Below are 119,595 nucleotides of genomic sequence, written 5' to 3'. Positions count from 1 at the left end.
GCCTTACCCACGCTAATGCAGGGGTTCAGCAAACCAGGGACTTTATTCCCAGCCGGGCTTCAGGCCAGCACATCCAAGCCCCACACACGGGACCGGACCCACGCAAGCATCATGCCCCCAGCCTCCCAGCTCCTCCGCTGCTGCGGACCACCACAGGCTGCAGGACCTTGTGACAGCATTGTCCACATTGCTCTTGGGGACAGAAGCACAGCAAGCACACGAACCCCCTGAGTTCACGCAAGCAGCCCTGCTCTGTTTTGGGGAGGCCAAGCATGGTCCCAGGGCTCCCACCTCCCTGTCCCCACCCCAACCCGCCATGGCAGCTCCCACCAGCCCCAGGAGAGGCTCCGGGTGTTGCTGGGAGCCGAGAGAAACGTGCCGGGGGCTCTGCAAGGGGGCACAGGTCATGGTCCTGGTGGCAGGTGATGAGGAGGGGTCTCCAGGAGACCCTGCCTGGGAAGGCAAGAGGACACCTATTCCTCCCGAGGCAGGTGAAGGACCTGACCAGGTCCTCTTAGGAGCTGCCCCACGTAGGAAACTCAGAGCCAGACCTCAGGCTGGCTGCTGCGTAGTGTGACAAGGCTCAGGATCTCCGCTCGGCTCCGAGCCAAGCCCAGCGCCCCGGGATGCCGGCAGCCCTCCCTCCCTGCTGTGTCCCTGCCCGATTCCATTCAGGAGGCCATGCCCACAGCCTGCAGAACCCGCTCAGCTGGCAGCAAGCCCGGCAGGACAGGACAGAGCCGGGAGGAAAGAGCAGGCTGCAGGCACGTCACCCTGGGAGCACCTCACGGGAGGTGGGGACATGGAGCCCAGGCAGGGACAGGGCTGTCCCCAGGAGTCTGGCATCCCCCCCACTACCCTGCCCACCTGAGATAAAGCTCCCCAGGTGCTGGCAAGCAGAGGAAAGGATGGAGACACGGGGACCTGGACACCAGAAAGCATCCCCCAGGCAGCTGCTGTCTGCCACGGCTCTCCAGCCCAGCTGCCAATTTAAATTCAAGCCAGACTGAGCCTAACCTCTGTTTCCACACCCAGCAACTCCAAGGCAGACAGACAATGACGGAGGGATAACCACATCCCAGAGCCTGAGCTCTCCACCCCTCCTGCAAAAACAACACACCCAGAGACGCAGCTCCCCGGCAGCACAGGACCTACCTCCCTGGGCTCAGCGCCTTCCTGGGGACCAGAGAGATTATCCGTCCCGGCACGAAGAGCTGATGCGGGGTCAGCCCCCAGCTCTGGCTTGGGGGGGGAACCAGCCCTTTGCAGAGCACCAGGGGCTACAGTGTGAAGCAGCGGGGAAATGAGGAGGGCTAGCAAGCCCTGGCTGCAAGTAGAGGTGGTTCCCAGCTCATTCCCCCAGCACAGACACTGCTAACCCCCCCATAATTGCCTTGGGCTGGAAGCAGGAGGGAGCATTTATAGCTGCAGCCAGGGGAACCAGCTGGGGCTCGTTGCCTTGCCTGGAGGAGCCAAATCAGGGTCACGCTTCGGAAATATTTGAGAAGTGCAGTGATTAAAGGATTTGAGCTGGCAGTCTGAGCTGTCTCCCTCTGCCCCTAGTTCGCTGCCGCCCCACGCCGCTGCCCTGCCACGTGCATCAGCCCGGTCTCGCTCCTCCACGCAGGCACACGCTCACCCACCGCCCCACGCGGTGGGGATGGGTCTGGCTGCGAAATCCCACTGGGCTCCATCCCCTGCGTGCGCAGCCCCGGACCGACGAGCAGGCGTGACTCTCCAACACGCTTGCTAAGCGCGCCGGCAACGGAGCGTGCCCGGCAGGCCTGATCCTGCCCGGCCACGCTGCCAGGAGCTGCACCCCATGCTCCCCTTCGCCGTGGGGAGGAGCTGCGTCAGGCCATTGGGCTGCTTTGGTGTCTGATCCCGAATTATTGAGCACTTCGGGCTGGTGGGGGGTATCCATGTGGCTGACAGGCCTCCGATCGGCAGCTCCGCTCGATCCAGCTGCCGGAACGGAGGCAGCAACGGGGTGTCCCGTACCGGCTGCGGTGCTCCCCGGGGAGGCTGCACCGGCCGCCGCTGCCACCTCCCCACCCGGCCGGCCGTCGTGCCGGCGGGGCTCGCAGCGGTGCCTTGGCCTTGGCTTTCCCACGCGAGAGCAGCCTTGGGAAGCGGGAGGAGGAAGCGGACCTGCCCCGTGTTCCCAGCGTTTCCTCTCGGCCCCACGCGCCCCGGGGAATTTTTTTCTTGCCGTGACCCTGAGCCGGAGCAGGGAACAGCCTGTGTCCCGGATAAGGGCAGCAACCGAAAGCACTGGGGCACAGGGAGCACTGCCTGCACCCCCAGCTCACCTCCGTGCTGCCACCCTGCACCCCAGGGGTGCCCACCCAGCGGCGGGAGCACCGGGGCAGCCGCTGGGATGCTCAGAGCTGGTTCCATCATCCAAACCTCGGCGCTTTCGCAGGATGCCATCAGAGATGTGGGGTGGGAGGGCAGCAGGAGGATGCTCGAGTCCCCCGCCCGGCCAAGGCAGACCCCGAAATGCCCACCTGTGGGGCAGGGAGGGCCCCCGCCGCCCGCTGCCAGGCGGCGGAGGGAAGAGGCAGGAATGTTAATGGGAAGCAGGTTCTCCCGGCCGATGGTTTTGCCGTGCCGAGCCAGCCCTGGGAGCGTGGTCCAGACACGGGGATAAGCAGGGGTGTGGCTGGTGGGGCAGGGAGACCTTTGCGGGTGCCGATGGACCACAGAGAGCACAGGTCCACCCTCGGGGAAACTGAGGCACAGCCTTCAGAGGGGGTGCATGCAGCCCGCGGTGACCCTGGCCTGTCCCCATCCCCACGCCAGGACGCCAGAGCGGAGGATGAGCTCCCGGGGCGCTGGGACATCTCGCCGCTCCGGCTGCACACCCTGTGAGCAGAGGCGTCTCTTCGCGGCATTCAGCCTTCGCCGAGGGTGTGACCAGCCTGGGTTTGGGGCCCAAATCTGCAAGCATTTATCGGGGTGGCTCCAAGGAGGATTAACTCCTTCGCCCGGGCTGCACACATCCTCCCGACACCGCTGTCGGCTCTCCCGCCCTCCCAGGTCCTTGTCCCCCACACCAAGTCCAGACCCTCCAAAATCTGCCTCCGGGACATCACAGGGACCGTGCTGCGATGGGGGACCCCAGGCAGGGCATCCCCCCATCGAGCCGGGTCCGGGAGAGCTGGGACGCCGCAGCTGGGTGCCGGCACAGCTCCAGAGGCTGTTCGCGGTGCCGGAGGCTGGCTGCTCGCCCGGGGACAGCGGTGGCAGGCTCAAACCCAGTGCCCATTGTGCTCCCGAGGGAGAGCAGGCGGCAGCGGGGCTGGGGGAGAAGGGACACGCCGTCCCGTCCCGCAGAGCATCTGGCCTCAACGTGGGGCCAAGGACACCGCGGTCATCCAGTGCACGGGGCTGGGACGAGGCGTTAACCCCTGAGGGGTTAGCACGGGGGGTAGCCGCCATATTCCCATGGCTGCTGCTGCTGGAGGGGCTGGGATGGGACGGGGCTGGGATGGGATGGGGCTGGGATGGGACGGGGCTGGGGTGGGACAGGGCCAGGGTGGGATGTGGCCAGGGTAGGATGCGGCCAGGGTAGGACGGAGCTGTGGTAGGATGGGGTTAGGATGGGGCCAGGGTGGCACGGGAACAGGGTGGGATGGTGCCAAGGAAGGATGCGGCCAAGGAAGGATGGGGCTGGGGTGGGCTGGGGTTGGGGTGAGCTGGGGCCATGGTGAAGGGGACCGCCCCGGCTGCGGGATGCAGGAGGAAACGCGTCCCGCCTGGACCTGGACGGAGGCCGCGCGATGCCTCCGGCTGTATTTCAGCGTGCTCGTCCCCGCCGGCTGGGGCCGGGGAGGGCTCTGGGAGGACGGAGCGCAACCCGCTGCATTCCCAGCGCCGCTGCTATTTTAACAATACCCCGCTGGCCTGCATGCCAGGGCTAATTTTAACCCTGGAGCCACGCCAAGCCGGCCCTAACTTTCCTCGCTGTGATTTATCCCAACCATTTCCCTTGAAAAACAAGGTCCCCGTGCCAGCCCCGCTGTCTCCCCAGGCAGCGGCACGCTGCCGTGGGTCCTGCCCCGCTGGACAGGGCAAAGCGGGGCAGGATTTGCCCCTCGGTGGGTTGTTTGGGGAGCGGAAGGGTGATGGGTGCGGGGCCCCCCCGCCGGCGCTCAGCCCGCCCCGCTGCCCACGGCATGGGGATTTTCAGAAGCTGGCTGGAAGCCGGGGGATGCTCGGATGCTCCCCAGGATCCTGGAGCGGCTCTGTTTTCCACAGACATCTCTGGGAAGGAGGTGGGTGTTTTTTCTACCGACAATTTTATTGAAAAGGCTGTGGGGTTTGGGGTTTTTTTAGCCTTTTTTTTTTTTTGTCTCCCTTTTCCCAGTCAACAGCCATGCTCGAGAAAGAGATTTCCCTTTGCCTCTGTGCATCTATTTAAAAACTGATTGGTAAAAATGCTGCAGAAACATTTGCGAAAAATGGAAAATATTGAAAATATCTCGTGATAAAAAAAAAAGAAATCATTCTCTTCCAAATAAAGATCTTTTTCTTCTCTTTTTTCCATCAGAAAAACTTTTAGCGTGCAAAATGTTGACTGCTTTTGATTTCTCCCAGCGGGCTGGGATGCACCCACCTCTCTGCTCCGGGAGGATGGGTTTTTGGAAAGCTAAAAATCACTGGGCAGAGATACCGGCACCGTTACCTCCACGTCCGTCTCTCTTGTGACCCCCCCTGCGTCCCCGCCAGACCCGCGGCAGGGTGGGAGATCCCCAGGGAAAGAGGTGGCACAGCCAGCCCGTGGGCGAGCCCTTCCCCGCAGGACCACAGCCTGCCCATCCGGGAAGGGGGAAGAAAGCCCGAAGGTATTTGGTCACTAGCGTCATGAGTTCCCGTTCGTTCTCAGCCCATCACAAACAGAGGAAGTCTGCAAGGCTGCGGATAGAGAAGTGCGTGATTTCGGCAGGGCAGCAAGCGGAGGCGTTAGAGGTTGTCGTACATGCGTAACGTCTTCTCCAGCTGCTGGCTGACGCGCTGGTAGAAGACGATCTGCTGCTTTAAGTAGGACTGCATCATCCTCTTGAAGTCGGCCACGCGCCGCTCGTGGAAGTGGTTCATCTCGGCTTGCAGGGCGAAGCCCACCACGCGGCAGCGCTTGCGGATCCCGTCCGCCTCCTCCTGGTCCATCCGGCCCTCGTCGCTCATCCGCTGGCTCTCCTTCACCTTCGCAAAGGCACCTGGCGAGGCAGGGGGAAGGGCGAGAGGCTGATGGATCCGCGCGACCCTCCGTCTCCCTTCCCCTGGCACAGGCATCCCCCGGCGGCACCGGCGGGTCCCATCGCCCTCCGTGCCGGGGCACGGGCACCAGCCTGGCCCCACAGCCAGAGGTGCGGAGCTGCCCCACGTTAGTAAGGGAGGGATCTGCGTGCTCCTGGGCTGCCATCTCCCCGTGCCCATCAATCCCCACCCCTCTCCTCCAGGCAGGGAAAGACCAGGAGCCTTTTCCCTCTGGAATCTGGCCTCCCCAACTCCTTTTCTGCCCCATCCCTGGGCAGTCAGCCTCACAGTTAGCAGGAGGTTTGGGGGTCTGGGCTGCCGGAGGGGTGCGACTCAAGGCTCGGGGTGCAAAGCTAACGTGGGGCAGGGTTATCGCAGCCAAGCACCCCGGCCAAGCCTGCCCTGCAAATGTTTGGTGTCACCCCGCGGATGGGGGTCAGGAGCAGCCCCGGGGGACCCCAGCGGGTGAATGGGGGTGCAGGAAGGGTGTGCAGTGCCGGCTGGAGCTCGGCTGGGAAAGCATCTCCCTCTCCCAGAGGCGGCTGATGCTCTGACACCAGTTTTTCCCCCCCGCCTTCCATTTATTTTTACAGCTCGGTTTCGAAAGAATCCTGCCTGGCTCCGGCCCTGCATTCCTCCCCCCTCATTAGCACAGAGGCTGTTTGCCTGAAAACAGGATCTGGCCCGCAGCTTGCCGGGCTTTTTTCCCTTCTCCCTACCCCTTGTCGGGAGCGCCGGACCCCGGGTTATGGCGCTCCCACCACTCCAGCCCTGCTCCCAGTGGAGAGGAGGAGGAGGAGGAGGAAGAAGCAAAGGTTGGAGGCCAAATCCTGCCTTCCGCTCTGCCCACGCGGCCTCGCTTCCGGACGGGATCCAGCCCCTCTTCACCCGCCGCGGTAAACAACGCAGGGAGGGAAAGGCGAGGAAGCGGCCAGGGCTGGATCGCATCCTCCCCTTCCCCCTTCGCCTTCCCAGCCTCCCCCAGGGATGCAGAAGGATGCACAGACACCCCCGGATGCTCGGACACGGACAGCCCTGGCTTCACCATAGGCAAAACAACCTGCCCCCCAAAATCCGGGGACGCCGGCACGGGGGTCCCCTCCCCACTGCAGGCAGCCGTGCCGGGAGGAGCGCGTGGACTTCGGCCCCGCTCCCACACCCGGCTCCCCGCCTGCGTCACACCCCGCTGCCCGGGTGCAAAGGGACACCGAGCCCTGCCTGCCCGCAGCCCTCCCCCAGAAAGGGCAAAGCAGACGCTTCTCGCCCCCTCTCCTCCTCCCTGAACCCCCAAATACCCAGGGGACCGGCAAGCACAATGTGACAAAGGGGACCCCGATGCCCTGGGGGTGCTAAACCCACCGTCCTGGGCTCGGAGGGGCAGGGCCGTACTCTTGAAGAGTTTGACCCTGGTTGTCCCCAGGAGGTCCAGCGTGTGTCCCCCGGCCAGGGGAGTGCAGCAAGGCTGGTGGGAAGAAAGACCACGTCCACATCCCACCTGCCCCGCACAGCCCCCCCCGGCCCCTCCAGCCCACCCAAGGCCATGTCCAGCCGTGTCCCAGCCCCAGGGGAGCAAGCCCGAGCATCCCCACTGGCCACCCAACCGCTGCCTCGGCCGGGGAGGGAGGATGAGGAGGGACAAGCGGTGTCGGGTAGGGATGTGACGCAGCCCCTCACTCATGAAGTGCCGGGCAGGCCATCCTGGAGCCAACAGCTCACGGCTCAGGGGGAGCGACGCAGGCGCTGACCACCCCGGCCAGCGCTTCGGGCAGTGCCAGCAGCAGTTATGGAGCCCACAGCACGACTCGGGGCAGGACCCAACAGCCTGAGCAGCCTCTCCCGGGTTGGGGTGACCGGGAGCCATTCCAGCAGGGACCACACTTTCTCCCTGGGTGCCACAGGCAATGGTCCCCATCCCCATCCTCATCCCCATCCTCTTCCCCATCCTCATCCTCTTCCCCATCCCCATCCTCATCCCCATCCTCTTCCCCATCCTCAGCCCCTTCCCCAGCCTCATCCCCAGCCTCATCCCCATCCTCTTCCCCATCCCCATCCCCATCCCCATCCTCTTCCCCATCCCCAGCCCCATCCTCATCCCCATCCTCTTCCCCATCCTCAGCCGCATCCTCAGCCCCTTCCCCAGCCTCATCCCCATCCTCATCCCCATCCTCTTCCCCATCCCCATCCCCATCCCCATCCTCTTCCCCATCCCCAGCCCCATCCTCATCCCCATCCTCAGCCGCATCCTCAGCCCCTTCCCCAGCCTCATCCCCATCCTCATCCCCATCCTCTTCCCCATCCCCATCCCCATCCCCATCCTCTTCCCCATCCCCAGCCCCATCCTCATCCCCATCCTCATCCCCTTCCCCATCCTCATCCCCATCCTCTTCCCCATCCTCTTCCCCATCCTCTTCCCCATCCCCATCACTGCACAGCACAGGATTTCCTCGTTGCATCCCCATCCCACTCCCCGCACTGTTCCCACCCACGTGGGGCCATCACGCAGGAGAGGTCATTGCTGGGGGCGAAGAAGCCAGCCTTACCTTTCTGGAGGTGGATGATGTCTGGAAAGTTGGAGAGGAGCCCTTGGTACAAAGAGAGAGTGTCCAGCATGAGGAACAGGTCGTTCTTGGGCTGCTCGGCAAACATCTCCCCCACGGTCTCGTACGTCTTGCCCGTGTGGGAGATGGCGTTGTTGAGGGCATCCGAGCTGTAAGGGGGGTCCATGTGGAAGGAGTGGCTGATGGCTTGGAAAGCATTGCCCAGCTTCTGGAACTCCTTCCGGAAGCCCCCCACGTGCTTGCGCACCAGCTCCGAGGCCACGTTGGTCAGCTGCAGGACGCTGTCGTCCATCTTCTTGCTGAAGGCCTTGAAGGCGTCCACGCGGTCCTCCACGTCCTGCAGGTCCTGGTGCTCCGTGGGGATCTGGATGGTGAGGAGGAAGCTGGCGCCCACCATCTCGTCCTTCTCCGCCCGGCGTTTGCCCAGCTTCCACTGCTTCTCGTCGCGGCAGGAGAGGAAGTGCTGGAAGCCCTCGTACTGGGAGAGGACGGGGTGGCTGGTCATATGGTCCATCCAGAGGATCAGCCGCCGCTTGCGCTTCTCGATGAAGTCCTCCTCGAAGCGGCCGGTGGCCTGCTTCTCAGGCAGGTGGGGCACCGAGATGACCGTGAACTTGTGCAGGAGGCGGTTGTAGAGCCAGTCGAAGTGCTTGTACCGCCGGTAGACGGGCGAGTTGATGTTGCTGGGGGTCAGCTTGTAGGAGATGTAGCTCTTGATGCCCTTGAACTTGGTTTGCTTGGTCGGGTCCTCCACGGAGCAGATGAAGGGGTGGGGGTTCGCCCTCCACTGGGGACCTTTGGAGCCCATCTCGATGCAGTACGCCTCGGCGATCTTGGACATCAGGGGCACGTCGCCCAGGATGAAGGCTTCCACCCCCGAGCGGACGAAGCAGGAGAAGCGGTTGAGGTTCCTTCCCACCACGCTGCCCCTCTTGGAGGAGCTCATGCTGTCCTGCCTCTCCAGCGCCGGCTTGGGCCGGTAACCAGCGTGCTGGTGGTGCCCGTACGCCGCCGGGTACTGCAGGTTGGGCGAAGGGTGCCCGTTGGTGCCCGGCGCGCTCCGGGGCTCCTCCACCACCGTGCAAGCATCGTCCCAGTCATCCCAGTCATCATCATCGTCGTCCTCAAAACTGCCCTGGTAGGAGATGCCGGGGTTGGGGGGGGCTGTGTAGAAGGAGGAGTCGTGCCCGGGAGAGCCGGCCGGGCTGCCGGAGTAGTCCGTGTAGTTGGAGCCCGACCGGGAGCGGAGGATTTCGACGTAGGAGGCAGGGAAGAGGCCGGTCTCCCCGCGGCTGTTTTGGCCCTGGAGCCACCCGTCCAGGGAGTTCTCGCTGAAGATGACGAGCTCCTCGTTCTCCTGGATGCTGATCTCCTCTTTGTTTTCGCTCTGGAAGTTGTAAAGCGCTCTGGCTTTCAACGCCATGGCCGGTCCCGGGAGGGAGGTGCAATCCCCGCAGCCAAAAAAACAAACCCGAACCGAGCCCCGGCGATACCGCAAGCTCGCTCGGCAGCGGGGCCGCCCCGCGCTGTGGGAGAAGGCTCGGCCGGTTTCTCAGGGAAATAAAAAAAGGTGGAGAAGAAAATCCCCTACGAGGCGACGCCAAGGTCCGGACGGCCAGGCGACCCCCCCGACCCCAGCACCCCAGTTAAAAACAACATTCCCCGCTCAAGCCAGCGGCATTTCCCTCGCTCCCATGGGATACAGGCCCCCGGCCGGACCGAGAGCCGGCTCTGCCATGTCCACGCAGGTTTTTATCTCGCTGGGACGCTGATCCCGCGGTTTCACTTTCCGGCTGGAAAAGATCCGGCTGCCAGCGAGGAAAGAAATCCAAAGCGACTTTTCCCGGGGTTCCTGTGGATAAAACACCCCGATTTCTTCCCGCCAGCAGCTGTTGGTCGGTTGGCACCGGGAAAGCGCCGGGAACCGACCCCAAACCCAGCCCAACCTCCCGGTGATCCCGGGATTTTGCAATTCCTTTCCGGGCCGCCGTGCCCGGGTTTGGTGGGTTTTTTGTTGCTGTTTTGGGGCGGTTTGGGGTTGGTTTGTTGGGTTTTTTTTTTTGCCCTGAATTCCGCCAATCTCACGCAGGACGGAGGGGAAGGGCCCCGCAGGGCAGCACCGGGGCCGGGACCGGGGGCAGCCCCCGCCGCAACGGGGACAAGGAGGGGGGGGGGGGGAGGCTGGCGGCTGCCGGTACCGGTGCGGGCGGCGGAGGGAGGGGGACCCCGGCCCGCCGCGCCGCCGCTACCGGGGCCGGGGAGCCGAGCGCAGCCGCGGCTCGGCCGGGCCGGTGCCTCCGGTGCCGCCGCGGTCCCGGCGGGCCGCCCTCACCGCATGGCCGGGCAGGAGGCCGGGGGGGAAGGGCGGGGGGGGGGGGCGCCGCTCGCTGCCGCCGCCCGTGCTCGGGGCCCCGGGGCCGCCGTCGGTACCGCCGCCCGGTTCCGGTGTCGGCGCCCGCTGCCGCTGCGCGATGTGGGTCTGCTGCCCGGTGCCGGTGGCGGTGGCGGTGGCGGGGCTGGCCGCCGGCCTCCCGTGATGCACGGCAGCGCCGAGCTCCCCGGTTCGCAGCTCGGGAGCGGCGCGGCGCGGCGGGTCGCACGCTGCCCTCTGCAGGCAGCCGGCCCGGGGGGCACGGGGCCCGCCCACGGCCCGGCCCGGCCCGCGGGGACGCGGCTCCCGGCACCGGCTGCTCCCCGGCCCTGACCGGGGGCGGTCCCGGGCGCCGCTGCGCGGGGTACCCTCCACGCCCCGGCCGGGGGGGGGCGCTCCGTCCCCGCTGGGGGTGGCTCCCTCCGTGCCTGCCCGCGGCTGTGCCCCCCCCCCCGGAGCGTCCCGGGGGGCCGCGTCCGCTCCATCCCCGCCCCGAACGTCCCCTCCATCCCTGCCCGCGGTGGTCCCCGCCTCCCTTGCCCGGCACGTCCCCCGTGCCCGGTCACGGCCCCGGGTGTCCCCACGGGGCTTCCCGCTCCCCGCCCCACTCGCTCCCGGCGGGAGGGGAAACTGAGTCACGGCGGGGGGGGGGGGGGGGGCACGGAGCCTCCGCGCCGCCAGGGGGCGCTGCGGGGCGCCGCCGGCACCCCCCCCACACCCCCCCCCCCGCCTTCCCCTTCGGGCGGAAGCGCGTCACGGCGCGCGGCCGTCGCCATGGAGGAGCTGAGCGCGGCGCTGGCGGCCGGCGTGGGGCTGGCGGGGCCCAACAGCCCGGCGGCCCCGCACCCCCGCCTGGCCGCCTACAAGGCCCGCGGCGGGCCGGGGCAGGCCGAGCGCCGCCAGCGCCTCCTCCGCCTCCAGAGAGAGTGAGCGAGCGAGCTCCCCTGGGGCCGGGGCCCGGGGAAGGGGAGGCCCGGCCGGGGTGGGGGTAGGCCCGTGCTGGGCCCGCCGGGCCGCCTGGGCTGTGGAGGCGCGGCCCAGGGCCCCCCGGGTGCGGGGAGCGGGTGGGTGGTGGCCTGCCTCCCGCAGGAGAGCAAGCCGGGCTGTTTCCTCCCCACCCAGGAGGCGGTTGGACTACGTGAACCATGCCAGGAGGCTGGCAGAGGACGACTGGGCAGGGGTGGAGAGCGAGGGCGAGGAGGAAGAAGATGCGGAGGAAGAGGAGATGGACGTGGATGCTGGCAAGAAGCTGCCCAAGCGCTACGCCAATCAGGTGAGGAGCTGCCTGCCTCCCTGGGAGTGGGTGCAGGTGTGAACGCGGGGCCGGGCAGGGTGAGGGAGGTGGGGTGGTGAGGCTGGGCATGGTGAGCAGCCGTGGGGATGGCTGTGCTGGGGCTGGGAATAACGTGTCCTGCCTGGCTCGGTGCTCAGTGAGGGACCGTGCCTCAGTTCTCCTGCCCCTGAGACATGCTGCATTCAAGTGGAGGACAGGCAGAGTCAAAGCACACAGCCTGCATGCTTTGGGAGATTTCAGCTCAGCTGGCAGCGATTGTATCCTGTTGTGCAGCACTCAGTTACTAAGATTTCCACCTCCTCCCATGTCTCGGACACCAGGAAGGAAGGGAAACCTCAGCTGATGGGTTTTATCAGCCTTGGCTGCCATACTGCTCCTAAAAGACACACAGCCTCTCAGGTGATCATAGCCAGGCAATCCCTGAAGAGGTCAACTCGTCTGGGCTCTTTACTCCTAATATTTAGGACTCTCTAAACTCTTGCCGTGTATTTAACAATAAATAAAGTGCTGAAGTGAGGCTGGAGTGGGGACCAAGGTATGGGGGTGCCCAAGCGAGGACTGTGAGCCCCATGCTGTGGTCTGAAGCTTAGTCAGCAGCTGGGAAGCAAGAGAAAGACTTGGGGGAGAGTCTGTTATGCAGGTTGATTAGAGGGAGGGAGGGAGGCCCTTTGCTGCAGGGTGACGAGCAACGCAAGTCGTCTCTGAAGCACCCAGTGTAGCTGTAGAAGCCAAGTCAAAACCTTCTTGCTGAGTTTTCTGTAACTTCAGGAGAGTTGTTGCTAACTGCTTTGTTTTTTTTTCTTCTGGATTTCTCCACAGCTGATGCTGTCTGAGTGGCTGGTCGATGTGCCCTTGGATCTGGAGCAGGAGTGGGTTGTAGTGGTGTGTCCCGTCGGGAAAAGGGCGCTGGTCGTGGCGTCCAGGGTAAGCAGCAGCAGTGGTGATGTCTCACCATCTGGTAAAGGACCTGTACGTGTTTCCCAACCAACTGGTCCGTCTGTCTTGCTTGACTTGTTTTTTTCCTCACTCCCATTTCCTTGCAGGGTTCAACAGCGGCTTACACGAAGAGCGGCTTCTGTGTCAACAGGTTCCCATCTCTGCTGCCGGGGGGGAACCGGCACAATTCAACGAGCGAGAAAGGTAACGGTCTGAGGAGGTATTTGGGGTACGAGGGAACCGCCTGCTGCTCCCCATGAGTGTGCGCAGCGGCAGGCTCAGTGCTGCTCCTCCAGCTCCCCCGAGCCCCGGAGCCGTGCCCTTTTCTGGTGCTGGGCATAGTTAGCTTCAGGCCTGTTCGTGCATCTCTGGGGATAACTAGATGAGGACAATCTCAATACTTTTGTGCTAGATAAGGACGTACTTTAATTAGCTGCCTGGTTAACTGACGCTTTTAAACCTCAGCATCTTCTCTGGCTTCTGACAGAGAGCTGCGTACAGTGGCGTCTTTCTTCATACCTCTTGCAGTTGCTTTGCTTGTCCTGAGGAGGTGTTACCGTTGAAGTAAATGCCTTTTTCCGAAACGTGGCTTTGCTTGACATGCCTCTGGCTGGTACCTTTGTAGCCTTGTTGGGCTCCAAGCTGAAGACTTCTTGTGGTTGCAGCTTCTGTTAGCAGAAGGGGATCCCTCTGCACCTCTCGGCCTTACACCAGGGCAGGCTTAACGCAGGAGAGATTTGAGCTGGCAATTGCCTGTTGGGTTGGGCAGTCTCTGGAGCATGTCTGGACCTCCCTGTGTTTGTGTGCGCAGTGTACTGCATCTTGGACTGCATCTACAACGAGGCAAAGCAGACGTATTATATCCTTGATGTCATGTGCTGGAGAGGACACCCCGTTTATGACTGCCAGGTACTGAATCTCCCCCTCTGCCCTTCCCTTCCTTTTGTTCCCTCTTCTGTGAGCTGCTTTGCAGCCAGCACTGGATGTAGCCCACTATGCATCGGGTGGGTATTTCATCTAAGCGCCAGCATCTTTACAGCTTGTGGGCTGCTGGCTACTGGAATAATTGGGTACACCTTTTGGGGGTATGGGGGGAAATAGCAGAGTTGGGGGTGCTGGCTGGTTCTGCAGATGAAGCTGAGTTTGTAAATCTCCCAGGCAAGGGCAGAGGAATGGAGATGCTCAGCAGGTGCTGATCGGTGATGTGTGGTGGATAGTCATTAAGTCTCTGCCTCCTTTCACAGACGGACTTCAGATTCTTCTGGCTTTTCTCAAAGATCCAAGAGGAGGAAGGACTGGGAGAGAAAAGCAGGATTAATCCAGTAAGTTCTTTTGTACTGGGAGGAGAAGGAGGATGGGGGGTAAGCTCTCCTGTTCAGCAGGCTTCAGCACTTTCTTTGACGAGCGGAAGCTTTTTTCTTTTTTTTTTCCCCTCACAGATCAGGTTTCAAAATGTACTTTGGACGGAATGGGATGCTGTGTTCAGGATGTAAATAGAACCACTGAGTGTTGTAAATGAGTGTGGGTTGTTTTTTTTTTTTTTCCCCAGCCAAAGTGCTGAGGGAGATCAGACTGCAGGGTATCGGCTAACTTCCACGCCGTTTTTAGCTTTCCCTTGAAATGGAATGGAAAACCAGTGTGGTTTTTACAGGGGCAGCGTTGGTCGGCAGCCTGACTACAATGGGATTTATTCTTGCGTAGTCTTGTGGGCTCGCAAGGCGATGGGAAAAGCTCGTAAAGCTTTAGCCTTCCCTCCTGCTTAAACTAATCGCTGAAGCTGTTGGAATGGATGCTGGATTGCCACCCGGAGTCCCTGCTGAGCCAGGATAAAAAGTCTTCCTTTGAAGACTTACACGCGGAGGTCAGACCTAGAATCCACAGCAGATTGCAAAGTGATTTTTGGGGACAGACATGCGAGATTTGGCAGCCTGCCTTATGCAGCGTAGTTTGCAAAGTGGGACCTGGTCGCTGTGCGTGCTCAGACACAGCTAAGCAGAGCAGCTCCTGTGGGTTGAGCAGATCAGTCATAAACGGGGATGACTGCTCCTCTGCCAGGAGCGAAGGTATCTGTATTTGAAGAACATCCTGTTCTGACTCCAACGGGAATATCCAGAAGACAGCTACCTAACAAAGGGGAGGTCGTTTCAGCTTTCATTTCCTGGGTGGAAAGATTTGCTTGCCTGAGCCAGCAGCCCAGAGCAGACGTCTGTCTGCTTTGCATCCTGCCCAGAGGTCATCATTGTCTATTTTGGTTAAAAGAGCATCTCAGGGTCAGCTCTCCTGAAAAGTCCTTCCTGCAGCCTTAGATGCTTGGAAAAAAGGTATCTGGAGCATGTGGGAGCTGCATGCTGAGTCTCTGCCATCCACATCTCTCATTAAATACCAGAGAGGGGGTCATCTGGAACTGGGACAATAAAATACCTGAAACAGATCTTTCTGGGCACTCTAGATTTCATGCTGTCTGGGCATCGTGGTGGCAATTCCCCAGTCTTCTTTTAAAGGTCATCTTCTGTTACTGCAATGAGATTTGCAAAGTCGCAGCAATGTACGTGCTTTATCCAGCATTGCTGGAGAGATGGCGGGGATTATTTCTAAAGACTTTTCCCACCCTGCCCTCTCTGGTGGCTAGGGTGATTTTTGTAGGTTTTCATGCAGGCGCTTCCAGTTACTTTAGTGGAATGTGATGGGCACCGAGCGACAGCTCGGTCCTGTCGTTTTGTCTCTTAGATCTGGGGTTTGCTTACGAATCGCTGTTCAGAACTGCATCAGAGGTCTGTCTGTCCTAATAACCCATAGTAATCACACAGAGGCCAGTCACTATGGAAAGAGTGAGGAATTGGGGATATCTGCCGTGTTCCCTCTGACTTCCTCAGCCAGTGGTTGTACCCAGACCATGGAGTTAATGGCTACCAGGGGACCTACCTTTCGGGAGCTGGTTTATTCCTCTTTTGAGCCTGTCTGTGCTTTTGGGACCCTGATACCCTGTGGCAGGAAGGCCAGCGGTTTAATGATGTGGTCCCTGCTTGAGATCTCTCTGGTTACTTTGCCTGATGCCTGTCCCTCACTCTGTCTCTCTCATGCTGGATCTTGCACTGGGGGAAATCCTTCCTTCTTGGCAGCCTCCACACCAGTGCTTGATTCAGTGACTTGTTCTGCTTTAGGCTGTGCAGTTGGCTCTTCTAACCCTCTCTTACTCTTTCAGTTCAAATTTGTGGGCCTGCAGAACTTCCCCTGCTCCTCGGACAGCCTGTGTAAGGTGCTGGCTATGGACTTCCCCTTCGAGGTGAGAACACGCAGGCGGGGGCCTGGACCTCAGCCTTAGAGACAGCCCCGCCGTGCATCTGCCAGTGCTTGGAGAGAGGCGCATCCCCTTCGCTTGGGAACTGTGCTCTCCTGAGGCCTGCGGGAAGCTTGCTGAGCTGTGCTGTTGTTTCTGTGTATGGGGCGTGGATGTCTTTTATGCACGTGGCTGATCTGTTACCCTGTCACCAGGTACAGGCTGCGTCCAACCAGACTAATTAGCAAGAGTTAAACCGTAGCGTTCCTTGTATTTGGGCTGCCTTTACTGCTGTTGACTGTCTTCTGAAAGAGCCCTGGGGAGGAGGGGGTTGCTTCTGGAGGCAGTCTGGGTGCCCGCATCAGCATAGCTGACATTCACGTGGCGGCATGATTGACAGCTGACCTTTTTCGGCCCAAAGCTGGTACTGCCTGCTGCCCCGGGTGGGCTTGCGTGGGTAGAGGCACGAGGATCTCTGCCGTGCGCTCCCTTACGTGGTGGTGTTTCTCAAGAGGTCTGCAGGGTGGGCAGAGCGGTGGCTTACTGTGACCGCTGTCACAGGCTCTGTGTTTCCTTAGTCTAGCTACTTCCATCTGTCTGTGTGCAAGGCACCCAGCTATCTTGTGTCTTGCGGGGAGGAAAGAGAAGGGTGGTGGTAAGCGCCCGATGGTTTCTGAGGGGTTTGGGTGTTTGTGATGTGTGCCTGAGAGGTACCGGAGCTGGGGGTGGATGGCTGTAGCAGAAATGCCTGGGAGGGGTTCAGATGAGTCTATCCTCCTGCTATTACTGTTGGATCTTGTAGAGGGGGTAGCGTGAGCTCTGCTTTTTGCTTTGGTACAGAACCGGCAGCTTCCTGCCTTTGGCTCCTGCTGCTCTTGGCTCTCTCTGAGGTGGCCGTTCCCCCAGCAAGAGCAGCTGAACAGGACACCGGCATTTTCTTCAGCTTTAGCAGTAGGTGCTGTGCTGTTCAGGCCTCTCTGCCAACCGGCTCGGTGTGGCACTCGGTTCAGCTCTGTGTGGTTGTGAGCAGCAGGTCGGAAGCCCTCGTGAAACAGCTCAGGCTGCTTTTGGTGGCTGTCCTGGCTGACTTGGCACCGAAGAGGATGGAGGAGGTGATGGCATTCCGGCACAGCGTTAGTGACAAATGTCTGGGAGCCAGAAGCTCCTCCAGTGGCTGCAGCAGCCCCTGCGGAGTGCCCAGTCTCCGCCCTAGATCAGGAACAGCCTCTACAGAGGTTGCTTGTCCCGCTAAGCCAAAAGCCACGTTGATTTGACTGTGTCTTTTGTGCTCTCCCAGCCCAAGTTAGCGATTAATGCGAGTGCGGGTTTAAATTTAAGGGACGCTAATTTGGCTCTGAGGGCTGACTTTGCCTTCTGCCTGTCAAAGCCAGGACAGTCATTAGAGAGAGTCGGAAAGTCCCAGCCCCTTGCTGGTCTTGCCAGACCCTGCTCCGAACGCAGATCGGGGAGTGTTGAGAAGGCATCCCAGGTTTCCTACAGCTGACTTGCTCAATTACAAATGCTCCGAGTGCCTCTGTGGAAACAGTCATTCCCGTCTTTGCTGAAGAAAGCTTCATTCCTTTCTGAGGCATCTGCTCCCACGAGAAAAGGCTGAGGAATATTGCCCCACTGCAGTCAGAGCAGAAACATTTCGGCCTGCGAAGAAGACCGTTGCGAAACGCTGGGGGAGGGAGACAGAGTTGATCAGACTTCCCTTGTAATCCAGCTGGGATCTGCCCCCCAGCTTCTCTGGTCAATACATCAGGGTGTGACCCCAAGAAGTGAAACGTGGTGTGATTTGGCTCAAAGGCACCCGGTAACCCCACAGAAACCGCGGTGCTGCTTCCAGGAGCGAAGGGAGCCGTGGGTCTCTTCGTGACGTGCCACAAGAGGGAGCCCAAGAAATCCCCATAACTAGCTTCCACCAGCAGCATGTAAAGAAAGAAACTTTGCAGAAGGCAAAATACAGCCTTGCTCTAGTGTAAGAGAGGTCTCCTTATGCCTGGGCCCAGCATCTTATGATCCTTGAAAGGATCTCGCGTGTGTGGTGGCAGCGGGTGAGGTCAGTGCTTTTAGATCTGGGTCTTCAGAGTTAATCTCTAACCTTAGAGTCAGGACCCGATCCGTTATATTCAGTGGAAAGTTGTTTCCACTGAATTCCGCGAACTTTGCATCAGTTGGCCGGCACTGAATTTGAAGTGGTTTTTGGGGTGGATCTTAAGAGCTACTGTCCTACTCGCAGATGCGAGTAAAACAACGTTCAGGTTTCCACGAAGGCAGGGGGAGCCAAAGGCTGTGAGAAACCCCGGTGAGAAGGAATGGGCGTACTATTAAGCACCTAAAACCTGAAAAGCACGGCTGTGAAATGTGAAATCCTGCTAGGCCAGTTTCTCATCAGGTTCGGTCGTTCAGGGACAGTGCCAGCCCTTATTCTGATGTGGCTGGTGTCAGTGCGGTGACTCAGGGTAGGGACCCGGCCAACAAATTCAATAAACTGGAAGGAATATGGGAGTTGCAGTAACTTAGGAGAAATCAGGGGAAGGAAGAACATGACCTAACTCTCCACTAGGCTGAACTCCTTCGAATTCTCCAGCTCGGGGAAGATCTTGTGCGGTCTGGAAGGCAGAAGCCTTTCCAGGCTCTGATCTTTACCAAAACATTCCTGTGGGTACCGGAGGATCCCCGTTGCTCACCAAGTGCCGCGCACCCGCAGGAATGGGCTGGATGTGCAGGCGTGGTGCCAGGGTGCCGCAGAATCTGGCTCTTCCTGGGAGGCAGGGGGAGGGAGAAGCTTTGTACTTTAGATACCCAGAGAGTTACACAAGCTCATCATGATGTTTACTGTTCTGGTTTTATGTTTTCCTAGCACAGGAATCCCCCTTTTTCTGGGATTATTTTGCAAGATCTTAACAGTAACTGAAAATTAAGGACGGAGTAGTGCAAGAAGCTCTACCCTCTCTGCTGGAGGTTAGCATCCACGGAGCAGAGGTGGACGTATGGTGCTCTTTGCTCAGCCTGGCTTGCAGTCCAGCGTGGTAGCAGATACCGCCTCGATCTGCGTGGCTCACCCATGCCTCAGCTCGCTGCCGATACAGGTGCCGTTCTGCCGTATATATTCTAAGGGCTGTAAGCTCGGGGAGCAATTCAGCCCGAGGTGGGCTCTTTTTCTCATCTCTTCTGCCCACTCAGCCATTCTTGCTCGTAGGCAAATGGCATTTTAAGAGCTTGCGAGGCTGAGCTAAGAGGAGCACCACCTCCAGCGTTAGTCAGCCTGACAGCAGGATCTAACCTTGCAGAGTACACCCCTGGGAAGCGCAGAAAGAGAGGGGGGTGAAAATCCCTTAGCGCACGGCAGGGAAGCGGGGAAAACGTCAGCCAGCTGCAGTATTGCAGAGTGTGGAAATAGCAGCACAAGAGTTAGGGCCTAAACCTTCAAAGTCCTGAGTGCCCTTAACCGTCATTGATTGCTGGAGAAGTTCTCTCTTGGGAAACATGAAGAATTTATTTTGCATAAGCCAGCTGAAAGAGCTGTAGCAGCGTTACGAATCGGGGCTCCTTGGCGTCACACGCTTTGGCTAATTACTCTCCAAATGTATTATTTAAAATAACCTAAATCCAGTAAAGTGGCCTTTCTGTGCGCTGCCTTATTCAGAGACCTGATGGCTTTTCTGCAGAATGGGATCATAGCAACCAGAGGAAGAGTGCTGGTCCCTGCCGACATCAGGCCGAAATTGTTTGCCTTTGACGATTTAAAGCCATCCGGCAGTTGCTGGGCTTGCACTGATCTTTCAGGGCAGGAGCTCTGCAGGTTTCTTCTTTCCCTTCCGCTATTTATTGCGCTGCTTGAGGAAAAATGATCCAGCCGGTAGTTTTGGCCTGTAAATGGGGAGCGCTGCTGTCGTCTGGCACTATGTCGTCCACCTGCAAAAGCCTCCAGCTCTGGCCTTTCATTCATTTTCTCTCCTTTTTACAGGTCGACGGACTTCTCTTCTATCACAAGCAAACCCACTACACCCCTGGCAGCACCCCGCTAGTGGGCTGGCTCCGGCCCTACATGGTACCCGAAATCCTCGGGCTCGCCGTGCCCGCTACCGTGCTCACTGCCAAACCAGACTATGCTGGGCGTCAGCTCCAGCAGATCATTGAGAGCAAGAAGAATAAAAAGCTGGCAGCAGAAAAGGGTCACCCGAGCAGCGCGGCGGCTGCGAGGAATGGACATTACGAGCTGGAACACTTGTCTACCCCTCAGCCAGCAAACTCTCCAGAGGGCCGGGATGAAGCAGGGAGCCAGATGGAGAATTAGGCTGCTGGGACAGACCGGTTGGGTAAGGAGAAAGCAAAAGGTTCCACGTTTCTTGCTGTCACTCACTCTCCCTGAGAGGGGGGGCCAAAGGTAATGATAGGATGGTTTTGTTTAAAGGGCACGGAAGTGGAATATCTCGCTCCAAGTGCCTCTGGATTTTTTTTTTATTTTTTTTGCCAGGGCTTCTGTGGGGCCTTCACAGGATTGTCTGGTTCTTTGCTAAGGCAGTCGTGCGTTGGGAAACGAAATGAGCTGTCCCCACGCTGCAGGGTTCCCGGTTCGGCTCCCGCCCCTGCTTCTGTTAACGCCTCTGGCAAAGCTCCGGCGTAGGAACAGTGCTCAGACCTCCGAGGTGCCACTGCTGCTCATAACCCCAGCCCCGATGGCGGCCCCGGAAATCGGGGCGTTTCAGCCTTTGATCCAGCTGTTCAGCCCTTCTCAATGCAAGTTTTGTGGTCAGTCCGCTTCTAGGAACAAAAAGTTTGCAGCAGGCTGCTGTAAATCCAAAGGCTGGACTTTCCACACCCACGTTACTGAGGAAAAACGAAATTTCCTCGCATCGCAGCGGGCCCTGCCTCCAAGCACAGCTTTGTGCGGCACGAGCGTGGCAGAAGCCTGTACTCAAATCTTTTTCTCAGTAGGGGGAGGAAGGAATGGTTTCGCTCTGAAAAACGCTAGCCTGGATTGTGCCAAATAAAAGGTTTTTCAGAAAGACAAATTCTTCAGCGTCTTCCTGCTACCTAAGGGTGGATGCGTGCTGTGCCTCCCAAATGGGGATTGAAAAATTGGTTCCAGGGCTAACTGGAGCGGAGGAAACGCCTGTGCGGGTTTGATTCTCTCCTCTGCGCACTGAGGTGCTTCAGTCCCTCCCAGCCGCTGCCCCTCTTCTCCCAGCCCACGCCTGCTCTGCGAGCACTGGCTGCTGCCTTTCCCCGGTTTTGGCGGGGCTGAAACGATTGTACTCACCGACCCGGGGTTGTTCTCCAGAGGGAGATTAAAAGGCCGGAGCGGGACCCCTCTCTCCCCACGGAGGGGGGAAATGAAATACCAGGCTAAACGTGGCGCTGGGGAGTCTCTTCCTGACCCCCGGAGGAGGGCCTGTATCCAGGAGGAGATACTGAGAGCGGGGATGGCTGCCCGCAGATAGTGGGGGCACTTCTATCCTGCCCTCGCACCCCCCGTTTTTCCCAGAAAAGCGCTTGTTTCCGTGCCAAGCGTGTGGGCTGCGCGCGATCATCTGACTGTGCGGCCGCTATTGATTATACCAGCGGGCAACAGGAGCTGCGGCCAGAGCTGGCTGCGGGAGGGGGCTGGCCTCCGTTCCCCCCGCCCTGGGAGGGGAGGAAACGGCACCCCTGCTCCGCAACATTCGGATTGCACTGCAGGCTTTTTCAAATGGCTACTTATTTTATTATTTTTCTTTCATTTATTTTTTTTTAGCATGTGAAGCAACTGGCCTGGGGGAAGAGGACAGACACCTGGACTGCCGTGTCCTGCCTGTCCCTCGAAGGCCGCTCCGGCTGCGGCTTCCCCCTACGCTTCAGCCTCACCGGCTGGCAGAGGACCGCAGGGGGAGACCGCATCCAACCTCCTCTCGCCATAGTTTTCCTTCCATCAGGCAATTAAACCCGGAGGTGGGCAGCTGGACATAAGATTTGTGCATCCCTTAGGGCAGAGAAAGCTGCAGCTCTGGTTACGGCCTCCCCGCTGCCCTGCAGCAACCTTCCAAGGTCCTGCAGCCCAGGGAAGGGAGTGGGCAGGAGAGAAAATACAGCTGAAGATGGGCTGCCTCCAGCTGCTTGCTCTGATGGATGGAGGAGAGCAAGAGGGAAGCAACTGCAGCTTTCCGCCGGCTCCAGATGATGCTGCATAGTTTCCCTTTTAAAAGCAGGAGCTGGGCTGGAGAAATAAATATTTGCATTACAATTCCTGTTGGAAACGAAAGGCTTGTGTTTGGAGAGAGGGTGTTAAACGGAAGTCAGCGGGGCCAACGCAGTTTGTTGCTGTGACTATTTTATTTGTTGGGTGTGATCCCGCTCCCAGCTGTTCCCTGCCCTGCTCCCAACTGGAACGGGCGGCAGCTTCGGCGATGACCCAGGAGGGGTCACCCCCCCGCCGGGGGCTCAATTTTAGCCTGGGGCAGGAAAGCCAGCGGGCAGCTCAGCCTGTCGAGGTGGCCTGGGGCTCTGGGGGAGCACTAGCCGGCCCTCGGGCCTGCATCTAGCCTGGGGCTCAGCCCCTTCCGTCTGCCCCTTCTGCCATTTTCTCCGAGTTAGGTCCAAAGGCTCTGGCTGCGGGCGTGTTGCCAACGCAGTCCTCCTCGGCTGAACAAAATGTCCCCCTGTCCCGGGGTCTGGCTTTTCAGTGGGGCCGCTGCTTTGCGGCACAGGGTCCTGCTTCCCGGGGATCCCCACTCCTTCCCGGCGGCCCCTCCGGAGCAGCGTCGGGGCTCTCCATCCAGGTGCCGACACCTCCCGGGGAATGCTGTTTAGGGGTTGCGGAGGAAGGAGAGCGAAGAAACGGCTGGAAATCCCGGGCTCCCCTTTGCGCAGCGGGAAGCCGCACGCCTGCCCGCGGAGGAAGGCGACGAGGCGGAGGCTGGAGGACCGGGAAGGGCCGACGGGAGAGGCGAGGCTGTGTGCTGCGGCAGCGGGGCTGCTCCGGGGAAGCTGAGCCTCGGGCAGGCTCACCGCTCCTGTCCCGGGTCACCGCTCCTGTCCCGGGACACCGCTCCTGTCCCGGGACACCGCTCGCAGGGTTTGGAGGGACAGCACGCATCCAGAATGAAAAATTTAAAAAAAAAAAAAAGAAAAGAGGCTGATTTTGGGCCCCGGGGAGCCTTGCTTGGTGGTGGGCTCACACAAATCCGCAGCGCGGCCTGCGAGCTTCCTCTGCCGTCCCTTGGGCGCCTGGCCGCGGGGTCCCGGGCTGGAAGGCAGCGCCCTGGGGGGGCTTCGGGCGCCCTTTTCCAGCGCTGCCCCCTCCTCACCCCCCGCCCGGCCCCTCTCCCCCCCGGGGGCAGGCAGCCCTCCCTGCCACCATTTTAGCGGCGGCACCGGCGCTCCCGCCTGCCGAGGCCGTCAGCGGTGCCGGGGAAGGCGCCGCCCTCCCGGCAGGGCCCCGGGGCGGGGAGGGGCAGTGCTCCGGCGGTGCGTCCCCGGCCGCTGCCCGCGCTGGTGCCGGCCCGAGAGGCGGCGGCGCCCCCCGCCGGGGAGGGCTTCCTGTCCCCCGCCTTCCCCTGGCCGCCCGCCCGCCTCCCTCCTCCCTCCTCCCTCCCGCCGCCGGCGGGGCCGAGCCGAGCCGAGCCGAGCCGAGGGGAGGGGAAGGGGCTGCGGGCGCTTCCTGCCGCCGCCCCCGCCGGGGCAGAGCGGAGCGGAGCGGAGCGGAGCGGGGCGGGGAGCTCAGCCCGGCCCAGCCCAGGCGAGCGGCGCTTCCCCGCGCCGAGCGAAACTTCCCGGGGGGCTGCGAGATACCATCATAGACAGATATATATATATATTTTTTTTTTTTTTAAATAATTTTGAATTTTTTCGGCACTTTCGGCGGGGACCCCGGGGCGGAGCCGCCCCTGGCCCAGCCTGCGGCGGGCGGGCGGGGCCGGTGCCCGCAGCGCCGCCGGTCCCCGGGGATGGGCTCCGGCGGGGCGCCCGCCGCCTAGCCCGGCCCGGCTCGGCACGGCCCGGCGGGGGCAGCGGGGCCGCGCCGCGCAGCATGGCCGCGGAGCTCAGCGCCGAGGAGGAGCAGGTAGGTCCCCGCCGGGCTGCCCGTCCCCGCGGCCGGGCCGCGCCGCTCCCCGGGAGGGCTGGGGCCGGGCTGGGCAGCGCCCCGGGGCTGCCCCCGCTTCCAGCGCCGTTTGGCCCCAGCGGGGCGGCTCTCCCCGAGGAAGGGCCCATCTGCAAAGCCCCCCCGCCGATCCGCGCAGCCCCCACATCCGCTCAGCCCCCCACCTGCGAAGCCCCCCCATCCGTTCAGCCCCCCACCTGCGAAGCCCCCCCATCCGTTCAGCCCCCCACCTGCGAAGCCCCCCCTCCGCTCAGCCCCCCACCTGCAAAGCCCCCCCACCTGCGAAGCCCCCCCATCCGTTCAGCCCCCCACCTGCGAAGCCCCCCCATCCGTTCAGCCCCCCACCTGCAAAGCCCCCCCACCTGCGAAGCCCCCCCATCCGCGCAGCCCCCCACCTGCGAAGCCCCCCCCATCCATGCAGCCCCCCATCCATGCAGCCCCCCACCTGCGAAGCTCCCCCATCCGTTCAGCCCCCCATCCACGCAGCCCCCCACCTGCGAAGCCCCCCCATCCACGCAGCCCCCCACTTGCGAAGCCCCCCCATCCGTTCAGCCCCCCCATCCGTTCAGCCCCCCCATCTGCGAAGCCCCCCCATCTGCAAAGCCCCCCACCTGCACAGCCCCCCACCTGCAAAGCCCCCCCACCCGCACAGCCCCCCCCATCCCCGCGGGGTTGGCCGCACAGCGAGCGCCCCAAAGGCCTTTGCGGGGCCTGTGCCATGGGTGCCAGGGTGAGCAGGGGTGCTGCGGCGTGGGGCTGGGGTCACGCGCCCCCAAAGCGGCATGTCCCCCCCCTCGGGTGCCGGCGGCCTCTCCTGCCCGGCCTCCCCCCCGTGGGTAGGCTGGCGTGGGGATGCGTGTGCACACGCTTCCCACGCCCCAGGCCTCCCGTGACGTCCCGGCTTCCTCCGCCGGCCTTGCGTCACCGCGGGAGGATGTTGCTCGGCTCGGGGAGCGGGGCCGATAACCCAGCCGGGACGCGTCGGATGGCGAGAGCAACCTCTGGCTCTCCCCTCCTTCATCCTCAGCCCCGGGGATGCCCACCCGGCTCTGCGTCCGCACCCTGAGCCGCCTCCGCCAAGCTCTCCGCCGGACGGGGAAGCGGAGCCCGGGAGCCGGGGTCAGGCACGGTGCCGGAGGCTGCCTCGAAGCCAGGCTCCCCTCTGCCCCGCCGTGATGCTGGGGCTGGCCGAGGGCGCGGCGTCGCATCCGCCACCTTGCCGGCCTCGGGTCCCGAGGCAAAAGGGACCGGGTGCTCAGTTTTCTGTTTGGTTGTTGGGTGTTCTTTTAATAAAACATCCTTTATCTCCAGAGGAGGGTTTTAGGAGGGTTGGTACGGAGACCTCGGGTTCCCCAAACCCCCCTGCCCCGCAGGGAGCGCTCGCTCGGAGCTGGAGGAGTCCGTCCCGCAGCCCGTGCCGGTGTTCGGGAAATGCAGCGCTCCCAGGCTTTCTCCTCCACCACACCTCCCTCTTATCAGCGCCGCTCCCGGGAGCGGTACTGCTATCTCCAGGGTAATAAAACCTCAGGGAACAGGGGGTGCTCGTGCCCTGTGTCCCCGCAGGTGCCTGTGATTTGTGTTTCCCCGGCGTCGCGGAGGGGGCAAAGCTTCCAGTGAAAGGGGTTTTTAGAAGACCCTGCTCTGGCAGGGAGGCTTGGTTTGCAGCGAGAGCCGTCCCGGGAGAGGGAGCCGAGATGTTTGGTTTGTGCGTGAATGTTGGATGGAGAAGACGAAGCGATATTTGCAATAACGGCTCCGGGTTTGGATTGTCAGACTGGGGTGGGGGAAGGCTGCCCTTGGTGGCTTGGAAGCCAAAATAGTGGACGTTTCCCTCTTTTCGCGGGTAAGTGGTGGTTGGGGCTGGGACATCCCCTTCCCGCCACCACCTCATCCTCCTTGGGACCATCAGGATTTCCTCCGCTTGCTCTGGACTCCACTGTTACCAACACCAAGCAGGAGGAGCTGCTCCTCTGGCCGGTCCCCACTTGCCGGGGGGGGCTTCACCCCTCTCCTCTCCCTGCCAGCCTCGGGATGTCTCCTGCTCCTTAGGATCTCCGCCGTTCCCTCCCCAGACTATCCTAGAGGAGCCAAACTGATTTTCCTCGGGAGGTTTCAGCCCAGCTGCAATTTTCACAGGACTTATTCCCCCCCGGGGCTGAAGACGGAGGGTGGCTTTGCTGCCTGCGCAGCCCGGGGGAGGAGGGCTCGAAGAGCCCCTGTGTTCCTGCGGCGGTGGCTTTGTCACCACCCTGCCCTGGCGCAGTGAAGCGGGGACTTCGATGACGCCAGCGCTCCAAAGACCGGCATTGTTCCGAACGCCCGGCTGCGGACCGTTTTGCTCGCAGCGCTGCCGTCGCTTGCAGAAACGGGGCTTCTTGCTGCAGCTCTGGTTCACGGGCTTCGTTTTCAGCATGGGGAGCGATCCCTGCCGCGCTCGGCTCAACACCCGGATAAATCTGTGTGGGATCAGGGCCAGAAATGATGATGAGACCCGGTGGAGCGTGCTGGGGGGGCACAGCTACGGCTGGTATTGATGCTCAGCTCGGTAACTCCTGGCTCACCGGCTCTTGAATGTCGGCGCTTGTAAGTTTGGGATTTTGTTTTGCTCCTGAAGAAAGCGGGGGAAAGCGGGAATTCATGGCTGAGCCGCCCTGCAAAGCCAGTGCTTCTCGTGGGTCTTCCCCCTTGCAAAAAAACCCAGCATCCCTCGTGATGGGTACTGGAAATGGGATCGCGTGAAGTGTGGTGCGTTAGGTGTTGAGGAAGGTGCCCTGAACCACACGTTGCATCCTCTCCCCGCTGCCACCATGCCCCTCGGGGCGTCCTTCCCGTCATCTCGGGGCGTCCTTTCCATTGTCTCAGGGCATTTTTCCCATCTCAAGTCGCAGCGTCGGCTCCGGTCTCCGTCCGAGGGCAGTGGGAGCGTACCCGGCGCTTGCCCCTGTCCCCATGCCGCCCCGCACGTGCTGGGGAAGGAGCGTCTCTGCTCTTACTTCGGGTTTGCATCTCCAGCCCAGCCCCAGCGTTTGGGCAGCCGGGGGACTCCCTGGCAGAGGTGGGGTACGGCCAGTGAGGTTCCCCGTCTTATCGCCCAGCAAAGCTGCTCGGTGGTTTCAGTCGGGCCTCGTGGTGCCTCTCAGAGCGACATAACCCAAATGCTGCCCGAGCTCAAGTCGGGGCTTTTGAGTTTTGCTGTGGTGGCACCACCTGCTTAGCTTACGGATAGGATACGTTTCTATATACGTACCTGCGGATGCCTGCGTTGTCTTAGGGCTGAGGATGGTTTCTGTGTTGCCCCGTTTATTTTTCCATCCCTCTTCAGTAGAGGAGAAATCGTTCGAAATTTGGGCCATGAAAGAGTTGCTTTTGTTTTGGCAAAGTGGAGGCTGTTGGGGATGAAGCCGTGGAGATAAAGGCGTCCCGTAAGTACAGCTCCCAGGAAAAGCTCCCGCCAGCTGGGAGGTGGGAATGCGAGGCAGGGGTGTGTGTGACACCCCGTCTCCTTTGCTCCTGCCTTTGCCCTCTCCCCTCCAGTCCCTTGCCCCCAGCAACTGCAGCGATGGGGGAACCGATCCGGCTGCAAAGCCGCAGCCGGTTGACCGTGGCACACTGCCGCGCCGGGAGGGCTCACGATGCTTCAAGGGGATTTTTGCAAGAGCTTGGAGCTGGGCTATTGAAATCCGCTTTCAGATTCCTGCCAGCGCTGTTGGCGGCCGATCCAGCCCAATTCCACGAGTTCCCTCCCGGCTGGTGCTCGCCCGGCCGCTCTGCGGGACTCCGATACCGAGTTAGGGAGCTTCTGGCTGCCATGTGCTGGGGGTCTGGGCTGGCCCTTAGTGGCTTCCAGCAGCCAGGCGAGATGGTACCCATTCCAAAAACACCCGCTGCGACGCCAGGCGGGCTGCGGAGAGACCCCTCGGATGAGCTGGGTTCCTTCGGCTCATCCCATGAGAGGGGCTCACTGCCGCCGCTGAGCCTTGTGCTGCCGATAAACCCCGGCCCTTCGCTTCCTCCCATCGGAAGTCATTAACGCCAACGAGCTTTTCTGGCTGAATAGCTCCCGGTAACTCCGTGCCGCCGCCTGACATCCAACACTGCCGCCTGCCCGTGCTCCCTGCTCCGGGAGCCGGCCTTCAGTGTTCGCCGTCCCTCCTCCTCCTCTTCACGCTGTCATTGCCATCTTCCACTCTTGCGAGGATGGAAACTCCATTTTGGGGTGTGCCTGGGTGGGAGCGGGGCGTTTCAGGGACTCCCTCCATCCCGCTCGCATCCTTTGAGCGGGACGTGGTGGAAGGCTGGGCCGTGCTGCCCCGTCTCCCTCGGGGCTCCTGTGTGGGACAGGGGGTCAATACGCAGCAGAAAGCGAAGCTGCTTCCGTTAGCACGGGCCTTCAGAAACCTCAAGCCCGCCTTGCAAACACAGCTTGTAAAAATAATACGTTTTGGGGTTATTTTGCTCGCCTTCAGGGCTTCCAGCCTGCCGGGAGGTTGCAGGTTGGGTTTTGCGACTCTGCTCTGTCAGCACTAGGGTTGGAAAAGTTTCTTTCTTGGTTTCTCCTGGTTTCGGGTGCGTGCGGTGCCAGTGCTTTGGGAGGGGAGCGTGCTCGTGCGGGATGGCCCCGGCGCGTTACGGGACCGTGGGCTGTGGGGAGCAGCGGGAGCATCCTGGGACCCTCCTGGAATGAACTCTTCACCTCTGGTCTTCTGCAGCCGTGTGAAACTGGCCTTACTGGGTGAGCTGGTCCGTGTCCTGTAGCACGTCGAAGCGTCAGCCCTCGGTGCCGGTCTTGCTCGTTACCCGTGTTCACACGGCCGGGTTCGCTGCTCCACGGCGGAGCTGCAGCGCCGGGAGGCTGCTGCCGGCTGATGGGTTCCCGCGGCACCCTGCTGCTGTGTCTGAACTGGAGTTTGCAGCCTGTAAAATCCTCCTTTCACTCCCCTTCTCCCTTCCACGAGTCTCCCCCACCCCCAAGGCCAATTTTCCTCTGCCAGCGCTCCTAGCACTTATTCCCGTAGAGCTCCCCGCTTCGCCCCGAGGAGCCGCTGGGTTTGCCGAGCCGTGCTCAGCCCCTGCGCACGCACCAAGGACCGTACAGCTCCCACGGTGACCCGGAATGCTCCTCGCATGCTCCTCCTCTCATCTCACCTTGCGCCCCTCGGCTCTCCCGCAGGCAACCAAGCAGTTCCTGGAGGAGATCAACAAGTGGACGGGCCAGTACAATGTGTCCCCGCTCTCCTGGAACGTGGCCGTCAAGTTCCTCATGGCCCGCAAGTTCGACGTCCTGCGGGCCATCGAGCTCTTTCACTCCTATCGGGTAAGCGAGCGGTGCCGGGTCCCCCCCGGCCATGGGCTTTCTGCTCTGCGAGAGATCTTTGGTCCCAAGGAAGACCCGCCCCTTGTTTTTTTTCTTCCCCCCCCCCCACCATGGGTTTTATCCGGCTGGAAAATCCTTTTTCAGCCAAAGCGAGTCACCATGGAGATGTCGCCAACCCCAGTCTCCTCCCCTCCGCTGAGAGCAGTGTGCGTGCTCGCAGGGTGCCCTCCTGGCTGGCTCGCAGAGCATCCCCCCGTATAGAAAGGATATATATGCATATATACCTTTCCCATCCCGGTTTTGCGAAGCTGCTTTTCCCGGTGCTGCAGCTGGTTGCAATCCCCTGCTGTGGAGCGGAGGTTTCCCCGCTGGGGTTTCCCTCGGAGGGCTGGGTGCCCCACAGGGACACGATGGTGGGTGAAGGGCTGGGGTGCCCGTGCCGGCCGTCACGCCGGCTCCCTGCCCGCAGGAGACGCGGCTGAAGGAGGGCATTGTGAAGCTGAAGCCGCACGAGGAGCCGCTGCGCTCGGAGCTGCTCAGCGGCAAGTTCACCATTCTGGTAGGTGGGGTGTCATCCCCCCCAGCCCGCCGAATTACCCCAACTGGGCGGCTCGTCCCGGCTCCGCTCTGTGCGGGCGTCCTCGGGTGCCATGGGAGCCTGACCTTGTTTCCTCATCAGAGCGTGCGGGACCCCTCGGGAGCCTCCATCGCCCTCTTCACGGCAAAGCTGCACCACCCCAGCAAGAGTGTGCAGCACGTGGTGCTCCAGGCGCTCTTCTACCTGCTGGACCGAGCGGTGGAGAGGTGAGCCGGGGTACCGTCTCTGACGGCGGGTCCCTGGGGAACCCCTTCCCTCCCAGGGGCGAGGGGAGATGCTGCTGCTTGCTGAGGTTTTGATGAAATCCCTCCAAAAGGCTTCGCAGGCAAAAGATGCACCGTCTCTCCCGTGAATGCGAATCTCTGAAGGGGAAATTGTGGCTGAGTCTGTCTGTGTGCCTTTGGGTGTCCCATCTCTAGTTAGGGGAGAGAAGGGGTCACAGCGCCCTGTGGCTTGAAATTCCCTGTCCTCCCCTGGTTTGAACTCAAGCCGGTCATCCCCATGGAGGCGTTCAGCAGGGGAACGAAATCCCCCGAGCCGCGAACCGGGCTCTTCGCAGCCTTTCCCTGCCCACGTCCAGGTTTCAGTTTAGCAAAGCTCCCGATTTCTGCAGGCTTCAGCCAGGGAGGAGGCAGCCCCGCCGCCAGCGCGACGTAATGTGAGCCCTGCCAAAAATATAAAGCTGAGACGATCCCATTCATCCCGCTGGGCTCTTTCTGTTTTTGAACTTACCCATCATGGGCGATGCAGCTGAGACAGGCTTAAGGCATGAGCCAGGCTTAAATAAGGGTTACAGGAAGAGGTGGTGGGGCAGCTGGGAAGTGCACAAGCGGGCTTTGGGTCCGTGAGTCCTTCTGGAAGCACAGAAAGGGATTTTTTGGGATCAGCAAGCTGAAGATGAGGTTAGCACGGGGCAGATCTGCTCGTGCAGGAGCCCAGCAGTTGGATGTTGCACGGTTGACATTGCTTTTTCCCCTCTCTCAGCTTTGAAACCCAGAGGAACGGGCTGGTGTTCATCTACGACATGGCGGGCTCGCAGTACACCAACTTCGAGCTGGACCTCAGCAAGAAGATCCTCAACCTGCTGAAGGTAACGGCCGGGGTGACCCGGCGCTCGCGGATGTCACGTGGGCCACTCGTTCACCGAGTACGTGAAGTCCTGTGGTTTTGGCATAATTTTGCACGCCGGACCACGCTGACCACGTCTCGGCTGAGGAGCACCGGCTCCAGCCCCGTAGGACCTCAGGAAGGCGCTGGGAGCCTGCCAGGCTGGACCCGGCCGGGGCTGCCGTGTCCGGCGGGTAGGAGGGGATCAGCTGTCCCCGTGCCGGATTCCTCTCGCAGCTGCTGGCAGCACTTTTGGGAAAACAGATGCAAATTATTTTTTAATCGTGCTGGCATTTCGTGCCTCCTCCCTTCTCCGGAAAAAAGAAATAACAGTAAATATTGGCCAGGGTGTGTTCTCCGCACAGATCCCGGCTCCCAGGCTTCACCTCTCCCCTGCGGAGCCAAACCCTCTGCCTACCTAATTCCAAGGAAATAATTTGTTTCTGTATCGGAGCATAAAAATAAGCGGGGCCATGGGCTGCTCTGTGCGAGGCACCCTTCGGCCGCGGCGTTGCCACCTCGGGGGTCCCTTTGCTGGTCGTCACCTCTGCTGCGACGTGTCCCCACCCCTGGCAGAGCGTGGAGAGGGGCTGGTTTGTCCCCGGCGGCGGCGATGGCGTGGATCTGACCCCCTCCTGCCCGCAGGGTGCCTTCCCGGCTCGTCTCAAGAAGGTTTTCATCGTGGGAGCGCCCATGTGGTTTCGCGTGCCCTACTCCATCATCAGCCTGCTGCTGAAGGAGAAGCTGCGGGAGCGGGTGAGCGCGGGGGTCCCCCCCGGCACGGGACCCTCGGCGGGGAGGGCTGAGGCTGTTTTCCCTTTGGGACAGGATGGCGTAAGCAGCCTGTGCCCCTCAGCTCCATCCGCTGGAAGCTGCTGAGCCCAAATCCGGGGGAAACAGAGGCTTTCTCAGCCTGTTTCGCAGGGGCCAACCTGTTTCGGTATTTTCAGCAAATATCTTGAACCCCTTTTGAAATCGCCTATGATTTCTTCCTCTGCGGTGAGGCTGCCAGCAGCAGCAATGGAGGCAATGGTAAATGATTAAAAGGAAAGGAAACCTGCTGAGCACGCAGGAGAAAAGGGAAACTTAAAAGACCTGCGCTCGGGCCCTATCTGGCAAAGGCAAAAATACCTGAACCAGTATCCTCAGCATCAGTGGTGCTGCTGATAGCGCCGTTTCCAGCCCGGTGTCTCCCTGGGCTGGACTTTGCCCCTCTGCTTTTGGGAGGAGCTCTGAGCCGCTTGAAAATTCAGAGCTGGGTGTCGTCGTGGGCTCCCACCACGGGTAGCTTTGGGGGGGCCAGCTCCTGCCCCACCACTGGTGTTCCCCTGGGTGCCCTGCCAGGGCAGGGGAGGAAGGGGGAAGACCCTGATGCTGTTGCGGGAAATCTCTGGGCTCTATCGGAACTGCACCGGGCTGTTGACATCCCTGTCCCCATCCCCAGCGAGCACTCTCCATCCTTCTGGGAGTCACCCCTGCTCCTCCTCTTCCTCCCGCAGGTGCAGATGGTGAAGATGTCGGAGCTGAAGGAGCACCTGCCCCGGGAATGCCTCCCCGAGTACCTCGGGGGGTCCCTCAAACTGGACCCTCTGAGCTGGAACTGTCGGTTCCTGCCCCAGCAGAACGGGCACCCCGACCCCCTGGACGAGCTCATCCTGGTGCCGCTGGTGGCCCCCAAAGATAATGGCTCCGTCCACGTCCCCGGGCCCAAGTCCGTCACCCTCCAGGAGTTGCTGGATCACGTCAACCACAAGCAGAAACGGGGCATCTATGAAGAGTACGAAGATATTCGGCGTAGGAGCCCGACCGGCACCTTCGTCTGCTCTTTGTGAGTCGGGGGGAAGGAGCCGGGTGCAGGGCAGTGTGGGGGTCCCCTCTCTCGCTCCAAAAAAGCTGGGTCCCCTCCTCCCCGCACTGCTGCTGCTCAATGGCAGCCCGGCCACGGATGCAGTGCTTTGGGTTAGCAATGGAGACCTCCAGCCTAATGATGCTGCGAGCCCCCTTTGCAGGTCCCGCAGCCCCCGGGGGTAGGAGGGAGCCACGAAGGGGACAGCGGGGACGAGGACCTGGCCGGGACTCGGCTGCCCGAGGCTTTGGCCAGGTGATGGCAGCAGAGCCCAGGCTACGGGTGCCGGAGGCTTGTGCAGAGGGAGGGATGCTGCCTTTCCCTTCCCGCCTGCAAAACGTCCCTGCTTCCCTTTCCCTCTCTCCCCTGCCTCCCAGGGCACCCTACAACCAGGAGAAGAACCGGTACGGTGACGTGCCCTGCCTGGACCAAACCCGCGTCAAGCTGGCGAAGCCGTACAGCCGCCCGGAGGTGAGCCAGCCCGGGACGGAAACTTGGGTCCCACCTGGAGCCGCTGCAGCCGTCCTGGCCGCGGGGCTCCAGAGGGCTCAAGCTGTGCGTGCTTTTCCCTCCCCAGCTGACCGACTACATCAACGCGAGCTTCATGGATGGCTACAAGCAGAGGAACGCTTACATCGGGACTCAGGGTACGGCCCTGAGCTGCCAAGCAGTTATTTTGCTCCTGATGCACGTGTGGGCTTCACCTCCCTGCCCAGCATCAGCCACTGGCTGAGCAGACCCCTGCTAGCAGCAGCGATGGCAGCCCCCTCCTCCTGCCCCTAAACCCAGCCCCTGGCTTTGCCCTACAAGCATCTGCCCCGGCATGAAGCAGCGCAGAGCAGAGAGAGGGGATCGGCGCTGAGCCGCAGGATTCGGTGCTGGGGGGGTCCAAACGGGTGGTAGCTCCAGGCGGGGCTGGTAGATGCTCACCAGGGTCGGTCCCCCCGGGAAGGGGCTGCGGTCCCCCGGGGTGGGGAGGGCGAGAGACGCTGGCGGAGGCTGCTGGGCAAAGGGGCTTGCCCCAACCCATCAGGTTTTGGGCTGACGTGCGGGCTGTCCCTGCAGGGCCTCTGGAAAACACCTACGGTGACTTCTGGCGCATGGTGTGGGAGCAAAACGTCCTGGTGATCGTGATGACGACCCGGTGAGTGCCCTGGGCAGGGCACGGCCCTGTTTTTCTTTGCAAAATGTTGGATGAGCAGCGCCGTGCTCTCTGCAGTGTCCCTGCAGCCGTGGTGCCAGCCAGAGCCCCGCGGGGTGGGGACACCGCATCAGGGATGGACTGTTAGGTCCTTGTGGGATCCCCAAGGGGATGAGGCTGGGGGGGGCATGGGGCATGTCCCTAGCAGGGCGAGGAGGACATCACCAGCTTGTCCTTCTGCTCCCAGGCTGGAGGAGGGAGGCAGGAGAAAGTGCGGCCAGTACTGGCCCCTGGAGAAGGATTTCCAGGTGTGCTTCGGGGCCCTGACCATCACCAACCTGGGTGTGGAGAACCTCAACCATTACAAGAAAACCATCCTGGAGATCCACAGCTCGGAGGTTCGTGGCTGCAGCTGCCTGGCAGGGGACGGCACAGGGGCACCGGGGGTCCTCCCTGGCCGGGGGCAGAGGAGGGGAGAGGGTCTAACCCCCCTGCTTTCCCCCAGACCAGGGAGCGGCGGCTGGTGTCCCACTTCCAGTACCTGAGCTGGCCGGACTACGGCGTCCCCTCATCTGCGGCCACCCTCATCGACTTCTTGGGGGCAGTGAAGCAGCAGCAGAGGGTGGCGGTCAGCGCCCTGGGACCTCGCTTCAAGGGGCACCCCGGGGGACCCCCGGTTGTGGTGCACTGCAGCGCCGGCATCGGCAGGACAGGTAACGGGGTAACCCTGCTGCTGGGGCAGAGGTCTTGGTGGTGGTGGGGGGCAAGTCCAGCCTCCCCGGGGCATTTCCATCCCGGGAAACCACAAGCAAGCCGGGTGATCGGGGATGCGTGTCCTCAGATCCTGGGGCATCTCTGCCCTGCTTCTCCTGATGCCCGTGGTCTCATGTGGGAGGTTGGTAGAGGGCTGAGGACCGCCGCTGCGCAGTTCCGGTTCTCGCAGGAGGCAGTGATGGCTCTTCGGTGGCTGACGCCGTCCCCGTCGTTGTCCCCAGGTACCTTCTGCGCGCTGGACATCTGCCTGTCCCAGCTGCAGGACGTGGGCACGCTGAACATCTACCAGACGGTGCTGCGCATGCGGACCCAGCGCGCCTTCAGCATCCAGACCCCCGAGCAGTATTACTTCTGTTACACCGCCATCCTCGAGCACGCCCAGCGCGAGGGCCTGCTGCTCGCCAACCACAGCCAGGCCGGCCAGGAGAAGAGCTCGCCGGGACACTGAGACCCGCCGCCTCCCTGCCGGAACCCCCCACACACACTTCCCATCCTCCCGGGGCTGCCAGAGCCGCCTTGCGCGCCCGCCGGGACTCGGCAGAGCCGTCGGGGCGGCGGTGCCGGAGAGCGGAGGCGGCTGCCCGTCGTCAACTCTTAGCACTGCTGTCGAACTGTGCCTTATTCAAACCAAATGGTGGCTGCCGCTCGCCGGGGGGTGGAGGACAGCGCGGGAAGAGGCTCTCGCTCCTCTCTGCGGTATTTCTGTTGGGGGGTTTGGTTGTTTGGGGAGGTGGTTTTTCTTCTCTTTGAGTTGTTTTTGGTTTGTTTTTTTTTAATTTTTTTTGTTGTTGTTGTTGGGACCATCTAAAATGTATCTAGAGAAGGGGCTTTGCAAAGCCCTGGGAGATGTACTTTCAGTCCTGCCCTGGCCTGGGGCTTAGGAAGAAGCACCTACTTCAGTCTTACCTGCCACTAAGTCTGTGTGTCTGTATGTATGTGTGTATATAATATATCCTCGCTGTGCCCAACCCTGGCTATTATATAGATACATATATACAAGCACCCGTTTTAGCAGCTTCTGTGGGTCCCTGCTGTCCTGCCCTCTCGCCGCTGTGATCCCTGGAGCGGTGAGTTCGGTCCTGGCTCTGTCTTGTCTTCCCCCCTCCCCTCTCTTTTTTTCCCTTTTGTGCCCCCCCTGCTCCTCGTGGGCAGCAGTGGGACCCGGTACCCGCTCCCGTGCCCATCCTGTGGGAGGCACGGGGATGCTCGGCGGCATCCCCCCGTTTCCTTGTCTCGTCTTCCCCATCCTTGTCTCCTGCTGGGAGAGGGCAGCTCTGCTCCTGGGAGGAGGATCTGGAGGATTTGGGGCATGGGGGGTGAGGAGCTTGCCGGCGTCCCTCGGGGCGCAGCCGCGGGTGTCACTAGGTACGAGGTGACGGTGACCAACCGGCTCTCCGGGTTGCCCGGCTTTCCCAAGCCGGCAGCGGGAACCTGCGGGCCCGGCCCTGCCGTGAGTCACGGGCTGGAAAAGCGCTGAGCGAGAAAGCCCAAAGCCTGGGGAGGCAGCGAGCCAACCTCGGGCAGCGGCATCCCCCGGGGACGCCTGCCCCGGCCCCTCCGTGCTGCCGGGGAGCTGGGACTGGCAGCGCCTGGGCCTCGTAACTTTATACTGTAATAAGCTCTTTGAATGTGTATATTCTTATTTTTTTTATAATCTTGGGGAGGGGGTGTTCTGTTTTTTGTTTTGTTTTGGGGTTTGTTTTTTTTTATTTAACATTAACTTGATCCAAGCCAGAGCCGGAAGTATTTGTAAATGTTCCTGTTTTGCTCTTGTTCAGAGAAACATTTTTGTTGTTGTTACTTTTGGGGGTTTGTTTTGTTTTTATTTGTATTGACATATAAATATACTACCAGTGACCAGTCCTCTTAGCTCTCGTGGTGGAGTCGGTCAGGGGCAGGAGAGGAGAGGGAGAGAGTTTAAGGCTTTGCACACCCCGCGGTCCCCCAAAAGCAAGCTGGCCCCATCCCTGGGGACACGCTGACCTGCTACGGCCCCCCAGCACTTTGGGGGTGGGGGGCTGCGTTGCGGGGCTGGAGGGCTGAGGGCAGCAGCCGTACGAGGTGTCCGGCCCGCTCCCGGGTGAGGCTCTGCGAGAGATAACCAGGCTGCAGGCAGCGGTGCTGGGCGGGCAGGATAATGGCAGGAGGGAAGGCAGCGAGATGGGCCGTGCCGTACGCAGCCCTGTTAGCCGGGGGGGGACGACAAGCCACCCCGCTCTGAGCTCCTGCCTCTTTTCCCAGGGCCTTGCTGAGCCCCAGAGCATCAATCTGCTGTCCTGCTCCGAGCAATGGGCTCTTCGGAGCCCCTTCTTCGCGTAGTCCCTTTCTCCAGCTGTTGCCTTCCACCTATCTAGTTTTATTAATAATTATTTAGAAGGTGCCCAGGGTGCGTTGGCCGTTCTGATGACCAGGCCGGGAAACCAAACCTCTGTCCACAAGGAGCCTCCGGGTCCTGGCCGGAAAGGCAGCACTGTGCCCTGGATGGGGTGGCCGAGCAAGCGAGGCCAGACGCTCTCTTCCCATGTTTGGGAGCTTTCTGCAAAACTGCCCCTGTAAAATGATGGTAGCGTTGGGGAAAGGCGTTTTGCTGCTGGATTTGGGGGTGAAGGCATCGCTTCTGTGATGACGAACCTGCTCTGAGCAGGTGTGGAGGGCACAAAAACCCATGGGCATGGCTGGGGGGGATATGGCTGGGCTGCCCGTGGGCTCCCGGGCTGACAGCCAGCCCCAGCACCTTCGGGTGCAAGCGACACCGGTCCCGGAGCGGCAGCCGCAGCCTGAGGCTCCGGGGCGAGGGAAGAAAAGAGGCGGCTGGTGCAAATCCAGCCCTAGAGCCAGCGGGAGAGTGCGTGCCCCAGAGCAGAGCAGCTGTCCCCAGCGAGGCTGCCGGGCCAGGGGAAACGTGGGCGCGTGGGAAGAGCAGCACCTGTGTTTGCTCAGCTGGAGTCCGAAAAAGCCAAGGAGGCCGGTGCCTTTCTGGGACTGGCAGAGGGGGAAGCTTTCCCCTGCGACCGAGGCGTGGACAGGCTTGGCCATGCCGATCCGGGGCCAAAGGCATGGGCTGGATGGCTGGAAAAGAACCGGAGGCAGCAGAGCATCTGTCTCTAAGGGATGGATGCCCCAGCGCCCGCAACTGTGCGAGAGGTGGGCGTTTTGAGCGTCCCCGGAGCTGTGCACGTCCTGCCTGTGGAGCCGTTTTGTTTCTGCTGGAGCGTCCTGTTCTTCTAGGTACCATTTTCTGCACCGCTGTGCTCCTCGAGTAGCGTCAGCCCATGCAGCCTGACATGCAGAGCGGCTCCTCCGGCTCAGGCTGGCCTCGAGTTTCCCCCCCAGTGCCCATTGCAGGGTGGCTCTGGCATCCGAGGGAGCCCCTCGTCCTCGGGAGGAAGGGTCCCGGGGCCCTCCCTCCTCGCCGCCAAACATATTCTTCACCCCAGCTGGGCTCTCTTGTTGTCACGCGTGCAGAAAGGGGGTGTCCGCAACTTGTTTTCAAGCCTGTGCTGTCGGCAGTGGCTCTCCCAGGCTCAGCGGAGCTTTCAGCAAGGTGTTGGGTCTGGACCCAAAAGCTGCGGGTGGTGCCAAACGTCCCGCGTGGCCCCAGGGGTGCGCCCAGCCCCTGTCTCCCTTCCACAGGCTGCGAAATCCCGACCGCGCCCGCACCGTGGGCATGGGTAAAGGCGGTCACACCTTTTAGCTTAGTTCCGTACGACGTGGGCACGGAGAACAGAAACATTTCCAAGGAGAGCTGTGTCCTGGATGTCTGTCGGTGTCACGGTAGGAACACCAGGCAGCGGGCTACAGGGGGGTGTTTAATCAAAAGATACTTCAGGTTCATGTTAATATATATATTAATTTTTTTAGGCTTAATTTTTCTTTTTCGACTTTTTTAAAATGTTTCCCTTTTCAACTCTTCTTGTGATAAGATCCGCTGTCACTTGTTTTGGACTTCAAAGTTGAAGTTTGGGGATTTTTAAACAGATCGGTGGCCTTCGACAGACAAGTGGCAGGGAAGACGGGGCAGAGGATTTCTTCGGCTGCCTCCAACCATCGGGCTCGCCCTGAGGAAACCATCCTTAGGTGAAGACGAGAGGGAGGGAAATCACCAATGCCAGCTCCGAATGGGAACTGCTCGGATATGCTGCTGTCGTAGACCTCGGCAGCTCCCTTTGAGGAGGGATGAAGATCCCATCTGTGCCGGAGGCGGAGGAAAGGGTTGTAAGTGTTTTCCATGGGAAAACAACCCAAACACTACCCGCCCCCCGACTATTTCCAGGGCTGCGTTTCTTGTCAAAGCCGGCGTTTTCAGTCCTCTTGCACAACGCAAGGTTTTGATCCATCCACTCCTCCTCGCCATGCCGACAGGTCCCCCTCGGCAGCAGATATACGGATTTCCGTGGAAATGTCCGCTTCACACGGGTATCCAAGTGTTACTGGAAAGCAAAACTTTGCTTTGGAGAGCGGTGGGAGAAACGGCCGGGAGAAACGGGAGAAAGTGCCTTGCCCTGCCTGCAGCATTTCCCCTTCCCCGCAGTGCCCCAGGGCAGGGGAAGGGCTTGGAGGGATGGGCATCAATCACCACGGGCAAAATTCAGAGCACTGAGCCCAGGGGAGCTCGCAGGAGGCTGCAGGAAGCGCATCCTAAAAGGAAACATGCCCAAGGATGAAATCCAAAGTGCTGCTCACGGCTGGAAACAGGATTTAAAGCCAGTGCAGGGAAACTCCCCCCTCCCGAAAAGGCGATGCCATCCCTGCGGCCACCTGTCTCATTTGGCTTTCTGGGTTTCTTGGCTGCGTGCACGCCGCCTTGCTAATTACTATTACTTTAGTGCTTGTAATTTGCCCAGCGCATGTTGAGCCCTGGGAGTTTGGAAACAGCCTGGCTCGGAGCACTTCATTTCTCAGCCCTCCTGCTTCCTTGCCACCAGCTTCCTAGGTTCGGACTCGATCCCCAGCGGCACGGCAGCCCGTGGTTCAAACGCCCCTGGTCAGAGACCTTTTCGCAGCTAAACAGAGCTGCGGCTCCAAGCCAGAGGGAAAAGAGATCTTCCTCTGCTGTGTCTGCATGCGCTGGCCTCATGGCAGCACCCGGGGGCCGCCTGCTCCCTGCCCTGGCTGGGGGTTAGAGCTGAGACAGGGAAAAGCAGCTGGAAAGAGAAAAAAAAAAACCACAGGAGGTTTAGACCTTGTTTGAGTGAAGATGCTCGAAATACATATTTCAATCGAAGTTTAGAGCGTGTGCATTTTTATTTTTCCCCCTCCTGAGCGCGCTCCGATGACCAGAGGAGCAGCAGGCCCGTTGACTGGTAATCTGAGGGCAGGCCTGGCTCTTCCAGCCTTGATTTCAGGCAGGCAGGGGGCCAGTGCCTGCAGCAGAGGGGACACCGACAACTCCCGCCACAACTTTGTAAAACCCGGGAGGAAAAAAAAGCCAAAAAAACCCCCCAAACCCCCCCGCAGCCGCTGCCCCATCTTCAGCTCGTGTTTCAGCAACGGCAGAGGGGAGCGGGCAGCGCTCGCCCACCCCCGCGGGGCAGGCTTTGCCGCAGGGCCGGGGGCCAGCTCCTTCCCGCCCGCCCCGCTGAGGCCTCTCCCTCAGCCCCCCTCCCGGTGGGCGGTCCGGCCGTGACGATCGGCATCGCGGGGCCAATCCGCCCCGGGGGGAGTTCCCCTCCATTCAGGGTTCCTCGCCTGCGCGTTGAGGGTATGTAACAGCTGCTTCCCCCCCGCCACCACCTCACGGCAGCCCGGGATTTGCTTCCCCGGGGGCGGGAGGAGGCCCGGCGCCGGCGCCGCCGTCGGGCTGAGGGAAGGAGCGACCCGCGCGCTCCAACGGCCGCCGGCGGGAAGCGCGCGGCGGGAAGCGCGCGACGCCGGGGGGGGGGGCGGGGGGAGTGAGTGAGTGTGTGAGAGGAGGAGGGGGGGGGGGAGCGGCCGCCGCGCCGGCCCCGCCCCCCGCCCCCATTGGCCGCGGGGCGGCGGGCACGCCCACGCGGCGCGCGGGCCTCTCCCCCCCGCCCCCCCCCCCCCCGGTGCGTGCGTGCGTGTGTGTGAGTGTGTGTGTCCCCCCCCCCACGTGTAACAGACCCGCCCCACGTGGGGCGCTGCCATCCCGGAAGTGAAGGGGTCGGGGACAAAAGGCAGCGCCGCGCCGCTCCCCCCGCGCCCCGCCGCCAATACCCGCCCCCCCCCCCCCCCCCGACCCCGGTTGGCGGCGCGGAGGGGGGGGTTGGGTTGGCGGCGGGGCCCGGGGCGGGGGGGGGGGGGGCGCGGCGAGCACGTGTGCGCGCGCCGTGAGGGGGAAGGGGCCGCGCGCGCGCGCGCGCGCGCGGGCCGCGGCCGATGTAAACATTCCACAAAAGGGCTCCCCAGAGAGGGGGCGGGGCCTCGTTGGTAGGAGGCGGGGCCAGTCCCGCCGCGTGGGCGGGCTCCCCGCCGTGACGGTCGCGCTGCCCGCTCGCCGGTTGGCAGGCGCTTTTCGTCCGCCGCCAATGGGGCAGCGGAAGAGGCGGGACGGGGGCGGGGCGCGCTGCTTATACGGACATTTTTCTTCGGCGGTCGCCCCCCCCCTCCCCTCTTCCCTCCCTTCCTCTCCACATCCCCTTCCTGGGGGCTGCGGCCAATAGGGGCGGGCGAGGTGGGCAGGACCAAGGCGGCGATTGGCCGCGGTGCTGACGGGCGTGCGGCGCGCCCAATGGGCGTTCGGGGCTCCCCCCCTGCGCGGGGAGGGGCGGGATTTCCCGGGGAACAGAGAAGCGGGCAGCGTTCCGCCGCGGCGGCCGAGAGACGGTTACTCCATCTTACCCCCCCGCGCCGAAACCCGCCCCCCCCCCTCCCGCGCCCGGGGCCCCGGCGCCGCCCCCCCCCCCCCCCCCGCTCCGGGAGGAGGGGCGCGGAGACCCCCCCCACCTCACCGCACCGGGGACAGCCCGCCCCCGCCGCCCGCCCGGGAGGGGCCCGCAGCGGCCCCGCCGCCCCCTGACCCTGAGGGAGACTCGGCCGCTGCCAGGGCCCGCTTCGAGGTAAGGGACGGGGGGCGGAGAGGTGGGGGGTCGCCAGGCCCGGTGCCGGCCCCCTTCGGCGATCCGTAGGGGGCGGGGCCTGGCGCCGGTGCCGCGCGCGCTGGCGGGGGGGGGTAGGAGGACGGGGCGGGGGGGGGTAGGAGGACGGGGCGGGGGGGGGGGCCGGTGCCCGCGGCGCGGCTCCCCGGGGAGCCCCGGCCCGCGCGGGCGGTCGCGCGTCCTCCCGCCCCGCCCCGCCGGGCGCGAGGGGGTGTCCCGGCCCCGGCATGGCGGGAGCGGCGGGCGGAGCGTGCGGCGGCCGCTGGGCGCGCTGCGAGGCGGGCGCCTCCCTCCGCCCCTCCTCCCGCCCTCCGCCCGGTGCCGCTCCCGGGCTGCGGCGGGACCGCCCCCCGCCAGCTCTCTCCCGCATTGCACGCCCCCGGTACCGGCCGCATTGCGCGCCGGGTCCTCCGCCGGGGCTCCCCCTCCGCCCCGAGCTCCTCCCCACGCTGCCCGGCCCCGGGGGGGGGGTGTCCCGAGAGCCGGCTGGAGCCCGCGGGGTGGGGGGGGCGGGCCGCGGGGCTCCCCCGGGCTCCGGCGCCCCCCCGCCCGCCCCAACTTACCGGAGAAGTTGCCCTTAGGAAGCGTTTTGCCGCTCGATAGCCGCCCGGCGGGGGCCCGCTCCGCCGCCCCACGTCCCCCTCCACCGGCCCGTACCCCCTCCCGCCTCGCACCGGCCCCCTCCCCGCTCCCCTTGCCCCCTCCGAGGTGGCACCCGGGCTCGCCGAGGCTTCCCCCGTCGCTTCCCAGAACCCCATTGCAGTTTTTCCAGCTCAAAACCGCAGCGATCCATAAGGACCTGTTGGAGCGATGTATAGATGGACGGAAACCCAAGAGCTCCTCTCGCACGCATTAATTTTTAAGCCTTTTTAATAGCGAGCTGGCGTCCTTTTTTAGGCGTCCTCTCCGCACGGTGTTGTGCCTTAAACTTGTCGGAGACTTGCGCTTGATGTTTCAGCCCCGCTTTTTAATTCTCCAGGCTGCTGCCCATCCATAGGAATTAGGTTCGGGATTGCAGGAGGCCGGCCGGGGGGTTCAGACAGCTTTAAAAATACGAGCGTGCTCCGTCTCTGCTTAGCTAAATACTGTCTTTTCTATGTTTTCCTGGCCCAGGTTCAGAATGAGTTTTTTATACTCGTTATTTGTGCAAATAACACGTGTATTCAGTGCGCTGATGGAAGGGGTACGTCCCGGAAGAACTGCGTTTATTTGCACCGCTAAACCCATCCAAATCTAAAAATTAATTCCTTTAAAACAGCGCTGGAACAAGTGATCGAAAGCGTCTCGAGCTGCGCCTGGATTTTTAACCTCCCGCGTTGTCCAGAGGAATCAAAAGCTGGTTCGTGCGCTAAAGCATAGCTTAAGAATGACCTAACACCTTAACGTTTCTTTTCTAACTCGTTGTTTTCATGTTCGTCGGTCGTGCTAAAAGGTGTGGGGTCAGTAAACAAGTGGGCAATGTCCAGCTTATTTCAAGTGTGGCTCTATCTGCGCTTCAGTCTTCCGGTCCTAAGTTGTAATTTTTTGTTTTAAATACAGTTTCCAAGAGGTATACGTTGTTTGAAAATATTGTGCCATTAATGCTATATAATAAAATGGCACCTCGTGTTAATATACTCATTTTAAAGCACCTGTAAAATTCCTTCATCACATAAAAGTGCCTTGGCAGCTTCATGTCAGCCCGCGCTGGATCTCCAGGAACTGAAAACCACTTTGTAGGGTCTTTTTTTCCCTGCCCAGGTGAATTTAGCAGTTTTTCAGGCCGGTGCGCTCTTTGTAAAAGGGAGCCACGCTCTCTCACCCCAAAGCATCTCGTCCTCGTCCCTCCCACCCACCGCTTCTGGTTAAGGTACATTGTCTCAGCGTGAACTTGTCTGAAAAGCTTCATCGTGGTAGTTCACCCAGTAAAATGGCAGTAATTTGCTAAAGTTTGGGGAAACTCCGGGTGATTTAGACTGCTTTTGGAAGCAGGGTGGGAAGGGAGATGCTCTCCCCCTCCCCGACCCAGCCCGGATTGCCGGGGGAGCCCTCCACGCAGGCTCCTGGCACGTGCGGGTCTTGGAGCCGGGAGCATCGCGTTGGAATTGGCAGGCGGATCATTTACGTTTCCAGGATTTATGAATCGTTTTCTGTCCAGATTGCTGTTCTGGTCTTCTCCAGCGTTGGAAAGCTTTTATGGCTGTTAGAGCTGGAACAGAAAAGAAAGTCCCGTAATAGCTGTCATTTCAGCCTGTTAGGCGAGGGGTGCGCTTTTGGGGACGTGCTGCTTTTTTCCAACTCCTGTGGGGTCTTGTCTCTTTTTTAATGTAAAAAAAAAAAAATTAGTAAATAAAAGTATTCTGATAATTCTCTCCGCGCGTGGGGAAGATGTACTCGGGAAACTGGGCAAAATGATGCTAACCTCTGTATTGAGTGTAAAGCTCGGTTTGGATTGTCTCTTTGCGGTGGAGTTTAATGCCCGGGCTGTCTGCCGCTTTGGCAAAGCACGGATCGGCGCCGTACCAACTTGTCACCCGTCACGAGTGGGGTTTACTCATGTCCCGTCTGCCTCGTGGTGGGTTCTGGCATGTAATCCACAGGCTGTCACCGTGTCACCTTGCAGAAAACTCTCCTAACTGCTCCGAAAGCTTTGCGTAATGCTTTTCCAGCACCTTCTTCTTTTGGATACTTCTCATTTCATTTTGGAATGACTCTCTGGTCATGGATGTGCCTCTCTGCACAGCACCCCTCTGCGGCGAGGCCGGGGGCTTATTCCCACGTACAGGCGAGGGATCCGGGCTGTGTGGCACCGTGCAAAAAATACACCAGCGATCGCTGAACAAGCTGGGTCATGTTCTGGAAGTCGCGCGACTGGGTTAGTGCACAGGCAGCAGCGCTGCCGGAACCTGAGCCGGCTGCTTTCTAGCAGGCGCCGTGATATACGGCGTCGAAATCCTACGGGCGACTTGTCCCGCAGGACATCTGCCATGGCTCCGGGGTCAGAGCCGCCCCTCCAGGATCCGGAGCCGTAGCAGAGACTTAACGTTTACTGCTCCTGAGTTTTGAGTCCTTTCTCCCCGAAAGGAGACCTTTTAAAAAGCCCCCGCACGTGTTAAACACGTCATCTGCAGCTATGTGATTTCCCTGGCCTTTTTCTGAAGGGTCCTCGGTCTGCAGGGACCGAAATCCTCTCTAGTGGCGCTTTCACAACTTGTCCGTGTTTATCCACAGGCGTGTTGTGGTTCCAACAGGTGTCGAGGCAGCAGACATTCCCCGTTCGCTTTCTTCCTAGTCTCTGTTTGTCTTTTTCTTTTTGCTTTTGATTCTGACACCTATTTAACAGCAGGAGCCCCTGCTTATCTGATCGGAAAACCTGAAATAAAAAAAAGCAGATTTTTGAGGTCTTATTTGGTAAAAAGCTGGCGAGCGGAGCTGCCACGGGAGAGGCAGTTTTGCGAGGGAAGAGGAGGGTACACGGGCTCTCTTGCTTTCGTTGCTCCCACGGAGGAGTGAGCAGGCAGGAGTGGAGCCGGGCGTGAGGAGGGAGCCGTGTGGTGCTCCGCCAGCTGAATCCACCCTTGTCCCCGCTTTGTTCCTTCTCTTTCTGTGTCAGCGCTGCCGCTCCTCTCCCCTCTGCGATACCAGAGGGGAAGGGATGCGCTCCACTTACGTTTATTGGTCCCACTGGCTTACGCGAGGCAGATGGATGGGGGAATCCTCTGATGAGGTTGGCGGGGTGGAATTTCATAATTCTGGTGGTGTTACTGAGATGCGAAGTACCTTTTTTTAAATCTTTTTTTCTTGCTTTACCAGCCGAGGAGCCTGTGTGCGTTTGTGGTATGTCCGCCTGATGCGCCCTACCTGTAGCGCTAAGCAAAGCTGGTGAGCTGGGAGGTCGCACGGGTGGAAAGATCAGAGGTGTGTTCCTATGCGGTGTCCTTTCCCTGAGAAGAGGAACACTAAAAACCTCGGAAAAGGAAAAAAAATAAATAGAGCGTGTAGTTTTCATCCTCCTGTAGGCAGAATGTAGTGTACTGTAAGTGATGGTAAAAGTTTGGGTAGAAAGGATGCTGGGGAAAGGGGATATAATTCTCCGTGGACTGCCCAGAGTGGGACTCAGCCTGTTCGGTTACTGCTAAGCTCTCCTACGTGCCTCGGTTCAGTGCTTTCAGCGAGAGAAAGTACCTGAAGTTCTTGACTTGCTTTCAGTCTTGTGCAGTCCTTTCTTTATTTTTGTGGCTTTTGCGTTTTTTTTCCACCCCGAATTAAGATTACAGATGATGCAATTTGAATCGGGGCTTTCTAAATCTTAGAGTCAAAGTCCATAAGGAGATGCCAGAGGTGTGTGCCTGAGAAGACAACATAAAATAGGCTTTGTACTGTTTGTAGTGTCGCCTCGGCAGAGGCCGGCTAGCCGATAAAAGTCTTTGACACTACTGATTGCAATTGTGTATTTATCCTCGAAACACCTTTCCACGTTAGCTGGGCTTTGCCATCAGCAAGGATGCCGAGAGAAATCAGTTGTCACTGAGGGTGGAAGTGGGTGGAACCGCCCCTTTGAGCAGCAGGCTTCAGTTAAATCAGTTTAAAATGACATGTATAGTCTTGGGTGTCATCACAGCCTTTCTTCTGTATCGGCTGTCTGGCGTGCTGTAGGAGGGGCAGGACATGCTGCACAACAGATCTCTCCAGCTTTTGAATGGGGAAGATCCTTGGAAGATGCCAGGTCAAGATCAGCAGGACCTCAGCGAGGGAATTAATGCACTTTTGGAGCATTCAGCATTGTGTTTCTGCTCTGGTGCTGGTTTGCTCGCCCCTCAGTGCTTTTCCCTCTCTGTAGAGTTTTGGTGGTGGTGGATGCACAGAGTTAACGTCACTAGTCTTCGTCTAGGTACAGCAGAGTATTGAAATCATCTCTCTGCTAGGATTAAAAAAGCCCGTGAATTAGTAAACTTCCTTAAGTGGTGGTCTGCTGCGAGCCCCTCTTACACGGCAGACCCTAAGTGAGAGTTTAGTGTGGTGTTATCTAGGAAGAATGACTAATGCTATTGACTATTGCCTATAATATTGACTCTCTCTACATATAGACTATAATGTGAAATTTTAAAGTTGAAGCAGGTACAGTGCTTGAATAGAAGCAGAGTCCAAGCTCAGTTAGCGATGGTGAGGGGAATTCAGAGGGAAGAACAACCTACAGGAGCTTTAATTTTCAGTAAACGGAAGCTTTAATGTCGACGGTACAGCAAGCTAGGTTTCTGGAAGATTGCTCACTTGGTCTGCGAGAATCAGGAGCTTCAAAAACTGATGTTCACGCTGCTGGTGTGTATGTGGTAATGTATCCTCGGTGCTACCACAACTCCCATGGCCTCACAGGGCTGAGATGTTTGGTGGCTCCACGGGGAAAAGGCTTCTCCGTCAGCCTAAGGTGGCATTTTAATCCTCATAAGGGCACACGAGTTTTCCAGCCATCTTCTGTCCTCAAACAGTCTCTGCTTTAAAGCTCAATTAGTCCATCCGAAGTGACAAGCGTGGAGTGTTGCTTTGGGAAGTGAGACACAAGAGTGGGACACTTAACAGCCGCCACACCACGTAGACAACATGTGTACGTATGTATATACAGACACCCGCCCCCCCACCCCCCCCTTATTGCAGACTGTGTGTTAAGCCTGCTGGAACCATTTCAATTCTTTATAGAAAATCACGTGAATTTTTTTTGAGAGTCTACGTGTCTGCAAACCAGCAGCTCTTGGTTGCTGCTGTAGGGAAGGAAAGCTGTTGCACCATTGAGAGGGCAAGGGGCGAAGCAGCCTGAGAGATCAAAAGAAAGTGGAAGGACTGGCTGGTGTACCAGTGTTTAGAGCAGAAGGGTATCCACGTTGGTGAGCGGCTTATAAATAGATGCCACCAAAGCTTTGCCCAGACTTTAGTCATGCAGTCAGCCATTGTCATGCAAAATCCTGGCTAGCTCTGCTCGTGGGATGATGGTGCGTGGCCAGATTTGCTGGTGTTGCTCAGTTTAGTCCCAGCCCTATTAGCATAAAACTGTACGTTTTTACAAAGCTGAATGCGGGCTGTGCTTGAAGGGAGTAGCTCCAAGTTAACCTGCCTAGCTCTTTATTTGTCAGCAGAGACCAGCTGAATGAAAAGACAACCAGTGCAGGCACCATTAGCAAAATGAGCTCCTGGAGCGTGCTCCTCTGCTTTCGGAGTGCGTGCTGGAGGTCAGACCTACTTAGGATTTCTAACTTGTAAATAAGGCCCAGTTAACGAGCTTTCTCCTTTACTCGGGGTGAGGAGTCCTCTTCTGCCAGCTGTCTTCTACCTGCTAGGCGCTTTGGGGACCTGATAAGGGACTCTATTCTGAGAGGTTAAACTTGAAGAGCAACTCCAAAATGAAGTCATCTTCCTTCTTGTCCTACCTCCTGCAAGTGGAAGGAGAGACTAGTTGAGAGGGACACGGAGGGGAAAACGCTTCGTTGCACAAAGCCTGCGTTTTCAAGCCCACCTTGGTCTACTCTGAACCTGCGGCCGGCCGGTTCCCATTTACATATTTGACGTGCACGGAGATATTGGTGAATGATCTTTGGGTTCCTTGGTTAATGATGGATTTAGGCTGTGAAGATGAGAATTGGCTTGGTAGATGAGAACTGGCGTAGTTGGCTGTCGTACCATTATTCTGGGGGAGCTTTGTTCCCTCTTGGTTATCCATGTGTCTGCGTTAGCAATGAATATGTTTAACTGCACTGGAACTGAAAAGGAACTTGCTTTGGAGAGGTCCTGATGAATTAGAGGCTGAAGAGGGTGGATTTCACTGTGTTCTTTGCCCAGCAAGCACCTTAATAGGCTGAACATGCTTTTGAGCACCCAGTGGTTTGACAAACAACAGATAACATCTCAAGGATGGCAATAACTATCAATGCACAGAAAACAGCACTGGAATTTGCTTGCAGAAGAGGGTTCAATCAAACAGAGCGAAGAATTCATGGCACTTTGGAGTGGGACAGTGGCAAAATGACCTGTCAGATGTGAAGTGAAAAGAATTTGCATAAAGACAACTTGGAGTAGGGCAGGAACATGCCTGCTTGTTGGAGAAGAAAAAAAGATGGGAGAATAAGTGGGGGAGCTGCTGATCAGTGCTCGCCAGCATCCCTGGCAGGCACGCAGGACGCCAGATGCAGTGCCTGCTAGCGCTGCTCCGCTTTGCACTCTTCGACTTGGTGCTGGTGATGCTGGGAGAACCACGGCTGTGTGGCGTATGGGATACAAAATACTCCTGGTAGTGGTTCTGCGGGTTTCACTGAGGTTGCACGTGTCTTATGTGTATTAAACAGAGAATGCTTTATTTTGGGGCTTTGTAAGTGATTTCAAAATCTGAGTCGTTTTCCTCCCCCTTTCACGTTTTTAAAGCGTCTCTCACGGCTGACTGTCATCCTGCCTGGACTCTCCAGGAGGCTTTTTCTGCTTTCAGTGTAGGCAACTTCGTCCAAGCTGTGTGTAGGTAACGCATCCTCCATGAGTCTGTTGTGTTCAAGTACTGCATTCAATGAGCTTTGTGTTGCTCAGGGTCTGCATGTGCTTAAGATGCCTGTGCTAGCGACGTCCTTTTAATGATTTCTTCAATCCCACTTACTTTTCAGCAGAGTATTTTATTTCCAACAGTAAGGCTGTGTTTTGTGTGATAAAACACGATTGCATATTTCATGCAGAAAGCTGAATCTTAATTCCGCTTTCCTATCTTGAGATATCAGTAACCCAAATGAATAGACAGAAACTTGCCCTACCTGCTCTTGGTGAACTTAGCGTCCATGGTGCTGGCAGGGAGCGATGAATCAATTGCCTTTGTTAATTGGTCTGTTTTTAACAGGTTTTGTAGTGCTTCCCGAGCATGAGTTCAGAATGAAGCGGCGATTGGATGAGCAGGAGTCACCCGTGTATGCGTCGCAGCAGAGACGTATCACCAGCAGCACTGAAGCTTTTCAACACCAGCACCGCGTGCTTGCCCCGGCACCTCCGGTATATGAGGCGGTTTCGGAGACCATGCAGTCTGCCACGGGGATTCAGTACTCGGTAACTCCCAGCTACCAGGTGCGTGTGCTCGTCCCTCAGCTGCGGTCCTGCTGCGTGACCAGCCATCACCGTGTCACTGTAGAATTCTGTATTTGAGACAAGGTTTTATTTTAGTAACCAGGGTTTCCTAAAAAAACCTCCAAGATTGGACAACGTGCTTATCATACATCTCATTTTAAGCACTTGCTTTAGGACTATCGGCTTCATTCATGTTCAGAGCCACCTGAACAAACGTGGTGTGACTTGGCTTTTTTGAACACAATTCTTTTAATTACTCTCTCAGATCATGGTCTCTGAATCCTAGAGGCAAGTGCGTGCAGGGCTTTTTCTCCGTTTTTCTTTTTTTCACCGGGAAAAGGTTTGTTCTTACAGTTGCTCTGTCACGGGTGTATGATATCTTGGGTGATCTAAAGCTTACCAGGCTGGATTGGATCAGCATTTAGATTAGAGACTTTCAGGAAAACTGAAATGTTTCAGAAAACATTAGCCCAGAGTCATTAGGTGGCACTCTTCCCTCTCTTGCCTCCTTTGCAGGGAGCTGTCAGCTGGGGAGAGAAAAAAAAAAAGTACTTTAAGAGTGCCCTGGAGATACGTCCCAGGGAAAGATTAGGGAAAGGCTGTTTCTGTGTTACTTGTCTTTGCCGTGTTTTTGGCGTGTTGCGTCTTCCATGCTTGTGTGGCTGGTGAGCTGCTCTCCCTGTCTAGTGCCCAATTTTACACACAGCTTCGTCCTTACTTCTGCAGAAGGGATGTTCACACTGATAGTAGCAGCCACAGAGTTGAAGAGCCTGCAGGCAGACACTTGCAGGGACTGGAAGAGGGTGTGTTTATGCTGACAGTCCTTCCTAAAAAGAACTTGGATGGACCGGCAAGCAAATTGGGTTTTGTTCATGAGAAGAATTGAAAAAAGTATATCCCATCTAAAAGAGGCTTGAATGGAAAACTGAGTTTGTGTAAAATGAAAAGTAATTGACTTTTAAAAAAAATTCTTTAAAGGCTTTTTTAATGGATTTTCCAGATTGAAACTTTTCTGCTTTAATGTATGAAGGAGACCTGAAAAGTGCATGCCTTCTGTTCCATTCCCTGTTTTTCTAGAGGAGATACCCAGCTCAGTTTTCCCCTGAGTCTGCTGGTGCCAGGGAGCCACAATTTGACTTCCAATACCCAAACTGAATGGCAAGAGTGTAGAAGCTCGTAAAGATTCATTCATTCAGTTTATTGCTAGTGACACGTAAGTGTCGTAGAGAAAAGAGAGAACCTTGACTCTGTCAGACTAAAAATCCCATCTTACGCCCCGTTGGCAGGTCTTTATGTTAGTGTTAGTGACTAGACAGCCAGTGAGTCTGCAGGCTGGAGAGAACCTGTGTTTGTAACGTGTTTGCAGAGAGGGCTCTCCTATATTTGGAGTATATGATGAGAGTTGTCTCGTTTTGGTTTTAGGTCTCTCTGGGTCATTGTTGAAGAAAACAAAAGATATTTTTTGACTAAGGTTGTTAGCAGTCCTGGTTAAAGGTCAAACTGACTGTGTTCTGCTTCCTTAAAATTTTACTTGTATACCTGGGTCCGGGAAGACTGATCTTGCTCTCTGCCCGTGCAGCGAGCGGAGGCGGCCGCAAAGCCATAGCCGTATGTGACGTCCTCTTTGCCTTGCCAGGTGTCGGCCGTGCCACAGAGCTCGGGCAGCCATGGGCCAGCCATCGCAGCCGTCCACAGCGGCCACCACCACGCCGCGCCGGTGCAGCCTCACGGGAGCCAGGTGGTACAGAGCCACACTCACCCCACCCCGCCAGCCGTGCCCGTGCAGGGGCAGCAGCAGTTCCAGAGGCTCAAGGTAACGCTGAGCGTTGCTGCCTTAAGTAAACCAACCTCCGCCTAAATCCTTGGGCAACCGGGGGCCTTTTTCTATTCGGTGTGTAGGGGAGGCCTCCCTGCAAAGGCAGCTGGTGACCTCCTAAAAGCTTTCCTGACAAGGCGTAGATGCTTCTCCTGTTTGGAAGACTATTGAATGCAGAAAGGGACATTTCTTTCTGCTGAAACCCTGTTGTTTCAAATACCGTAACAAAAAAGGGACTTGCTAGGAAAAGATTGGGGGCAGGGAGGAAAAGGAAGAAGTATTGCTCGGAGTATTTGTATGAATGGGTTAAATTACCAAAACATTTGGTGTTTTTCTGAACACATGGCATACGTGGGTGGTTGTGTGGGAGTAATTTGGGAGTAAGGAAGGCTCTATTCTCAGATTATGTGCTGTAAAATCCTTAAAAAAAGAGAAAACTCCACCAAAAATAACCCCTTTAGGTAGCTACATTTGGTTCAGCTCTAGCAAGAAGGCAAATATATATGAACTCATGCCTATTTCTTAGTCTCTTCCAAATACAGTGCAGGTCTCTCCCAGTTTTGGTGGAACCCACTGCCTTGTTGGGTGAGAGGCCCTTTCCTTTTGCTGAATGTAGGACACTTCATTCCCAGAGACCTCTGAAAATGGTTTCAAAATGGGTGGTTCTTCCTCCCAGTGAAATCGATGGCAGATCCTCCACTGATGATGCACAACTGGGGCTATTACATGATAGTCTGTCTTCCTTTGCTGTCGTTTAATTTCAGACGAAAGAGAGGTCCTGTGTGTAGCTCTTGCAGCTGATGAGCGTGTGGCCTGGTTGTCAAAGGCGAAAGGGACCCAGGGCTTTCGCTTTAGGCTGTGGCTGTTCTTTCAGTACATCTGAAAATTGGATGTTGGTACACGAATAGTTCATAAACTTCTTGCTGTTCGAGGTGTAAAACAATTTACCGCCCACACTTGCCATTTTCAAAATCCTTATATGTTGAACTGAAATGTCTGGCTTTTTGAAAAAAGTGCAAGCGTGTACCTGGCAGACTTCTACTACACTGAATATGTCATTTCCACTTTCTGCTTATTCTTAGACTTCCATAATAATTTCCACATATGAATGCAGGAAAAATACTCAGTCTAGTTCTGTTTATCCTAGCAGTCACTTCAGTGATGGTAAATTTGGAGTACGTTGTTTTCCCTGAGTAATTCTGCTGATCTGTGTTGCTTTTTTTCCGTTTTGTTTCTTTTTGGTACAGTTTTATCTTGTGAGCCAGGAGTGGGCAGTGAGTATCTCTTCTTCAAATGGTGCGGGTAGTACACTAACCAGGCTCATGAGCTTTTGCTCCTTAATTCCCTGCCCAGGCTCAGGGCTAACAGCTGTGTTTTCAAATAACGCGTGTTTTGCAGAACAATGGGAGGTTAAATAAAATCTCCTCTGCTAATATAACCTGCCTGTTCTGTCTCCAGGTGGAGGATGCATTGTCTTATCTTGACCAGGTGAAGCTGCAGTTTGGTAGCCAGCCACAGGTCTACAACGACTTCTTGGATATTATGAAGGAATTTAAATCTCAAAGGTAACAAGCTGCATTTTGCTTCTTCCTTCCAGGTTAGAAAGAGCATATGCGGGCATGGGAGGACAGAGAGGGAGCTAAATTCTGTCCTTCTGTGTGCAGAGTAACATGCTTCTAGCAGTAGTGTAAAAGCAGTTGTGTGCTTTCTTTTCTGAAAGTTAAATGCATCCCTTCATTTATGCTAAATCTCTGCTTAGAGTGGGAGTTCACAAGTTCAGCCTTGATAACTGATTCATCTGGCTGTCTGGTTGTCTGCCCATTAATAATGGTCAGACTTGGGACTAGATCTCATAGATATAAAATGCTGTCTGGGCAAATAAAATAATTCTAATGTCATTCTTAAGTTCAGTAGTGTATTTATAGGAATCAGTTTTGCATTGTTTCATAGGTTAGAGGTGATAAGGTAAAAAAATCTAATGGAAAATTCTTGTGTGGAGAACTTGGTGTACCACTGAAAGGGTCTTTGAGGATCATGACATTTTGATCTTGCTCCTTCTTCAGTATCGACACTCCAGGAGTGATCAGCCGCGTATCGCAGCTCTTCAAGGGCCACCCAGACTTGATCATGGGTTTCAACACCTTCTTGCCTCCTGGTTACAAGATTGAGGTGCAGACGAATGATATGGTGAATGTGACAACACCAGGGCAGGTTCATCAGATCCCCACTCACGGCTTGCAGCCCCAGCCGCAGCCCCAGCCGCAGCATCAGTCGCAGCCTTCAGCGCAATCAACCCCAACACCAGCACAGCCAGCGCCGCAGCCACCACCTGCCAAAATCAGTAAGGTGAGAGGCTTTGAATGATGCACATCGATAACACAGGGATCCCGCTGCCTCCAGCTGAAACTGGTATGGAGCTAGAGAGCGAAAAAGGAACTTCCGCACTGCTTTTTCATAGTATTCGTGAACCTGTGTGTGTTGTGCTTCTGCTGGATTAGTTTCTCCTTTTCATACTTCAAGATGTGTCCTAGTTGATTTGACAATAATTCAAATAAGCCACCTCAAGGGTTTGGAAAGGCCTTGCGGCTCTCAGTGGGGAACCGAAAGTTGCTCAGACCATCTGGTAAAATGTACACGTGTTATTCGAGGAGTGATCCAGCAGCCCCAGGAAAAAGGCCCCTGAAATACATTTGACTTTGCAGGAAGGGCTTCCTAGTTAAAGTACTGGGCACATGTTGAACTGCCCGCTTTTATGCATATTGTCTCAGAATAACTGAAGTCCCAAGAAATTCCCCATAAAACAGAGGCTGTGATAAAGACGTTGCTCTTGCTGTGAAAGTTAGTGTGTGGTTCCAAATGCTTGGGGCAATTAGGCCTTTAGAAGATCTTGCTTAGTGATCTGGTAGATTCTGCATTGCTTGAAGTCTTGTTTTCAGGTTAGACGTCTGTTGTAAAGAGTGGTCTAGTTCAGCCATCAGCTGGATGGGTGCAGGAGTCGTTGGCAAAATCAAAAGTGTGATTCAGGCAAGATGCCCAAGCCTTTAGTTATCAGGTTGTGTGCCTGAATCTGAGACCTTTCAATAACAAAGGGAATTTGACTCTCTGCTTTAGATATAATCCAGGTGCTACTGTCCAACAGATGTATTTTACGTGATTGAAAACAGAATAGGATAATATAAGAGGCATTCAGGGAGCTTACTCTAGATAAAATATTACGTATTTCAGCCTCAAAATGTGGAGAGATTTGAGAGCCTTAAGGAGGGAAAGAATCCCCAAAGTTTCAAGGGTTAATCTCTAAACTGTACAATTAGCTAACAATTGGCTGGAAAAGGAAAAAAAAAAAAAGGAAAATGCAGTTAGAAAGCGGCAGGATTTAAAATGTGGCACTAAGATGATCTCTAGACAAACATTGGTGGGACTTGCAACCTCCTGTTCAGAAATGGCAAAGAAAAACATGCTAAAAGATCTGCAAAGCTCAAAACTGCAAAGCTAAGGCGTTCATTCCGGAATTAACTTACCTGGGCCAGATTTCAAGGCTTTTCTCCGAAGAAGTAGTACATGCTCTCAGGGAAGAGTAGCAGTCTCTTTTACATCACTGTGGGCTAAGTGGTTTTCTCCCTGTGTCATAATCCTGTGAAGAGTTGAGCTATTTTTGCTGAAACTTTAAAATGAACCTGAGGGACATGCTAGATACTGAGGTGAGATTTCCTTGCCAGACAGGTAAAGGTGTAGGTAAGCAAGGCAGGATCTTGTAATAGGATGCTTCTGGCCATTCTGAGACAGTTACCTACACTGTCAGTAGTGAAAACTCTGTGTAATACATGTTTGGAAGGTGACAGGAATGAGTACTTCCATTTGCATTTAAAACTCAAAACTGCTGCTAAATTTTCCTGTGGCTGCTAGTTGTCTGTTAAGAGTACTCAAAATAATTACTCTGAGAGCCTTATCTGCGTGTTCTTTGTCTCAATATTGAAAGAAATTCCAGTTTTCTCTTGCTGTTGCCTTACTTTATGCATCCCAGAATTCTTCACTAAGGGCAAAATAACTTGCAGTGTTGGAGCAAGCCATGCCTGTGCATTTTGACTCTTAAATTTTTAAGGGAGTATGTGTCTCTTGTCAGATTTCAGTCAAAAGCAATTAGCAAGGAAAACCCGCTGTTAATAACAACAGCTTGAATGGTCCCGGTGTTTTGTCTTCCTGATGAATTGTAATCTCTACTGGCCCGCTAAATATTTATCTATTTATTTGCTTTGGATAATAGTTTTCTTCTGCTTAGTCTACCTGTATTTGTGCTTCTGTTAATCTTTAAAACCCAACTCTGACTGTGAAATGGTGCTTCTTAATTTTGACTCCTTAACAGCGGTTTCTGCTTAGACAGCCACTAGGAAGTGTTCAGTTTATGAAAGATACTGTTAAAATTCCCTAGATCGGGGAAGGGAATAACTGTTTAAGTAGCAGTTTAAAAAGACCAGTCTTTTAAGGAAGCGCAGCAAAAGTTGTCCAGGGCCAGTATATGGGAAGAGGTTGTTTAACTGGATGTAGTAGCATGAGATTTTGTCCAGTCGTGATATTCCCGCTCAGAGGTATCTCTGAATCCACGTTGTTCCACTGTTGGCATTGGATATGGTTATATGCTGGGTTGTTTCCTCTGGATATTGTCCATACGCAGAATAAAAATGCCTTTATTCCAAATATAAAGGAATCTGCTAATTTCTAACACGGCTTTTTTTCTTCTCAGCCATCACAGTTGCAGGCACATACTCCCGCCAGCCAGCAAACTCCCCCGATTCCACCATATGCATCACCACGCTCGCCACCGGTCCAACCTCATACGCCTGTGACAATCTCTCTGGGAACCACACCATCCCTGCAGAACAATCAGCCCGTTGAGTTTAATCATGCCATCAACTACGTCAATAAGATCAAGAATCGGTTCCAGGGACAGCCAGACATCTACAAAGCCTTCCTGGAGATCCTCCATACGTATCAGGTGAGTGTTAACAGTGCAGATTTGAGTATGTGTATGGTTATTTCTCTTTCTCTGCCATGGGAGTTAACTGTGCCTGTCCAAGAGTTGCATTTGGGTCTTCTGCTGGATTAGCATTGGCCAGCAAACTAAGCAGAATTCTTGCGAATTGAAAGATTATATAGCAGCATGAAAGAATAGATTTTGGTCCTTCATCTTTATTTGCAAGTGTCTGAAATGTCTTTTTAAAAATCATACTTGGCGGTTTTTCGTGAGTGGGGGTCAGGAGGAGACATCGTGACAGGACTATTATGTTAAAAGTAAAGAAACTCCTTCCTTGATCAGTGTCCCACTAGTCCAGGGCCAGCTGGGCATTTAGTATATAATTATAGTATATATAAGTATATGTATTTAGTATATATAAGCAACATACTATTAATATAGTATAATTCTATACGTGAGATGCTGAAACCTTTGCTGTTTCATTCTTTATATCACTGAGGGGTTTTTTTTTTGTTCTTCTTTGTCACTTAAATAGTTCGTGCGTCCTTTCTACTGACGCTTCTCCTCTTTCCTATGACAGAAAGAGCAGCGTAATGCCAAGGAGGCGGGAGGTAACTACACGCCGGCTTTGACGGAGCAGGAGGTATATGCGCAGGTGGCTCGCCTCTTCAAGAACCAGGAGGATCTGCTCTCGGAGTTCGGGCAGTTCCTGCCAGATGCCAACAGCTCTGTGGTGAGTCTTCTTGGAGATAGACTGGAACTGAAATACCTAGTGGAAAACTGTCCTGAATGTAGCCAGAGTTCAGAAAAGTGTGCTTTTGCTGTTTGTTTCTTGGGTTTTTTTTGGAGTGATCTTTTACTGAGTGTGGGAATGGGGTCAGGGTGATAGAATGTTTTCTGGCCATAACTTGTCTTTTAAATACAATCCCTTTGCCTAAAAGGGTTGTTCTAAGACCGCGATAACTGCGGTGAAATACATTGGTCATCTAGAGCTAGGAGGAGCAGGCATATTTTTTTGCCTGGATGCGTGGAACTCAGCTCTAATGGTCTTATGGGTTTGTCTCTAAATAAGCTGTTAAGTAAGACAACTGCAGAGAAAGTGGAATCGGTAAGAAATGATCACGGTGGCACGGTGAAGAAGCCACAGCTCAACAACAAACAGCAAAGACCCAACCAGAATGGCTGTCAGATCCGACGGCACTCGGGAACTGGAGCAACCCCTCCGGTGAAGGTAAGAGTGTGTGCTGCTCGTTCAGCAGCCCTGGTTTTCCCAGGAGGCTGTGGCAGAGCGGGATGCGTTTTAGGAGTCTGTGCGATTTTTGTGGCGCAGGCTGCAGCTTGAGAACACGGCAACTAATTCTTGCCTTTAAAGGAAACTTTCTGAAGTCCTTGTTTCCAAGCACAAGGCTTTGTCTCTGATTTTCACAAACTGGTGGTGTTACTTGTACCTGAACGCAGTCATAGTTACTTTACTGGCTTGGGAAAAATAGGTCTTTCCCCGCTTTATTAGGATGCTGCAGAATGCGTGGGGGAGGTTTTACTGGTGAATAAAGCAGTGTTTGGTGACGAGGGGGAGATGTGGGGTGTCGAGACAAAAGTCTTAGTAAAGTCGCAAAATAAATTTGTCCAAAATCTGCAGCGCTGTTTCTGAGGCGTGTGGGAAGATAAGCTGAGGGAAAGGTAAAGGTGTGCCTGAAAGTTTTCTTGTAATAGAACTTGGAGCAGATGCAGTGGAATCGTGTTTGCTCATCTTTCCTATGATAAACCTTATAATACAATGATGAATGATTATTCTCTTAGCAGAGTTTGCCCTTTTCAAATGACGCACGTTTTGAGAGAGCAAGGCTTTGTAGTGTAATAAAAATTGTCCTGTGGCCAGGTGGCTTAGTGTTTGTGCAGTAAGGATAAATTTGCCTGCTTTATTTGAAGGTGATGTATCTTCCTTTGTGATGAAAAGCATTAGCAGGCGTAATGGTATCATTTAAATCCAGTGATTTACTTCCCCTTCTGCCCTTTCTCTTCCTCTTCAAATAAAGGGCAGCAAAATAAAACACATTTTGGAGGCAGCTTTCGGCCTTTCTGAGGACGTTGAGTGCAGTGCTGGTATGGGGAAAATAAAGGATCTTGCAGTGGAATGCAAAAGAAATATGATAATTTTAGGGAGGTGTAAGACTTAAAGGACTGGGTGAGTGATAGGAAAAAACCAGATTTATTTTGGTAATTTTGCAAAACGGGTAGAAAAATGAGATAACGCTGTAGCGTGACTGTTTCAATCAACTTGTTACAGAAAAGGATGCAACAGTGTATTAAAAATATTTGGAGTTCTATGCTACTGATTAACCTTTAATAGGTTCATTTGTGACACACACATTCATGCAAGTTTCCTTCCAAAAAAGCCACCTTTCTTTTATTCGAAAGCAAATGGTAGGGTCAGGAAGGTGAAACCCTGGTGTGATAGATAATTAAAATATGGCAACTTGCTCTGCTGAACAGCCCTTTTTTGTTTTTCTTGCTTTTCTGTTTTTTTGTTAACAGAAGAAACCGAAGCTGCTTGGTTTAAAAGATCAGTCTTTGGCGGAAGCCAGCAAACATGGTGTGGGGACAGAATCTCTCTTCTTTGAGAAGGTGAGAAGCCAGGTTCAGAGAAAGCTGTCTCGCGTCGTTGATTTATGTTCTTAGCATATATACATCCGGATTTTTATCACAGTGAAGTATGTTATATATATACACCACCCTGATAACATTTGTCAGCTTGAGCTCAGATGTACCAAGCGACCTCTAAGTCAGATCCATTGAATTTTTTTAAAAGACTGGTGATCTATTTTACGTGGATATTTGTGTCTTTTTACCAAAGGTCACTCTCCAGGTTTTCACCCGCTGCTGATGCAGTTTATTTGCAGGAATGGGATTTTTTTTCCTGTAACGCACACTCCAAATTTTGTTTACCTTTTATGAAATCCCCGTACAACTGATGATGTGCGTGGCGTGTCTTGCTGTGTTGGCCCAGCTTGCTGTACCCATCCGCAACCAGCTGCCTGCAGTGTGGGAGCTCAGTTTACAAAGCAGCTGATTCATGTCGACGTTGGGCTTTTTTTTTTTTTTTTTCCCCTGAGAGATGAATCTAATTAATTGCAGAGTTGTTACCTGTTGCTGGTTTACCACACAGAACAAATGAAGGATATGTGGGATGTTTCCAAGTGGTACCTTGGTGTCTTCCCTGAGATGTCCATACATTTCCTTATGGCTCAGAGGGGACTATACAGTGAACGTAAACAAGCCTTTTAAGTAATATTCATGTGTTGATGAAAGTCTTGGTTGCTCCCTGATGATGCGGTGCATTTTGCAGCATGCTGTAGACCAGCTAATGGTAACTGGGAACCAATCTACTGCTCAGAGGATGTGTAGGTGTTAACATGAGTAAACCTAGAAATCCCTGCTGTAGAATTATAACTGTAATGACGAATATCTTAATGATGACAGATTTCCATCTGACGCGTAGATGCTAACTGTTCTTGTGGGAAAGGTGATGGTGTTGGGATGAATCGTTCGGTTTCCTCGTACTGTGAAGATAAGGGTTACAGAAGCTGGCTTATCTGTGATAACCCAAGCTGTAATGCAGGCAGAGGCTGGAGCGATATTACCCAGGGCGCAGGTCTCTTACCCCTGCTCCCTACTTGCAATATTTTCTGGTGTTTAAAGGCAACCTGGATGGGTTTGTGTTGCTGCAGTGACGACTGACGTTGTCCATGATTCCAGCATTTTGTAATCTAGCTGCTAGGGGGTTCTCTGAGGGATTTCATTCTGCACTTGCAACTCCTTTCCTCAGAGTGATGCACCGGCTGCTGATGTTGCAGGGCGTACCCAGTGCAGAGATGGCTCACATCGGTATCTGTTTGTCTGGCCCTGTGTACGGGGCAAGTTACCCTCTGTTCAACTCACTTAAAGATTTGCGTTCTCGTTCCACGGGTAATCTCCGTGCATTGGTGGGAGGCACAGTGTTGAATCCAGGTCTCCTGGACAGCAGTAGCATACACAGCTTGATCTCACCCTGACGGTAGCTGTTTTCCTCTTTTCTTCTCTCTCTAAGGTCCGCAAAGCTCTGCGTAGCACAGAAGCATATGAAAACTTCCTTCGCTGCCTGGTTATTTTCAACCAGGAGGTGATCTCCCGGGCTGAGCTCGTGCAGCTCGTTTCTCCATTCCTGGGGTAAGTGGAGCCTGTTTCCTTATGGGAGGTGAGAATTCTAATCCACTTGCTCTGTTTCTGTTGCAAAGCCAGGAAAGAACTGCTAACCTTTGTGGTCGTTCAGGGGAATGCATCTCCTGTGGTTGTGTGGCACAGAGGAGGAGGAATGCTGCTCTGGGAGCCAGGAGGTGGTTTCTTGGGCCACAAAGCACATCTGAGATGGAGTCCCCCTGCGCTGCCCACTTCCTCCTCTGTTGGTTGGCTTGACTTTTATCTGGATAGCCTGCCACTGCTTAATTGTCTGTCCGCTAAATGATTGCATGAGTTGCTTCTGTGGCAGCGCATTCTCTGATCTCCTATTCCCTCCAGCTCGGCCCGCGTGTCACGGATGTGCATGGTAAGGTGCCGTGTGCTGCTGTATGGGCAGGGAGATCCTGATAGCTCTTGGAAGCCCTTCAGTGGCTAATACTGCGCAGGTGCCATGTGCTTTAGGCTTTCAGACTTTTCCTTTATTGGAGCAGGGCAATAACAGCCCTGATTCAGATTTCTTTCCAACTTCATGCTCTTCTGCACTGCCCTTTTCTGTTCCTTACCCAAGAGGAGGTGAGAGAGGGATTCCTAGCTGTGTCTTGGCAGGCAGCATTCAAGAGCAGTGCCGGTACTGCTTGCTGTGTTTCTTCCTTTTGCAGAAGAGCAAACAGAATTATTTAGCCTGTTATTGCAGTCTCCTGCTCTGGAATCACGGATTACTTCATTTGAGAAAAGATTAATTGTCTAATTGCATAGGAAATGTCCCCTAAAAAAAAGAGCGCTGATATAAGCTCACTAAAATTTCCAAAAAGCAGCTGAATTCTGTCGTGAAGCAAAAAATAATAAGGAATACTATAGTTTGATAGGAATTATGACTTCCATAATTGCCAGTAGTGTACAGAACAACTCTGTGTTAATCAGCTAAAACCAACTGATATCCTGTCATCAACTTTGGGCAGCAAGATTAATGTTCCTTCTTCCTGTGAATTGAGTTCCTGGTTCCAAGGGAGAAGGCAATAGCAACATAAATTGGGTTCAGGACCCCATTCAAATAGCCACTGTGCAAAGAAACTGCAGCAAGGAGCTTCCACTCTCTGTAGCTCCACTGGAATTAGTCAGGCATCAGCAGGATGCTACCTTTAGCTAGGAAAGGTGAAATATTTGACAAAAAAATCTGGATTTCTCTCATCTACTGTCTGTCCTCCTAGCTATAAAGGTGAATATCTGTATTGGCAAAGGTATAATACAGTTTTCTTATTCTGGAGTTGGACATTATCTTCTGTCATGTAATGAAAAAGCAATAAATGAGCAGTGATTCAATTAGCCTCAGTAACAGGTTCAATTCCTCATATTGCTGGAGCTTTGCATGAGATAAGAGGAGTTGAACAGATGCAGTATTTTAGACTAATAAATTATTTAGAAAACTTTTCTCTACAAGCAGGTGAACTTGGGCCTTGCAGGCCAAGGCTTCTTCATAATCTGTGCTGGTCTGTGTAGTCTGGGGACGCAGCACTGGTTGAAGCGATTGCTCAGCACAGAGAAATCTTTGCCTTGTAGTTACAGAATCACTTTTCAGTTTCTTCTGGTTGCTTTTAGAAAGGAAAGGTCTGTTTTAAGTTTAAGAAAATTGGCAAGCAACTAGGGATCTGACCTGGGATCACTGCTGGGATAGTTTGGGAGACCCAGATGTGACCCTGCAACGAATGCTGCCCCTGTAGTGAAAGCTTTGGCTGCTCTTCCTTGCTTGTCACTTGTCTCGTGGGGACTGTACCTACAAGGCGTGTGGAGGATATATCGGTGCCTGTCTGTGTATCCCTGACAATACGAGGGGGTAATCCTAAAGCACCTTAGTTGCACCGAGAGAGCAATCCACCACCTGATCAACAAAAACAGGTACTCGCTTCCCATTTGATCAGGCTCTGTGGAAGTGGGATTTAGCAGAGAGGGTCCTCTCTCACCAGACTGATAATTCAGAGGGTCTTCTTGGACACAGTCTGTCTGTATCAATCAGTTGTAGCCTCAGCATCACAGCTCAGTGCTGTTTGAGTTCTACTTAGATAGTTTTTCACTTCGTTCATTTTATTTTTAGGAAATTCCCAGAATTGTTCACTTGGTTTAAAAACTTTCTGGGGTATAAAGAGTCTGTTCACATGGAGACGTATCCGAAGGAACGGGCTACCGAGGGGATTGCCATGGAGATAGACTATGCCTCCTGTAAAAGACTGGGCTCCAGCTACCGAGCCTTACCCAAGAGCTACCAGCAACCCAAGTGCACGGGGCGGACTCCGCTGTGTAAAGAGGTAAGATGCTCTCGGATGGGACTTGTATGACAGAGGAAGGCTATTCCCGGCTTTCTTGGAGCGATGGAGCAAGAACAAGCGGAACAGAAGAACAGGGAGGGTAATTTATTTTATACCCCTGTGCTATGCTGAAAAGGTTTCCAGGGATGTTAGGGCACATCTGCTCTCGTACAGCTGAGTTGTACCGCTGCCTGCGCCCCAGAACTGGCACAGGGCGTGGAGCTGGGACCAGGCAGCTGCCTGGTTAGCACTGATCCAGCACTGAGCCGTGCCGCTCCTGCGCCCAGGCGTGTGTGGGCATACCATCCTGGCTCCGGATCATCGTGGTACGTGTCGGAGCCCGAGGTGAGCACACCCTGAGGTGTTCCTAGTGGCGAGCGAGCACTTGGCACTCCTGCAAATGCCTGGATCGTGTCCAGAAGCTATAACACAGGGCGAGGCGTCAGTCTAGGAATGGGTTATGCCGGAAGCTGGCTGGGAGTTGCGATATGCACGTGGCTTTGATGGTTGGCATCAGCTCTTCAGTGGTGCTTGTGAAAGGGTTGCACGAAGCATTGGGGAGCAGCTGGAAAAAAAACCCCACCGAATAGTTGTGATGTTTAACTACTTCAATAAAATGTAGGGGCATTAGATCTGTATGATGTTTTACGTAGTATAACGTGTGAAAAGAACATTAAGGTTACAGACTTAAAAACTCTTAAGTAGGAAATGGCAGAACTAGTTTTCTGTGTGGTCTTAATGTGATCTTGGGGACCTTTTACAAGGCAGTATGTAATTCAAGATTATTGCTACCTGTTTAACCACATTCCTGCTTAGTCTGCTTTTAGAGTTGTCTGTAGTCCAACCTTAAAAGAAAAGACAGATTCTCCCACATATGCCTCATGTGCTTCTTTTCTACCTGAAATGCTAAGAAGACCTCTGTCTCGAGAAACGGTGCGTTGCTTTGGGAAATCAGCTCCCTACAGGGAACCGGCCTTCTTGGTCAAGAGTCAAAGCTGGTCTCCCAAAAAAAATGCTGCAGGATCAGATGTACTCATTGAGTCCTTTAATGTGTTGTAATGACCTTTTGATCAAAGTGGGAATGGTACTGGCTGATCCTGTTCCTTCACTGGTGTTGAAGGTAATGTTTTGGAGATGAGCGAGCAGGACTCCTGCTGAAGGCCGGTTAATAAACACTCTCCCCTCACTGGAGGAGGGGAGAGCCCCAGAAATCCCTTCCCTGGGTGACTGCAGTCAGCAGTGGCACCCCCAACAAATAGCGAGCAGATTGCCATTTGGGAACATCACGGTTTTTGTGTCCTTGCGCTCCTTGAGAGGTGAGGAGGACGAATGTGGGTGACCAAGTCATGCAGTTAGCAGTGGTGATTGGTGTTCAGCTGAAGTGGCGGCAAGATAGTGAAAACAGCCTGGGCAAGAGACAATTCTAAGTTTTTTAATCAAAGTCCTGACATGTCTCTCAAGTGTCTTGTGTGATGCAGTTATGAACTTCTCTTCCTGTGAGAATCTAATGACTCAGTTGTTCAGGCTTCAGGTTTATGAAAAGTGGGCCTGACTTCCAAGACTGCCTGCCAAAATCCTTGTGTCTTTGCCTTTGGCCTCTTTGAGGTTTTTCTGAATGTTCTGTTCCTGTTTGGGAGGTGGTGAAAGCTGCAGGTGCTCAGCTGCTTTGTCAAGAAAGGTGTTGCTGGGGTATGGATTTATATTCCCGATTAGCCTTATTTGGAGGTAGAAACCATGTACTGTCTAACAGTCACGTCTGACGTGATGACCACCCGGCGTTGTCAATGGTGAATCACACACATAATGACCTAGCTGGTTCCAGTTGACTAATCCGAAGTAACGGAAAAACTCCTTTCACCTTTCTTTTTCTCTTCCCTTGCAAGTTTTTTCTCACAGCTAATGAATTTTTCAGACTGCCTGGACGTTTTGGGTTCTGGCTGTTTGGGGTTGCCCCCTGAATGCTGGGCTTTGGAAGGGGCACACAGTTTTTGCAACTGAGGAATTCTGTCCTTCCGTCAGAAGACTGGGCTCAGCTGGACAAGTGTGACTGCCTCAAAGACTGACTGTCACTCTTGTCTCCCCCTGTCTCCCTCAAAGGTTTTGAATGACACCTGGGTCTCCTTCCCATCCTGGTCTGAAGACTCCACATTTGTGAGCTCCAAGAAGACGCAATACGAAGAGCACATCTACAGGTGCGAGGATGAGCGTTTCGAGGTAAATTGTTTTTCCTTGATTCGTGTCTCGGAAGGCTTGGGGTTCTGTGAACAGTTAATGATCTTGATATAATTATACCTTTAATATGACTGCTTAGAATCTGGTTTTATTGTGTGCCTGTCACCTGTTTTTTCCATAAAAGCTTGTGTTCTCTTAATGCAAGAAGCAGCGGCTGCATAACCACCTCTCGCTCCAAGCTACCACCCCTGCCCCTCGCTTCTTGTGCAGAGCTCTTTGTTCACGCCGCTCCAGATGAAATTGTTCAATGGCCAGCATATAATCGATGCATCTTTTCTGTTCTTGCTGCCCACGTAGTGCACGAGAACAGGCATTCCCCTGTAATAATCTGAAAAGCGATACATTCAGGATGTTACGTGATTGACAACTTGACTTGAAATGGAAGTTAGCTTGGCAATTACCTGAATACGCTCAGATTCAGCACGTCCTTTTGTAGTGTAACTGACAATTGTGTTCAATTCCCAGGTGGAAAATGTAATTTCCTAACAGTATCGTTCTGGTAGCCTTTAAATTCTTATGCAGTATTATCTAGGTAGCAGATAAAATATAATTGGGTTCTTTTAGAGCAGCCGAACATGGAAACCACTGCTTGAGAACATCTTGTTAAACATGCACGGCTTCTTGTTTCATGTCACTTAAATGTTAGCCTCTGTGAAGTATCATGTTTTATCTATTCAACGATGGCTAACGCACCATTCGCTTCAGCTGGATGTTGTCTTGGAGACCAACCTGGCAACGATCCGTGTCCTTGAGGCAATCCAAAAGAAACTCTCACGCTTGTCTGCTGAGGAGCAGGCCAAATTCCGGCTGGACAACACTCTGGGTGGCACTTCGGAGGTGATCCACCGCAAGGCGCTCCAGAGGATATATGCTGACAAAGCAGCTGACATCATTGATGGACTTCGGAAGAACCCATCCGTGGCTGTTCCCATTGTACTGAAAAGGTACTGACTGCTCTAGCACCCTGCCCCGGGGGCTCTACCGAAGGCTAACGTACCATACATGATCCAGATTTATGTAAAAGTAGCTCGTTTCTGCCCCTTGAAGGGTGTGACCTCCACAAGGCTGTAATTTAAGAAGTGCATTTTATGTTCTGGTCAGTCGCTGTGTTTCATAATAATCACCTAGAAAGAGGGAATTACCTTCCTGAAACAAAAACCTTACCAGCTCAGCTGGAGGGATGTAGAGCTTTTGTTGTCTTCTCTTAAACCTTATTTCTTCCCCAGCATCAGCATCATGTGTAAGATGAGGAAACTGTATTGTGTGGATTGATCCAGGGCTAGGTTTGATCCCTTTCCAAATCCTGCAGCTGTACGTGACTGTGGGCTCAGATTGCAGTGGCTGTGTTACCCTCAGGTTCCCAGTCCGGTTTCTGTTGTCAACCACCCCTTCCTCAGTCAAGAAAAGGGAGCAGATGTTGCAACTCTTTGGGGAAGCTCAAGGAGATGTGTAAGGAGGAGATGTTCTTCCCCAGACACTTCCCATCTCTGTGGGACTGTCACTCCTGTGTCTCAGGGCTCTGAGAGCTGGGGGTAATGGCCTTACCCAGGATACCTGCAAGGTCACAGCTTCCCCACCCTGCTGCAAGGACACTCTTCCTGTGAGACGGGTCTTGAGCTGCCTCGGATGCTTTGCTTGAGATACTGAGCCAAGGTTCAGGAGGCCGTTTCCCAGGAAGCTCAGGTTGCTGCAGGGTGATAACTTTGTTCATCATCCAAATTAAGCTACTCCTTTTCAGCAGCTGGAGCTACACGATTTTCTGGGGATTTCGGAGAGAGCTGGGCCAGCTCTTGTGGCTCTCCCATCCCTTCAGCCTCTCTCCCTGATGCGGACAGTGAGGCTAGAGGGATGCTAAACCCTCTGGTTGCCCTGGCATGCTGCGGCAGGAAGCACAAGCCTTCAAGCTACTTCGGTCCTGAGCTGTGTTACTTAGACATGAGAGGAGTCTAGAGGGGTTTATTCAGAAGAGTGTGTGCAGGGTGCCCCTCCTGCACAGCTCCGTTCTGTGGGATGGCTTTTATTTATGCCCATTTCATGAGGAGTTCAGCTCTCCTCAGTGCTGGCAGGAGCCATGGGCCTAGGTTTTCCTTATATGCCCAGAGTGGGACCTTTATATCTTTTAGCTCACCCCTGTTTTCTCAATCCAAGGTTAAAGATGAAAGAGGAAGAGTGGCGAGAAGCCCAGAGAGGATTTAATAAAGTCTGGCGAGAGCAGAATGAGAAGTATTACCTGAAATCCTTGGACCACCAGGGCATCAACTTCAAGCAGAATGATACCAAGGTCCTGAGGTCGAAGAGTCTCCTCAATGAGATTGAAAGCATCTATGATGAGGTAAGATGGTCACCAATAGTTTCCTTCCCTCAAGCTTATGTACTTCGCAAGTGCAGTTTCAGTTCCTGTTCCTCACCGCTCGATGGGAGAGGAAGTCTGTGCCACTGGCAGAGCTTTCTGAAAGGGTCTTGGGTGGAGGGAGGTGTTTGGGACTAATTTTTGTGCTGTGTTTCTCATTTGTAGAGGCAAGAGCAGGCTTCAGAAGACAATGCTGGAGTCCCCACAGGTCCACACCTATCACTAGCCTATGAAGACAAGCAGATCTTGGAAGACGCTGCCTCTCTCATTATCCACCATGTGAAGCGGCAGACGGGAATCCAGAAAGAGGACAAGTACAAAATCAAGCAGATCATGTATCACTTCATTCCAGACCTGCTGTTTGCTCAGCGAGGTGAACTCTCGGATGTGGAAGAGGAGGAAGAGGAGGAAATGGATGTGGACGAAGCTACTGGGGCTGCAAAAAAGCACAACGGCGTTGGGGGCAGTCCTCCCAAAACCAAGCTGATGTTCAACAACACGACGGCCCAGAAGCTGCGGGGCATGGATGAGGTCTACAATCTCTTCTACGTGAACAGCAACTGGTACATATTCATGCGGCTGCATCAGATCCTGTGCTTGCGACTGCTGAGGATCTGCACCCAGGCCGAGCGGCAGATCGAAGAGGAGACGCGGGAAAGGGAGTGGGAGAGGGAAGTGCTGGGCATAAAGCGAGACAAGAGCGACAGTCCTGCCATCCAGCTGCGACTGAAGGAGCCTAGTGAGTGACTTCTGGTGGGAGGCTGGGGAAGAAAGATGCTTCTGTTCGTAGCGTGTTGACAGGGCTTACTTGGTGTCTTGAGGCATGTTACAGCGGTGACCCTTTAACATGGGAGGATCTCGCTTTTATTATCACTGGGCAGCATGGAATTGAGGGAGGAGATGAGAAGGTGTAGGGTACGTGGGACTTGAACAGCAGAATGGTAAAATGCAGCAGTTACTTCATAAGAGCTTTCATTTTACGCTTGTGTATCTAAAGTATCCTTGAGTTCCCTAACTAAAAGCTTTTTAAAAAGTCTCCAAAATAAAGACCTCATGGAGGAGGCTAGAGCTAGAAAGCAAGAGATTATGAAAGTACCCGTGGCCTTAAAAGGCCTCATTTAAATGTCTATAAAAGACAAACTTAAGTCTATTCCAGTAACTCGTCAGCTTGACTGGGTAGTCTGAGGACAAAAACTCAAAGCAACCTTTCCTGGGGTGGTGTGTTCATCTCTCCCGTGCTCTCTTGTTGCAGTGGACATCGATGTTGAGGATTATTACCCGGCCTTCCTGGACATGGTGCGCAATCTCCTGGATGGGAACATGGACTCGTCGCAATACGAGGACTCCTTGCGCGAAATGTTCACCATTCACGCCTACATCGCCTTTACCATGGACAAGCTGATCCAGAGCATTGTTCGACAGGTGACTGCCTGCATGGAGGGTGCATGGTCCGGGGGAGAGAAAGTAGCCGGGCTGTTGGCTGCAGTGAAAGCCCAGGCCCACGTTGGAGGGGGAATGCTGTATGCCTAAGTGGGGAATTTCAGGGGTAAGCAGGTAAATTGTGTGTGTTTTTTAAACCAGCTCCAACACTGACGTAAAGAGACGTGATAAAAGGTAATTTCTGATGTATTTAAATTATTGAGAATATCCTCTCTGTGCGTATAGAGTTCTCCCTTTTGTTTTCCAGAATTTTTAGGCTATAAGTGTTCAACTTCAAAGCATCTCCAGAGCTAATCTTGCTTTAACTTTGAAAAAGAATTAAATGGCATTTAAATAATTTCTTTCCTTTTCACCAGTGCTGTAGGAGCGGTGCATGTCTTTTTAGAAAAGCTTTGTCTCTTTTATCTGCCTGTTTGAGTAGCTCGTTTTGGCTGTTAAACTCCAGTCCTTTTATTGGGCTGGTAAGAAGAATGTGTGACCGAGGGAAAAATTCTTCATGTGCCTTTTTGTAGCGTAAAGAACAAAAACAGACACAAGGGGCTGGAAGTGGAATCGCTTGAAAGGCCTTTCCCCTTTCAGAAGGGTAGAGCAGCTTTTCAGAAGCCCTTTACTTCAGTCCAGAGATTAACTGAATTCAAAAGACAGCTGAGTGACTTTTGATTTTTAAACTTGTACAAAATAAGGATTTAATGCTAAATCTCCCACCCCTCTCCTCAGACACAGCAGCAGCCCCTTGCTGAGGAGGGGATATATTATGTCACGGTGCTCTAGCCCTTCCTACCCCGCTGCTGATCAGGATGTTCCCTGCCCGTAGTTTTTCTCTGAGTAGCTGTACTTTGCCACCTGCTAATTTTTTTAAAGATACTGTGGTTTTTTTACACAGCAGCAGAGATCATCTGCAACTAGAAGTAGTTACTAAAAACATAGCCTTAACCTCATGCTTTTTCAGCCTTTTTTTTTTGGCTTGGGCTTAAACCCACGGTTACATCTTTGTTTCTTTGTGTTCTGTGCTGATGGGCATGTAGCAGCCTCCCTGACAAGCGCCTTCCCCATGTTCTTCCTTTTTGCAGCTCCAGCACATAGTGAGCGATGAGATCTGCGTGCAGGTAACAGACCTCTACCTGTCGGAGAACAACAATGGAGCAACAGGAGGTCTTCTCGCTTCCCAGTCTTCTCGTACTCTTCTGGAGGCCGCGTACCAGCGCAAAGCTGAGCAGCTCATGTCAGAGGAGAACTGTTTCAAGGTAAAGCCAGGCTGCGAGCTGCGGTGTAAAAGCAGCAAGCAGTGAGGGGGACGCCTTTTAAGAAGGTAGAGGCACCAGTCCTTTAAAATTTAAAGGAGCCTTGTTTAGGCACCCAAGAGCCCTGAGGACTTTCTATAGCTCTGAAGGTTGAAAGGAAAGTTTTGGTGGCATGTCCACAGCTTTTGGCATGTAGGTTTATGCTTCTGTAAGGGCCCCTCAGAAATGAGATTTCAAGGAGAAATATATTTCCTGGAGCAGCAATGAATATCCCTTGTGCTTCACAACATCTTTGAGTTGTATCATACTGACTGCTTTGCTGTCACTGGTTTTAATTTGTTAGCTCAAACTCTCCCATTTCTCTTGTGTCTCAACCTTTGTCGACTGTGGGGAGATCTGCTAATAATGACTGGGCATTAAATCATTGCTGGCTGCATACATTGCTAAATAAACCTGGTGCACTGTGCTAATCAAATCCATACTTCCTTCGTCTAAGATGCAGGAAGTGGTCAGGCCCTTTCTGAGCAAGTAAAGTACTTTGGATAAAAGCCTGCATGTATGATCTCTCTTCCCTTGCCCTCAAACTTATTTGGGGGGCTCAAGAAGGACCCACGCCACTCCAGAAACAACAACAAAAAGGAAGATTTTCAAAAAGCTTTACAATTTTTATGTTCCGCAAAGGTTGTGCAACTTGGCTAGTGTTTTCCCTTTGCTGTCAGGCATGTGGGAAGCATGGTTTTTTCCCTTAAAACTATGCCAACTTGCTTCATTCTCCCTTTGCCCCAGTGAGACGTGGAGGTTGTTTTTTCTATTTGAAACCTCTCACTGAAGTCCCTTCTGCCTTTTCTTTATAGCTGATGTTCATTCAGAGCAGAGGTCAAGTTCAGTTAACCATTGAACTGCTGGACACGGAAGAGGAGAACTCTGATGACCCTGTAGAAGCAGAGGTAAGAGCAGCTTGTCCAGAGAGCCGACTGATGGTCAGGGGTGCCCTGGATGAGGGTGTCCAGTTGACTGTTGTTGTGGTCTGTTAGCACAAGATGAAGAAACATCAAGGACACACTGTAAAGCTTTCAGTGATGTGAGTAGGCAAATCCTTCTTGGTTTATTTTGTATTAGAAAACCCTCAAAACCATATAGAGAAACGCTGGACCTGCCTTTTTGGGGATAAGATGCACAAAGCCTTCAAAAGTGACCTTGTGTTTATCCGTATAACTTCCAGCTTAGCCTCCTTAACCATCCCATGTTGTTTTGTGGGAAGGCAGTGACTGATCTGTGCTCTGTGCTCGCTTCCAGCGCTGGTCGGACTATGTGGAGCGATACGTCAACTCCGATTCTACCTCCCCTGAGCTCCGGGAGCACCTGGCCCAGAAACCGGTCTTCCTGCCGAGGTGAGTGGCCAGGCTGTGCTGTGAACCCTACCCGATGGGCTGTATCTGGCCGTAGAGGGCAGAGGGACTGCGCTCCGTCGCGGTGCTGGGCGGTCAGTCTCACCTGTGTTTTAATGCTACGCCAGAAGCCGTTACCCTGGCAGCGTGACGTAGAGGTACTGTGCTGCTGTTCATCCGAAAAGCCTGTGAGTCCGCCCCAGGCTCCTGCTCTCCAGTGACTGAAAGATGGCATGGTCCACAGGTGGGGGAGAGGGTGAGGGCTGGTGACTCGCCAGATTGGGGGTTTTTTTGGCAGTCCTGCCTTGGCTTACAGTAACCCTCTACCTGAAAACAGTGGGTGCCACGTCAGGGCTTTTCATGAGCCAGGGAGCCGATTGCACAAGAGTCACCGTTTCAGAAATAAGATAAACCCAGTGGGCTGACTTGTTGTAGGGGCCTGAGCCTGAATGACTGCAAGGGGCAGTTGTGCTCCAAGCTGTTTGCCAGGCTTTTGAGGGGCCAGCACAGATCCACCAGCTACGTCCAGCCTAGTAGTGCTAGAGGGTGAGCACTAATTCCAAGAGGGGTTCTCTGGTTTGCAGGAATCTGAGGCGGATCCGTAAGTGTCAGCGTGGTCGGGAGCAGCAGGAGAAGGAAGGGAAGGAGGGAAACAGTAAGAAGTCCATGGAGAACGTGGAGAGCTTGGACAAGCTGGAGTGTAAATTCAAACTGAACTCCTATAAGATGGTGTACGTGATCAAATCGGAGGATTACATGTACAGGAGGACCGCTCTGCTGCGAGCTCAGCAGGTAGGAGCGAGCGGAAGGACTGGGGTGGGCAGCTGGTGTTTCCTGGGACCCCCTGCTCCCAAAGGTCAGGTGGGGAGAGTCAGAGGAAACGTCCTTGGGGATCCTGATCGGTAACATTCAGCGGTCCTTGTGTTGCCAGGAGGATGGTGTGCTATTTTGTCCTCCCAAGACACTAAAGATCATCTGAATGTTCCTAAGGTGTAATCTTCTCTTCCACCTCTAACTCTCCTTGTCCTCCCACCTTCTCCTCCCTTTTCTCCAGAGAGTTTTATTATGGTAGGACCGTGGTGTTGACCGTAAGCTCTCAAATTTCTTTCAGGAGGTACTTCCCATGGGTGGTGTTCCCCCTGTTTTAGGGAAGACCTGTCTTCTGTATGTTCTTGTGGTGACATGGGAGACTGCCTGTTCTTCCAGGGCTTCCCCAAAGAGGAAACAGAGTGCAGAGCATCAAACGCCTTCTGTCCCCCTGGATCCCTCTGGGTACCATCCCCTCATCGTTTCCTGTCCCCACAGTCACGGAGAGCGGGAGTCCTCAGGTTGCTCCCGCACGGCAGAGCGCAGCCAGCGTGTGGCAGCAGCTCTAGAAGAGCTGGTTTTGTGGCAAGGGTGGGAGTGGTGAGGTCACCCATACAGAAAAATCCCCACGGGTATTTTTCCAGGGCTGGGAAGTCCTGGACCCAAGGGTCTGTGACATCTCACATCCAGTAGTCAATGCTTGTGATTGCTGATTTAAATTGGAATTCGACTTTTTGAAGTTACTCAAATTTGCTTTTGGTTCTCTATGCCAAAAGTAACCGTTGGGGCAAGGGAAGGAGGAGGTGGCTGGGGAGGCAGGGGAGCGGAGATGCTGGAGAGGGGGAAGGAAGCGTTGGCTCTGCGGCTGTTCTTGAGCTGTAAAGGTTGGGGTTTATTCAAGATGAAAACAGCCTGTGACTCCAGATCAGCCCAATTTGGGAGGATTCCTTTGGAGAAAGCTGATTTGGTCTTCTGAACGCTTTGACACTCGGTTACTTTTCTCATACCGTGGGGGTATTTCCATCCAATAGAGAAAACCCAGGGAGCTTTAACAGCAAACTCCCGTTCTAGCCTGGCTATTTAGATTTGAGGTTTGAAATACTTCGCTATAATTTTATTGTAATCTATTTAAAACACAAGGTTAAGCAGAATGCCATCACTTAGAATGTAAAAAAAAGTGAAACCTGCCAGATTCAGGCAAAAGCTACTGACTTAAGCAACTAGAAGCAGAGGTACACCAAGAGGCTCTGTCAGCAGTAGTCTCTTCTGTAGCTGCAGAGGTTGTTTTCAGTTTATTAAATTATTTGCTTTTCTGAGCAAACTACTGACAGTTGAGAAAATTCACTGGGAGATGAGGGGAGCAGGAGAAGTGCACACTGCTTCCTGCCTAGTAAATCATCCTTCACAGCTCTGTTTTAGTCGTGTATTCAGACTCATAAAACAACTGCTTACCATCTGCTTCTTGCTGATGAAATACAGATAATGGTTTTATTTCATTAGTTGTAAAGTAATTTTGTTAAACTTGCATTCACAACAGATGAGTGTGTTTTATTTCAGTAGTGACTCTCTGAAATGCTGATACTGAGGGGTTTAATTTGAATTCCATCTATCCCATTCAACTGGCACAAACCTCAAGGAAAAGTAATCTCATAAATGGGATACCATGTGCCAGTGCTTTTCGCAGAGAATCTGAACATAAGTCAAATTATTGAACTGTTAAATATATAGCATGCAGTGTAGCTCCTCGGTTACTGAAGTACACCGAAGGAGCTGCAGAAGCTACGTTGAACTACAAATCTACTGGATTTAACAGTTAACGCTGAGAAGCAGTCAGTCTTCAGGAGAAGAACAAAACAAGTAATAAAATACATAAGTTTTAATCTTGAGGTTTAATTATATTTGCTGTTTTCAATTATGACTGTAGTCATGGCTTTCAAGCCATGGCTTTAAACCATCTGTCCTGGCTTTTACATTCCTTAAGCAGATGCTCTTGCTGAAAAACGTGCGCAGTTTTTGCTCTCCTGATGCTTCTGTTAAGCCAGCAGTTCTCAAACAGTTTAGACCTGACCCGGTTCTTAATTTTCTGTAGCAGTTGGGTCCCCTGACATGCGTGATGCATGTTGAGCATGCTCTCTCCTGGGACCGTGCCCCTCTGTGAGGGGCTGGAGGCAGACCCTGAGGGCTGGGGAGAGCAGGGCTTGCCTGGTCCGGGGTCTACCTTGGCTCCTGGCTGCTTGAGGAGGAGGAGGAGGAGGCAGCAGCATCTTTTGGGCAATGCAGAAGGGACTCCGTGCTGGGTGTGCAGCTCTCGGGCTCCCACGGCATATGTTCTGTGTCCCCAGCCTGAGAGCCGCTGTATTAAACAAAGAGTATAAACCTTTTGGCATTTCTGAGTTCATTTTGCCACTGTAATTGCCTTGGAGAGGAGACCCGGGGGCCTTTATCAGAGCTTTTCCTCTGTCGTTAGCAAGGGCCGGCATCTGCGTTACAAATTCCTTCCGGCTCTTGGTCCCCTCGGTTGTGTCGATCGGCAGCTGAGCTTTGCGTAATGCTGCGGTTTGGGTGCCAAAGCTGCCTTTTTCTAACACCTCTTCCTATTTCTGTAGTCCCACGAAAGAGTGAGCAAGCGGCTGCACCAGCGGTTCCAGGCCTGGGTGGACAAATGGACCAAGGAGCACGTGCCCCGCGAAATGGCAGCCGAGACAAACAAGTGGCTAATGGGCGAAGGGTTGGAGGGCTTGGTGCCCTGCACCACCACCTGTGACACAGAGACCCTGCACTTTGTGAGCATTAACAAGTACCGCGTCAAATACGGCACGATATTCAAGACACCCTAAAACTCCCCCGGGGCGAGGGAAGAGCCCGGGAGATGTGTGTGTGTGCGCGCATCAAGGAAAGGAGGAAGATGCCTTTCTCCCCTCACTGTGTATCTCCGTAACATGGCCACTTGACTAGTGCGTGGCTGGTACAACCTGTCACCAGCGGGATTCCCTGTAGGGACGCCGATCTCTGCCGGCGCCTGCTGGGACCGCGGGCCGCCGGCCCTTTGACTTCGGCACGCGTCCCCGGAGGGCGGGAAGGACCCTTCTCTGAACTGAGCCATCCCAGAGAAACACGACGAGCTCGTACACACCAGCAGTGTTGAGGCTTTGACTCCCCGGAGGCCCTGAGCAGCGAGGGAAGAGAACTGGAGGCTTTCCACGACCGGACCGCTTGGATGTGTCCCGAAATCCCCAGGTGCCTGTCACGACTGGATTCTCCTCCTTTTACGCTGCCGTCAGCCGGCCGGGCTCCTGCGCGGGGCTGTGGGGCAGCCCGACGCCACCTCACGCAGCGGACCCTGGGTTCCTCTCGCCTCCTTCTCCTCCCTCCCAGGCTGGACTCACCCCGTGCAGATCGGTCTGTCCTTTCTAGTGCCAGTGGAACTGGTTTTTTGGTTGTTTTTTTTTTTTTTTTTCTTTTTTGTACCTGCTTGTTTACTAGTCTCTCCTAGTGCCATGCACCAGCTTTTCACACACATGTACGTACACACACACAACAGAGAACAACACGATTTTAACATGTTCCCCTCCTTTTTTGTAAATAAATGTACAAATTGTCAATTTTTTGGGGGTTTTTTTGTTTGTTTTGTTTTTTTTTATTAAAGAAAGTATGCTTGATGTGCTAGCATAACTGTACTAGCTTCTTGTGTACCATAGTACCAGGTGGCTTGAGAATTAGTACCGACAGACAGACCGACGGAGACATTTATTACACTTTTTACCAAAGGGAGTTATCATTGTAGTGCTTTTGTGTGGAAACTTTTTTCTCCTTTTTTTGTAAATAAAAATAATGTCTTTGTTCTTAACTGGAGGAAGACACTCGCTCACCCACAGCCCTGTTCCTGGTCTGAAAGGCACCGTGCAGCACGCAGTTTTTGGGGTGGGGAAGGTGGGAGGGGGCGCGTCCGACCATTTTATGATTGGCTTCACCATCTGAGAGGAAAAAGCAGAGGCAGCGTGTGCGTTTTGCAGTTAACACAACCGCGGTATAAGCAGTCTGTTAAGATATATAAATATATATTATATAATTTTATTTTATTTTAATTTTTGTTTTTCCTGGTGGGTAATTTTTATCCACCGAGTCTTCCAGCTCCAAGGACCTTCGCTTTTGGGAAGTGTTGCTGAGCTACTTAGCTGGGGTTGATTGTGCTGATGTATTTTTCCCTCTCAGTATTGGAGAAAACATCACGTGAAGTACCAAACCAGTATTGGATAGAGCTGCTCTGCGTGTGTGTTTGTGTGCGGTGCGTGCGTGCGAGAGAAAAGGGGCGAGGGGTGGGGTGGGTCTCGGTGCATTTCACTAGTGAAATCCACGTATGGGATATATATTTTTTTAAGTATAGAAGTTTAGCGCTGGCAGATATTTAAAACACGGGGGAAGATCCCAATTTTAAAAAATAGAAGTCGGCACGGACTTTGCAAGCCACGACAGACACAACTGCACTGTCTCTCCTCCTCAAAGGGGGCAGCTTTCCTTGCACAAACCCATGCTGCCCGTCCTAAGCACCCGAAACAGCTTCCATCGTCCCCGGCTAGGGAGGCACGAGGAGGGGTTTGCCACTGCTTAAACCTCTCCCAGGATTTATTTTTCTAAGACAGCAGGTGGTCTCCTTCCGCAGGCAGGGAGACGGGGAGCGGGCCCGGAGGGGGACGCGTGCTGTGCCGGCCCTTCTGCAGCCGGGAGAACCGGGGTGGAAGTGCATGGCGCTGAGGGGCCGCTACTCGTTGGCAGCTGACCTGCAGCCGGCAGATCTTGAACGGGAGCCTCCTACGGAGAGAGGGAAGAGCCCTGCGGAGAGTATTCACAGTTTGCCAGCAATAAGTTACCCGTCCTGTTTCTCCTCCCTCGCTGTAAGCAGGCAGGAAGGGGCTCTTGCGTGCCCTCTTCCATTTCAAAGGTTTCACGCGTGCTCCCCCGCTCTCTTGTTTCCCCCTTATTTTTCCTGTTGTATGCTCCAGGTGATCTGGAAGCGAAAATCTTGGGTGATTTAGACTTTTGACCAGCTCGGAAGTAACAGCTGCTGCCGCTGCTGCTTGGTGGGTGTCTTGTCCCAGGAGTCTGTGCCTGCATGTTGCTGAGTGCGCGGGGGGCTGCCGCGGAGCCCCGGGACACGCTGTGGGGAGACCTCTGCCTTCAGCAGCGGGCTGCCTGCCCTCCGATGTCCCAGCTCTGCTCCCAGCCTGTACAATAGCAGAGGGTTTGTTTTCTTTTTTTTCTTTTTATTTGAACTTGCTTTTTGTATTCTGTAACGTGATCCTCGGCCCACGATCCATGTAATTTCTATACAGATGTTGTAAACTTGACTGTAGTGCAGTATTTCCATTAAAATATCAGGGCTAATCATTGTGTTACAGATTCTTCTTCCTTCCTGATCATACACAATGAAACTTCGGGGCGCTTCTGAGGGAAAAAGGGGACAGGGAGAAAGAGGTGGGTGCAGAAGTGCTAGGCCAGGAGACGAGACTCGCGCCTCTGCTCGGGTTCTGCCTCTGGTTTCCCATTAGCTCACTAAAACACGCGGTGTTTTGCGGTGGCTGGAGGCAGGAATTAGCCGTCTAACTTCCCCCTGAAGCTGAGAGGGAGGGGAGGCGGCAGAGCGAGCAACGCCGCCCCCGAGCCGTCGGCGGAAGGCGCGAAGAAGGCCGTTCCTCGGGGGCAGGGCGAGGCCCTGTCACCCGGGGACACCTCGCTGCAGCCGGGCAGGCCCTGGCCCCTTCCCGCGACAGGCCCTTAGGCCCGCGCAGCGTCCCCAGCCACCCGGAGCGCTGCCCCGAGCCGGGCGGCCGGGCCCTGCCGCAGGTGGCCGCCCGCAAGCGGGGCTGCCGGGCACCGAACACTCCCGGCCCCGCCGGGCCCCGCGGGCCGCGGCCTCCGCACCGGGCCCGCCCCACGGCCGCGCCGCCCCGTGCGCATGCGCCGCAGACTGAGGGGGGCGCCACAGGCGTGCGCATGCGCAGGGAGCACCGGGTTCGCCATCATGGCCGCCCTGAAGCACCGGCGCACGGCGCTGGAGCGAGTCGAGAAGTTCCTCTCCGAGATCTACTTCACCGACTGCAACCTGCGGGGCAGGTGAGCGGCGCGGCCGCCCTCCCCTCGCCTCCCCGGGGCCTCCCCGGGGCGCTGGCAGCAGCCGAGGCGGGCCGCGCCGCGCCCGGGCCTGCTGCCGTCTGTGTCCCCCAACTCCACCGCCGGCCCCTCCGGGGAGGCCGCTCCCCCCGGCCCCGCTGCCGGCCAGGGCTGCGGGGGCTCGGGGGCCTCAGTGAACAAAGCACACGCACACGCCTTGGCCAGCCTGGAGCTCTGCCTCAGGGTGCCGCTGGGACAGTCGCCTCTGCCCGCCCAGCTCTCCTCGACGGGGCTGCCCTCGGGGGGACGCTGCTGGAGGGCCGGCTCCAACAGGCCCCTTCAACGGGGCAAGTTATTACTGCGTAGTTCAGTTAATACTCTGAGGGTATTAAGTGGTAGCAGGGTGATGCAGACATGCTGGGAAAGCAGGGTGGTCTCTATCCAGCCTCCCCCGGGCTGGACCCTGCAGGACTGGCTTTATTAATCGTGTCCCGGCCATCTCCGAGCACAGGCTCTTTGGGGATCGCTGCCCACCAGCATCGCTCTCCTGCTTCCAGACCCCGAGGCGCATCCTGTATGATGAGGCCGTCAGGCAGGAGTTCAGACCGGCTGAAGTGGGAGACTCCTTTGGGCCCACGTGAGTACCAGGTTTTGGTGCTACCATGAGCGCGGAGGGGCTGGAGCTCGCGTCTTCAGTGTCACTGGTGTGTGTGAATCCTCACGAGCTCCCAAAGGCAAAGAAATGAGATGAAAATCCTCTTCCCTGTTGCATGCTTTAGGTAGAAGGTGTCTGCCCAGAAGCCTTTAGGGAGATTTCACGAGGAAATAGACCAAGATGTGTCTGTTCCCAAGGACAGTGAAGAGCCAGGTTCATTGATCCTTTCTGCTGGGAGCTCTTGTTCATAGTCATGGTTGTGACTCTGATGTTTCCTTCTGTGTGGGACCTGTATGCTCTGTCAGGGCCGGGAGAAGATTGGGTTTTTTTCCTAGCAGCGGTCAAAAACACGATGCTACTGTCTCTTTCTCCGGGGTCCCAAAAGAGGCTGGTTTGGGGCCAGCACGACAGCGTTTGTGTGCTGCCTTCTGAGCTTCCTGGCCTGCTGGGGCTGCCATGCCTCCTCACAGCCTGGGCACTAGCCTGCTGTAAGGGTTTCGAGCAGTCCCCACTCTGCGTTTTCCATGGAGGCTCTGAGGAATTGTGGATTCCCTTGGGAGAAGGTCTCACGGTGGGCTGAGGTTGCTGCCTGCTCTCTTCCAGGTGGGAGACCTGCTGGTTTAAGGTGGAGCTGAGCATCCCCCCGGTGTGGGCAGGGCGGGAAGTGCACTTCGTCTGGGAGAGCGATGGGGAGGGCATGGTGTGGCGAGACGCCCAGCCTGTCCAGGTAAGGAGGAGTGGATCAGAGGTGTGCCAGGCGCTCTGCTATGTGCAGAGTGGTTATCTCCCACTACATGTAATGTAGTGCAGACACAGTAATGTCCGCATGTGAAGCAAGAACAATTGGAGGTCTAGACAGAGTGGTCACGAAACAAAAACAGAAGGATACGTCGTTTTAGGGTTGTAGGGTTTTTTAGCCTCAAGTGGTAATCTCTGAGGCAGTAGGAGAGCTGTCTTTAAATACGGGAAAACCTGCTGTGCAGAGAGGGGCAGCGTTTGTGAAGAGTCCGATGTGTGGGGTGGGAGAGAGGACTACTCGCGTCGCTTGCATGCTGTGCTGTCGGACTGCAGGGGGTCTGTGGGCTATTTCCAAAGTTCGGCCCAGACAGGCAAGCCTGGTGGTGGTGGGTTTGCGTCTGTTTTCTAGAGGTTACCCCCCGCCAGGAGTTAAAATTCTGGTCTACAAACCGGTAATGGCTGAAAGTCCCTTTCTCAGGCATTAGCAAATCTGTCTTGGAAGAAGGATAGGCAAGCATTGGGCCTGAGATGTGAATCTCCACTGCTGTCAAGAACAGTGGGACGACTCTTGTCACATGTGTCAACTTCAGTCCTGCTTTGGGGGGCTGGAATGGCTCAGGTGACCTTTTGCAGCCCTCCCCTGTTCTGTGGTGGTGTCTGCAGGGTTTGTGTTACTGCTGGGACAGCAGTAGTTTCTGTGCCGCTTGTTCTTGTGGGAAGCGTTGTCCCACGGCACGTGGGACCAGGCCCCTCCATCCAGCTGGATGTGTCTTATCCTGCCCATCCAGCCTGCCGTCTGTGTGTTAAATGTGCGATCTTCCCTTGCAGGGTTTGACTAAGGAAGGCGAGAAGACCAGCTACATCCTGACAAGCAGCCTGAAAGAGACTGAGCCCCACAGGTGGGTGGTCAGCCTGGTCAGAGCCCCCCGCCACTGGGGAGCTTGGTGTTGTTTGAAGCCAAGAAGCCGGGGTGAGACGTCCTTGTCTGCGTCCTGGTGCTCTGAGAAGCATCCGGCGTTCAGGGGCTCTGTCTGGCATTCAGGGGCTCTGTCTGTTGTTCAGGTCGGGCCGGTCCCACCATGGGGAGGGGAATGGACTTTTCCAGCCGATTGCTCGTGATCTGCTCCCTGATGTTTTCCTGTGATCTCCACAGTCTGACGCTGTACGTGGAGCTGGCCTGCAACGGTCTCTTTGGGGCCGGCAAGGGCAGTATGATCGCCCCTCCAGACCCTGACAGGAGGTTCACCCTGAGCAAGGCTGAGCTGGTCGTCTTCAACAGGGATGTCTATGAACTGCTGGTGGATCTGGAAATACTGCTGGACATGGCCCAGGTCTGTGAGCTCATTCTCTTCCCTTCTCTCACCCCTTCTACCTCCTTCCACAGCTTCATTTTATCTCCTTCTCCCACCATACCGTGACCTATCTCCTCCTACCAGAAGGCCCTGGAGGAGCAAACATTTGCTCCTGCTGCTTTAGCACAATTGATGTTACCTAGTGTAGGACAAAACTGAACAGAGAGAAGTCACAGGTGGTTTTTTTCATCCACTTTCTGCTCTGAGGCAGGATCTGTTAGACCAGAGCCCCCTGGGACGGGTGTATGTATAACATGGCTTTAGAAGGCACATGAGCAAAGACATCTGGTTGCATCTGTGGAGCAGAGACACGGTGTTTACTCAGCACCCCTGGTAGAGTCTGATTGGAAGGAGGTTCTCCCTGAGGCAGGTGGCATTCGGGCTGGTACAGAGAGCTGCTCTGAGCCAGAGGATGTGCTGAACTCTGAGTCAAGCTGTTATCACTCCCAACCTCAGCTCCTTGGAGAGGAAAACCAGAGGAGTTTCCAGGCACTGTACACTGCCAACCAGATGGTCAATATGTGTGACGTTACGGACCCATCCACCTTCCCCGCTGCCCGTGACCTGGCTGCGGTGATCTTCAGCCAGAGGAACGGCGAGAGCCAGCACACCATCCATGCCGTGGGTCACTGCCACATTGACTCTGGTGAGAGCAGCACAGCATTCCCTCTCTGCTGACTTGGAGGCCAGGGTGTGCTGCCCAAGGGGAGAGCTGGCTGCCCTTGGGCTCCAGGCACCAGGTACTGTGCCCCGAGGGAAGGGAAGGGGACCTCTGTGCTGCCATACAGGTGGTCTGTCACCAAGGCAGGGGAATGTGTGTCTGGTTAGCTGTGCATTTTGGAGCACTGATGGGGCTGGTGATGAGGGATGACGTACAGACCGCTGTCTTCCACCTGTTGGACTTCACCCCTCAATTTCCAGTCCCTGGAGGGGTTTCAGTCTCAACAGAAAGGCAGCAGAAGTGGGAGTTGGAGGCCCCAGACTGTGTTGCTGTCAGACGCTTAGTCAAAGGACAGCATTTTGCTCTAGCGTTTTCCCTGGCTAATCTGCGAAAGGCAGCACAGCCCTGTTCCCAGAGGAGCTTGTGCCAAGTAATAACCGCGGTGGGGCCATGCCTGTCCCCGCAGCCTGGCTGTGGCCGTATGAGGAGACCATTCGTAAGTGTGCTCGGAGCTGGGTCACGGTGGTCCATCTGATGGAGTGCAATCCGGAGCTCACCTTCGCCTGCTCCCAGGTGAGTGATCTCCCTCTGGGGAGCTCTCCTTCTGCTTGTGGCTTGTTGCTTCTCCAGCATGACTCAAAACGAGACTGGGGGGTGGCCAGGAGCGTCCCGTGCAGTTGCAGAGAGGAGGGACATCAGTGTGGAGCGATGTGGTGGGAGCTGAGGCTGATCTCTGTGCTCTGGCAGGCGCAGCAGTTCGAGTGGGTGCGGAGCTGGTACCCCGGGCTCTACGCGCAAATTCAGGACTTCGTGGCGAAGGGGCAGTTCATTCCTGTCGGAGGCACCTGGGTGGAAATGGTGAGAAGCGTGGTGAGCCTGGCTCGCCACTCCCTGCGCCATCCCTCTGGGACCGGTCCTGACACTGGAGGGGGAGAGCAGAGCCTTTGCTGAGCCTGTCTGGTCGATGATGGTCTCCGGGCCCAGGAAACAGCAGCTGTCCGCAGTGTTTAGCCTAGCAAAACTATCATCCCTCTCCCAAATCATCTCATTCCCTGAGAAAGGAGCTTTGGTCTGGACTGGCTGAGCTCTGTTCCTCCTTTCGCCCCCTGCTAAGCACTGTTCAGATCCTCCCCATGATCTGCCGGGTCAGGATGACGGTGGGTGGGAAGGGGGCGCTCGCAAGACCTCCCCTTGCACCTGATTTGCCGCATGGACTCCCTGCGCTTTCCCCCCAGGACGGGAACCTGCCCAGCGGGGAGTCCATGGTGCGGCAGTTCCTCCAGGGACAGCGGTTCTTCCAGGAGCAGTTTGGCCGGATCTGCTCAGAGGTACTTGCTTTTTTCCAGCACACCTTCCTTGCAGGCCATCTCCATCCACCTCTTGCTATGTGTGAGGGTTTCTCTCTGGTTTGCCTCGCAGATATGATATTCAGGTGCCTCACATTGGCCCGCTTTTTGCAGCTAAAGGTGTAATCAGTAAATATCTAATCCCCCACGTATGATGGCAGTTAGCACAGGCCCAGGCCTTGGTTATATTGCCTGCAGGTCCCTGGCAGGTCTCTGGAATTGCTCCTTGTCTAGCCCCTCTTCAGTTCCCTCTGCAAGAAGGGCTCAGAGCCTGACTACCAAGAAACCCTCCATCAGCTCAGGCTGTGGTTTGTGACCAGTGTGACTCACGTGTGTCTCTCTCCCTCTGCTGCTGTCACCTCTGCTCCCAGTTCTGGCTGCCAGACACGTTCGGATACTCAGCCCAGCTGCCCCAGCTGATGCGTGGCTGCGGGATCAGGCGGTTCCTCACGCAGAAGCTCAGCTGGAACCTGGTGAACACCTTCCCGGTGAGCTGTGCTTCCCTTCCTCCCAGGGGATGGACTTGCGGTTGCTGGAGTCTGTCTGCGGGGCTGGACCTGTTGGTTCCACAGGTCGAGCCAGTCCTTCAGCTCAGCTGACACAGGCTTTTCTTCCAGAAGCCACCAGTTCATGGTGATAGTAATGTCCTGTCAGGCTTTAGGGGAGAGGAAGGACATGGTTGGAGATCCCAGCTAGGCCCCTGGCTTACAAATTCCTTCTGCTTCCAGATGGGAAGCTGTGACTTGTGTGCAGGTCTAACGGACAGCAAACCCAGCCACTCCTCTGCTGTCCCCTGCCCTTGTGGCATTCCCCATCCTGATGCAACTGTGTCCTTGCACTGATCTGTCAGGGCATCCTGCAAGCCCATGGAGAGAAAGTGAAGGCGCAGTTTGAATCCTCAAGGAGCTCTGAAGTGCCTGTCCCCTGTGCAGTTCCCTGGTGACAAAGGTGCTGGGCTTTGTGTGTTTGACAGGGCTTGCGAGGAAGCTTAGGCTTGTAGTGCACAAGTTCTGCGCTGGTGTGGTTAAGGTGTGCCCTCCACGCACACATTTGTGTGGGAGATGGGTTTGGGAGCCTTGAAACACTGAGCTAAGGGTGAATTTATCTCTTTCTGGTACCAGCATGGCCAGAGATTTCTTTTTGGGAACTCCTGGGAACAACAGGGCTCTGCTTTAGCGTTTTGGCACTGTGTGGTACAGGGGGACTGTACGAGACACCACGCTTTCCTTTGGCTCCCCTCCAGCATCACACCTTTTTCTGGGAAGGCATTGATGGTTCCCGAGTCCTGACCCATTTCCCACCCGGTGACTCCTATGGGATGCACGGGCGAGTGGAGGAGGTGAGTGAGGTTGCCAGACCTGCATGTCAAGTGCTGTGCCAGCCCCTTGGGGCCAGACCTGAGGCTCCTAGGAGAGGGCCCTGCCTGGGAAGGGAGCAGGATAGCTGGCAGCATTGCTGGAGAAAGGCTGTTTGGGTGCCTGGCAATCAATTGCCTGCCTCTGAGATGTGTCTGTGCCTGATTTTGGCAGTTTGGGCTGGGGAAGAGCAGCAGGACTGGACTTTACACCCCAAAAGCTGACCTGGCTTTCATGTGTGGAGCTGTGGGAGCTGGGGCTGGGCACCAGGGGATTGCAGCTGTCCAAAATTCCCTTTAGATGCTGAAAACAGTGAAGGACAACAAGGACAAAGGACGTGTGAACCACAGCGCTCTCCTCTTCGGCTTTGGAGACGGAGGAGGGGGTCCCACGCAGAAGATGCTGGACAGGATGAAGAGAATGAGTGACACAGACGGGCTGCCAAGGTGAGAGGAGAGCTCCCTTCCTCTCTCCTTGTGGGAGCACTTGTTTTGAGCCGGGCCTGGCCTTCAGCAGTGCCAAAGGAAAGGGTGTGGGGCGGAGGGCAGGGAGCAAGCGGGGCGAGCAGAGGGCTAGGAAGGATTGTCAGGGAGACAGAGTCTCTCCATCGTCAAGGGCTGTAAGAACAGGTACACAGGGTGGCCTCAGACTGCTCATGAGCCCTCAGCTGAGCTGTGGGGCAAATGGCCAGCACAGCAGTGGTGCCTGGCAGTCTGTCCCTGCCTGGGGAAAGTCCCTGTCCACACGGCAGGCAGCAAGAGCAGCATGGAGTGGGAGAGGAGTAGGAGGAGATTGAGGAGAACACACTGCCTGTGGTTGTGTTGGGGTTTCTGAGGCCTCGGTTCCGGGGCTGTCACCTTTCTGGTCAGGATTCATCGATAGCCATGTCATGGGCTTCTCCTCTGGCTCATCGCTGTTTGTGCATCTCTCCTGCAGGGTTCAGATCTCCACTCCCGACCGACTCTTTTCTGTCTTGGAGAAGGAGTCGTCACAGCTGTGCACCTGGGTGGGAGAGCTCTTCCTCGAGCTGCACAACGGCACGTACACCACCCAGGCCCAGGTGACTGTGCGCACGGGACGGGGGCAGCGGTCTCCCTCCCCACCAGGGAAGGTCACCATTCTCAGTTCTCTTCACTACTGCTCGGGCAGCTCCAGGATTTGGGTAGTGCCCTTTAGATCTCAACAATGGGAGCCACCTTGTAGCCAGGACTCCAAAAGGCAGACCTATTGTCAGCCTTTCTTTGAGGGGTGAGAAGGAAGCCTGGACACAGCAGGGCCCCCTTGGGCAATAGCTGCCACATCCTTCGCTTTAGCAGATAGTTGCAGAGCTTGGGTGAAGAGTCAGAAGGAGGGGAGGAAGGTGGGAACAGAGACAGGTGAAGCTATGTCCTGTGCTGGGAGCTTCAGCTTGATCTGTGGCAAAATATAACTGACTGGTAGTGGCAAATTCATGACACCTACAAATAACCAATCTTCCTGCACTGGAGCTGAGCTTTTGCTGCTGGTGTGAGAGACCTGCTCCTAGCTACCAATTTCCTAAGCATCTTTCTTCTCTCTTTGCTTTGACACCAGATAAAGAAGGGGAATCGGGAGTGTGAGCGAATACTCCACGACGTCGAAGTACTCAGCACCTTGGCTCTGGCACAGAGCAGCACATTCCAGTATCCTGCCAGCCAGCTGCAGCGGCTCTGGAGGTGAGGGCATACGGGAGCACTGGCGGCACCAGGGGAGGATATGGTGAGGGCTGGGGACTTCAACGTGAGAGCTGGCTGCTCTTGGGGTACCACCCCCCCATCCCTGACAGCTCCTTGTCCCTGCCTGCGCCTGGGTAGAAATCCTTCTTATCAGTGCACTAAAATTAGCCTGGAGCAGTCAGACCGAGCTGGTGTGGGCAGTTATTGGGCAGCTCAGTGGGCTGATAGTGGGAGATGGTCACTTATCTCCCAGCCCCATTGAGCTGGAGCCAGAAGGGTGACTGAGCACAGCCTGTCTTCATTTGAACTGTCTGTTGAGTGAGCGGGAGAGTGGTACATAGTTAGGGTGTAGAGACCTTTGCAGATTCAGTATTGCAGCGCTGTGCGTAGACTACCCATTCCATAAGCTGAAGAAGCATTTCAGTGCTTCGTTTGATTGTCCCATTGGAAGATAGCTCCAAAGCCTCACTGCTTTGCTGGCTGGAAGCTTCATTTCCAACCTAAGCTTATTCCTCGCCAGTTTTGTCTTGTCTGAACTTGTGCAACAATATATATCTGGTAGCCCCAAGGGATAAAAAAATGAGCTCTTACTCCCCATGGTTGTGGTTTACTAAGATGACAGTTGACAAGTCCTAACATAAAGGGATTTAAAGGGTGCTACGGAAAAAATCCTTTTCTCTCAAGTGTTTGGTAACGGGGGGGATAAGGAACAGTTATTAATTTTGTCCATCTTGCAAACAGGGCTTAGTAAGCCAGAACAAATCCGGTGCTCTCCCCTGCTTCCTCACCTAGTTTCTGTTCTCTTTTTTAGATTATTGCTGCTCAACCAGTTCCATGACGTTTTGCCAGGCAGCTGTATCCAACTGGTGGTTGAGGATGCCCTGCAGTACTACACGGGTGAGCGGGGAGTTCGGTTAGGACGGCCCTTATCTGTTGGAGCACACTGGATCCTGCCTGGTGGGGCTGCAGAGGTTTCAATCCTGGACTGCCGGGCGCTATGGGTTGAACCTGTGCAGTGGTCTGTAATAGTGTTAACTCAACAGGGAATTAGCAGGGGAACCAAAGGATTAAAAAACAACCCGAGTTAACGACTTCTCTGCTTGTTGCTGGCATGCCAGGATAGACCCTGGCAAGGTGGGAGCTGAAGTTTGCTCCTGCCTGCCCGCAGGCGCTTGCATGCAGTAGCTTTACTTTATTATAGCTCCACAGTTTTCCAGTTGAGTGTAGTCTTGTAATAATGAAGTTAAGAATAAACTTTACTTACTTATTAATAGATAATAGTAATTAATACTAACGATAATTAGTAATCGTAGCTTGGAGGTAGCTTAGTACTAAGGTGTGCGTACATTGCACAGGAGTGCCAGTAACTCTCAGATGCGAGAAATGGCCCGGCTGGGTCCAGCTTGGGCCTTTTATTTGCTCAGAGATCCGCAGGGCTGGCGCCCAGCTGCAGGAGGAAGCTGTGCAGTGCTTATGTGGGGACCTGCTGCAGCCCAAGGCAGGGAGCACTGAGAGCACCCTCGTGTTGAACACTTTGCCCTGGGAACGGACCGAGGTGATCTCCAGGACTAGGTCAGATGGAACAGAGGCTTTAGGTATGTCTAATGCGGGGGTAACTCATGTATCAGAATTTCTTACGGGGCAGAGACAGCTAGCAAAGAAATATTCTGCCTCTCCCTGCCCTGGGGAGGGTTTACTGACTTGTCGAATCCCTCCCTGGGACTTGATATCACTTCAAATTGTCCCTGAACTATGAAGGAAGAAGAGGAGGGTATGAAATGAGGTGGTAGGTCTGACGTGAGAGCAGCAGGGCAGCACAGTGAGACTTAGGGTTAGGTCTGGGGCAGATGTTGGAACACAACCTCTTTGCTTTCCAGCTCTGGTGACAGTCCCCAGCATGGGCTATGCTATAGTGAGGGAGCCGTTGCTGCCCCCTCAGCCTGTGGCTGTGAGGAAACAGGTAAGCACGACAGCAGTCATCCTCAGATCGGTGTACCCTGCATCAAAGGTCAATCGGGGAGAAATCTAGGGAATCCAGCACGCAGCAAGTCCGCACGCTAGATTTGCAATTGGGGCACTCAGCTCCCGCAGGTGTGGGTCTGTGAAATCTGTTTCTGTCCTTTCCCCCAAGGAGGATGGCTCCATTGCCATGGAGAACGGGGTGATTGCAGTCTGCCTGGACATGATGGGGCGCCTGACCTCGCTTCGGCTGGTGAGCTCCGAGAGGTACGTCTATCACCCAGTTACTGGAACCGGGGTCCTTAAACCTCTCTCAGGTCGTCTTCTTACTGTACGCCCTTCTCCACTGCCAGTTCTTCTTAAGCTGCTGTTTCTCTGTTCCGCTTTGTTCCAGAGAGTCAGTCCCAGATGGCTGCCGTGCCAACCAGTTTGCACTCTTTGATGATGTCCCCCTGTACTGGGATGCCTGGGACGTGATGGATTATCACTTGGAAACCAGGTAGAGGAGCAGTGCATTTTGCTCTGAGGTTCTTGCCTCCCCATCAGTCCTAGCTGTAACAGAGCATTCACTCCCAAGAGAAGGGAGTGCCTACTGAGTGGGAGGCTGGACTGGGATTTGGGAACCTGGATCTACCAGGCTGAGACCAGCTCTGCCTTTATCGCTTTCTCTAGGAAGCCAGTGACAACGCTGCTGAAGCCTCTGGAAATCACCTTGGCTGGGGGTCTCCGGGGAAGCGCAAGCTTCTCTTTGCAGATCGGGAAAAGCAGCACCTTAACCCAGGAGATCATCCTGGATGCCACATGCCCGTACCTCCGCTTCCTGACCCAGGTCTGGCCAGCGGCTGCTGTGCGATACGGACATCTGTGCTGCGCAGGCAGGGCCCTGGGGAGCTGAACCTCACGTCTGAATTACGTTCCCTGTCCCGTTTCCTTCCCTGGAGCCCCCCAGTGCCTGTCCTGCTCTGCCTTAGGGGGTAGGGGTCCTGAGGGACAAGGCTGGAAGAGAGACCCACCAGTTCATCTGTGTTCAGACTCTAGTGCTGCTGTCTTGTACCTGGTCTGGCCTGGGTCTGAGCTGGCTGCTGCACATCAGAGAAGGATGAGGGCAGTCTCTCCCTGTCAGCCTCCCATGATAATGCCCTTTTTTTACCACATTTAGGTTGAGTGGAAGGAGGCTCATAAGTTCCTGAAGGTGGAGTTCCCTGTGCAGGTCCGGAGCACAAACGCCACCTACGAGATCCAGTTTGGGCACCTGCAGCGGCCAACGCACTGGAACACGTCGTGGGACTGGGCTCGATTCGAGGTGAGAGGAAAGGTGGTCTGGTCCTCCCGTGGTGGGGCTGCGTTTTCTCCCAGGCAGCAGCTCTGTGCGATGAATGTGTCCCTTGGTACCTCCTGCAGGTGTGGGCTCACAAGTGGCTGGATCTCTCCGAGCACGGCTTCGGGGTGGCACTGCTGAACGACTGCAAATACGGGGCCTCAGCCCATGGGAACGTCCTCAGCCTCTCGCTGTGAGTAGAGTTGGTGTGAGGGTGGAGCTGCAGCAGTTGCTTTGCCTTCTGAGGTGTCTCGTGGAAGTCAAGGCAACGCCTGGTCCTAAATGATCATAGTTAATAAGGAAATAGTCTGGTATTAGTCTAAGGGGTTGGCGGTCGTCTGAGAACTTTCGGCTGACTTAATTACAGTTGAGTAACGTAATGTAATTCCTATGAGTTATGCTGACAGATAATTCAGGAGAGATCAGAGCCACATTTGCACCAAGTAATTTTTCTGTTGCTGGCCAAAACGCATTGCAGGAGGGGAGGCTTAATGAGAGGGAAGGAACAGCAATGTTACAGATGCATATAAAGCTAAGAGAAATTCTGCGTATTTCAGTTTGATTCCATCAGCCACAAGTTTCACAGGAAAACACTCTTCAAAGGTCGATTTTAGCTTCTGGGACTGTCCAGGGTCTGTTTGCTGTTGCCAGAAACCAGCAGCATGTTGGCTTCCAGCCTCGAGGTCGCAGGGGGAGGCAGTTGTCCTGTCACAGTGCTCCTCTTGCTCTGGACTGTGTGGCAGAGGGGCAATGTCAGGCGTGGGCTGACAGAGGGTGCTGCCGAGACGCCAGTCTCACCTACCTCTTCTTGCCTTAGGCTGCGAGCACCCAAGTCCCCCGATGCCACAGCAGACATCACACACCACCAGTTCACCTACGCTGTGATGCCTCACCGGGGTGAGTGATTGGGATTTGGGAATCCCAATCCCGGACAGAGCTGGGTCCTGTGGGGACACACAGGTCGGAGGATGCTCCGGGGAGCCTCGGGATGAGCACATCTGGCTGTGCCTGCGTAGAGGCTGGCTAGAGATTCTTGTGTTGCAGGTTCCTTCCAGGACGCCGGTGTGATCCAGCGTGCCTACAACTTGAATTTCCCTCTCCACGCAGTCCCGGCCGGCTCTGCCCAGTGCCTAGCCTGGAGCGCCTTTTCTGTCAGCTCACCTGCGATCGTGCTGGAGACTGTCAAGCAGGCAAGTCCCTGGGGTGGAAGCGGGGAGGGCAGACAGGTTAAGCTGCTGTTGTTAAGCATGGTTCGCTCTTTCCCCTGCAGCTGGGTGGCGGGCAGGCTCAGCTGAGCGGAACCAGCGATCCCTCTGGCTTGCATGTCCTGCTAGGTGAGGGCAAGGGGGGTTAGCACCCCTCTCTGCCAGCCTGGGCCCGCACTCGCACCAGGGATCGCAGTAGTATCCGCATCTGTATGTGGGTACTGCGGCCTCAGTCATCAGCGCTGCACCGCAGCGGGTCAGGAATGCACGTGCGTGCAAGGCAGAGCCATTTCGCCATGATCGCTTGGGTCGGGCTGTACCCTGAGGTGTAGGATAGGATGCGCCTGTCTCATTTCTCTGAACTCCTGCACTGTCACCTGAAGGCTGAGGACAGACCTGAAGCCGTGGTAGTTCGGCTGTACGAGGCACACGGCAGCACGGTTGTCACCTGGCTCCAGACCTCCCTCCCCGTTAAGGAGGCGATGCTGTAAGTCCGTGCTGGAGGGCTGGGCACGTGCGGGGATGGAAATCAGTGGCTTCAGGCTCACCCACTGCTTTCTTCCCCAGCTGCGACCTCCTGGAGCGGCCGGCTGCGCAGGGCCGCCTGCCGCTGGAGCAGCGGGGCATGAGGCTTTCCTTCACACCCTTCCGCGTGCTCTCCGTCCTCTTGGTCTTGAGGTGGTGACACTGCCCCTCGCCCTTGCCGATGCCGTGGCAACCTGGACCAACACCGTGAGCTCAAATCACAGCCTGAGGCTGCCCCGATTCCAAGAGCTGTGCAAGGAGGCCGTGGTTCCAGGGAAGGACAGTCTCCCCCTCGCCCCCCTAACCAGCCATCGGAGAGCAGCGCTCGAGAACAACCCTGTTCTTCAGGAGAGGTGGACAGTTGCCCCCTGCCTAAGCAGGGAAGGAGGGCCTGAGTGAGGTCCTAGCTAGCTGAAGCGTGGGTCAGATGTGGGACAGGCTGGCTGGCCCCACACGGGCTCTGCTCCAACCCCACGGGATTTGGGGAGCAGCAGCTTTCCACAGTGGCTCCTGGTCTGGACCTTCGTCTCGTCCAGACCCTAGCAGCGAGTGTAAAGACACTACAGCCATTCCCCTCTCCCTTCGCCTGCCTCCTGCACTGCCCTTGCAGAAGGGGAACACAAGTAAATAGAATTACATGAAAACAAGTTCCAGCCTGTTTTCTTAACTTATTTCTAGATAACTGCACTGATGTACCTCCTCCCAGGGGCTCTCCTGTAGCTGCTGCTCTCTTAGTGTCCTCCTCAGCAGGATCTCCCTCCTGGCACTGGGGAGGCAAAGCTTACCTTTTATTTTTGGGGAGGCGAGGTGGAGGGGAAGCCTGCTTCAGCCCATCTGGGGAAGAGGCTGGGCCCAGAGGGGTTATCCTTAGCACAAAAAGGCGTGCAGGGTGATTTCTACACAAAATACTTTATTAGCTAAAAACAGCGATCCAGGCAGCAGCCAGAAAGGGAGGAGGGGAAGGGAGAGGCAATCCACTTTCAGGCAGAGGGAAGGGGTCAGAGTCCACCACAACGTGTGGTCCATGGCCCTTATCCCCCTCAAATGCCTAGGGACAGCAGGAGGACGCTGGATAAATCAGCCCCATCACCAAGCCCAGCTTCTCCTTCCCGCACTGGCAGGGTGCAGCGCTAGCAAGCGGGTGTGAGCACAGGTAGAGAGCTCACGTTTCTCCCCAGTGCTAAATGGAGCTGTTAAAACGCCCCTTGGGAGGAGGGCAGCTTGCGGCACTCACACAGCAGGGGCTGCGCCTGGAAGATGGAGAGGGGAACAAGGCAGCAGAGGGTGAGGGGGTGCCTGGTTCTGCCCCTGGTTCTGCCCTTTGGCACCCCCTCAGTCCCCCTGATAGGAGGGAGCACTCCCACAGCCCCTGTGCCTTTGAAAGCCGCAGCGCCTGCCAGCCTCACCTCTGCCCCTGCGCGCAGTCATCCGGCGGCTTCTTTTAGCTTTGACCGGCGGCTCGGGCAAGGCCGGAGCAGCAGTCGCTTTCTTCCTCCGGTGAGGACGTCCCTTCCTCGGCCCATCACCCGCCGCCTCCTCCTCCTCTTTGGCCAGCTTCGGGGGTTTCGCTGCAGCCCTGGGGCGCCGTTTCGAGGCACGCGTGGTGACCTGGGTGGACATCAGAGCTACAGCTTAGCAGCAGAAGTGTGCTTGGACCGCCAGCTGATGAGAAACTCTAGGTGGAAGCCCCACTGTGAATTTGGGAGCAGCCTGAGCGGGGCACAGGGAACAGGCTGGCCTCTAGACCCAGCAGGAGCCATGTCAAACACAAAGCTTACCTTGGGGGTCAGAGCCTCAGGATCTGCCTTTGGCTGAGCACGCTTCTTGCGGGACGGCTGCCCTGCGTGAGAAGACGTGTCCAGGTCAGGCAGGGGAAGGAGGAGATGGGGCAGAGGGGGGGCCTCAGGGGACAGTGACCTTCCAGGGATGCTGTCCCCAGGTGATGCGTGAGCAGAGCTGAGCCGGCTGAGGTGGGGAATTGGCAGGAAGGGCTGGAAGGGCTCCTCTCCCCTCCCGCCAGATTCCCTCCCCTGCCAAAACATCGCTCAGTTCAGGTTCCCAGCCTGGCAGGCGAGGAAGGGGGTGTAGGTGCAGGCCCAGAAAAGCACCCTGCGGGCGCAAAGGCTGTGACCAGGCAGGCAGGTGTGCTGGTAGGAAGCCTTGGGCACAGCAGCCTCTGTCCCCTGATGCCACCAGCCATCACATGCCCGTAGGTGCCCCAGGGAGAGGGGCTTTGCTCCTGCCTTTCGGGGCTTCCCAGTCTCCAGCCCTCCCGGAGCAAGAGCGGATCCCGCGGGGAGAGGAGCGGACACTCACCTTTGGGAGCCATGGGGCCAGGCTCTCCCTGCAAGGAAGGCAACAGAGCGTTGACTGGGGTGCAGTCATTCTGCAGGTAGCGGCAGAAGAATCCGTACCCCTTCTCCACCCCGCAGCCAAGACAGTGATAGGGAAACAGCCACGTTTCCCCCAGAAGCCAGGGAGTCGGCCGCCTGCAAGGCCCCACCACGGCGCCTCACCCAGACACGGGGCACAGGAGGGAGGAACAGGGCTGCCAGACCACCCAAACTCCCCATTCCCACGATCGGCCCCTCTGCTCCAGGCTGCACGGAGGGTCCTTGTCACCTCCACGTCCAGTGGTCACAGCAGCCTGTCGGAGAGGGAGACCCCCAGAGACACAGTGTAATGTTGGGGGGTCTCAAGAAGCAGAAAATGGGCTGGTGTCCCCTTGGAGGAGTGGTCGGGGGGGCACCCAGCCCCAGGCAGTGACCCCAGACTCCTACCTGGAACCATATGGTCCTGCCGTTGCGGTCGCGCAGGGAGCTCATGCCAGGCACCAAGTAACACCGCAGCCAGTTCTTGAACGCGGCGTAGTTATCCGAGTGATCTGGGTCAAAGAGGTTTTTCTCTGGGAAGGGAGAGAGGCAAAGGAGAGAAGTAGAGAGCAAGCAGTGACCCTGGTGTTGGGGTGCCCCCCCAAGCCTCCTGCTGCTGGGAACGCAAAGCCCAGGCCTCCCTGCCACCCCCAGCTGTCCCTGTTCCCCGGCTCTGTCCTGTCACCTCACCTGCTGCGATGACCTCCATGGGCACGGTGTGGCACAGCTCCAGGAGATCTGGGTTCTCCTGCATCAGCTTCAGCTTCTTGCTCAGCGTCAGGGAAGGATTCTGCAGGGGTGGAGAAGGGGAGGAAAGTCACCTGCCAGTCACCCCAGCCTCGTCGGGCCCTCTCCTCCCCAATAGCAGCCAGATGCCCCATCTCCTCTTGCCCTCCACACTCCCCACCACGTGCCAGCCCTGAGCTCACCTCATTGTAGGCTTCAAACTGCATGTTGGCACATTCCCCACAGCTCATGAAAGAGGGCTAGCACATAGGAACACCAGCAGTTTGTAAAAACAGCCCTCAAGTCACACGTTTTGTTTTCAGCCTCCTTTAAAATAGCCACCTCCTCTCCCCCGAGGCCGTGAGATTGGCCGTGGGCTCTACTGCAGCCTTCCCCAGAGATTTTAAGCTTGCAAGGTGTTTGTTTCCCTCGCCCCTTCCTCTTCACCCACCCCAAATATACTCAGAGGCTTCCTGACATCAGAAGCCGGGTGCTGCCGGGCACCAGCGCAGCACACAGGCATGTGCCGGGGGAGCCGTCACAGCTCGTCAGCCCGGCCACGTGTGAACAAACGCCGCACACGTGAGGTTACAGAACTGCTGCGCCCCATTTGCCGCTCCGTTGGAGGGGCAGACGTGCTCAGACACGGGTGTTGATGGCCAAGGACAGTAACACGCTTGAGGAGAAAGATCCCGTGCGGCAAGCGTTATAGTTAAGGGAAAATGCCTGCTGTCGGGTTGGGAAAGACACGGAGCAGCAAATACCTCCCGACATTGGCGTAGGCAGAGGCTGTGTGAGCTCTGAGAGGGACTCATGATGATGTTCTGCCCCATCAGAGCGAGGAACCAAACATGAACTGAAACTGGCCCCGAACCCTGGGCTGGAACAAGCCCGAAACAGCAGACCTGAACCAGAGCTTCGTGCCCAGCTAAGCCCAAAGCAGAGCCAGAGCAGGGCAGCCAGCTGAGCCCAGACTGGCGGCTGGAAGAAAACTGAACCACCTCCACCACTGCCGAGCCCAAACCCAAATCAGGAACGCTTCTCAGCTCAGTCCGGCTCCCTGCATGGCAGGCAAAAAGCTCCCGGGACCCAGGGAGCTGCCGAGCTGTCCCGCAGGCAAACAAATCACTGCTATGGCGTCTGTCTGGAAACGTGCCCCTTTCTAAGCCTGCGAAAGCACCAGCTATTCCCCACCTTCTTCCTCCTCGCCTGCTCCTGATCCTTCAGGGCCTCCAGCACGGTCCGAGCCTTTTCAAAGGGAGGGATCTTCAACCTGAGAGAGTCCATCTGTTACTCACGAGCCTGGACTCTCAGTTCTGGCGCTTGCCCGTGTCTACCAGGCGAGGAGACCCAGTCGGTTTAGCTGAGGAGCCCTCAAGCTCTGGCAAACTCTTGGAGACCAAACCTCCATGGCAGGTCAGTGAGTGCTCAACCCACCTTACCTGTACAGGATCTCAGCACGGAGGTAATTCCCAATTCCATTAAAAAACTTCTGGTTTAAGAGGGCCTCGCAGATGGGCTTGTCGAAAGCCTTGTCATCCAGGTTCTTCAGCACGTTCTCCCTGCAACAGAGCACGGGGCATCAGGCAGGTTCACCTGGGCATAGCCGTTTTACTGCCGTGCAGTAAAAGCAGCCAAAACAAAGCCGGGGGGGGCCTTGCCTCGGGCCGGGCGGTGGCTGGCAGGGTGGTGGGACACTCACCTGAAGGCCTGGTACTCGGAGAGGACGCAGGGCCCGCGGCCCAGCTGCCAGGCGTCACCCAGCCGCCATGAGCCGAAGCGACGGGCGTCGACGAAGCAGAGGGCGCGCGGGGGGCTCTCGCCGGTGAGGAAGCGGAGGTGGGCATGGCGGGGGAGCTGGGCGGCGGGGCACAGCCGGAACGACCCCGACATGCCGAAGCGGAAGACGAGGTCCTGGGGCGCGCCGGGGCCCAGCGGGGCCAGCGTCAGCCGCAGCTCCTTGCCCCGGGAGGCGGCCGAGATGCGGTAGGCCTCACTGGAGAAGGGCACCTCCGGGCCCCTGCCCACCGCCGAGCGCTCCACACCGCCCGAGAACACCACCCCGCCGCACGTCTCGTTGATGTAGCGTCCGGCCAAGTGCAGCTCCGGGCACTCGGGCATCGCCGCGGGACCGGACAGCCCGACCCGGCCCGGCCCGGCCCTGCCCGCCGCCACACTGCCGGCCGCCCGCCCCGTTGCCAGGCGACACGCCCAGGCCCCGCCCCGCCCGCCTCCCATTGGCTGCGCGGCGGGCAGAGCACGCTGGGAGTTGTAGTCCCGCCGCGTCGCCAAGGCGACGGGCCCGCCCGGCCTTCAAGGCCTGCGGAGGCCTCCGCCGCCCCGGCAGGAAACAGGCGGGACACGGCTCGGCTCTGCCACCGTTACCTTTATTGGAGCTCCCCCCGGGGGACAGCCTCACCACCGGCGGCCCCGCGGGCCCCCAGCAGCCTCAGCAGGAGGGCAGGGAAAGCTGCCCCCGGCTTCCCGCTCCCCAGCCGGGCAGCGCCGGGGCCTGGTCGGGCCCAGCGGGTCCTCGGCGCCTCCCGCCATCGCCCCCTCTCCCAGCTCCTCAGAGAAGGGTGTTCATCAGGGCCTGGGCCTGCTTCAGCTCTGAAGGCAGAGGGAGGAGGCGCTGGGGGAGCCAGCGCCGCAGCATCCCCTCCCCGATGCTGCTGGCAGGAGGAGCCCCGGCCCCCCCCCGGGGCCAGCGGTTCCCACTGCCCCCCCGCTCCGGCCTCACCTGCCAGCAGCACCCGGAACTTGTCGGCCGAGAGGGCCATGGGGACGGCCGCCATCCTCCCGCGCTCCCCGTCCCGCAGGTTGAAGGTCAGGTGCACGAGGGGCTCGTTGACCTCCCGCAGCTCGCTGGAGCTGAGGGTGTAATCCACCCGCCAGCGCACCGAGCCCAGCTGGCTCACTAGGGCGGGCGGGCAGCGTCAGCACCCCGGCATGCTCGGGCGGGGTGACCGACCCCGACCCCCAAACCTCCCGACGCCGCACTCACGTCTCAGGCTGCAGGCCCTCAGGCTGTCCTGGAGGGAGCTCTGCTTCTCCTCGTAGGACCGGCACAACCCGCCGGCGTGCTCTGCCGGAGCGGGGAGAGACAAGAGGAGAAAACCACCCGCTCGCGCCAGCTCTGCTGCAGCCAAACCCTGGGAACGCACCGGGACAAGCCGCCGGGGATGCACCGGGACGAGCCCCCGGGGACGGATGGCGCAGAGAGGAGGTGATGGGGGATGACACGGCTGCCATCCTGCACCGGATCTGGGCGTGAAGGCGGCAGCGCCGGGGCCTCCAGCTCAGCCCTGGCACATCCCAAGAGGTCCATCCCGTTGGGATGGGTCCCCCCTACCTTTGGGCAGCCCCAGCTGCTGCAGCTCACTCGACAGGGACTCGCTGTCCACGTTGTGCTTGGCGGCGCTGGAGAGGATGAAGCCGAGGACTGCGATGGTTGCCTTCACATCCCCCGACTCTGCGGGCGGGATGGAGGGTTAGCTCCGCCACCTCGGGAAGCTGTCCCCTGCCCGTCCCCGGAGCGCGGCTCCCCAGGGGGACCCCGCTCGGGGCCAGGGTGGCAGCTCTCACCCAACTTGGCGTCCGAGGTCAGCTTCAGGATCTTCTCATACTGCGGGAGAGCAGAGCGCGGGGCCGTCAGGGTACACACCAGGTACCGTACAGCCGCCGAACGCGTTGGCTGCCGGCATTACCGCTAATAATTCTCACCTCAGCGTTAATACTAGTAATACTTAACAGCGTATTATTACTGCTAGTACCGGCCGGTGGCATTCTTAATCCGGCGGCTTGCGTTGAGAATACGAAAGCCAGTAATATTGCTGTAATATGACAGTGTTACACCACCCGCCTCCGCGCCGGTAACCCCGCGGGGGGGTCCCGCTCACCTCCATGGCCTCCCCCAGCAGGTCCCGCAGCACCTGGGCGCAGATCAGCTTCAGCTTCACCGAGGACTACGGGGGGGGGAGAAGGAGGGTGACCACCGTGCCCGGGGCGGGCAGGGGGCCGGGAGGGGGCGGCGGGGGGGGGGGGCGCGGGCACTTAACGATTTTGGCCAGGGTGCTGATCTCGGCCAGGACCCAGTCGGGGCAGTCCAGGTCCCCGCAGAAGCGGAACCGCTGCGGGGGGGGGGAAAGCGCGGTCAGAGCCCGCCGCGGCCCCTCCGCGCCCCAGCCCGCCGCCCCGCCGCCGTCCCCCGCCCCACCATGTCGCCGCCGGTCCCCGCTGCCGCCCCAGACGCCGCCCCCGCGACCCGGAACCGCTCCCGGGCGGGCGGGAGGCTCCGCGGCCGCTCCGCCCGTCCCCGCCCCCGCGGCGGGGCCCTGCCCCGGGGTGGTGCTGGGCTCCCCCAGGGGCTCCGCGGCGGGGCAGGGCCTTGGGGCCGGGACGGCGAGACCCCGGCCCCAGCGGCCCCGGGAGCGCTGCCCGGCGGGGGGTCAGGGGGGTCCCCGGGGCCGCCGCCCGGTGGGAGGGGCCCTTCGCCCCGCCCCTCGTTATGCCCCGCCCCCCTAAGCCCCGCCCGCCGCCTGCCCGCCGTGCGCTGGTTCCCGGCGTGGCCCCGCCCCGCGTCGCCCCGCCCCTTCCCCTGGCCGCGCCCGGCCCGTCCGCCCCCCCGGGGCGGGGGAACCGCCGTACCCCCGCTCCCCTCGGGGCCACCGGCCCCGGTCCTGGGGCGGGGGGTCCCGGGGAGCTGCGGGGCCGGGCAGGGGCAAGGGGCGGCGGAGAGGCCGGGGGCGACCGCGCCGCGGCCCGGCCTGGAGGACCTCGGCGGCGACGGTGCGTGGGGCCGCCCCGGCCCCGCGGGCCCCCGAGCCCCGGCCCGAGCCGGCCCCGCCCGGGAGCGGGGCACAAGCGGCGGCCGGGCCAGGGCCGGGGCCGCGGCCGCTCGGCGGGGCTCCGGGAACAGCTCCGGGCGAGCGGCGCCGCCGGGTCCCGAGGCTGCCCCTGCCTCCCTCCCGGGCACGGAGCCGGGGCCCGGAGGGGCGGCGAGGAGCCAGAGCGGCCGCCCCGAGACCTGGTGAGGGGCGCGGGCGGAGCGGGGCTGGGGAGCCCGAGGGGGCTGCGGGGGGTCCCGGGCCGAGCGGGGCTGGGCGGGCCGGAGGCCGCGGGGGGCCGGCTGCGGGCTCCGCGGGGCTCCCCGGGCCGAGGGCTGCGGGGAACCGCGCCCCGGGACGGGCCCCCCCTTCCTGGGGCGGCTGCTGGGCGCGGGCCGGGCCCTACCCGGGACTCCGGGGCCGGGGTCCTCCCCGGGGCCGGCCCCGCCTGCTCCTGCCCGGCCCCGGGCCCGAGGACACCTCGTTACAGCTCCGGCTCACACACACTTCATCGCAGCTCCCGGCTGTCCCAGCTCCGCTGATGGACGCTCCAGCTCGGCATCAGCTCTGGCTCCAGCCCCGCGGCACCAGCTCCAGCCCCAGGCTCTTTTTTTTCAGGCCAGACCCAGGGTTTTTATTCCAGCCCTGCATCGTTTCAGCCCCTGCCCCATGATCTTTATTTCAGCCCCAGCGTCAGCTCTCACCCTACAGTCTCTTATTTCAGCCTCAGCACCGCGGTTGGTATTTCAGCTCCAGCTCTGCATCATGTCAGCTCCAGCCCTACAACATTTATTTCAGCTTTAGTCCTGGGGTCTTTATTTCAGCCCCACATTCATTATTTTGGCACCAGCTCTGTAATGTTTCAGCTCCATCCCCTTCCCCACAGTATTTATTTCAGCTCCAGCCCCACGGCTTTTATTTCAACTCCAGTCCCATATATTTTAATTCAGCTCCAGCTCTGCATCATTTCCCCTCCAGCCCCACGGTCGATATTTCAGCTCCAGCTCTGCATCCTTTCAGCTCCAGCCCTGCGGTCAGTATTTCTCCCCCAGCCCCTGCCCAGGGTCTCTATTTCAGCCCCAGCCCCACGGTTTTTATTTCAGCTCCAGGTCCATATCATTCCAGCTGCAGCTCTGCATCACGTCAGCTCCGGCCTTACGGTCAGTAAGCCCTGCTGTGTTCATTTCATCTCTAGCCCTACAATCTCTATTTCAGCTCCAGCATCATTGTTTCAGCCCCAGCTCCACCCTTACAGATTTTATTTCAGCCCCAGCCCTACAGACTTCATTATGGCTCCAAGCTCTGCGTCATTTCAGCTCCAGCCCTGCAGTGTTTATCTCGGCTCCAGCTCTGCGATGTCTCAGCTCCAGCCTCTGCCCTAGAATCTTTAGCTCAGCTTCAGCTCTACTGTTTGAGCTCTAGCTCTGCATCTTCCCCCTGCCTCCCAGTGAAAGCTGCTCCTGGTTCTCATGGCAGCGCTGGGACTGTTGGCAAGGTCATCAATCAAATATCAATATGAGCATCATAACTGTCCCAATATTGCTTTGGTCAGTGTGTCCAAGCACCAAATAAAGCACTGGTCTCCCCCAGCCTCATTTTGCCCATCTCACGCATTGAATTGGGCATGGTACATGCCAGCATCCTGCGCTTCAGGGGCAAATGCAACCAGACACACAGCACTTGACCCCTTTCCCAAGCTCTAAAAATACAGCACTTAATCTGAACTCTGGGTTTTGCACCCCCAAACCAGCCCCTGGGCTTGCGCTCTGACACACAGCACTTAGTCCCCACTTGGGGGGCTGGAAACCCCCCCCCAGGGCTGCTGCAGCCCCCAGCCCCAGTGTGATGGGGAATAGGAAGAGCACCCACCTGCAGCCCCGGGCAGGGGGTGCTTGGGAACCAGGGGGCCCCTCCTGCAGGGAAGACCTGGTCCCAGGGTGCTGAGGGTAGCACCCACCCCCGGAAAGCTTTTGTGCACTTGTGAGAACTAGGAGCAGCTTTCACCCAGCACCCAAGGGAAGACGCAGAGCTAGAGCTCAAACAGTAGAGCTGAAATAAAGATTCTAGGGCAGAGGCTGGAGCTGAGACATCACAGAGCTGGAGTTGAGATAAACACTGAAGGGCTGGAGCGGAAATATCAACTGTCCCATTGGAGCTGGAGTAAAGATTGTAGAGCTGGAGCTGAAGTAAAGACCCTGGGGCTGGGAATGAAATACAGACTGTAGCGGTAGATCTGGCACTGAAATACAGGATGGGGCTGGAGCCAAAGTAGAGATTGTGGGGCTGGAGGGGAAAATAAAGACCCTGGGGCTGAAAGAAAAACCCTAGAGCTGGGGCTGAAATAAATAGTCATAGAATCATTTAGGCTGGAAAAGACCTTTAAGGTCATTAAGTTCAACTATAAACTGAACTCTGTCATGTCCCACTAAACCATGTCCTCAAGCACCACATCTACACCTCTTAAATATCTCCAGGGATGGTGACTCAGCCACCTCCCTGGGCAGCCTGTTCCAGTGCTTGACAACCCTTTTGGTGAAGAAATATTTCCTAATATCCAATCTAAACCTCCCCTGGCACAACCTGAGGCTGTTTTCTCTTATCCTATCGCTTGTTAATAACTGCAGGGCTGGAGCTGAAATAAAGACCTGGGGACCAGAGGGGAAATAAAAGCTCTAGGGCTGGAGCTGAAATACCAACAGTGGGGCTGGAATAAGTAGTGTAAGGCTGGAGCTGAAACACAGGATGGGGCAGGAGCTGAAATGATGCAGAGCTGGAGCTGAAATAAAAACCCTGGGGCTGGGCTGAAATAAAGACTGTAGGGTTGGGGCTGAACTAAATAGTTTAGGGCTGAAGCTGAAACAAAGACCACAGGGCTAGGGCTGAAATCAAGACTGTGGTGCTGGAGCTGGAATAAAGACTGTAGGGCTGGGGCGGGAATACCAACAGTGGGGCTGGGGAATGAATTTACAGAGCTGGAGCCAAAATGAAAACCCTGGGGCTGGGGTTGAAATAAGTATTGTAAGGGCTGGAGGGGAAATAGAGACCCTGGGGCTGAAATACTGACCTGGCTGGAGCTGGAAATAAATACAGACTGCATGGCTGGGGCTGAAATGACACAGAACTGGAACCAAAACATCACAGAGCTGGAGCTGAAATATAGCCTGTGGGGCAGGGGCTGGAGCCAAAATAAACAACATAGGGCTGAAACACCAACTGTAGGGCTGGAATAAAGACTGGCAGGGCTGCCCTCCTGGGCAGGAGGGCTCACCACCACCCAGAGAGCGAAAGCAGAGACCTTTCACAGCTGGGTTTGACATTCTAGAAACAGTTTAATAAAGTTCAACATACAAAGTCAGTCCTTCATCCATCTGAGCCCACATCCTTCTCAAGGAGCATTTGGCAGCTGCAGTCTGATGAGCAGGGATAGCTTCTCAGCATCTCTCTCCACACCAGCTGCATCATCTCTCATCAGGCAGAGTCATTTTCCCAGTGCACATGAGCATCCTCAGTGCCCTGCAAGTGAGAGGGGAGAAGTCACTGTGCCCACCTCCAGCAAGGGCAGGGGGTGAGGTCTCTGTGTCCCCCCCCCCCCCCCCCCCCAAGGGGTTTCTCCAACTCCTGGCGTTGCCCAGGACTGTCACCAGGTACAACAGGGACCTGTGACCTGCCAAAACACCAGCTGTGCTTCAAGGCTCCAGCTCCCAGGCACAGAAACTAATTCCAGGGACTTTAAAGGCCACTTGCCTGTTCAGAAGATGCCCAGAACCCTTGGTTATCCATTTCCAGGGTCTGGGTCCCCACTTCAGGGTCTCTTCTGTCCCAGAGGACTGCCACGTCCCGCCAGCCAAGCCTCTTGCTCCTCAGACACTAGGGAGGAGAGCATGGAAGCTGCAGCCATGCCTGGCTCCATGCCAGTCCCTCTGCTCTGTGTCCCCCTCACACAGGGACTGGGGACACTTCACCCCAGCTCATTTCTGTCTGCCCCAGCAGACAGATATCGCCCTTACCACCAGCAAAACGATGGGAGCAGTGATGATGCAGAGACCACACACAACCATGATGGCCACGCTGTACTCCGGAAAGCTTGGTTCGGGTGGGGGGGGCTCCAGGGTGTCCTCTGGAGCGGAGCACAGCAGTTAGCATGACCTGCAGGACACAGGGACTCTACCCCACAAGGTGGCAGCCACCCACTCTCCTTTGGGACACAGCAGGCAATATATAGAATACAAATAACACCCTCCATGCCCTTTCCAGAGAACCCTTCCCTCCCATCCTACACAAGCCTGCAGCAGATGGGTCTTCTCCAGCTTCGATCCCCCCAGGCTGTGCAGAGGGACAGGGCATGGTTGTTACTGGAATTGCACTTTCAGATCAACCATTGCAAGCTGGTCACCTCACCAACCAAGACATCTCACCCTCCTTTTGCATAAGGGATCTGGATCTAGTTGGTTGCAGAGGTACTCTGCTCACACTGCAGACGTGGAGCCACACACTGGTGAAGCTCATGTTCCCACACCCCAAAGGGAAGCTTACCTCCCACAGCAAGAGAGTATGGGTCCACCTGGAAGTCCGAATCAGCCAAAGCCCTGTTTGGCCCAACTGAGAGCACAAGTGCCTCCAAAACCTCCAGGCTGGTTGGAGCAGGGTGCTGGAAGACCACGTCCCCATGGCAGATCAAAGAGCCAGGCCTGTAGATAGGGTCGGGAAGATCTCCAGCAGCTGCCAGTCCCACCGTGACCCCACAGCCACATGCCCAGAGGATGTCTCCACACTCGGGGAGGCATTGGTTTTGCATCTGCTCTTTAGGATGGAAAGGACATCCCTGGGGGTCCAGCAAGGCACTCCTGAGACAGTGGGTAAATGCCTGACCTCAGCTGCCTGCTGCAAACCCTTCTGTGGCTGAGATTATACACCTGACAGCCATGACCTGTTGGGTTGATGTCTGTAGGGAAACCTCCCTGGATCCATACACCCCTGTTCCACCCTCCTGCCCAGGCAGACCCTCTGCTCCCACTCACAGGAATCCTCTTATCACTGCTTGCAGGAAGCTCCTGTGGTCCCTCAGGGCTCTCGCCACCTGGAAGAGAGGTTTTGCTCAGCTCCCCATCAGCCTTTGGGGTGTTTCACCCAGTCAGACCACCGCTTCCACAGCCATGATGGAGCTGGGACAGCCACTACAGCAGGGAGAGAGGGCAGCTGCAGCATCCCCAGGTCCCTGGATGCATTGTGGTGGCCTGGACCACTGAACCGCCGTCAGAGAGAACACATCCTGCCACTAAAGCCTCAGTGCCTGCCTTCAGCAGGTTTCAGCCACGGCACTGGAGTTGAGGGTCTGGTTTGGACAACTCCAAAGCAGTCCCCCTCTTCCACCAGCGGTCCTCAGCCTCCTTTTCTCAGCACCCTGGGATGACCCCGGCCCCCTCCCACCAGCCATGCCTACCACATCACCAAGGTCTCTGGTGAGCTCCTGGTGCTCTATAGCAAGTGGATCCAGAAGGTCCTCGCTGAAGCGTCTGTTGGTGATGAGGAAGGAGACCGGGTAAACCTGCAGGTGAAGCCTGGCTCCTGAAGAGGCAAGACACAAGCACGAGTGAGCAGAGCTGGCAGCGAGCCCTACCACACACAGGGACTGTCCTTACCCTCCACTGAGAGGGAGGTCAGATCCACAGAGCAGGTCGCGAGAGCTGTCAGGGCTTGCAGAACCTCTGCAACATCAGCGTGGACAATCGTGTCGAGATAGATGTCTCCAGTGATGTCCAGGTCTCCGCTGATGTTTCTAAGAGGAGAAAAAGGCTCTAAGCAAGGCAGGAGAGCTGGGACCAAGCTCACCAAGCACACCCTTGGTCTTTTTTCAGCAGCCCACGACTACTCAGCCCAGGGAAGGTGCTCAGTCACAGTATTTGCCCCCAGCTGCCCGTCACACTCCCCAGTTTCCTAGTGCAGCACAATCCATCCTCCCCATCTTCACAGCATTGCTAGTTAGCTGCAGAGCTCACAAGAGGTAGCAAAGGTAATTTAATGAAGAGTTTTGGAGAGGAGCTGTTGTGTCCCATACCTGAGCTGGGCGATAGTGAAGTTCCTCACGTCGTAGAGGGGACTGAGAGACTGAACCACCTAGAGGAAGATGAGACAAGGGCTTACACCTTGCCTCTGCTTTAGCACATGTTATCCCACCATGCAGGTGGTGCGGCAGCCAGCCCTTGCCCGTTTTCCTGATGGGCCAAGTTCCCAGCATCATCCTTTGGAAGAGCCACCAAGGCTTGCCATACCTCACTGATCACCCTCTGCAGGGCATCTGTCCTGCTCCTCCCAAGCTGGAAGACAGCAAGAGAGATGGACAGCTTCTCCGGGTCGAGGTTCTCCAGGCTGAAACCTAAGAGAGTTCAGAAGACAGTTATGCCCATACCTGTTCCTCCACCTTCCTTGGGAGATATCAGTCAGCCTTGAGCTCATCCTCTGCCACATGCTGGAAACAAGCCAAGCAGAGCAGCTGAGGAAGATGAAATACCTTTTGTGGTGGGAAGGGCTTGGTATGTACCACTTCCCAGGACAGGAGAAGCAGGTCGAGGGGAAGCCAGAGAGTTTAGCAGAAGCACTGGACCACACAGGTCTGACTGCTGCAGATGTGGTCTCCACCATCCTCAGCACTAAAGGGCTTTACATGGGTCAGGAGAGGGGAGGTTAAGTGAAGGTGGAGCCTGAAGCCCAAACTGGGCAGGTTTTGGCTTTGATAGATGTATAGGGAGGACACTGACAGCAGCAGCTCTGCTGTGGGAAGATCTCCACAGCTTACCGCCAGACTGGACAGATTGTGGCTCCAGTTGCCAGCTGAAGGTGCTCCTTCCCCTGCTTGCCTCCGTGATGACCGTCCGGATGAGGTGGGAGTTGGTGGGAGCAGGAGCATCCCCCCGGAACAGAGCCTCCCCTCGCACGACCACAGAGCCGTTCCTGGGAGGGAGACGAAATGATGGGCAGCCCACCTCCCCTTTGGGAGCCGCTTTAGAGCCCCATCATCCTCACGTTAACACCCCACCCAAACAGAGGGGTCTCAGGTGGCTTTATGTGAAGCTCCAGACACTTTCAACCAGGCATCCCTTGGGACAATGACCCTGGGGAGGGAGGATAGCCCCTTGCAAGACTCATCTGGAGCATTTTGCTGGGCAAACCCTTCCCTCCAAGCTAAACCCACCCTTCTCCATCTGTTTCCCCAGGGCAGATCTACATACTCACATAAACTCGAGGACATTTGCCTGCAGGAAGGTCTCGTAGGTGGACAGCATTTGGTTCAGCTGGAAGAAAGAAGCACCCATTAATTGAGAAGCTTTTACAAGCTCCTCTGTGTGGAGGGGGCACATACCAGGAGGTGTACAATAAACACAGAGGGAAGTCAGCTCAATCCACCCAGGGTAGGGCATGCCGGTACCCCAAGGGTTTGCCAGGCCTCCGGGGATGGTCATGGCTGAGCTGGCATACCCAGGGCTCCCATCAGCCTCGAAACAGCACCCAGGAGGGAATACCCCAGCACCAACATGGTCTGCAATGGCCCTGAGAGCTGCCAGAGGCAAGGGGAGTCCAGTCCCACCTCAAACCAAGTGTCCCAGTCCAGTTCCAGTGGAGCTGTGCCAGGGATTTTCTTGTCTCCACCATGCCTAGGTGGGTGAGCCAGAGCAGATGCAGCTTGCAGGCTCCTCACCCCAGCAGGGCTTGCTGTGATTGCTGCAGTAGCTTCTCAGCTGCACCCAGAAGTGCCAATATCTCCCCCCAACCAGCTCCTGCACTCACCATCAGCCTCACTTCTTCCTCCAGCTCCCTGTAGCTCCCTGAAGCCCTGCTGCTCAGATCCTCAGCATAAGTGATGCCCGACAGCCGGAACTGCAAGGGCAGCACATGCACGGGCAGAGGCTGTGCAGGAGAGGGGAGCCCAGTGGGGCGGGATGCGGGGGGCTTCACCCCTGGGGAACCAGCTTTGCCCATCGTCATCAGCTCAGCTGGGGTGAAGGCCTCTCCCGCAGCTTCAGGGAGATGCTCTCCGGCTATGGAGGGGTGCTGGGAGGTGACAGAGTGACTGGACATAGACTGAGCATCAAGGGTCACTTCCGCTGGTGCAGCCAGGGTCTGAGAGCTGAGCAGGGAGCTGGCTTCACGCACAGCTCCAGCAGAAGTCAGCAGGTAGGACGGAGACGGCAAGCTTGTGGTGCCGGTGTGGTGCACAGCCTCAGAGCAATGCTCCGGAGCAGGGTTCTCGGAGCTGGGAGGAGGCACGGAGCCTGGGCTGGTATGGGTGAACCCTGGAGGTCCTGCTGGAGCCGCGGTGGGTCCTACCAATGCTGTCCTGGGCTCGCTGTGCCCAGCTTCTCCTGCCACAGCCACCCACCCAGGCAGCACGCTCATCTCTGCCGCCTTCCCAGCCTGGCGTTGCCCTGCCGTGGGCCCATCCTCAGATGCTGTTGTGAGGAAGGGATCCTGATGCAGAGATGGCCTCTGAGTAGGTGACCCCAGGGGGGAGCCATGTGTCACACCTGCAGCTCTTGGAGAGGGGGAAGCCACCATAGCAGCTCCATCCTTGCAGGGGGCTTTGGTCGCTCCAGGCTCTGGGATGGCATCAGGGGCTGCCAAGCTCACTCCAGTCACAGTGGGACCCGCAGCACTGGGGGCACTGGTCCAAGCAGGGGAAGGATGGGCTTCAGTGGATGTTGGCAGAGTCTGCTGTGCAGAGGGGGAAGACGGATCACTTGGCTTCCCCGAGGTGAGAGCAGGTCCCCCAGACTCTGCTGTAGGAAGGAAGGGAGCCAGTGCTTGTGGATGGTTGACATCATGAGCCAGTACAGCACTGGGAAGTGACACCAAGACGGCGGCCAGGAGTCCCGACCCATTTCCTGGGACCTCAGCCAAGACAGTGTCCACCAGCAGATTGGCTTCGCCATGCAGGAAGGTGCCAGCAGGCCGTGTGTCCCAGAGGATCGCGGGTGTCACAGCAGAGGGTACCCACGCAGTGCCAGGATGCATTTCGGTTGAGCTGGACATCCTTTCTGTTGGCAGAGCTGGAAGGGGCACCAGGTATGGAGCAGCTGTGTGGTCCTCGCCTATACCAAGGTCAGGCAGGCCAGGGCTTGCTCTCACCTCTTCCTTCTGCCCATCGCAGCTCCTGGTCGTGTTTCCGACAGCTGAAGCTCCATGCTGGACATCAGAGAAGCCACTGGCTGTAGACTGCTCAGATGCAGGCACACTGTTGGGAACCTGCGCTGCTGTCAGGGCTCTGGCCCAAGAAGGCAAACGGCTGGCTGGGACCACAGAGCTCGCAGCCGGGCTGAGATCTGCCCTGTGGGGCATGGTCCGATGGTCAGGGGATGCCCCATGGATGACCAGTGTCTGGTCACCTCCGGGCTGGTCTGCTGTGCTGTGGCTCTGGGAGGGAGTATCTGTCAGTGTCCATGCTGACCCTGCACACGCTGGGGCGTTAGGTGGGACGTGAGCCCCCCGAGAAGCCCCTTCAGGTGAGACCAGCCGGGTGGGCACCACCTCCAGCAAGGCAGCCCCTGCGGAGGGGCTGGAGGCAGCCGTGGGCAGGGAGGGAGGCTGCAGCCATGCCAGGGAGGCAGCAGGGACCCAGGCGGTCAGCTCACCCTGAGCACCGGGGGTGCCCTCGGACCTCCCCCCGGGGCTCTGGGGCTCTGCCGTGCCCACCGGCTGCCCAGGGCCATGGGCTGAGGTCACCGCAGGCACCTGCGTTGCATCACGCGAGCCTGGTCCTGTGCCATGGAGGCTTCCCAGAGCAAGGTGATGCCAGGAGCCAGGACTGGGGTCACCCACGGTCTGGAGGAGCTGAGCCGAGGCAGCGGGCACCCCCACGCCAAGCTGCTGTGCCGAGGAGAGTGTCACAGCCACTGCTGTGCCCAACCTGAGCCCTTCCCTGTGTCCAGATGCAGGCTGCCACCGTGGTGAGGTCTGAGCTGTCGAGGGAGAGGCAGTGGCCATGGTCAGTGTCCCCAAGCTCCATCCCTCAGCATCTGTACCATGGGACACATCTCCTTTCACCTCTGGGAAGCAGTCCGGGGTGCCCGCAGAGCCCATCGGCACCATCCCACTATGCTGCATCGCTGGTTCATTGCACGGGTCCCCATGTATTGCCACCAGGTCGTCACCTGTCCCTTGCTGGGAGGCCGGTGAGCCCGGCCGAGTATGGGAAGGAGGCAGGGAGCCCGGGGGGGCCCGGGGTGGAGCAGCCAGAGAGCCCAGGCTGTAGGGGAGAGCGGTAGCAGACAGGCAGATGGCCAGCACCAGGAAGGCTTTGCACCGCAGCCCGCTGACAGCGGCGGCCGCACCGGCCGCAGGACCCAAGGCCGTGGCCATGACCCCTTCCCTCTCACCACAGAGCATCATTTTCGGCTGCAGGGCAGTGACATCCGCAGGGTCTGGTGGTCCTACCCCTCGGCTCCGCTTGGGAGAGGCCATGGGGAGAGCCCAGCTGTGGGGAGGTAGAGCAGGAGCTTTAGGCTGGGTCCCTCCAAGCTCCCCCCCACCCCAGTCCACATTGGTGGCTGGCCCATCCCCACAGCATCCCACACACCAGAGCCAGGACACCCCTTGTCAAAACATCTCCCTGGTCTCCAGCAGCACCGAGCAGCTTCTCCAGCCCAGCAACACTCATGCCAAGCCCCAGCATCTCCCAGGAGGCTCCCGGTGCAGAGCAGGGCTGCAGCCAGCCTTGGGCTCAGGCATTACCACATCCCCAGCCCAAAGCACCCACCCCGGCTCAGGTAACCTCACCAGGGACAGCAAGACTCCTCAACCAACCAACCCAGCACCCCTTACCTGGCAGCACCCAAGGAGAAGAGAGCACCAAGCCCCCACCCCAGCCCTGCGCTTTTATCTCATTTCCCAGGGCGGGTGGCTCCATTCCAGCTGCTCCCAATTAACACGCGCCCTAATTTGCCCTCCCCCGGGTGAAGCTGTCTCCCTGCTGGGGGGGTCCCAGCTTCCCTCTGCTCCTCATTAAGCCCTTGGCATAGTGCCGGTTTCTCCAGGCAGGTTGTTCCCCAAGCACCAGCCCCAAACGCCGTGGATGCTCCTCAAAATGCCCTATTTGCAGGGAGCGGGTCACGGCAGTGCTGCTCCCCTGCCAGGCTTGAGTAATTTGGGCTGAAAACCCCAAATTTGGGGTGTTTGGGTCTCGGGACCAGGCAGATTTCGTGCTTCTGATGGGGGCTTACAAGGGGTAAGGTGTCTTGGGGGTCCCTGCTGAATCAGCCTGGGGTGCATCACCCCAGCAGCAAAGAGCACCGGGGACCGGTGTCAGCCCTGCTGCACCCCACGGCTCTCCTGCCCCGCTTCTGATGCACAGACACCTCCACCAGCACCCTCCTCCCGGGCTGTCACCCAAGGGGCTCAGGACATACCCCTCACAGGCGCTGGGATGTTCTCCCTTACCCACGGGTGACCCACGGGGCTCCCTGCACCCCCGAGCACCCGCGGCGGGTCGGACGCTGGCTCCAGCCCCTCCGATGAGGGTCCGCCCGGCCGGCTGAGAGATGCTGGGTGCCGATTTGGGACAGCAGAGACCAAAGCACGGCGTGTTTGAAAACGAGCCAAAGCCTTTAATCAGGCGAGGCACCTCTTAAAATTCATATTCTTACAAAATATTAAATAAAGTGAAGGAACTTTCTTCCCTGGAACCTTATATATATATATAAAAAAATTACAATATTATTAACAAACACTGCTTTCTGAATCACTTTGTAACGCTACGCACAGACCCGGTGTGGCAAGGGAGAGTGAGGAGAACAGCAGTCCCCCCTTCCCCATCCCCCGCGCAGCCAGTACATCCCAGTGGAAAACCAGAAAGGCACCAGCAGGAAACACGGCAGCGGCAGCCGCTGCCTCCCCAGTCGGCAAACACACCTTTCGGCTAAAAAAGGTTGGGTGGGTTTTTTTTTTTCCTTTTTTTCCCTCCATTTTCTTAGTTTAAAATAAATATTTCCTGTAGTGAAATAAAAAATTATAGTAATCCTCATTTTGTTCCTCCACGCCCTGCATCAGCTGGAAAACACCTGAGTGTTGAGTTTGTAAGGCCTCTGCTGTGAACTGCCACCGTGGACTGGGCGAGGGCAAGTCCGTTTGTCGTTGGCTATCGGGATTCCTCCCGGGATGCCCATCAACCTTTCAGTGCCTGCGGGATGGAGACGCTCTCTCCTTCCGAGGTCTCGCTCGCAGTATCGCTCGCCTCTCCGGTCACGCTGGGGATCACCACGTCTCCATCAAGGTCGTCCCGAAATGTCCGTCTCCCCTGTTCCCCTTTGGGACAGCCGGGATCTGTGTTGTAAAGTGGTTTGCTTTTCTTTTAACAGTCTTTAAATCTTTCTCGTGGCCTTTTTCAGCTACGTCAGGACTGAAACTCTCAGCCCGAACAGCATCGCTCCCACCACCTTGGTCCAGCACAGTAAACAGGAGAAGCCATGAGTTTAAATAAAAAAAACAAGTATAAATTACTATATTTATTTAAAAAAAACCCAACAGATAACCTGAAGGCAGCAGCTCCTTATAAAGGTAAATCCGTAACATTTTTAAAATGTCTTCATTTAAAACAACAACAACAACAAAATCAGTCCTGTAACTACAGAAGTTGCGATTCCCTTGACCCTTAATGTTGTGTTAAGTCTCTGTATAAAGATTAAAAACCAGGAGGACGGTAGCTTTATTGGGAACGACGTGTATAAAGCCGGAGAGGCGAGTTCGAGGAGAGAGGAGGGGACGTGGTAAGTCATCCCTGCAGTAGCCAGCCTTCCTGCAAGGCTGGGGACGGTGGCGTGGCCGTGTCCACCCTCCTTCTCTTGTGGGTACAAACGCTGCTCCAGCCCTCCAGCTCCGCTGGGACTCCAGCCGCTCCCTCCCGGTTCACCGGCGGCAGCCCGGCCGGTCATGGGTGGAGGTGGGAACGGGGCACCCGGAGCCAGGGGACCACGTTGGCCGTCTCTGCTCATGGCCCTGGAGCATCTCCGGGCTGTGCGTCCCTGCTGCTGCTCTCCACCCCGAGCAGCGTCCTCGGAGGGTCCCTGCGGTGGCGGTGGCCTCCGGGAAGCAGCATCCCGGGAGGATCTGTCCCCATCCTCGGGTGCAGCCGCCCCGCCGGTGGGAGCCCAGCACCTCCCCGCAGGTCTGCTGGTGATCGCCTGCTTCGTCTCGGCATCCCCGTCGCTGCCGGGAGGGGACCCCGCTCTGGGGACGAGGGGGACCTTCCCTCGCCCGTCCTCGCGGGCGGGCGGCTCGGCTATTGCCCTTGACACATTCCTTAGTGCCTCCTTTTTCCTCGTGCTCTCCGCGGCTGTCGATATGCCGTCAGCTTTCAGCGCCTCCACGCCAGGGCTACCTGGGAGAGGAAAGAGTAGTTAGGGATGGCAGGGTCTTCACCTCCCCATCCCGAATAATTTATGGCTGGGGGGAGCCCAGCTATAAATCCCCCCTCCAGCCCAGCCCAGGCAGTGGGGCTACCCGTGTCCTCCTCCCCAGCCAGCCCAAGCTCCCCCTCATCACGGCAAATACACGTAAATACACACACCCCTTCACAAAAAGACGTATAAATCCTATAAAGACATTTAAACACGCACACAAGAGGAGTTACCTACTTGGAGGGATGCTGGCCAGCCTGCGAGCTTGAACCTGTAAGAAATAAAGTTGTCAGCAATGGCCACGAGCAGCAGTGAAAGGGCATTCGGACAGGGAGGGGCGGTGGGACTGTCACCCGTGGGATGGGACAGCCGTGGGTGGCAGGTCTGGCACGCGGCACGCACGCTGCCCTGCTCCCAGCGTGCTCCTGCCCTCGGAGGGGGAGAGGTGGCCTGGAGGTGACCGACACCTCCTCGATATCCCCGGGATGCCTGTCCCCAGGCAGGCAGGGACACCCCCCTGGCTCCACCAACCCCCCAACTCAAGCCTTCTCCCTCCGCAACCCACGGAGAAAAGCTAAATATTTTGCTCCGCAGAGCGCTGGGTAGGAGAAGGATGCTGAGGGACCACGCAAGCGATGGATGCTCCCACCAAACAGCAGCGTCCGGGAGGCAGATGCGGTTGGAGCTTCCCTGGAAGAGTCCTGGGGACCCACTGGTGTCACCAACCCTCCGCGGGAGATGCCGGGCTACCTACCGAGCTGCTGCCTGATGGAGTCGTGCCAGTGGAGGTTCAGCAGGTCCGGGTAGATGTCGGGGAGCTGCTTGAGCGCCAGGAGCTTCAGCATGCGTGACGTGCAGCTCTTCAGCTCCAGGTCCCTCAGGTGCCTCTCCTCGGAGAGGGTGGTGGGGCGCAGCTCCACCTTGTGCTCCTGCAGCACTTGGTCAACGGAAGCCCCCGGGAGCTTGGGGAAGAGCTTCTCCTTCACCACGTGGATGGGGATGAAGACGGCCCCTGCCCGGACTACGTGGGGGAAAGGACACTTGCGAGCGAACATGAAGGTCTCCAGCTGAGAGAGCAGGTTGGTGAGGAGAGCGGCCACGTCCTGGAAAGCCAGCCAGATCTCCTTGCCTTTGGTGGGCTTCGGAGGTTCGGGGATCCTGGAGCCGTTCTTGGGTTTGGGGGGGGATTTGGGCATCTCTCCGAGCTCCTCCGCCGGCTCTGCCTTCTTCAACCACTCCCGCAGGAGCTCCGGGGAGGACCTGGCCACCGCGCACGAAATAACGTCGCAGAGCGAGGTGTGCAGGGTCGCGAAATACTGGCCGGCGGAGGTCTGCGGGGCAGGGGCCTCGCACTGCCCGGGCAGCGAGACGCTCTCCTCTCCCGGCACGCGGGGGGCTTCGGGCAGCGGGGGCTGCTGCGGCTCCGAGTGAGCCCCCCGCAGAGCCGGGGTGCTGGGCTGGGGGCCGGGCTGCGGGGCCGGGGGGCTGCTGGCTGGCGGGGAGGCGGAGGGGGTCCGCGGAGGCGGTGTGGGGATGCTGCCAGAGGGGGCCGGCGGCGGCGGGCTGGGCTGCGGGGTGCGGGGGCTGCCGGCTTGCCGGGGGGGCACGGTGCTGGGCGGGAGGGAGCGGGGGATCTTGTATTTTTTGAACATGAAGGTGGCCGAGCTCTGGAAGTTGCTCTTGTCCCCAGAGCCCACCTCGAGCAGCAAGGGCAGCGCCCGGGGCTTGGCCCCCTCTCCCACCCCCACCCTCCCCCCTGGACCCTCGTTCTCCTCCTCCGCATCCTCCCCGTCCGGCGTCCCCTCCCTGCGTCCCGCAGGTCCCTGGGTCTCCCCGGCTTTCCCCAGTCTCTTCTTCAAGCTGAGGTCCAGCACAACATCCTCAGGGGCCGGCTCCCCGCTCCCCGCCCCGCCGGGGCTGCCCCCCTGAGACCTCGAGTCTTGGGGCACAGGCTTTGGCTTTTCGGGGACCCTTCCGTAACAGCTTTCCCCTTGGCTCTGGCCCGCGCTGTTGCCCGTCTTCAGCGCCTGGCCGGCCACCGTCCCCGCGGGCAACAGGCTGGACATCACCGAGACCTCTCTGAGGGCAGCGGGCTCACAGCTGCTCCCCACGATTCGGGGTGGGGTGTCCCCCCGCAGATGCTCCTTGGAGAAGGGGACCTGGGCTGGGCCCTCGGTCCCCTCCAGGTAGTCTCGGTAAGGTGCCAGGCTGAAGACGTTGTTGATCACCGGCATGGGTGGGGAGGAAGGAGAAACCTCGCCGTCCTTCGGGTCTTTCAGCCCCTCCGCGGGGGAGGCGGACGGAGAAGGGGGGATGAGCTCCTTGGCTGCATCCTTGACCTTGCAGGTGACGCCGATGGGAGCCGGGGGTCCCCCGCGGAGGGTCTCCTGGGGGGCCGGGCTGGCCCTCCTCCTCCCTGGGTAAGGAGGCTCCTGCTCCCCCTGGCTGGGTTTCACCCAGCCCCCTTCTCCTTTGGGAAAGGTCTCTGCGAGCCCACCGGAGCCGCCGGGCACCTTCTCTGGGGCGCAGACGGGTTGGAAAGCGCTGTTGTGCCTCGCTGCCGCTTGCCGCCGGGGACTTTCCGCCTGCTGCCGCTCACAGCCCGGCTCCGTGCCGGCAAAGGAGGTGCCGAATACGGTCGCATCGCCGGGACCGAAGGCAAACCCGGGGCTCGGCAAGTAACCGGCTCGCCGCGGCAGCTCGGCATCCCTCGGCAGCGCCGCTGACTTGGCAGGCGGTGATGCCACCACGCCAGCTGCCCTGGGCACGTAGGCATCCAAGGGGCTGGGAAAGTAGCTCCTTGGGGTTTGGGGCTTAAGGTAAGAGCCGGGATAGGGCTCCCCGCTTCCCGCAAAGCCGAAGCCTTTGTAGGCGCCGGGCAGGGCGCTGGGCTGTGCCTCCATGGTGGGAGCCGGGGGGTGGTAGAGGAGGGCAGCTTTATGGAGGGGCAGCGGGTAGTGGGCGTGCGGGTAGCACGCCGGCGGTCTCTCCCGGTACGCCGGGCTGGCAGCGGGCGGCTGGAGCTTGGGCCAGGGGTCCGGGCTGAGGCTGGGGACCTCAGGTACCTTCCTCTGGCTGTGGGCAGTGGGGCAGCCAGCTTCCAGAAAGGGGGTGCCGGGGGGGGCCCTGTATTTCTCAAAGGCGGTGTAGTAGGGGGAGAAGGCGACGGGGGAGCCCACCTTCTCCTTGGCGGGCAGCGCCAGGCTGGGGTGCAGCGGCGGGAGGCTGGGGTCGGAGTGGGGACCCCTCTTGTGCAGCCCGGTGCTGCCGCGGGGCTCGCCGGGGTGGAGAGGGTGGCTGGCAGGGGTGTCGGCGGGCAGAGCCCAGTCTGCGTCCGCCGCTCTCTGCTGCAGGCTCTCCGGCCGGGGTCCCAGCGGCAGAGCCATCCTGGGGTCCACGAAGCACGCGGGCGCTCCGTACACCGGCTTGGGGACAGCCAGGGGGGCCGCCTTGTTCACCGCCACCGGCTTCTTCACCGGGAAGGGGTGTCCCGGAGCCAGCGGCGGGCTGGTCCACTTCTCCCTCGCCATCAGCAGCTCCCGCATCAGGCTGTCCTTGCCTTTTTCGGCGCCCGGGGGCTGCAGCCCGGTCCCCAGGCTCTCAGGTCGGTACAGCAGGCAACTCACCAGCGGCCCCTCCGCCGGCACGGGCTGGCTGCCGGCACCGGTGCCATAGCGCAGGTAGGCAGTCGCCGGGGTCCAGCGTGCCAGAGCCTGCTCGGGGCCATCGGGGCTCTGCAGCGGGCAGGCGAAGTAGGAGCCCTTGTAGTTGAAATGGTTTTCGGAGCCGGGGTTGGGCACAGAGCTGGATTTGCAGAGGCCGGCGGGGAAGCCGGCGGCGGGCTCCGTCTCCAGCCGAGGTAGCTTGTTGAAAATCACGGGGTCCAGAGACTCCAAGTGCCGTTTCGAGGCCATTTGTATGTTGCTGCTGGTGTCCTGACCGGGGTGCACGATGGGAGAGATGAGCTTGCCTTCCTGAATGGGAGAGAGGGAGAAAATAAATCACGAGCAAAGTCCCCATGGCAAGCGTTCAGCCCGCGGTGGAATGGCACGGGGCGACAGGGTCTGCCGAGAGCTCCCCAAAAGTCAGTTCACCCCCACGTTGGCCGGAGAAAGCATGTTGGTTTTCAGGTGCAGCTTTTTTTTATTCATTTGTGATGCTCAACGTCGCACTGGAAGGCTAAAGGAGAGGAGGGGACACCTGGCAAGCCCTGCTCGCCTCGCCATCAGCCTCTGCCAAAGGCAACGGGGACTCGCTTCCCTTCTCCCATCCTCCCGGCGCCTGGCAGAGATCCTAAAAAAAAAAAAACCACCACCCCAATTGAGAAGCAGCGTTTGATCCTTGGCGTGGAAGCTAAGGATCCGGTCAGGCGCTCCCCTCCCTCGGTGCTGGCTGGGGCAGCCCTGCACGAGCCAGGGTGGGAGCCCGGAGCCGGTGCGGTGGGAATCCTGGCAGGCTGGCCGAGCGTTTCTCCATCCGCCTCCTTGGAAAAGCCCTGAGAAGCTCTCACTGCTTTGGTTTCAAAGCCTCAATGAGCGGCTGTTGCAGGCAGCGGGGAGCAAAGCCGGGTCAGCTCAGGTGATGAGCCAGCAGACTGCGGCGCGGCACAAACACCCACTGCCCAAAACTCCCCACCAGTTACACCCTCCAAGCTAATTTGAGGCTTTTCACCCAACGCAGCCGCCTGAGGCTCACTGGGACCCTCTCCCTTATGGTCTCTTCTGATTTCGGGCCGCCGCTGCGGTGGGGCCGGGGTGCTGGCCCACATCTCAGGCGGTGCATGCCAGCAGGTGGAGCTGGCAGACCGTCCCAGCATCGCCCCGCATCCCCTGAGCATCTCAGCTAGCCCCCCAGTATCTCCTGGCATCACCCAGCACCCCCCCGGTACTGCCCAGCACCTCCTGAGCATCCCACTGAGACACCTGAGCATTGCTCGAGCCCCAAGAGCATCACTGGAGCATCCCGTATCCCTCCAGCATCACCTGGCATCACCTAAGCACTGTGTACATCACCCAAGCAAGCCCCCCGACCCACCTGAGCATCACTGGACCATGGCTCAGCATCCTCCCAGCATGGCCAAACATCACCCAGCATCCTCCCAGCATGGCCAAATATCACCCAGCATCCTCCCAGCATGACCAAATGTCACCCAGCATCCTCCCAGCATGGCCAAACGTCACCCAGCATCCTCCCACCATGGCCAAATATCACCCAGCATCCTCCCAGCATGGACAAACGTCACCCAGCATCTCCCAGCATGGTCAAACATCACCCAGCATCCTCCCAGCATGGCCAAACGTCACCCAGCATCTCCCAGCATGGTCAAACATCACCCAGCATCCTCCCAGCATGGCCAAACGTCACCCAGCATCTCCCAAGCATGGCCAAACGTCACCCAGCATCCTCCCAGCATGGCCAAACGTCACCCAGCATCTCCCAGCATGGTCAAACATCACCCAGCATCCTCCCAGCATGGCCAAACATCACCCAGCATCTCCCAGCATGGTCAAACATCACCCAGCATCCTCCCAGCATGGCCAAACGTCACCCAGCATCTCCCAAGCATGGCCAAACGTCACCCAGCATCCTCCCAGCATGGCCAAACGTCACCCAGCATCCTCCCAGCATGGCCAAACGTCACCCAGCATCTCCCAGCATGGTCAAACATCACCCAGCATCCTCCCAGCATGGCCAAACGTCACCCAGCATCTCCCAAGCATGGCCAAACGTCACCCAGCATCCTCCCAGCATGGCCAAACGTCACCCAGCATCTCCCAGCATGGTCAAACATCACCCAGCATCCTCCCAGCATGGCCAAACATCACCCAGCATCTCCCAGCATGGTCAAACATCACCCAGCATCCTCCCAGCATGGCCAAACGTCACCCAGCATCTCCCAAGCATGGCCAAACGTCACCCAGCATCCTCCCAGCATGGCCAAACGTCACCCAGCATCTCCCAGCATGGTCAAACATCACCCAGCATCTCCCAGCATGGCCCGGCATCTCCCAAGCCCATGGAAGGACTTACTGCAGTAGAAGCTCGTGTCTGCTCTTCGCCCCCCCACTTGGATTTTTTCTTTTTGTGGCAAGAGTTAGCAGAGAAGCAAAAAGGAAACGGAGGAAGAGAGCGCGGAGATAAGAAAAACCCCGTGTCCACAGAAGGGGAAACGGAGCAGATAACTGGGGAGACTTGCGAGGGGGAGATAAGGGACGCGAGCGCGGTGGCTCGGTTCTGCACCCTGCCAGCCCTCCCTGCGGCGCGGGCACAGCCCTGCCAGCCCCCTTACGGGCAGAAACGGGGGTCACCCCGCCGCCAGCGCGGGGGTCCCTGCCCAGCCGCGGGTCTGCCGCCCGCAGACCTGCCTCTCGCCAGCCCCAGCTCAAACCCCGCGCTCTTCCCCGAAACAGCAGCTCCGGCACCCCTCCGCCCTCCCTTCGGGGTGGGTTTCCAAACTTCCGCACTTCCTCGCTTTCCGGGGAGGTTGCTGCTTTCCTGAGCTCCTCTAAAAACCTCTTTGGAGGGTCGATGCGGTGGAGAAGGAAGCACATCTCCCCGCTTGCACCCTCTGGAGCAGCACCCCAAAGAGAGGGGCTGTGGGGGGACCGCATCATTTCCACCACTTTTATCCTCAGGGGCCTCGGGGTAATTTCCAAGACGCCCGGCACCAATTACATGTGCCATCACTTAGATCCAGGGAAAATGCTCCCCTCAAATTGAAAAAGATGGGAGAAAACCCCCCAAAACCCCCAAACCCTGCTTTCCGCAGGAGACCCCGACCCGAGGTGACCCGCAGCGGTCCCCCCCTCGCCCGGCTCCTCGTCACCGCAGCTGGCCGAGATATTTCGGGGGCCCATCGCCAGGCGGAGAAATGGGCTGCACGGTACCACGTCCCCCCCCAAGAACGAGCTTTCCTCACACCCCGACCG

General features: G+C 56.9%; 7 protein-coding genes across 8 annotated transcripts; 4 read left to right on the top strand and 3 right to left on the bottom strand.

Moving 5' to 3' along the window:
* Positions 1 to 4,380: 4,380 nt before the first annotated feature.
* On the bottom strand, positions 4,381 to 9,443 carry SNX33 (sorting nexin 33). Of its 2 annotated transcripts, XM_059823947.1 has the most exons (3): positions 8,069 to 9,443; positions 7,803 to 7,846; positions 4,381 to 5,222 (listed from the first exon to the last, which is right to left on the bottom strand). In XM_059823947.1, the coding sequence occupies exons 1-3, from the start codon at positions 9,241 to 9,243 to the stop codon at positions 4,969 to 4,971; spliced, it is 1,473 nt and encodes a 490-aa protein (XP_059679930.1). In that variant the 5' UTR covers positions 9,244 to 9,443; the 3' UTR covers positions 4,381 to 4,968. The 2 variants fall into 2 exon arrangements, with proteins under 2 accessions (XP_059679930.1, XP_059679929.1); XM_059823946.1 differs by having other exon boundaries at positions 7,803 to 9,443.
* A 1,522-nt stretch (positions 9,444 to 10,965) lies between these two features.
* Positions 10,966 to 20,683, top strand: SNUPN (snurportin 1). Its single transcript, XM_059824047.1, has 8 exons — positions 10,966 to 11,117; positions 11,314 to 11,464; positions 12,305 to 12,409; positions 12,529 to 12,625; positions 13,233 to 13,330; positions 13,666 to 13,743; positions 15,624 to 15,704; positions 19,672 to 20,683. The coding sequence occupies exons 1-8, from the start codon at positions 10,966 to 10,968 to the stop codon at positions 19,999 to 20,001; spliced, it is 1,092 nt and encodes a 363-aa protein (XP_059680030.1). The 3' UTR covers positions 20,002 to 20,683.
* Positions 20,684 to 23,712: 3,029 nt separating this feature from the next.
* PTPN9 (protein tyrosine phosphatase non-receptor type 9) lies at positions 23,713 to 35,012 on the top strand. The gene is made up of 13 exons (XM_059824108.1): positions 23,713 to 23,745; positions 28,955 to 29,098; positions 29,568 to 29,657; positions 29,778 to 29,902; positions 30,681 to 30,786; positions 31,449 to 31,559; positions 32,303 to 32,631; positions 33,027 to 33,120; positions 33,227 to 33,296; positions 33,715 to 33,793; positions 34,038 to 34,188; positions 34,296 to 34,503; positions 34,786 to 35,012. The coding sequence occupies exons 1-13, from the start codon at positions 23,713 to 23,715 to the stop codon at positions 35,010 to 35,012; spliced, it is 1,767 nt and encodes a 588-aa protein (XP_059680091.1).
* Positions 35,013 to 49,497: 14,485 nt separating this feature from the next.
* On the top strand, positions 49,498 to 75,715 carry SIN3A (SIN3 transcription regulator family member A). The gene is made up of 20 exons (XM_009815106.2): positions 49,498 to 49,686; positions 51,323 to 51,499; positions 52,961 to 53,067; positions 53,566 to 53,848; positions 56,241 to 56,492; positions 57,052 to 57,204; positions 57,544 to 57,702; positions 59,007 to 59,096; positions 60,559 to 60,677; positions 62,776 to 62,986; positions 65,084 to 65,200; positions 65,924 to 66,162; positions 67,367 to 67,550; positions 67,734 to 68,307; positions 68,821 to 68,990; positions 70,079 to 70,252; positions 71,104 to 71,196; positions 71,546 to 71,640; positions 72,222 to 72,429; positions 75,051 to 75,715. Exons 1-20 carry the CDS (start codon positions 49,498 to 49,500, stop codon positions 75,279 to 75,281), a joined length of 3,825 nt encoding a protein of 1,274 aa, XP_009813408.2. The 3' UTR covers positions 75,282 to 75,715.
* Positions 75,716 to 78,451: 2,736 nt separating this feature from the next.
* On the top strand, positions 78,452 to 91,983 carry MAN2C1 (mannosidase alpha class 2C member 1). The gene is made up of 26 exons (XM_059823596.1): positions 78,452 to 78,555; positions 79,064 to 79,189; positions 79,811 to 79,934; positions 80,774 to 80,844; positions 81,099 to 81,276; positions 81,754 to 81,943; positions 82,425 to 82,531; positions 82,706 to 82,816; positions 83,194 to 83,286; positions 83,676 to 83,792; positions 84,548 to 84,643; positions 84,960 to 85,105; positions 85,596 to 85,719; positions 86,232 to 86,353; positions 87,165 to 87,250; positions 87,778 to 87,948; positions 88,231 to 88,313; positions 88,485 to 88,579; positions 88,707 to 88,811; positions 88,985 to 89,141; positions 89,472 to 89,615; positions 89,714 to 89,823; positions 90,448 to 90,527; positions 90,675 to 90,820; positions 91,219 to 91,322; positions 91,403 to 91,983. Exons 1-26 carry the CDS (start codon positions 78,464 to 78,466, stop codon positions 91,518 to 91,520), a joined length of 3,096 nt encoding a protein of 1,031 aa, XP_059679579.1. The 5' UTR covers positions 78,452 to 78,463; the 3' UTR covers positions 91,521 to 91,983.
* A 291-nt stretch (positions 91,984 to 92,274) lies between these two features.
* Positions 92,275 to 96,579, bottom strand: NEIL1 (nei like DNA glycosylase 1). Its single transcript, XM_059823734.1, has 9 exons — positions 96,161 to 96,579; positions 95,901 to 96,020; positions 95,653 to 95,731; positions 94,423 to 94,522; positions 94,141 to 94,265; positions 93,677 to 93,704; positions 93,139 to 93,200; positions 92,767 to 92,968; positions 92,275 to 92,610 (listed from the first exon to the last, which is right to left on the bottom strand). The coding sequence occupies exons 1-9, from the start codon at positions 96,577 to 96,579 to the stop codon at positions 92,591 to 92,593; spliced, it is 1,155 nt and encodes a 384-aa protein (XP_059679717.1). The 3' UTR covers positions 92,275 to 92,590.
* A 362-nt stretch (positions 96,580 to 96,941) lies between these two features.
* Positions 96,942 to 98,547, bottom strand: COMMD4 (COMM domain containing 4). The gene is made up of 7 exons (XM_059823735.1): positions 98,517 to 98,547; positions 98,358 to 98,390; positions 98,044 to 98,083; positions 97,811 to 97,930; positions 97,463 to 97,543; positions 97,199 to 97,375; positions 96,942 to 97,068 (listed from the first exon to the last, which is right to left on the bottom strand). The coding sequence occupies exons 2-7, from the start codon at positions 98,361 to 98,363 to the stop codon at positions 97,028 to 97,030; spliced, it is 465 nt and encodes a 154-aa protein (XP_059679718.1). The 5' UTR covers positions 98,364 to 98,390; positions 98,517 to 98,547; the 3' UTR covers positions 96,942 to 97,027.
* Between the last annotated feature and the right edge of the window lie 21,048 nt (positions 98,548 to 119,595).

This window comes from Gavia stellata, chromosome 13, assembly GCF_030936135.1.
Source record: "Gavia stellata isolate bGavSte3 chromosome 13, bGavSte3.hap2, whole genome shotgun sequence".
Classification (NCBI taxonomy): domain Eukaryota; kingdom Metazoa; phylum Chordata; class Aves; order Gaviiformes; family Gaviidae; genus Gavia; species Gavia stellata.
Note: the sequence above shows the minus strand (reverse complement) of the source record. Positions and strands in the feature narration are given on the sequence as shown.

Bases quoted from the DNA above. Each gene is read 5' to 3' on its own strand.
- NEIL1 (XM_059823734.1), bottom strand. From the start codon at position 96,579: ATGCCCGAGTGCCCGGAGCTGCACTTGGCCGGACGCTACATCAACGAG. The intron at 96,021-96,160 runs GTGAGTGTCCCA...GCTCTGTTGCAG, and splicing joins TCCGAGTACCAGGCCTTCAG to GGAGAACGTGCTGAAGAACC. The intron at 92,969-93,138 runs GTAAGCTTTGTG...ATGTCCACCCAG, and splicing joins CTGAGGCTCTGACCCCCAAG to GTCACCACGCGTGCCTCGAA.
- SNUPN (XM_059824047.1), top strand. From the start codon at position 10,966: ATGGAGGAGCTGAGCGCGGCGCTGGCGGCCGGCGTGGGGCTGGCGGGG. The intron at 12,410-12,528 runs GTAAGCAGCAGC...ATTTCCTTGCAG, and splicing joins CGCTGGTCGTGGCGTCCAGG to GGTTCAACAGCGGCTTACAC. The intron at 13,331-13,665 runs GTACTGAATCTC...CTCCTTTCACAG, and splicing joins ACCCCGTTTATGACTGCCAG to ACGGACTTCAGATTCTTCTG.
- MAN2C1 (XM_059823596.1), top strand. From the start codon at position 78,464: ATGGCCGCCCTGAAGCACCGGCGCACGGCGCTGGAGCGAGTCGAGAAG. The intron at 79,935-80,773 runs GTAAGGAGGAGT...CTTCCCTTGCAG, and splicing joins GAGACGCCCAGCCTGTCCAG to GGTTTGACTAAGGAAGGCGA. The intron at 89,824-90,447 runs GTGAGTAGAGTT...TTCTTGCCTTAG, and splicing joins AACGTCCTCAGCCTCTCGCT to GCTGCGAGCACCCAAGTCCC.
- COMMD4 (XM_059823735.1), bottom strand. The intron at 97,931-98,043 runs GTGAGAGCTGCC...TCCCGCCCGCAG, and splicing joins GACCTCGGACGCCAAGTTGG to AGTCGGGGGATGTGAAGGCA. The intron at 97,376-97,462 runs GTGAGTGCGGCG...CGCCCGCCCTAG, and splicing joins GAGGGCCTGCAGCCTGAGAC to TGAGCCAGCTGGGCTCGGTG.
- SIN3A (XM_009815106.2), top strand. From the start codon at position 49,498: ATGAAGCGGCGATTGGATGAGCAGGAGTCACCCGTGTATGCGTCGCAG. The intron at 70,253-71,103 runs GTAAAGCCAGGC...TTTTCTTTATAG, and splicing joins CAGAGGAGAACTGTTTCAAG to CTGATGTTCATTCAGAGCAG. The intron at 72,430-75,050 runs GTAGGAGCGAGC...CTATTTCTGTAG, and splicing joins CTCTGCTGCGAGCTCAGCAG to TCCCACGAAAGAGTGAGCAA.
- SNX33 (XM_059823946.1), bottom strand. From the start codon at position 9,243: ATGGCGTTGAAAGCCAGAGCGCTTTACAACTTCCAGAGCGAAAACAAA. The intron at 5,223-7,802 runs GTAAGGCTGGCT...CTGCCTCGCCAG, and splicing joins CATCATCCACCTCCAGAAAG to GTGCCTTTGCGAAGGTGAAG.
- PTPN9 (XM_059824108.1), top strand. From the start codon at position 23,713: ATGGCCGCGGAGCTCAGCGCCGAGGAGGAGCAG. The intron at 29,099-29,567 runs GTAAGCGAGCGG...CCCTGCCCGCAG, and splicing joins AGCTCTTTCACTCCTATCGG to GAGACGCGGCTGAAGGAGGG. The intron at 33,794-34,037 runs GTGAGTGCCCTG...TTCTGCTCCCAG, and splicing joins GTGATCGTGATGACGACCCG to GCTGGAGGAGGGAGGCAGGA.